This window comes from Lonchura striata, chromosome 9 (assembly GCF_046129695.1).
Source record: "Lonchura striata isolate bLonStr1 chromosome 9, bLonStr1.mat, whole genome shotgun sequence".
NCBI lineage: Eukaryota > Metazoa > Chordata > Aves > Passeriformes > Estrildidae > Lonchura > Lonchura striata.
In genome coordinates this window covers 29,757,542-29,900,908 of record NC_134611.1, presented here as the reverse complement: position 1 = coordinate 29,900,908, position 143,367 = coordinate 29,757,542, and positions in this window count along the sequence as shown.

The window sequence follows — 143,367 nt, the reverse complement described above, 5'->3', positions numbered from 1 at the left end:
CAGGCCCACCCCCACCATGGCCAAGGACACCTTCCATAGCCCAGGTGTCTCCAGGCCCCATCCAACCTGACCTTGGACGCTTCCAGGAATCCAGGGACATCCATATGTCCCACATAAAGTCCCATCTACCTCCAAAACCTCAAAATGAGTTTTACACACTGCCCAACCATTCTTCCCTTCCACGTCAAACATCCCATGAGAAGCCCCAGGACCTGGAGCTGACGCCTCACTTCAGATTTCAGATCTCCTGTCTCTTCTGGAAGGAATCTTCCTTGGATGGGCTAATCCAGCCTTTTTATGGGAAGGGATCAGCTGGGGACAGATGGGATCCCTTCTTTTTTCTGGGAAAGGATCATCTGGTTTTCACAGGGCCCCAGCATTCCCGCAATCATCCTTGTTCCTCTGATACTCCTGGTCTCCAATCCTGTCCCATCCCAAGTGCCCCTTGACCTAAGACAGGCTGGTCTTTCTCTTTAATCCTGAGAGCTTTTTAAAGAAATCCCCACCACAATCACTTAGCAAAGAGCAGCTGTCACCTTCTAACAGAGCTTGGCTTCTCTTAGTCCTGGGCTGAGGCACAGCAAATAGTTCCAGCAGTCCAAATCTGAGAATCAAGTGGTGTTTTGTCATCAAGCCAACATGGAAGATAACACACTGGGAACAGAGTCAAATTTGCTTTATACAGTATGGGACTAATCCCTTTCATTTGTAAATAAATACAGAATCCTTTATATAGACAGAAATTAAGGGAGAATAATTGGATGTCTCAAATGTGGACAAAAGCTACAGTATTTTGTTACAAAACCTCCAATGGTGAAAAATGTGACAACCCTCCTCACAAAAATTACTTTCAAAAAATAATGTACAACACATAATAATTTTCTTTATTTAATAGTCAGATTTCTAACACACTAATATATTTTTTTGTTGTGAATAATAGAAATAGTTAACCTAGACAAGAACATTTATAAAACTCCAAAGAGCTATTTTTGTCTCAAGTTAGAACTCTATTAGCCTTCCCTGATAAATTAGCACAGGAGATTATTTTTTAAATGAATCTCTAATTAGACTTCATTAATGGCAGTGTTATCTCTTGCAAAATCCTTTCTTTCATTAAGGAGATGTTTCCTACCTTTCATACAAAATATTCAAACCAATTATTTTAAGGTGAACACAACTTTAAAATTTACAGCCTGAAGATGGATGTTATTTTTAAAGACAGAGGAAGAACTGGGGCTGTACTTCCATTAATAAATTACCTGGCTGATTTTTTAGGCAATAGTCTCCTTATCTAATTTAATATCTAGGTGTCCCTCGATTCTGTGGCTTTAATAAGGAGAGAGATTATGGGTGGTGGGAGGTTTGACAGTCTCCCTCTTTGAAACCTCCTGTAACCAATGGCAAGAAAAAACTTAGCAGTATTTCTAATTTATTTCTTTATTTAGAAAAAGAGATGGAGTGAGAGGGATGAGAAGAAAGAGAGGTATTGATGTTCTTTGTCTTCTAGTAATAATTCTCATGGAGATTAGAGCAAATATAATAGATACTTTCCTTAAAAAAGCAAATTTCTTCAATTTGTTTTTCAGTCTGCAAATGCAACAAGATTTTGTATTATCTATCAAAATAATCTGAACAAAGTGCTGTTATTATGTGAAGGAATAAAGGTAGAGAGACAAAGGATTCTCTGCTGAATGCACAATGCATATGAATGCAAACCCACAGAATATGCTTTATTTTAGCTAACTCTGAATATCCTTGTTTGAACAGCAGTTTGTTCCTTTCTTTCTTACATAAAAGAATGTACTGGTCAACTGCTAATTCTGGCACAGATTATTCTTTAAGGAAGATGTTATAGATAAAGGAGTAAAAATCTCCTTTGATTTTAGCTTCAGCCAGTCCTAGGTTTTGACATGTTATTATTTTTGGGTTGTCCTGTTGAATTTGTTTCCTGACTAATTCTATCCTTTCATAAGTAAAGTAATTTTGTTTTCCATTCATGTTTCTAAGACCTCTGTTTTATGTTCCTTTATCCAATACTGAAGCTAAGTCAGCTGGTGCTCAGTACTAGAAGATTAGGGAAAAAATATTAATACTACAACAAGATAAAAATCCAGGGTCAACTAGGATTCCAAACAGGACTAGGTTATTCATCTGTCAAAAAAGATACTTCTTTCTCTCAAAGAAAGACATTATCCATTTTTGCTGAAAGAGCATTTGTCCAAACAGAGCCGTGACTGCTCCCCAGCCCCTGTCTCCTCCATCTCCAGCCTATGCATTCCCTGCTGGAATTCTGTTCCCTCTGTAGATTCCCCTGCCACTGGGCTGTGCTGGTTTCCCTTCCCTGGGGGAGGTGCTGGGAGGCTTTGTGGTGATGCCAGGGGTGGCTGTTCTGGAGGAAGCCAAAACATACAGTGAGAAAAAATATGTTTTATTCAGTGTGGCAGGTTCTTAACACCTGGACAGGCAACACTCATTGGGGCCAGAGTGCCAGAATCCTGGAATCAAAGGTTTGGAAAGCCCTCCAAGCCCAAGGAGTCCCAGCTGTGCCTGATCCCCACCGTGTCCCCAGCCCAGAGCTCTGGGTGCCACCTCCAGCCCTTCCTGGGACACCTCCAGGGATGGGCACTCCAAACCTCCCTGGGCAGCTCCTGCCAAGGCCTGAGCACCCTTTCCATGGAGAAATTCCTGCTGGTTCCACCCTGAGCCTGCCCTGGCCCAGCCTGAGGCCGTTCCCTCTCCTCCTGTCCCTCTTCCTGGGAGAAATTAGTCCAAATGGCAGATTTTAAAATTATTTCTCACCAGTAAAAAAACCTTTTCTGTTTGCCTGAAGTAACTGCACAAAGGAAGCAGATATTGGATTCTTTAATTATTATCTCTGCCAGGTTAATTTCCATGGGGCAGGCTAATTATGGGAGCTTAAATCCTCATTGTTATTGACTTTTCCTTTTGTGTCAAGCTTGTTTATGCCTTCTTATATTTGAGATATTTGAGAATATACTGAAAACCTGCAAAGTTAGAGCAATTTAGGGAAAATCAAATAAGATTTGAAGATTTATTTTATCTTTTTTTTCATCATGTGTGACATGTGAAGATTAAAAGAGGACAACAAAATTTTTCTGTGAGGGAACATGAATGAGTAGAGTTAGTGTTGGTTCACACCTGTCGTAAACTGCGCCCTGCATATGTTTATAGCCATGTTAGGTGGGTTTAATGTGTTAACATTTGTGTTTTCTGATTTTGGATGAGAGTGAACTGTATGAAATGAGATAGCTACAAAGGCTGGGAGAGAAAGACTACCTGGAAAAGAAGTAACTTCTGAAAATATTCCTAAAATTTTCAGAGCTCCAGATCCTAATAATCAAAAATAGGTAATACAATTTTTGTTCTCCTGCACTGATTATCCTCTGTTAAAAAAAGAAAAGAAGATCCTTGTTTTGTTTCTTCTTCAGAAGAACAAAGAAACACAGGACAAGATTATAAATATTGCCATTCTTTAATGCTGGGGTAGAGTTTTCAGAAATGATAAGGCATAAAAACATTAACACACTATAAAATATCAAAGGGACTCATTATTTTCTGCCCAGGTTTATTATGCTAATAAACAGAAACAATTTCAAAGAATAATTTTATGTAGGTAAACCAATCATAATAACCACCCCTTTATTCATAGCATGTAATCCTCAAGAAAAATAATGTCAGGAATTCTCACACCTCTGAGTAAGCAATCCTATAGTTCTTGTGATAAATCTTCATTACAAAACCCAGCTATGGTCCCAGTATTTTTCTGTGATTTTTAGAAATTCCATGATTGTTGAATGGGAAAGTAAATCAATCAATCAATCAATCAATCAATCAATAACAAGGAAAAGCCAAGCCAACCAAACAAAAAAAGAAACCCAACCCAGTTTTGTTATTTTTGGTTATTTGCTTTTAAAGTTCATCACAGCCTGAGCCCTCTCAAGGTTAATTAGAAGGGGATTTAACTCTAACCTGTCTCACAGACTCAGTTATGTGATCATTTCCACACTGTGTACATTCCTTATTCCAAAATTTTGCCACTGAAGACTCACATGTCAGGTCCATGTTTGGAAATTGTCTGGGATTGTTGCCAAGGAAGGAAAAACACAGAAGCACACTCTTGATACAGAACACTTTGATTTCTTCTGTTGTAATTCTTCATCCTACAAATACATGTTGAGCCAGCAAGTTAATTCATTAATATTTAAATAATCTTATTTATGGCCACTATAAATAAGGATAAATTGTGGTTGCTGAGAAAATAACTACAAGAGGCAGATTCCTAAATACATGTAAATACTGACTGCCATACTCAGGCTTCAGTTCTGCTCACCTTCCTAGAGGAAATACATTGGGAATGGGAAGCTCTCCTGGAGAAGTAGCTGCTTTCTAACATAAAAACTGAAAATTTGTTTGTTCAAGCAATAAATGACTGCAGAGTTAAGGTGGCTCCAAGTGAATCTGACTGCTCACAAACTGATATCTTGGATAAAACCTGAAGTTAATCACAGGGAAAAAACAAGTTTTATATGTGTGAATTTCTTGCAACAACAATAAATGCACTTAAATAATTTTTAAGGTCATTTTTAAAACAGGGAAATTTCAGTGAAGAGAGAAGGAAAGGGAAAAGAATAAATGGGAGGGAAATTATTTAAGTTAGTGTAGATGAATGTGTCTTTATCACAGAGAGATTTTAGAGATCATCCCATTAAAGAAAAGAAATATGTCAAATTGATCAGCAATTGAATTGGGAAAAGAATATGTGAAATGCTCATTTTACCTTTTAAGAGTATTTGCAAACTATGTAAAATATTTATGAATTTAAAAGGTTACATTTTATCCCTTAAAATGAAAAGGGAAATAAAACCACATCTCCTTATGCATTAAAAGAGAATATAAGTTGCAGAAATTCAAAATGTACTCATTAACATGAAGCTGTCCCTGTTTTCCATCAGATATTCTTGATCTGTGGCAGATGCCTCATACCACTCAATGTCAGCACTAAGCCAGTGCAGAATAAAAGGCTCAGGCAAGGTAGGACAGGTAAAAAAAGGAGCCCTGGTGTCATTTCCAGGCCCAGAATTGCTGTCTCCCTCCCAGCACACCCCATGGCTGCAGGGGATTTGCTGAAATCTTGGTTCTCTGAGCAGAAGAGTGTTTGATCCCCTTCTTCCCATGCCATCCCTGTAGTTTGTGTACAGGCAGCTCAGCAAGGGAGATCTGTGGAGGTTCACCCACGATTTGCTGTTCCTGCAGAAAACTGACCCTTGTGATTCTGTCTTTGCTACATTGCCTGGGACTGCATCTCCAGAATTATTTCAGTTCTGCAAGGTCAGCTCTGACCTCCCCACAGCTCACTGCACTCAGCCTTCCCATCTGGATTGTCCAAGGCCAGGTTGGACTGGGCTTGGAGCAACCTGGGGTAGTGGAAGGTGTCCTTGTCTATGGCAGGGGAGGGGCTGGATGGGTTTCAGTACCCCTTCAATCCCAAATTACTCTGGGATTCCATGGCCATGCTGCCTTCTGCACTGTGCTTCCTACTCCTGAAGGATCAGCATGTGGAGGTTTGTGCTTTTGGAAATGAGGCAAAGTGAAAAAATCAATTTTCTCCTTCATGAAAGACAGATACCAAGGAACTTGAGAGCAAAAGCTCTGGGGTTTAATAGAACAACAGGGTCACAGGATGGTTTGGGTGGGAAGAGACCATAAAAATCACCCAGCTCCACTCCCTGCCATGGGCAGGGACAACTCCCACTGTCCCAGGTTGCTCCAAGCCCCATCCAGCCTGGCCTTGGACACTTCCAGGGATCCAGGGGCAGCCACAGTTGCTCTGGGCACCCTGTACTCCTGAAGGGCTGATACAGAAAATTTACAGCAGTGACCACATGGCAGCACAAATAAATGAATATATAAAAAAAAAAAAATTGCCACTACCCTCAATGACATTTTGAGTAGAAAACTTCCCAGATGGGGAGGCTCAGCAGTAGAATGTGCTGTCAGTACTTTGATATTACAAAGCAGTTGCTTTGTGTGGTATCACATGGTAAAAACCTGTTTACCAGAATCCACAGCTATTAGTGAAGGAAAAAGAGGTAATTTTGATATTTTACTATTTCTGATAGTCCATTAAATATGCACGGACTGGGAGATGCAGACCTGTATCTCTTTGAATTCTTTCTCATCTCACAAGAAGAAAAAATTATATTTAGCTACTCTTTACCTTCATAATTATGTGAAAAATACAGTTGTGGAACCCCAAAATGTCTATTTTAAACTAGCCCTTGATATTTTTGCACAAGAGTTTCTTATGGAGTTGGAGCTACTGTTTTATCCATTAAAACAAAATGAACCATCATAAATCAAATTGTAAAAGTTAGGAAAGCAAAATTCATAATTTCCAAGCTTTCATCTCCTATGAGTTATGACGGTCCACTTTGTCACTGAGCAACTGTTGCCAAAAAAATCTGCATCTTAATCCACAATTCCAAGAAAGATGACACCTGCTTTCCATAAATGATCAAGGTTATAATGTATATTTCAAACCTTTTTGCTTCCTCTGGCTAAAAAATAACCCAAATAAATTTTTAGGGTCTTTTATATATTTATTTTTTCATTACCAATTACTAACACCATCTAGAAATTGGGTGTTTAAGGATGCTGTCTGCAAGCTGCTGTTTCTTTGTGAAAGGGAAAAATTAGACAGTATTTAAAACAAGATAAAGTGACAACAATTCATGCTCACTTTCTCATATTGGAAAGTTTTCCAGAACTTCTCTGAATTACTCCTAACACAACAGAAGTGCACTGTGTGTATTGTCAGGAACTTTTTTAATTGCTTATTTTCCTTCCCTGATCCCAGGGGAAATACACAGCACATAAAATTTGGGTTGACTCACTTTAAGAACTTCCTGTGGGGTTTTCACCAAAATTAAAAAGAGCTTGTAGCGTGCACCACGTTACAGCCACACCTGCAGTAATCTGCAAATTTATGGGATTTATGGAGTTGTGTCCTTGCTATTCTCTTTAGTCCTTAGGTACAATTTTGATAAACAGCAGAGGAAATATTTGAGCTGCTGGATGCTTTGTCCTGGCACACACAACCCAATTCATGAGCCTATTGCACTTCCCACTCAGCCACTGCTTCCATCCAATGGAAAACCTTTGGAAAATCAATGCCTTCCTAAAGTGAGGAATAACAGGAAGCTGGGATGCCTGAAGACACTCCAAGGAAAACTTGAGCTCCTTCTGAGAGTGGTGTGGTTATACATACATGAAATTAATTACATGTCAGGCGTTGCTGGATTGAGGTCTCGAGATAAAAAGCCATCTGGTAGATTTTCATTACTTATCATAACATCCTTGCTGAAAAAAAGCATAAAAACTCATTACAGAGTACAAGCTGTAATATTAAAATCTAAATTGCAGAAAACACAAGAAATTAAAAAGTGTAATGAATATAGCACATTGTGCAGTTTAAGATTAAATTAAATTCAAATCATTTGTTAAAATTACTAAGTAATAGACCACATTGTTGCATTTAATTTTGGGGATAAAAGTTGCTGTAGAAATCATTGGATTAACCATATAATTATCTATAGATTGGACAAGTAGTGGAAATAATCAAAGTTTAATATTCTGTACTGCAGATGTACGCAGCAGAATAACAAAACTATTCTACAATGATGTACAAAAATAGCCTAGTGAGATTACTTACAATTTTTTAAAGTTACTTTTAATAACTTTCCATTTTATCCCAAATCATTTACCAAACAACCACCTGTTGCTTGAGAAATCAGGCTAAAAAAGACATTTCTTGAAGTTATGGACTAATTTTTCATATTTTCTATACTGCGTGCACAAACCCCCCAAATACACAAACAATAAAAAATTCCCAGGTTAATTAATTCCATAAGAAGATCAGTGACAAAGACATCAGTGATTTTTAATTTGTCCATCATTTATTAGTGTTGAAGGAGTCGTTAATATAAACTATTTGAATTTGGATGGACGTTAATTGCTAATTCCATAAATCTTGAATGCTTCCACTGTCTTTAGAAGGTGAACCTTCTTATTGTCTCATCAGTGTTTGTGTATAATAATAGTTAATATGGGAGAATGCATTTTTTCTTGTAAAATGCTACTGGGACTTCAGCCTTATCTATGCTTAGATATTCCCTGTTTTTATTTTCCATTTCCCTGATATTATTCCATTGGATACTATCAATGACATTATGTTAGTTTTGGAAAACATATGAGCTAATTCTACAGGTTTAAGTTAAAAACCCCTGAATGTAGAAAAATAAAATGTAATCTTGCAGGATATAATTATCAGTGATATTTTCAGAGTATTAAAATCCAGCCTCAGAGGTTAATCAGACAATTGAGAGTTGCAGATTTCTCTTTTTATGATGAGAAAAGCTCTTGCATTTTGTGAAGTAGGGAGGATCGAGAATAAAAGGAAATGGTTCCTGTGAGGAAATTTTGAAGGAGCTGAAAATAATTTCTCAGGTTTTTGGCACTTTGATGGAAGATTCAGGAAGGAAGGAAAATAAAAGGAGTCAACTTAAAATAGTGTACTTTCCTTATTGTTATTTCCATTTTTATTTTCTAAGTGAGTAGAATAGCATTAAAACAATGAAATTCTTTTGCTAAGAGCCATAAATTTTAGAAAGCTTCCTGAACTGCAAATATGGACATCTACATGGAATCCTAAAATCCTGGAATCCCAGAATAGTTTGGGTTGGAAGGGAGCTTAAAGCCCAACCAGTGCTATCCTTGCCATGTGCAGGGACACATTAGACTGTCCCAGGGTGCTCCAGGCTTTTTCCAACCTGGCCTTGGACACTTCCAGGGATTCAAGGGCAGCCACAGCTTCTCTGGGCACCCTGTGCTAGTACATGTTCCAATACACATTAATATTTTCTTTTAAAATTCTTGTAGATATTTACATCTATACTGAAACACAAAGGTATACAGCACTTCAAGCACAAATTTTACTATAAAAAAATAAACAGAGTGATGTTTATTATGAGGGGGAATCAAACTGAAATTAGCTTCCCCCTGAAACCACTGATACCTTGGCTTGAACAATGCTAAAGAAGATCCCTTTCTCCAGAATTGCAATTCCCTGGACATGGAAAAATCCATCTTGTGTCATCAGAACAGTACTGAACGTCCCAAGCCTGATCTGCAAACAGACCAAATGTCACACTCAGACAATCAGGCTCCCAGGAAATATTGATTTATAGCTGGAAAAGGCACAAGAAATGCAGGGATTAGCAGCATTCCAAGCATAGCTCAATGTCATTAAAGTTTGATCTTTATCCTGCTGTGCCAGGGGAAGTTTAGATTGAAGCTTAGGGAAAATTTCATCACAGAAAGGGTTGTCAGTCCTGGGCACAAGTGCCCGTGGCAGTGGTGGAGTTCCCATCCCTGGAAGGATTTAAAAGATGTCTAGATGTGACTTGTAAGCATGGATTAATGGTGGCTTTGGCAGTGCTGGGGGAATACTTGGTTTTGGAGGGTTTTCTAACCTCAAATATTCTCTGATTCTGATTCTGTGATTGTGATTCTGTGTCTTTGGGTTGAAGGTACCATTTTTGGGGGAAGATGCTCTTCCAGCTGCCACTCAGCCATTTGCTCAAGAATGATTATGTGCCTGCATTGACACTGTCCAAATAATTAATTTGGTACTAATTTGAGTGAAATATTGATGGAAGCTATTTCAAAATAAGTGAAAAGCTTTGGTGGTGTGGATCAGATTTATCTCCAATCGAAAATCCAATGGTCTCACCAGGAACTATTAATTTTGAGGGACTGGCCGTTAGAAAACCCACATGGAGCCTTGTCATATCAATGAATTAGGATCATCAATTCCCCCAATCACAGAACCACTGAAAAAGCCCTCTGATACCATTGAGTGCCTGATCCTCACCATGTTCCCAGACCAGAGCTCTGAGTGTCCCATCCAATCCTTCCTTGGACGCCTCCAGGGATGGGGACTCCAAACCTCCCTGAGCAGCCCCTGCCAATTCCAAGCAGAACCTTCCCTGGAGCTGGGGACAAATTCAGATGCTCAATGTGCCTATGGCAAATAATTTGTCTAAGCTGTGCTTTGGAGGTCCTCTGTGGTCTTCTAGGCATGTCCTCAGATATTTTGTTATCTTTTGAAATTATAGGTGATTCAAACCTAGGAACAACTCTTGAAAAGTGTTTAGCTTTGTAGCAGATAATCCTTTACAATAATATCCACAGCTCTCTGCAGGCCACAAAAGCTCTCCTGGAGGAGGCAGCAGGGAAAGATAACTTTTCCCTACTGGCTTTAAATCAAGTTTTCAGAACAGCAGCAGAACTCTAGTTATTGTATCAGGCAGCTCCCATCCATAAAGACCCCAATGTGCCCCATAAAGGAATTGCCTCAGCTCCAAGTAGAATATGGAATCTTTTTAAAGGTGAATCTCAGCACCAAACTCAAAAGGAAGAAAATAAACAAACCTCATTTAAAGGATTTAAGTAATCCAAATGTATTTGCTTGAAATGGAATGTAGTTGAAATCTAGGCTTACATCTCTTTCTCTTGGAAAAAAATTATGAGTCTTTAGTGATGGGAGACAGTCAAAATGGAACAGCTTCAGTGAGAGGACTTGCCTGCAGTGAAGGAATTTTTCAAAATGATTAGTTCTTTCCTTTTCCCTGTTTTTAATTCTGCTAATATTTTCAGGGAATGCAGAAAACTTGGACTGTTAACAAAAATCCTACAGTGAATTGCATGTGCCATCTACTGCAGAAGAGTAGTTAATACTTAATAAAACACCACAAGGAGCGGGGGGAGAATGAATCTATTAAGTGTGAATAGTTAAAAAGGGCAGTGGGTACCAGTGTGCTTAAGTAGCACCAGAAAGAAAAGGTTGTTAAAATTATACTCCTCTGGAAAGGAGAATGGAATAGCTGTTGAAGAAAATCAACTAATATGAGATAAGGAAATAAAAAGGAAAAACTATGCACTAGATGAAAAAATGGCAACAGATTGTTCAGCGGGCATAGTGGAAGTGTTTGCACATTCCTGCAGCAGGTGAAAAATAACCCAGGAAGGCACCAAGAAAGAAAACATGAGCAGAAATAACTGCAAGGTGCAGTTCATGTAGGGATCAGGAGAATTTTTTGCTATGGCATCAAGAAGCTCTCATCAAATCCTGAGGCAAAAAGAAGGAAGGCTCAGGATGCAGAATAGAAATGTGCTGAAATTCTCAACAGTTTTGCAGAATAATTAAAAGGATAAAGCTGCTTCTATACTAAATCCAAGAAAAGCATTGTACAACAAAAATGCATAAATTATTGATTCTTTAAGTAATAGACGTGCTGAAAGGACTAGTGCAAGTAATTAATTAATTCAATGCCCAGACTAAGCAAATAATTTTCTCTCTGCCTCTGTTCTTTCCACATTTTTTGCACATTTGGCTGTAGATAAGTGGCAATGATAAATATTCTACTGAAAACAGTGAAGTCAAGGGAATAGATAGTTGGAAAAGAATTTAGGATTCTTTTTTCTGTTTCTTTAAGCTGATCAGTGTGAAAAGCTTAAAAGGGAAAATGTGCTGGGCTTAGTTTTCCCAGAAACTATCCTTTTGCCTCGTACAAAGTGTTGTTTTGAGGATGCAGCTTTTACAAATGAATACGTTAACCACTAATAGAGAAAACACAACACCCATTCTGCTCTGAAGAGGACAAGTCAGATTTCATACAAATTATTCAAATGGCATAATGTGATTATTGTACTTTTTTCTCACATTTTTATTAAAAATTTAATTCCTACTTTTGTGCGTATTGGCTTTGTCAAAAATGTAATTTCTGGTGGATTAAATTATTTGCTAATTCATGTTCAGTTCAAACAATAAAATAGTAAAGAAAACAAAAATCAGTTTGCTTGTTTTGATGTTGACATAATGTCCTAATAGAATTTCTACAAACTCACTAAACCTAATGTGGATTTTAAGCAACAAAAAGATTTAATCTTTGTTCTGTGAGAGTAATTTAAACCATTGTTTTCTCATTGAATTGAATAATCAAATGTTTGGACAGATCCCAAGAGGAGTTGTTGGTATCTTTTTAACCACTTTCTTGGCCCCTGATTAATTTTCCATATTCCTGTGTCCCGTTGGCTTAAAATGATCCATAAAATTATTTCAACCCCTCCCCCCCCATCCCCATCTTCAACCTCCATTGGAAACAGACTCCAGTTGTGCCAGGGGAGGGTCAGATTAGATACTAGGGAAAATTTCCTCACAAAAAGTTTGTCAAACTTTGGATCAGGCCTGCCCAGGGCAGTGGTGGAATCCTTAGAGGTGTTCAAAAGCCACGTGGATGTGGCACAGAGGACAGGGTTTAGTGGTGACCATGGCTGGTTGATGGTTGGACTTGGTGATCCAGGAGGGCTTTTCCAACCCTAGGGCTCTGTGATTCCATTGCTTGGATTCTCACTGAGCTCAGGGAGCCCCAGAGTGGGGAGAGCCCCTGCTGTGGTCAGCTCAGGTTTTTCTCTGTGCAGGAATCTTGACCTGAGCTGCTTTTCCATGATCAAACCCTCTGCTCTCCAGCACTAAGGTTGGTGTTTATTCATCATCTCTTTCTGAGCCCTGCTGGGTCATATCAGCACACAACCCCATAACCTCTGATAAGCTCCTGGGAGATGACTGCTTCATCCATTTTTTATTTGGTCTTTTTTCCTGATCCTGGAGAAGTGGAAAATCTGGAGATATCTTCATGCACAAGGTACCCAAAGTGACAGCTCCTCTCACTCAGACTGTCTGTACAGCCCCATCCTCTGAACTGTGGGATGAAGTAAAAGTGCTGCTGGCTGCAGAGGAATGTGTGATTATCCCTCCCCCAGCTTCCTGGTGGGAGCATCCTGATGATTCGTGTGCTGCTGGAGCACTCTAAATCTGCTTTTTCTGCTCAAGCCAGCATTAAGTGAGAGCAGCTGTCAAGAGAAGCTTCAGCCAGATCTGAACCTTCTGCCCTTTCGCTCTGCACTCTGACCCTGGGAAATGAAAAGTTTTGTCTCTTCTGGACAAGTGTAAGCCTTAGAATCACTAAATTACTGAATCATGCAATCATTAAGGCTGGAAAAGGACTCTGAGATCACCAAAATTTCCCATCAAATCAGCACCACCACCATACTTCCAATACAGATATCTTCCATTTTGATTCACTTCAAAATAATATTACTACAAATAATTAAAATATAGCAGCTGTTTCTGAGCTGTTTCTGTCTTTAGCACCTGTGAAACCATTTTGAACTGCACTTGGGTATTTTGGCTGGGATGAATAAAAATTAAATCTGTCACTGCTAAATTATTTTTGTGGTACATATTTTCCAGCTGATGATCAATTTGTCGGTCTAAAGCTGTTTACATTAAAAGCAGTGAATTTACAGTGATCTATGTACATGTTCTGCTATCAATATAATTCAATTAATGTATTTGTATAATTAATTATCTTAATGTATCAACAGATGCATTAATAACAAGCTTTTCTATTAATGTATTTTATAGGATAAACAAACACATTGGTAAATGTTCTTATATTATTGACCTTTACAAATTAGTAGAGAAAATATATTTCAAACCTTGAAAGAATTTTAAAGAATTTTAAAGGAACCTTGAAATGTTTCTAACAAGTTCCTCTCCACTGCTAAATGCCATTTTTGAGAAGATATTGAGATGGCTTTTTTCAGCAAAGTCAACTTGTCACATGTCCCAGTGAATAAAATTGTTTTATTTTTCATTGTGTCCTGATTTCCTGGGCCAGTAAAAAACCCCCAAACAACAGAGATCTTAATTCACTGACAATTGCAAAGAAATAATAAGAAATCAGCTATTTTTTTTCTGAGCTATGCCAAATTTTCTTTTCAAGCCAGGAAGTAGTCGTTGCCCATCAAGGAAATCTTGGTGAGTGGATGATGTGAAAGCTTCAATTTTTACAGGAGATATGAAAATCTTGTTTCTAAGTAGAAGAAACAGAAATTACTACATGCTAAATATTCCTCTGTGTAGTGTGAACCTCTCCAAATCATTCCAATTCTTATATCTAATTTCACCTGTGAATTTTAATTAAGCATTTCTACTCCTCAAGCAGCGCAAGTATCCAGATTTTAACCAATCTAATTATGGTTCTTCCTTTCAAAGGCACAGAGAGAGAATACTTTTCTTGCACATTTTCCTCCCTGGAATGTAGACAACAATTACATGTTTCCAAACTGTGCAGCCATTTCAAAGGCAAATCAAGGCACAACAAAGGAGAGCAAAATTATAATTTGAAAACAGAATTGAACTACTGTCAACAAAATAATAAACCCCATATTAACTCCATTGATGTCTGTTAAGAGTTGTTTATATTTCAGGCTGTACTCTGGAAAAAAACCCAAACAAAGAAAAACCTTTCCTATTGTGCCTTTTATTTTATTTTAGATCATCAGGTAGCTGGTAAAAAATATTTATTATTTTCTACACATTCTTTCTGAATTGTATTTCAAAATATTTTGAGTTGATAGGAAATATTGGAATCTTGTTCAATAATTTTATTGCATAACCTGTGATATCCTGAAGAGAAGAGTGAGCTCTTGATGGCATAATGAATGTGGGAAATAAACATAGAATGTTTCAGGGTTTTTTGGTGGTTTTTCTTTTTTTTTTTTTTTTTTTTTGTTTTTAAGAGCTTCACAACAAGTGAAGCTCTTACAAAGTGCTCACTAGAAGTCTGAGGGCAGCCCATGAATGGCATTGTTACTTCTTGGTGTCCTTGTGGATTTCAGAACTCAATTGCTGTTATTGACAGCAAAATAGAAAATCTCTGAGAAAGGATTAATAATTGGGCTTGAACTGCAGGTCAGCTTTTCAATGAAAGCTATTTTAATCACCTAAAAATTGTCTATTCCACTTTTTTAAGTGAAGAGGTTTAGAGTGCTCAACACTGAAGGCAGCTTTTATACATATAATATATACATTTACCCACAGTTACCTGCACAGAGCTCTCATGAGACCCTGCCTGGAAAATAGTGCCTTCAGAACATAAGGACGTGGAAATGCTGGAGCAAGTCCAGAGGAGGCCATGAAGAGTTCTGGAGTCTCAGGGTCTGTGGTGTCAGAGTGGCCCCAAGAGTGTAAAAGTTCTCGTTTCCCAGCCCATCGGAGAAGGAGTCTGAATGTGTCAGATCAGCTTCTCAAGGTTGTTTATTTTCCCTTAGCTATAACATTCTTTCTCTGACCTGCTGAGCTCCATCTAGCAAGGAGGCCATGGCATTCTGCGTGCCAGCTCAGGCTGTGTTTACATTATATACTCAAAATTATGTGTAGTATGTTTACAATATTGTGCCAATATCTATCATCTATGTTGGACAGACTGTCTCTGCCTTAAACCAATACAAAACTGTCACCATCACATTGAGACATGGAGGACAAGACGAAGGAAAAGAAGACCAGGACACACCCAAATCCCTCCATCTTGACCCCCTCAACCCCATTCTAAAATACCCAAAATTCTACTTTTTCACCCTGTGTGTAAACTCAACTATCACAGTACTCGAACCCTTGTGGCTTGTAACTCCTCTTACAAAGTTGGCAGTTTTTTCCACGGGCGAAAATCGAAGCCACAGCTGTTTTTGACTTCATGCCAGGGTCTTTGAGCCCCCTACCAGGGTCTGGAGACAGCCAGGACAGCCAGAGGGATGCATTGGACTCTGACACTGGAGCACCTCCCCTATGGAGCCAGGCTGGCAGAGCTGGGAATGGTCAGCCTGGAGAAGAGAAGGTTCTGTGGAGACCTCACAGCAACTTCCAGGGTTGGCAGGGGCTCCAGGGAACTGGAGAGGGACAATTCATCAGGAATTGGAGAGACAGGACACAGGGAATGGCTTCCCACTGCCAGAGGGCAGAGTTAGATGGGATATTGGGAAGGAATTGTTCCCTGTGAGGGTGGGCAGGCCCTGCCACAGGGTGCCCAGAGCAGCTGTGGCTGCCCCTGGATCCCTGGCAGTGTCCAAGGCCAGGCTGGACAGGGCTTGGGGCAACCTGGGACAGTGGAAGTTGTCCCTGCCCATGGCAGGGATGGGATGAGATGGGATTTAAGGTCTCTTCCAACCCAAACCACTTCATGATTCTGTGATTTGGGGACATGGTTAACATGGTGGTGGTGCTGGGTTGACGGTTGGACTTGATGATTGCAAAGGTCTTTTCCACCCTTAGCTATTCTATGATTCCTTGACCTCATATATTCCGAGGTGTTGTATCATTAAAACTTTATAACTCTCTAAAACAGCATCCTTCTCTTTCTTACAGCAATTTTACACCCTTGTGGTAACATTGGTTTTCCCTGGGTGTTAGCTGAATTTTCCCAAATCCCAAGATAATAAAGAGATAAACACAAGCTTGTGGAAAACCCTTTACTGGAGGTTTTTAATGAGTTCAAGACAAGAAGTAGCAATCAAAATAGCTACAAATAAACAAGCGCTCATTTTGAGCTGGGTTTCTTTTGCATTTTCTCTTATTTCTTCTTGTTTCAAATGGTACTTCATTACCTCCTTATTTTTGAAATGAACTTTTGCATGCACTCAGCATGGAAAGACAGAAAGGCAAAAAATGTTCACAGCAAAAATTCAGCATAGATAAGACATCTTTCATTTATTAATACTATACACTATAAATGCAATTTGGAGGAGGAAAGAGGAGCTGAAAAGTTCTTGTTTATATCAGTCTCCCTCGTTCTAGATGTAGTCCACAGGACTTAGCATGCCTATCTGTTGCTTTGCAGAAATGTGCAGAAAAAATGCATCTCTCAGTAAATGAGATCCCCACTCAAAAACAAAAAGATGGCTGAGCTGCAGATATGAGATGTGGGTAGTGAATTTTAATTTGAGCTCTTTCTGCTGTTGTGAATCCTCTGCATGAGTTACAAAGTGAAAAATATTTCCTACTGCTGAAGTAACACCTAAAGATATGAACTCTATCTCCTAGTTACTGTTTTTTTTTCCTCATTACACACTCCCAAGTTCTGTATCCTATAAAAAAATGCCACTACTTAGTGCATAATATAAAATCCCAATATTTTGCTTTATTTCCATATTATAGTCCAATTTACTGTTGTCATTTGGCAAAATGCAGCATGTGTTGATTAGGAATAAGGAACAGGAAAAGCACAAGTCCAAGTGTGGTGCAACTGCTGTGCTATTAACGTGTTATTAAACATATTAAATCTTTAAATCATGCAGATTCACTGGAATTCCCTTTAATCAATGTCAGCATTAGGAAGTTGCTTTTCTTATTGCTGCACATTGGAACACCTTCCTGACATAAATAGTCTGAGGACTGGAAATGGGCATTAAATCTGCTCTCAGATCCGGAATTTCAGATGAACCGTGGTAAAGTAGGCCAGGATTAAATGAACTCCACATTTCCTTTTATTGCTTCACCCGTGCCACTTCCATTCTGTGGAAATCTTTTAATAAATTTTTTCCAGTATATCAAAAGAGAGCTGCTCAAAAGTGCAGGATTCATTTCAGGAGAAACTGTGTGTGTACCTTTCCTGGAAATATCTTTTAGTGGGTAGAGAGCAGAAATGTCTTTCTGGAGTAAATCTGATTTTTCAAAGGCAGATAAAACACCTTTCTAACACTGGTTAAATTTGCTATTTCGAAAATAAAAACAAAGAAAACCAAGAAACCTTTTGATTTTACTTCATAACCAAAGTATTAAAGCACCTGTGCTCACATGCACTGAAATATTTATCAAGCTGTCTGTCACAAGGCGTTCTTTTCTACCTGCAGTGTGCAGTCACTAAAGATAAACTATAATGTTCTATGATAAACTATAATGTCCTATTTATTAGTTCCAGGAGTTTATTTTGAAGTTTCCTTTATTTCTGGTTCCTTTCCCACGGTGTAAACCATTTATTTTTGTTTGTAATCATGCTGAACTATGGAAATGTAGAACATTTTAAAATAAATGCATTAAAAAAAAAAAAAAAAAAAAAAAAAGGCCCACAAGCTAGATACCTCTAATTTTCTGATAATGAAAACCTGACATTCTAATTAGAAAATGTGTGTTTTCTATCAGGTGCCACTGCAATATCTGACTTTCTTTTCCTCCTTGACTCAATCTGCATTTTAAGATAAAATGAGAGGGTGACAACTGCACAAGAACGTTGATTTGCTTCCTGTTCTGATGCATCCAGACTGACAAGGATGTGCTGCTGGATGACAGCCACGAGGAGGGATTCCAGGGATTTTCTGAAATAGAGCTTTAGTAAGTAAGACAAGGCTGTGTGTAGCTGGAATTAAAAAAAAAAGAATCTCTAGTGACACCCCAAGGCTTTAATTTGTGATCAAATGTATAACACCTAAAAAAAATAAAACTATTGAGCAGCAAAATCAGTGTCAACTAAGTACTAAGCATTGTTTTGTGAGGTCTTTTCATCCTTCCCACTGAAATCCAGATCAGGAAAATTCTTTCCTCTCACAGCACAAGTGTTGTCTGAGAATGATGGTCCTACAAGATAGCATTTTAAAGGTCTGTAAAGCTGCATAAAAAGTGCTTTAAGAGGTCTTTTTATTATCTGCCTCTTCTTCCAGGGAAGTGTTGCTATTTATCCCTGTGTCTTGATAAGGAATTCAGTTTGGGAACTGTATATTTGTATTATAGCTATGCCTTTTTTCTTCCAGCTGACAGAGAAACATTTAAAACATGAGCACTGAGGTGATTGCTCTTCCAGCTTTTTCTGCTTTAGAGTTTCCAGATTTTCTGGGCCAACTTAACTCCTTTCTGCCTGTTTGAGGGCATTGAGGAACTTTCCATCAGAGCCTGAACTGGAGAACTCTGGTACAATAATAAATCCTGAACTTCTTTCTGAAATTTCCTGAATGGATTAAACCTTTTTTTGCCAGTTTTGCATGTTCAGGCTCAGCATGACTCTGCAGTGGGAAAACCTGGCAGATCAGTGGTTTGAGTGCGCAGTGCTGAACTGAGAGCTCTGGACATAACTCAGTGAGCTTTCCTTTCAGGAAATAGATATTGCACAGCACAAGAGCCTGATTGTGCCTAAGTCAGTTCAGAATCCTGGTCTCATGCTGCAGGGCCCCTCAGACTCCTGTCAGGAAGAAGCAGTGAGTTTTCTCCAAGGAAACGAGTCAGTTGAGACTGGGATTCTTAAAAATACATCACTGAGATAATTCTTTCTGCTTTCCACTGAGGAGTGGGATGATCCTTTTCTTCAGGACTGCTGCCTGTCATTTTGATGTGTGCTTTCTGGAGACAGCTTGTTACAGGCATTGAAAACATCCAAAAACCCCCAGCAGCAGAGCCCATTCCTGAAATACTCTGTAAAAGCGTTCACTGCAACAGTAACCACAACAACAACAACGAAAGCTATTCCATTTCTTAGATTGACTTTTTGGTTCTTTGCAATAAATGTCTCTTCTTGTCCAAAAATACAGTTTGGAGTCATACTGTGTAGAAATCATGGTTTTGTTGCCATGAATTAAAACAATATATTTGTGTCTTTCTATCAGGCTGCAGGAAGTGCTAATGCCACCTTTACTTTGCAGGGCTGTAATTTCAGGGCTTAGCTCTGGTGCAGCTTGAATAAGGCCCATGATTAACTCTTATTGTTTAATGTATCCACTGTGCTAAAAGCTTTGCTTGCAGAAGTTCAGCAAATATTAGATTTTCTGGAGAGCCCGTACAGTAAACATTCCAGCTCTTGCATTAATATGTACATCCATCAGATGCTTCTCTTTCCAATTAAAAGCACTTTAGAGCTTCTTTTATGGAAAAGATACTCCTTGCAGTGCAAGGGAAGGGCCAAGAATAATTGACATTCACCCTGTGGAGAGCACATCAGCTGCTCCAAGGAACAGAAAGCTAAAAAAAGCATCACAGACAGGAGTGTTCCCTCCAGCTTGTGAGGAAAGAAAAGCCCTGGGGGAAGCTGACATTCAGCTCTGTGTTGGGAGCAGTGACTTTTCACAGCAGCTGGGTAAAGTGACTCCCATCAATGGCTTAAAACCATCAAACACCAGGCAGGAGCCCTTGCAGAGGTGGCCAGGACAGAATGGGGGTGATTTGGGTTGATTTGGGTTGATGGGGAGAAACTGAAGACAAAGTGGGATGCCAGTGATGGTCTGAGGAAAGTATTTGGCTCCCTGAGTGAACTTGGGAGGGTATTGCTTTGCCACAGCCCCATGGTTATTTAAAATTATTCCAAAACTTTGCTCCTCTGTCCTGCAGAGCCTGCTCTGATGTTTGGCATCCTTGAGCTGCTCACACACCCCGAGACAGAGGCCAAATATCAACACTGGCCTCTCAGGAGCATCCCCCAGCTGACAGGTAGCCAAACTGCATGAACACAGCAGAAAAATCTGACTACACATCAACCTCTTTACTGTATTAATATCTGCAGCCCTCAGGGCCCATCGAGGTCCAAAAGCAGCTGCCCCTGAGCAGGGACACCTCTGGAGGCTATGTGAATATTCTCAGGTAGAAAAAGTGAAAGATTTCTGCCAGGCTAAGCTTGGGAAAAAGTCCAGGAGGAATGTAAATAATCTATTATCTTATTTGCTGTTCATATCGTTTATTGATATATTCTACCACTCTGACCTAAGTCCAGTGTGTCAATCAGGTGAAATGATTTTACTTTAAGACCAATGAAATTAATGTTCATGATATTCTCTATAAAAGAGAGAGGTGTTTTGAATAAAGATCATTATTTGCCTTCTGAAGATGTAATCTCTTCATTCCTGTCCCTGCCTCAACAGCAGCAGAGGCCACCCCTCACAGCAGGCCTCACAGAGGCCACAAATATCTTGGTGACATTTTGGCACACATAACATTTAAGATACACAGGGCTCAGTGGCAATCTTTGTATCCCATACTAACTTCAGGTGTGTTAAATAGTTGAGTATTCACCACCAACCCATCTGTTCTCTGTTCTTACTAATTAAATATTTATATTTTTTTATGCCTAAATTTCTGGATAAGAGCTCGGTAATCTACCTGATCACATTTATCTGAGTGATCCCTGACTGCAGCATCCTGAGCTGCTTTGGCCAGTGTGACCCCTCAGCCCAGAGGTGGCCCAGGGAGCTGCTCCCCAGGCTCATGGGTGCCTGTGTTCGTGGATCCCAAGGGCTGGGATCCCATGGATCTGCCAGGACAGCCCTGGGAGGGACCAGGACAAGGTTCTTGTTCCTTGGGAGTCCTTGTTTGGGGCCTCCACTGTGCATCCCTGAGCTCCGCTGCATGAATTGGCCTCTGAAGGCTGAATTTGGGCTCCTCCTCCTGCTTGGAGCTCCCTGGGGACACAAAGAGGAGCTTTATCACCTCTCATCATATCTCCATATCACATGTAGAAGAAAAGGGCTCCTGTTCATGGGACTCCAAACCCACAGCCATTTATTTATGCAGAGCACCACCTTTGGAAGGCTTTTTTTAATTTCCTCTTTTCTCCCCTAAGCTGAGCAGTTTATGGAGTGAGGTAAGGTTAGCTGCCTACAGCTTTTTGCTTCAGCTTTCTCAAGCCCAGCTGTAAATGCACCCTCCAAACATCTTGCTGGCACCTTGGACAAAAAATGGACGTTGGAATGTTAACACATAGGAAAATAATGTCATTTATACTTTGAAATGCTTAAATAAGAGAAGGAGTGGCTGAAGGTGAGTTAGGCCAATTAGTCCAGTTGCATAGCCCCAGCAGCCACAGTGAACATCCCTCTGTTATCAGCTGGAACATTTCAGTTAGTTTTTTCCTGATTCTCTTGCCTATTGGGATAAATTTTGGTTTCAGGAGGAATGTGACACAAGCCTGTTGTTTAATGCCATTGAGATGACCCCTGTGCAGAAATCCACAGACAGGGACTATCACAGGCTTGAAGGATGAGGGAAAGAATCTGTGCCAGGAGCCTTGAAAAAACTATTGAGGATTTAAAGTTCTACATAAACTTGGAAATCTAAAACTCTTAGCTACTTCCAATATTTTGAAGTCACTAAATTGGGTAGTCCTGTTGTTGGCATATTTATATTTTGAATAAAACCACATTTACTGATTAATCTTTCCATTTCAGATTTATCTGAAGGTGCAGTGGGGGTGGAACAAGATTGTCTTTAAGCTCCCTTCCCACCCAAGTCATTCTGGGATTCTGTGATTTTGTCAATAGACACAGATGGCTCTTCTTTGCAATGTAAAGTTGTTTTCCTCCCATTTCTAGTTAGGCTATACCAAGAATGTTTTAAATAGTATAGAATCATTTCAATGTGTGAATACAAAAGGAAAAAAAATTTAAAATGGTGAAGGTAATGGAAATATTTCCCAAGATAGGATACAAGAGACATGTAGGATAGTCAAAATCTCTTCCTAAAAGCAGCAGAAGGTTATGATATAATCAGAATAATGTTAAATCACTAAGGAGAGGTCTTGAAATAAAACAGATTAATGAAGATATTTAAAAAATCATCTACAATTTTTTTTTTTTTTTTTTGTGATTAGCTAATTTTAAACCATTTCAATGTTCTTTGCAAGCAATACACTGTGGGATACTGTTGGCTGATTTTGGCCTTCATGCTTCTTCCTGTGTTCTCTGTTGCATATGTGAATTATCAAAATAAATATTTTGCCTTATCTGCTGTCAGTACTCCATAAAAATGCAGCTGTGTTATCAGTGTAGTTATTAGAGACATGAATTGTGTCTCCCTGAATGAGCTGCTCACATTATTTTCCTTGGATGTGTCAACAGGATGCCAGAGCCCTGGCAGCTTTGCAGGGCTGGACAACTTGTCTGTGGGAAGAGGGAGCAGAACCTCGTGCTAACAAGAGAGGAGATGCTGGGAGCTGATTACTGCAAGCCAGGTGAACTCTGTGAAAAACCCTCACTCCTCCTGGTTTCAGTGATTCTCTGGTTGTTTGTTTTTCTTATTAAGCATTACTGGCTTCCTCTCTCCTCTGCAACTACAACAAATGGGGTTCTCTGCCCTGTTTATACTGCAGAGACACGACACCAGATGGGGCACCCAAGCCCAGAGCTGGGGGAAAGTCTGTTCCAGATGGCAAAGTGAAATATTGCTAAATATGCCTGCAAGGTATTTGAGCACAGCGTGACAGACAGCCAGAACAAACAGAGAGGGGGGAAAAGCAGGATAAACAACAGCTGAGGAAAGGCTGCCTTTTTGTGGATGCTCCAGCCTGTGTCTAAGGAGACACATGGAGATGATGCTTGACGCTGTTGAACCAGGGACGGGCAAAATGATTTGTATGATTTTTAGAATTATCTTTATTTAAAAGCACCTCTCTCTTTTATACAGAACATCATAAACATTAATTTTGTTGGTCTTGAAGTAAAAATATTTCACTTAATTGGTACACTGGACTTAGGTGAGTGTGGTAGAACATATTTATAAATAATATGAACGGAAAGTAAGATAATTGATTGTTTACATTCTTCTTGGTCTTTTTCCCAGGCTTAGCCTGGTAGAAATCTTTCTCTTTTTCTCTCTGTCTGAACTGAGAATATCCACAGATGCTAAGAGCAGGGAACAAGACAAAGAAGTTGTAAGGCAGCTCTGGAGATGGGCACTGCAGCTCAGTTCCAGCTGAACAGCCCCGCAGTCAATCTCCTTTTTAAAGAACATAGAAATATGGTTTTAACAGCTTTGGGGATTTTGTTTTTTAGGAAAGGCAGCACATTTCTAGAGAGATTGACCTGGGTGTTGCTAAAAACAATATTTAATTGAATTACCTCTCTAAATCATTTTGGCTCTGGTTGTGCAAGGAGCACAGGTTAAGAGGAAGATACATAAAACACCAAGCTCTGTCTCAGATGGATCCCCTTGGATTCAGATGGATCCCCTCTGCCCAGCTCTTGCAAAGTTAATTTCTGAGAAATTAACTTTATATAAATAATCTTGTTAATTTCTGAGAAGAGCTATACCCTTTACAATTTTTAATTATTTATTTGAGCTTTTCTGGTTTTCTCCACTGACTACTTTCCTGGTGTGTTTCCAGGAAGTGATAGAAAATCCCAGGTCTCTCACCTGTTTGAAGCGGATGAACTATGCTGCAGTCATTTTAAGCACGGAAAGGACCATAGAAATTGTGAAATTCCTAAACTCAGATAAGAAATCTGTTGTTTCATCAAGTGGTTGACAGAAAAAAAATCAAGGAAGTTTATAAAAAAATGGAAAAAATAGCCCAAAGGCTCAACTAAAAGATAATTTTGTTGTTGTTGTTCTTTTCATGGATAAACAGTAAAATACAGAATCATAGAAACATGGAATTTTTTTTTTTTTTTGAAGGAGCATCAAAGCCCATCCAGTGCCATTCTTGCCATGGGCAGGGACACCTTCCACCAGCCCAGGTTGCTCCAAGCCCTGTCCAGCCTGGCCTTGGACACTTCCAGGGATCCCGGGCAGCCACAGCTTCTCTGGGCACCCTGTGCCAGGGCCTGATATCTAGTATTAGTGCCAGTATTTTATGGGTTATGGAATCTTTTAAAGGTAATACTGTATTTCTATAGGAAAAGAATTTCTCACTACTCTTTGTCTAACTGCTTTTCTCTTATAAGTCTCTTTCTCCAAACTGAGGATTATTTTTTTGTCTTCAGGGTAAAGTCCAGCACCTTCAGTGAGTGGACTGGAGGAAGGATTGGGGAAATGTGGTGGTGTATCAAGTACTTTGTGATTCAGGACAGCCCTGACAGCAGAGCCAAGGGAAAGGGGGACCATACCACAGCCTTAGATATTGTCTTGTTTTTATAAAAACCTCTCTGAGGGTGCCAAAAAATGTACAAGAACATTGGTTGCTTTGGGAGATAAATTTTCCCATCTACCAGAGGGAATGAACTCAACCATCCCCACTTGGAGTACCTAAAGTCAAGGGCATTAAATGTTTTGGAGAGCAGCATTGCTGTCAGCAGTGCTGCTGCTGCGTGGTGAAAGATTAATGTGATCCACGAGCAAAAGACAAGGAATATAACACAACCAGAGGCAAGAGTGCTTGTGATGCTCTGCTGGTCTTCACTCTGAGACTGTTTCTGTAGTTTTTATTAAACTTTGATTAGCTGTCAGTGCATTCTAAAGATCACACCAAGCTGCTCAGCTGTCTGGAGGGCACAGTGTTTCCAAAGCTCTCTGGAAGCAGAGCTGGGCTCACTGGGGATGCTCAAAAACAAGCTGGGAAGCAGTTGGAGCTGGTTATTGCCTAACCTTGGTGCTAGTTAGGAGACACTGCAGGATTCTGCTCCAGAACTCAGCAAAGCAGAATTTATGAAATAATATTGGGTGCTACAGAGCAGTGCAGAGTGTTGGAGGTAAAATGGAAGCAATAACAGGATTTGGGGGGTGGAAAAACAAAGGCAGGTAATTTTCAGGATTGAAGGATTGTGGCATAATGCTGCTTTGGAAATTACAGCTTGGACTGTCCAAATTCCCAACCAATTCTTGGATGCAAATATTAAAAAGAGCCCTTGAGGTAAAATCCGGATGAAAAACTATGTGTTAAAGTGATGCAGCTCCCATGCTAAGACTAGAATTTCCAAGTTTCCATAAAGTCCTTTAGGTTTCATCCAGGAATTATTATTAGTTCTTTCACAGCGACAGGAACTTTTACAATTCCACCATTTTCTTTGCTGTTTTTCCCCCCTGTCACCTGCTCCTCCAGGTCCTGAGGTCAGTGGGAGTAGTTTCCAGAGGATAAGGGAGAGGTGGGAATGCAGGGAGCACTCACCCTCCTGAGGCTTTCCCAAGCCCAGCACGCTGATATTTGGGATTTCCTCCTGTTCCTGCTGAATCTGCTTGAGGTCACTCCTGTGGGAATGCCAAGCTGTGCTGCCTGCTTTGTAGAGCTACAAACTAAAACCTAATGCCCCAAATTGTTTACCTATTTTACATATTTTATGCATGCATTTATTGGTGATCTGTCTTTACAACCCTTGGACCATGGCATCATGCTGTGCTCCCACTTTAAGTCACCAGCTTGTCCCTTGTGTTGGTATTTTGGGAGCCTTTGTAGCATTCCTGTTTGGTTTGGCTGTTGGTTTTATCAAGGTGGGTTTTAATACTGACCTTTGCAGTTGCAGAATTTTGCTGATCACCTAAATTATGTTTTGTTTACGCAGTCTAATCATGTAGCTGTCCTTCTTCTAGGATTGTTAACAGCCCATTCTGGAGAAATAATGACCTCTTAGGAGGCACACAGGACACGATGCTTTGGGAATTAATTGCCATTCCCACCACACCAGTCAAATCCGGGGTACAGACACAATTATTTCACATCACTTTCATGGTGCTTAGATTTTCTGCTCACTAAAAAATACATGGAGTACAAATTTGTCCAAGTTTTGGTAATATTTACCCTAAATATTTCCAAGAGGAAAAAATGCCTGACATCAAATATCAAATATAACAACTAAATAAGATAAAATTAAAACTGTGTCTATAGTTTAGTTCCTTGCAAGTATTGATCAATAACATGAGGTCAGATCAGAGCTATTTAAACTTTTTTTTTCAAATTTTCCAATATGATAAAACCCATGGTGAATTACAGACAAAATAGCACAGAGCACTTCAGATCTTTCTTTGATTATAAATGTGTTTTTTAATGAATCCTGTTAAATTAATTGATATTAAATATAAGAATGATTTATGCAAAGACAAGAGTTGAAAGAGCAGAGCTCTGCTACTCTGAGATGGCTGTCTAAGCATTACAGTGTAGATAAATTCTGTTTTGGTTCATTCCATACCGTTTGCACAGTACATTTCAAATGGCAAGAAGGCAATCCACAGTATTCCTTACTCTCCTGTTCCCTGCTCTTTCATTCTAGCCAGCACACTGTAGGAATTTGGAAGTGCACAGGAATGTTCTACATCCCAACACAAAGGAGTAGTCATAGGAACATCTCACACTAAACCTTTCATAATGGGAAATACAGATGTGTGCTTGCTTTTATGGAGGAATGACTGCTCCTTTCTCAAATATAAAGTTCTAGGAGCAATGCTCTGGATCTGACTTACAGGAAGGATGGAGATACAAGGCCACTGTTTAAAAGATGGGGACATCCTCAGGGTTTTGAGGTTTTTCTTGTATTCTGAAGATGAGCAGAAATTCTTGAAAAACTCCAGAATTAATAGGAGCAGACCAGAGGTTATCTCATTACCTTGGGGCCAGGAAGGGAGGATTTGAAACAGCAGTGTAGATGCTGATTAATGTAAGAGGTTAATAAAGGGCAGGATACACAGAATTATCTCATAATAAGGACATTCAATGTAAGGAATTAAAAGCATCAATAAGAAAATTATTCACAATTATTAACATTCACTGATTCTGGTGAATATACAGCTGTGTTTCAAAGTGCCTGGAAAAAAAAGAAACTCTTATTTCAAGGCAAAATTAATCAGACTCAATAAAATAAAAGGCTGAGGATGCATGGTCAGCCACCTGCTACAATTTGCTTTGTTCATAAAAAATATTTTCTTAGCACTATGCTCTATTTTTATTGTTTGTTTTTTTTTTTTTTAATTATTATTATAATTTTCCCTTATTTGTCACCTTCACCATACAGGTCTTCTGCTTTCTGAAATGAATTTCAATTCATGAGTTAAAGAAAGCCAATACCAAGAAAGGTTTTGACAAGATTGAAAAGATGTTCATAAAGAAGCAAACTGTTAAAATTACCCATAACTACCACATTTTAATTTACTAAACCCATTCCAGTCTTGGAGGCCTTTTAATCTTCTCATTGATCCAAAGATCCAAAGATGCAGTAAATGCTGTCTCACATGGAATGGCCAGAGCAGTTCATCCCATCATTTCTTCCACCTGGAGCATTTCACTGCTTTGACCACTTAACAAGCGATAGGAAGAGAGGGAATGGCCTCAACTTGTGCCAAAGGAGGTTGGATATTAGGAAAAATTTCTTCACTGATGGTCAAGCACTGGAATAGGGTGCCCAGGGCCATGGTGGAGTCACCATCCATGAAGTGCTCAAAAAACAAACGGGTGTGGCAATCTGGGACATGGTTTAGATACAGGGTGGGTTTTAGTCAAAGGTTTGATGGTCCTGGAGATCTTTTCCAGCCCTGATGATTCCAAGATTCCACGATTGAGAGACCTGACCACAAGCAGTGGTCCAGCACACACTTCTGTTGGATGTGCCTGGGCGTGGATGGTAACTTCCAGGAAAGCTGGTTCTCCAGAAGGGAAGGAATAGGCACACATTGGAGTGAAGAAATTACCTCAATCTGACTTTTGCCCCAGAATTTTACATCTTTATGAAAATAGACAAATGGAAAAAATTCACATAAATTGCAATGTCATCTGCCCTCTGAAGGGAACTGATTGATTTTCTAGATCATGGTGTTCACATGAGACTGAATTCTTAGCTCTTGTGATATTCAAGTTACAGTTCTGAAGTCCAACCAGTTATGTGCCCAACCTGCAGATCTGAAGACATTTAAAATTAATAATGGCGTCTGATCTTTGTTTTTAGTATTCCAGGTAATAATAACTTGTAATTAAATCATCTATTTGATATCTGATATCCATAACATTAATTTTTGAAGAAAATCCTATGGGCTACACATGGAAGTGCTCAAAGTGTGTAGAAGTGGTGCTTAGAATATTGTCCTGCTACCATTAGGTTAATTGTTGGATCAATCTTAGAGGTCCTTTCCAGTTCAAATGTTTCTATCATTCTATAATACCTTCAAATAAACCTCTAGAATTATTCTTTTGTAATATCCCAAATTATGATTTAATTCTTGAGCAGCTTGTCTAGTATCACTGCATCCTTTCCGTCATCCTTGTATCTTGAATTTTGTATCTGAGTATGAGAAATAGATGAGTTCTTAGAGGAGAGGAACTGTGGTGGATGAGACAGCTCTGAAGACAATTACACATGTAATTTAAAGGAGGAAAAATTCCCTTTCTAACCTGTGATCATTGAAGGCAATCATCAGGTAGGACTGCATCCTGCTGAAGCAGCTTCTCACTGATTTCAGTGTAACCAGCTTCTCTTTAATTAGTTTTTATTTATTTCGGCATAATAAAAACTAACATATGCAACAATTTAAAAGCATTCTTCTCCTTTTAATGCATTAAAGTGGAAGCAGAGTTCCTTTGCATAATTGCATTAGTAAACAGATTAATTTACATTTTAATTTACATTAGCAGTGTAATTGGGATTCCAAAGTGTGATATACAGGAAGGAATGAAAGCAGGAACAAAGTCCCACAGCTACTAAAGGATGGAGATGCCAGACTCCAATTAAGACATTCTTTTGTCAAGCCTTATCTCTGAGGTTTGCAAGATTAACTTGAAACAAAATGGCTGGCTTTTATCTCCCCTGGTACTGGTTCTAATTCCACAACTTAAAAGGATTCCTTTGGAGATTTATGTGAGGAATGTAATTTCTTCCACTCTGTCTTTCCAGTACCACTGGCCTTATTTTGGGATAAATGGTGTAGCTAAGAGGAATATTAATTCTGCCTCGTTGCCCCTTGCTCTTGCCTCAGAGAGGTTTCATTTATAAAGCTTTATTTTTGAGTGCAGATTGTTTACTCTGAGGCTACACATGGAGCAACACATCCCAGAGGGGTGATTATGTTCTGTGACAACTAAATACATTGGTGTCCTGCAACAGCACAACTATTTGTGCAAAAAAAAAATGAGTGGCCAGCCCCCATTTTGGGAAGCTTAGAGTGACCATTTGTACAGAAATGTGATATTTGAGCCAGCAGCATGCCCTGGAGCCAATGGGGTCCTGGGCACAGCATTCCCAGCAGGTCAAGGAGGGATTTTGCCCCTCTGCCCAGCCCTGGAGGCACACTCTGATTTCTCTTGGTTAGTAGCATTTATTTTTAAAATAGACATATTTAAGTATTCCAGCTTAATGTAGCTCACACTGAAGTGAGGGAGAGTGAGCTTTGCCATATTCATGTCAGGATACGCCGTGGGCCAGGAGCCAGGGAATCTGTGTCTCAGCAGGGTGTTTCCAGCCACACCAAAATGAGTTCTGTTCCTTGTGCACAGACAGCACCATCCTGGGAATTTACAATTTTCCTTTAGCTGTGGTGTGAGGATGCATACACTTAAATTTGACAGAACACTCAGCCACACATCTGGTGTACCCCTTGCCTTGTCTCTCATCCTGTTGTGATTCTTCAGTGGCATAAGAAGACTTTTGCTTGTGAGCCATGTGACTTCAGCTGAATTCTACCAACTACACATCCACTGCACATCACATACTGCTCATGCATTAAAATTACACTAAAGAATTCCTAAAAGCCTTTGCAGTAGAATTTTTGGGTTAATTTAGCAAATCCAATGTGCTATAAAGTGATTGGACTGAGTGCAGGTCATGACGTGATTTAATCAGCCAGTGAACATTGGGGTTATTTTACATCATCATGGGCACATTCAGGCTGACAGTAATTAATGAAGTAAAAATGAGCCACTGAGTGTGATACAGACAGGACCTGTTGCCACAGTAACCCAATGTGACATTGCTGAGATATACTCCAAGCTCAATTCACCTGGAGTAAGCATTTCTTCCCTGGATATGCCAGCTTACTTAGAGGTTCAAGGTTTATTAGAGACCCTGGACCACTTTTAGTGGTGCTTTATATCATGTTGTGTTTAGCTATAAATGAAATAAGTTCAAGAAAGGAGTCTCAGTGCCTCAACACTCTGCACTGTTTAGTACCTGTACAAAAAATCCTTATATATTTAAAAAACAAGTCACTGAACAAATCCTACTCGACATGATTCAAAATAACAATAATTCAGCATTCAAGAGATTTGCAGGATGTCATTTTTTTAAAAATACATAACAGGTTTGCTGCAGCAGCCACAGTCTGGTTGCTCTATAACCTCTCTTCAAGTCTGTGGACAGTCAAAAAATAAACCCTCAAATTTTTGTGTCAGGTGATGATTTCATTAATGCTTTTAAAGAGCTGCCAGTAGCTGCATGTTCAGGATGCTTGCAGGAGCTTCCTTTGAAAAGTCATCTGTTGACAAATGATGTCTCCTCCTCGTCCCCAAGGATGTGACCCTTTCCTTGAGCTTATCTTGGACACAACATGATTATTTCATGTCTTGCAGCTCCCTTTCCTGTGGTAAGAGAGTGGTTGATCGTGTCACACCTGAGCTGTCAGCCTGCTGCAGTGCACTGCTGCCTGGGGGACTCAAAGGGATGATTCTCATTAACTCTCCATGGAAGTCAAAACCTTCCATAATGTATCTCCAAACCCTGTGCTGGAGCTTTGCTGTTCCTGTTTGGAGCACTCCTGATGGACAGATACTGCTGGCACTTTCCCCTTTCCCAGTGCTGCTACCTCAGCTCTGCTTTGACTTTTGATCTGCTGTGAGAGTCTGCTGAGCAAATGTTTATTAAATCCTTTTATAAAGAGGAAAAAACATAACTATAAGGCAATTCAAAATGAGCTGATGCTGATGCTTTCCATCTTGAGTAGCCTTTGAGTGAAGTGTTGCAGTTATAGGTACTTAAAGTCTTTTAAATCTGTGAACATCAAAGACCAGCTACGTTCCTGACTTCTAAAGGAAGAACCAGGAAAAGGTTCACAAAGCAGATATTTCCTCCAAATACTCATCCCAGGCAATCTACTTTAGCAGTATCAAAACTATCCTTCACAGTTAGTCCCAAATAAGACAAATATTGTGAGGATTGCCCAGAGAAGCTGTGGCTACTTCTGGATCCCTGGAAGTACCCAAGCCCAGGTTGGACAGGGCTTGGAGCAACCTGAGATAGTGGAAGGTGTCCCTGTCCATGGAAGGGGAATGGCACTGGATGGGTTTTAAGGTTCTTTCCAACCCAAACCACCCCATTTTTTATGATGCTGTGAAATCCTTAAATGTCAGCACACATAAATACTAATGATAGAAAAATTTGTTCTCTTAGAGCCAGAAAATTTACCTGTTTTGGTTGTCACCCACTATTATCTCTGCTGTTTTTAACCAGAATTCAGTTTTCACTGAATGAAATGTAAAATGTAAATATGATCTAGAACTCTCAATAAACCCCCAAAACAACTCTCATTTAAAATAAACTTGTTATTATTTGGAAACATTTGAGATGTTTTAAATGCTTTATTAAACATCCAGAAAGCCTATAAACTAAATATCTGATCTCATCAACAAACAGGGCTTCACTAAGGACAAGCCTCTCCTGACCATGCTGGTGGCCTTAGGTAGTGATACACCCTTAAAATTGATATTTTATGTTGGAGGCAAGGGTTTGAGGGTAGTGCCAGGATTTAAATAAGCAGCCATGGCCACCTACAGTTATTGCAAAGCTGGAGCCCCTGTTGTGCACATGGAATAAGTCTGGTGGCACAGAGTGCTCCAGGAGTTTGACATTGTGACTCTAATTGCATTTAAGAGCCCATTTAATATTTGCAACCTAATGCATTCCACAAAGTGGTCATACTGATTTTATATATATTTTTTTTTTAATGTTACATTTTCTTCCATGTATTAAAATACTGGCTGGGAAACCTTTCTTTGTGCTTCTGAGAAAATTATCAGTTACAAAACTTGCAGCCAGACCAGTTCAGGGGAAGGTTCACAGGTTCACATTTTTGCCACCCATGCACACCTTTAACTCAAACAGAAACACACTTTATAACTTTAGCATTCTGTTAGCTAACAAACTAAAATTCCCTAGGTGATCTGATCTGCCCAAGAATGTGACCCACCTCTCTGTGTTTTGCCTTCTTTTCTGCCTAAATCCACGTTCTTACCCCTTCCTTTTTTATTTAGTGAGTCATGTAGCTCCAAATGCTCAAATTGTCACTGCACTATAATTTAATTCATATACATTCCACAGCTCATTTGATATCATTAATGTCAAGTTTGAATGGCCTCTTACAAGCAATGATTCATTAGCACAGCACATTCATTATTATGTTTGTCTTTCACCAGATTTTCCTCCATTTATCTATCAGCACTGGAGGTTTCTCGTGAAATTCCACTGTTTATTGGTGCAATAATTGATCTGTGAACATCTGCTTTTTTATTTGCTGCTTGTTTCAGGAGCAGTCCTGAGGCAGGTTCAGGTTTTGTCAGCACAAAAGAAGGGAGATGTTTGCTGATGTTCCATTTATGTGTGTGCTCCGCTTTTTTCAGGGTATTCCTTTTACCCTACCTTTGATTAAAACTGAATTTACAGCCTCAAAATTAAGTGTTCAGATATGCAATGACTAAGTCTGCCTAACTGAGCAGTAGGATCATCTTTAAATAAGGCAACAGGTGTATTGGGAGGAATTTACCTCTCTAAAATGTAGATGCTGAAGTTTTTTTCATGGAATGAGTAAAACCTGAGAAAAATCCTGAGAATCCTAAGAAAACCTGAGATATGACCAAGTCCTGCTTTTCCCAAAATTTTGCTAAATATATTCACTAATTATAATTAAATATGTATTTTCCTATTTTAAAGGATTTTAATTTCACAAGCAAAGATTTAGCACTTTCTACCTGAAAATTTGTGTCTTCATCATGCAAGGGGATTATTTGTATAATAATTTGTGTTGGCAACCTGTGCCAGAGCCTCACTGAACAATTTCTTCTAGTGTCTTTCCCATGGATTTTATTCTTGGATTATTTAATACAATTAGTACAATTAGCTCAGAGATTAGGCCACAGCTGGAGTAATCTGGTATTAACAACTTGCCTGTAGAATAACCTTTAAATGTTTAATATTGTCTCTATTCATACTAATTTCTTTATATGTATATTAACTGCTATCTTAGCCACAGGTTCCTTATATATCACTGAAACCTTCTGTGTTTTCAGTGTCTTCCCCAGCTACCCCTGAAGACAATTTGAGATCAGTTCTGAATATAAAGCATCTTTAACCAGTAGCAGTTACAGAGGAGGAATCAAAGGCAAAAATAGTGATTAATCTTTTTTTTTTTTTCTTTTTCTTTTCTTTCTTTTTATCAGAGAGTGTCTTAGACAGAAACAACGTAATTTGATAGATATTATAGGAAAAAAAAATTGAACTGTGTTTTATCAATTTGTACATGAAGGGTTTTTACCAACAATGATTTTATTGAACTGAATGAATGCAACAAAGGAATAAAACAATCAGTTCTATTCAAAGCACTCAAATAGTCACAGTTCTTCCCTGAAACTGAGAAAACTGGGAAAATCCCCCAGCTGTGTAAGGGTATATGGAAAGAGATCGATAATCTGCTTTCTGGTCAAGAACATTTTAAATGTAAAAAAAAATAATAAAAAAAAATAAAGGAGGAAGATTTAAACAAGAGCATTCAGGAAAAAAAGCCTGTGAGCAGAACAAACCTGGTCTGAGGAGATGTGGACTGGAGCCAGCTTGTTTTGCAGTAAGAATATCTAAAGAAGAACCTTGCCAAACTGGGATTACAAGGGAAAAAAAAAAAGGAGACAAACACACAGTGACACAAATCATGACCTGATTTGGGTGCTCAGTGTCAAAGTCAGCCTCTGCCTTGGAGAAATCCTTGCCTGCACCTGTAACTGGACTCTGTGCTGGGCTGGTCCTATTTTATGGGTCCTTTTCAGAACAAGACAATGAGATCTCAGAGTTTAACAGCCTCAGCTCTCAGCCAAGGATGAGTGTCCCTTGCTTGTAGTGCCAGAGGTTTCCAGGATCACATTCCCTCTGGTAGAGTGGTCTTTCACCTGCTTTAAGTTATCCTTTATGCATTCCAGGAGCCTCCTGGGCTCCCTACAGCTTATTCCAGGCAGATGTTGGAGGGGTTGGAATTGTGCAGCAGGATGAGAGCCTGGGAGCAGAGCACTCCTCCAGCTGGAAAAATAAATCCTCATCAATCAGCTGCCCTTGCTGGGGGATGAGCCAACAGAAGGAATTTTAGTGTTTGTATGACTGTATTGACGTGTTTGCAGTGTATGGAATGAATTCTATGGTATCAAGAAGAGGGAGCTGTGTAAGACATGCTGGAGAAGGGCTGTTAGTAGGGAAAAGAGGGATTGGGGTGGATTTGGGAAGGAACAGCCATGGACAACAGAGGGAAAAGGAAGTAAAAGAGAAGGTAATGTTGCTCAGAACAGTGAGAGGGATCTCCTACATCCCCAAATCCACCAGAGCCAGGTACCTCTAACACTTTCCTGGTTGTCTTTTAGCTGCTCGGAACAGACAAATGGAAAATATTTTTACCTTTTGGTCCCAGAAATGAAGCCACAGTTAATTAAAGGTGAAAACACATCCTGGCATAACTTAAGAAAAGGCTCAGTACTGCTTCCTGAATTCTGCCTTGCAGGATTTTTCGGGCTCCCATTTCCAGCTGTAACTCTGGGAAGTGCCAGAGCTGTCAGCTCAGAGCTTTCTTTCCCAGCCTGGTGTTTAAATGCACTATTAGCATTCCCAATGCCATTTAAAAACCCTCGCTGCACTGGGAATTTTGGAACTTAATTTCTGCTGTTCAGAATATTGCCTGAGGGAGGTGCTTTAAAATCGATGTGGGAAAATCAGTTTCACCTTAAAATGTGAGGTCAAGGAATAAACAATGCTGCTCCACTGAATAATTAAGGCAGGGCATGACATTCATCATGAAGTTGAAGAATCCAGCCACCTGTTTTGTGAATAAAGAACAGGAAAATGCAATCTGAGAAACACTTTTAAAATCTTTAACGTGTTCTGGTATAAACAAGGATGGAGTCTGGGGCTTTTTTAAAGTATTAGATCTTGAGGAAAAAGGAGGAAGGGATCTGGCTGCAATCCTTCTTCAGAGAGGTTGAGTGAACAAGCAAAAAGTATTCAAGTATTTTTAAAAACTTTTTAAAAGTTGTTTTCCCTCAGGGAAAAAAAAAGTCCAAGAAGACTGATTTTGATCACTGATTTAAAATGGCAGCTGCAAATTTGGAAGGGGAAAGGAAAGGGAAAGGGAAAGGGAAAAGGAAAGGGAAAGGGAAAGGGAAAGGGAAAGGGAAAGGGAAAGGGAAAGGGAAAGGGAAAGAGAAAGAGAAAGGGAAAGGGAATGTATTTAGATACACACATATATGTTTATATATTCCCTTCTCTCAGTCATAGATTTTTTTTATCTTCATTTTATTTCACAACAAAAAGCATCCTCTCTAGAAGTAATAGCAATTCAAACATTTCAACATAAGATATACTTGAAGATTTTAATGTTTTGGTAAAGACACATCTGGATTAAAGAAAGTTATATTCTTGGGTTTCAAGTTTGCTCTGCATATCTTTCTTGATGTTATTTTCAATTTCAGATTTGTATTTCACTGCATTTGAACAGAAAGAAAAATTAACTGCAGCGAGTGAGCCTTGGACTATTGGGAAGAGAAGGAAATAACATTTGGCACTTTAAATTTGCTGCTCCATTAAATCAAATATTTACCCTGTGGACCACGAAAATTGTATCAGGATAGTGATACTCAGATGCACTTGGACAGAATCATTTTCTGAGGGTGTGAAGCTGCTGTGGGGGAATCTCCTGAGTGTACTCCACTAGGGAGCTGTGCATGGGAAGGACTCCCTCCTTTTCCTATCTGATTTCTTTCTCTATCCTGCACTGAGCAGAAGGAATAATATGAAAGTAAGTAGAGATGATAATTAAGTGCTTCTAACCTAATGTATCTAGACAAAAAGGTGAATGAAAATGGGATTCATTCCTCTGGGCCAGTCATAGTAGAATGTTTCTTCCACTCATTTCCAGCCAGGCTCACCTCAGCTTCCACTGAAGTCAAATCCTGTGATCCCCCTGTCACAGCAGCAATAGAAACAGATTCTGCCCCCACATGTCTCAATGAGATTAATGTGCACTGCCCACCAGGGTCAACCAAAGCTTTATATTCTTGTGGTTCAGATGTGCCAGGCCAATGAATCCACACAGTCCAAAAAACACGGTTTTCCCTGGCATCTACCTCGCTCTCCCCCTGCCTACTTGGTATATAAACTTTCTCTGAAAAAAGAGGAGAAAAACCTGTTTATTAAACAAGCAAAGTACTGACAAACATGAAAAAATGAATCACATTAGCCAATGGCACCTCTCGCTGTTCTGAAGAGATGGCAAATTCAGAGATTCCTTTTGTAGCTCAGAGTCCCTTTCATGGGTGTGTCCTCAGCTTTCTCTCAGCCTGTCTGGGGCTCAGGGCTGGTGCCAAACAAACTGTGTGCTTCTTCTCCCCCTCCTGCACTCTCAGAACCAGTCTTACAGGTGCAGAACTTAATATCCAGCCTAAACAGGACAGATGATTGGGTGTACCAGCATCACAAAGTCACCCCAGGACACCAGGTTATCTGTATCGCTCAGAAACAGGGTGGAAATGGTGATTTGGGAGGAAAACTCCCTGAAGGGAGATTAGAGTCGGCCTCTTCTCCCAGGCAGCTAAAGATAGGAACAGGGGAAACAGCCCCAAGGTTTGACAGCAGGAGTTCGGGTTGGAATTTAGGACAAAAATCTTCACCTAGAGCATGGTCAAGCCCTGGAACAGTGATGGAGTCTCCATCCCTGGAAGTGTCCAAAAAACAAGCAGATGTGGCACTGCATGATAATGTTTAGTGGGCAGGTGGTCAAAGGTTGTGTTTGGTGATCTTGAAGACCTTTTTTGACCTTCCATGACTCTATGGGATAAAATACAAAGCTAACTTGGTTATAAAGCAAAGCTGTCTGGCATCTGTAGCAGAACAGAGGGCAGCAGCCAGTGTCCCATAAACAAACACTGAAGCTCAGACTGTAAAAAAGGAATCCTGTCAGTGCTGTTGTTTGCAAAACATAAAAAAGGCACTGTCCCAGCAGAAAAAGTAATTAGAAAACTCATTTTTTTGGTTATTAGTGAATCTATTTACTTCAGGAGTTCTGGAAGGTAGCAGAAAGGTGATGGGGAGTCTGGAGTTTTACCATCCTTTTGCTTCCTGAAGCACATCTGGTACCACACCAATCCAATCTCCACAAAGACAAAATGTGGATGAGGAAGGAAGGGATTTGATGGTGTATCTTATTTTATCATCTCTGCTCTGCAGTGAAAATCACTCTGTGAATGGCCAGCACCTTTGAAAAGAAAACCCTGAGATGTCAGATATTTTTGAGGAGAAATTAGGAATTCATGTTTGGGAATTTATGTCATTGTTTGACAAGGACATGGCACAGTCCTGGGTGGGGATTTTCAGTCTAATGATTTGACAAGGAGAAATGATGCAAGAGCAAACATCTGATAAGGGTTTTTAAAGTGCTGACTGGTTTTGCTTTGCTGAAAAATGCACTTCTAGGGAACAAATTAAAAAAAAAAAATTATATTTTCTACTCAAAGTGAGGTAGTATTCCCTTTAATGGCCTGTATCTGTATAACTTGAGGAGAAAAATGGACATTGAACTGCACAGCTGAATCAGGGTGGCTTATAGATATCCTATGGATACCTCACTAAAAAGTCTGTTTTACAAGTATTTGTTAACAATACCTCTCAATAAAACTCCAGTAGCTACAGATGCTCATTTTAATTGAAGAAAAAATGAAAAAAATAAAGGAAGAGGGCAATGTGATGAGCTCCATGATTGATTTGATGGAATAAATGGAAGCCAGAAGAAAGTCCAATGGTTTACAACCCTTTCCATAATCAAACTACTCATAATATCCAATCAAAACCTCACCTGGAGCAACATGAGGCCATTTCATTTATTTTGTGTATATATCCATGTTTTTCTTTAAAAAAGAACTTTGAATTCTAAATATTTCAAATGACCTTTTGTCAAGCTTCTCAGTTGTGTGCCAAATACAAATTCTTCCTTTTTTTTTTTAATCAAATCTCAGCTCTCAGATGACATTCTCTTCCTTCACAGAGGTCAGAAACGAAGAAATAACTTCTGTAAAATCTATAACAGTTATGCAACATAAGAGATCATATTTTTTCTCCTTTATTTCTGCCATAAAACAGTGAGATTAATGACTTTAAGCATCCAAAGCATTAAAAACTGCAAGAATAATAGACTTTCAGGTTGATGAAGAAGTTCAGATCATTAAAATGAAATTTCCCATATCAGACTCTTTCAGACTTTCCAATTTTGCACAGGGGAAAGAAGAGGTGACTTCAGCAAGGGCAGAGAAGTGAGTGACCCCAATTCTGTTCTATATCACTGGCATTAGAATATAAATATAAATATATCCCAGAATGAATGGTTAAACAGGAAAAACAACTTTCATTTTGAAGAAAAGCACAAAAGTGTTAGCATAATTCATAAATGAGAAAATAACTACTGAATTGCTCTGTACAAAATATTTCTTACTCTAACAGGAAATATTTTTTCCCTTTTGAGAGATAGCAAACTTTTCCAAGTTTGCCAGTTTTTGTCTCATCAGTAAAAAAATTGACATAATTTTTATGGAGGTCAGTGACATCAATCATAAAAATATTCTGTCATCTGACAAGACTCTACAAAATTTTCTCTTAAGCAATATAAAAGGGAAAATTCTCATATTCTTCAATAATTTGAAGTCTTTCTCAAGCCAGTGTTGATGTTAATATTGAGCCAGGACGAGACTCCATGAATTTATTTCATTAAAGTTTATTGGTATTATTTTGGCCTAGTAATTTATTAAAACTGGGATATCAGAATTCCTTGAGTCAATGAAATGTTAGGTTAATATAGGCTGTACATGCTTTCATTTCTTGACTTGACCCAGGGCTTGAAGCCTCTTTTCAGCTGAGCACTTTTTCCTTCTACAAAATCAGTTGGGAGCAGGGGCAAGAAAATTTATTGTACAAATAAAACCAAATTCAGGTCAATGTCTCCTTCACTGCTGGCATTTGTCCAGGATGGGATCCAAAGCCATAATTCAGTTTGGGACAGATTTTTTCACTGGTCTTATGAACTAAGACTCTCTAAAATTTTCCCTGGAATGATACATTTCACCTTCTGCCTTGCCCCTTGTTCTTTACCCTTGCACAGTTGACTGCCTTTAAAATCTATGCCTCTTTAATTAATTTTAGAAACTTTGTCCCAGGGACACTGTCTTATAAAATCACTTTTTCACAAGGTGAAAGAGAAAACCATGATATCCACTGAAAGTTTTGTGGGATTGTTAATGGGGTCACTTTGGAAACTGAGATTCATCAAAATATCTCACAGTCTTCATGGCCATTAATCTATTGGTTTAAAGACCAAATTTTTGTATCTTTATCAGTATAATAAAATGTAATATAACAATATGAATGTCTTTAGATGTGTGCCAGCTGCTCTCCTCAGCCTTTTCTTCACCTTGCAATACGTCTAAAATACACAGACTGAATCCAGATGTCTTTTGAGAAGGTTTTTCCCTCCACCTTCCCCTCAGCCAGATAATAAATCCAAAGTGTAAACACCTATCTACTAAATTATTGATCAAGATTTGGGGAAAAAAGGAAAAGTACACAAAAAAGTATGCATTTTTTAAAATTAAGTACTGTCTCTTGAAATAATTTTCTCTTTTAGTGTGTGGATATATCCATGTCTATATGGATGTGTGTAAGCAGATGTGTGTGCGTGCATGTGTTCAGGAATTATTGTGTGAATATGCATAAACAAAGTAGAGGTCTGTAGTTCAAAAAAACCCCTCTGGCTGCAAGAGATATCATTCCTGCTGCACGAGAAATGTCAGGCATGAAAAATTAAAACCTGAGCTTAAAATGGCATTGCCACTGATGGTTTTAAAATATAAAACAATTGTTTTTTTTTAATGGCGCAGAAATGTGCCCTTATGAATGACTTAGGTATTGAATTAAGATGGAAGTCTTTCCTATACAGAAAATGAAATCAAGTAAAAATTCATTATAAAGTATATTCCAAACCACAACCTTTTTGGTATAATTTTTCTTACAGTAGAATTGGCAAGGGACAACTTTTGATTTGTCATGCTTTATATACACAAGTAAGAACTATTCTTTTTTCTGTAACACAATCCATTCTTTTAGTAGAAAAGAATTCTAATATTTATATTCTCTAGTATATGGCAGTGGGTGGGATCATGATGAGCTTTACAGACCATTCCAACCCAAACTGTTCTAGAATTCTGTGATGATTCCATGATAGATGCACTGGCCTTTCCAGAATTTTAAAACTTCATGAAACTGCTCTATCTCTTTAAATTAAGAGTTTCAGGACTCCTAGTGTGGAGTAGTGAGTGAAGGAAAGTCTGTGATTTATGAAATATTGAAATATAACTGCTTTTTTGTGTCCATCTGAGTGATTCTTTCCTAGATCCAGTGAGCACTCCTAGGCTTTTTTTCTAATTGTCTTTACACTATTATGTGTGTGTATATATATAAATATATATAAATATATATGTGCATTATATGTATATATATATATATATATATGTGTATATATATATATATATATATGTATGTATAATATGCATGTAAGATATATATGTATGTATGTATGTATTTTGATGCTTATCACCAGAGATAAAGATAAAGGATTAGCCATTTACCATCCATGGAGAAGCTGATGCAGATGAGCAGCTCCACACTTCATCCTTATTAACTCAGGTTATTTTATATGGTTTTGACAAGTTTTTTGCCAAATTAATGTCCTTACATCCTTGACTGTGTTGTGATTAGAATTCCTAAAATTAATATTTTGTCTTCAGGAAGGAAGGGAGGAAGGAAGGAAGGAAAAGTTTTCACGTCTTGCCCTCAGAATAAGGAGTCCAGACCTGTGAGAAGGCACATGTAAGTTTGAATATATTGTTTCATTTTAGAAGAACCTACACCCAGAGGGATTCTCAGTTTTCCTCTTGATCTGGGTATGATTTATGAATTCCCATTTATTTATCAATTATCAATGCTAATTCTCTTAGAGGTCTGAAAAAAAAAAAAAGACACTGTCTCTGTTCTTGGTGTTTTTAAGGAAAAGTGATCAGTTCACAGAACACTTCTTAAGGAAACTCAGAGGAAGTCAAAACAGAATGTTTTGAAAGTAAAATATAAAGTGCTATTATTGCTATGTCAAAGCTGCCATTTCAGTCTTATGAACAAAGGAGATAATTTGCTTAAAAACAGAGAATTAAAGTGCAAATGTGACTAAATGAGCTAGGAGAGACACAAAGAGGGAATAATATACTAAAGTGAAAAGACAGTGATAAGAAAATGGAAAAAAAAAAAAAAAAGGCTGCCACATATTTCATGCTGGAAATAATGGAGTCAAGGAGTTTAAGAGAAAAAGAACTAGCAATACTTGCCAAATTTTTCTATTGCAAGGAATATATACTTGAGAAAATTTCAGTGTGCAAGTGAACTTGTGATTTGCATTCCTGAAACACCAGCACAAATAAAAGAATGTTGAAATAGTCAAGGTGGTGAAAAAAGAATACAAGGGACCATTGTAGTTATTTCAGCATTTAGACCTCCTGTCTCTCTTCCCATCTCTGGCACTGGCTACAGTGTTCCATTTAGTCAGAAGTGTCCAACTCCTTGTGACAAAATCCTTGGTTTCCCAGGGATTTTTAATGTTTTGCTCACCTTGCCTGGCTGCCTTTTGTTCCAGCTGTAGTTCCTTTTGTGGGCTGTGAGAATCAGAAGCTCTTTCCCCCATTATTCCACAAAGTGTTGCAAGTTTGGCAGCTCCACTTGCTCCTCCTTGTCCCTGCTCCTGCCTTCCCAACACTAATTGTTGTGGAAGGTGACTGGCACCATTGATTTTTTTTTTCTCTGTGTGCAAGTCCTAATTGCTTATTTCCTGCAAAAGTTGACATAATTAATTAGAAATAATTTTCTTTTATCTTCAGGCAGAGCACACTCTGCTTTGACATTAGAGAAAAGCTGATAGGGCAGGTCCTACAAAAATAATGAGGTCTTTTCAGGTGGAATTTGAGTCTCCATTGGCTTCATCCCAAAGCAAAAGGAATCTAACAGCATCGTGAAGTGTCCAGGATTGAAGTGTTCCTTTAAACTGGATATGGAAATTCACTCCTTGGAAGTGCTCAACCTCAGCTGAGGAGGATCCTCCTATAAACGTTTCTGTGGAGCAAAGTGGTGGGAAATTTCTGCTGCTGCCAGCCCTGGAAGGGCATCACCATCTTTGTATGGATCTCTGAGCTGGGAGAGGGGAAGAGCTCAGAGCCCCTTCCAGAGCCTGCAGGGCTCCAGGAGAGCTGGAGAGGGACTTGGGACACAGGATGGAGGGACAGGACACAGGGAATGGCTTCCCAAAGGGCAGGGTTGGATGGGATATTGGGAAGGAATTGTTCCCTGTGAGGGTGGGCAGGCCCTGGCACAGGGTGCCCAGAGAAGCTGTGGCTGCCATGGATCCCTGGCACTGTCCAAGGCCAGGCTGGACGGGGCTTGGAGTGTTAGAATAAATGAAATAAAACCTCTCTGAGTTCCTCAGAGAGAGAAAAGAATGCAGAGATCAAGTCAAAACCTTTAGAAAAACTGAAATATATTAAACCACACAAATATAAAAGTATAAGCTTTAATTTTAAGTAAGTAGAACTATATCTTTAGTACCTTAAGAGGCTTTATTGACTAGTAAAGGCCCTAAAACCTAAAGTTCAGTAAGTATTGCTTTACACAAAGTAACTTAACTCCAGACATAAAAATCCATAACAGAACATTACTTACTTTTCCAAATAGACCAAATAAAACTGTTATAAACATAAAATTAAATAGAATAAATAATTAAATATATATAATTATATAAATATAATTATTTGCATAAATAAATAAAATTATATGTGTCAATATTAAGTAAAAAACAGATAATACTATCTACATAAATAAATACAATTATATATGTCAATTTTATATATAAACAAACATTACTTTCACGCATTAAAATTAAAGTTTAATTAATTTAGAAAGAATATTTTAAAATCTTACTTTTAGGTAATTAGGTAATCTATGAATATAATCCCCTGTATTCAATTAAAAAATAAAAGGGAAAAAACAAAAAAAGTATGGGGCTGCTGGTGCTGCTACTACTTTTACTCAAAACATGAAAGCTCTATACCAGAAAACTTTTAACACGGACTTTAATACTTTAAACTCTTTACCTTCAAAGCTAATATATTCATGCAATAAAGAATTTTACTACAACAACAACTACTCCTGTCTCTGTAAAGACACAAGAGCCATGACAGCCTCAACACTGGAGCACCCTGGGACAGTGGAAGGTGTCCCTGCCCATGGCAGGGGTGGCACTGGATTTAAAGTCCCTTGCAGCATATCTCAGAGCCATGAAAATGAAAAGTTTCTATTATTCTCTGTTCATATTTGAAAACCTCAGAGGAATTTGCCAAAAAGGACAAAAGTGTCCAGAAGTTTGGGGTGGGTTTTTGTTGGTTGCTTTTAATTGTTCGGGTTTTGTTTCTTTGAATGAAATGCAAAGGGGTTCTCAAATGAACTCTTAAGAGTTCATTTGTGTTTGGGTTTATTTATTTGAATTTTCTCATTTACATTAAATAATAACTTTCATTGTACTCTAATAATAGCAAACTATTTTTATTTAAATAAAATGGGAATCTACAGGAGGTGCACTTTGAAACAGTGATCCAGCCATGCTGGAAATGCAAATGGAAAATGTCAGGCTTTAGCAATCCTCACACTTCTCTCCACAGAATTTACTCCTCAGAAGTTCACTCCAGAATCCTGCCCTGTGTAATTCCCATGTCCCCAATCTCCAGAAGAACTGAAGGACCAGGACAGTCTAGATCCCAGGGAAAACAAGTGATATATAAGGTGCTTAATTCTTTTAGTACAGTGCAAACACACAATTACTGGACAAGCAAAGGGCACAAGGTAAAAAAAAAAACACATTTTGGCTTTTCTGTGATCCATAGTTTGACTTCTGACTTGACCTATGGCTTAATTGTAATATTTTTGGCCATAGTTTCATATTTGTAATTCAAGTATTTTAAAATTGGAAGCAGTTATTTCACTGGGTCACAACATCATGAAGAACAATGAGGCCAAGTTTTTGCTCTTGAATTTCTTGCAAATCATCAGAGTGTCCAGCTCCTTCAATTTTTTAACTTTCCAAACACTTTGAAAGATCTTTTTGGTTTCACACACCTCTGAATTGAACTTTAACACCATTAGGAATAGTTGCAGTTCACAGCTTTAAGGATTGTTCTTAAGAACCTGGGATTAAGGGGCCAAAATAATTTAATTTGGTATCTGCACAAGGCTGAGCCTCAGTAGAGCAATTACCACAGAGCCAGGATCAGAGAGATCAGGGAAGTCAGAGCTGCTATAAACCATTTATACAGGAACCACAGTGCTTGTGAGAAATGGGACTGGGGGGCAATGTCCTCTGCTCATAAATTAAAATCATTTTTCTGCATCTACAACACACAGAGCACAATGCAATCTACATATCCATGAGGCAGAATGGTCATGGTAATGAACTCAATAACCATTTCACACCAAAAAAATGCAGAAATAATGCAAAATCCACACTCATACAAATGAGCCAGGACTTGATCCTAAATATGTGCTTAGGGTTTGCTTTCTTTGGAAGCCTCAAGGAACTTCATCCCTGAGTTTCCTCCACATCGAATTTGGTTTCATTTCAGCACTTGTTAAAACCAACAAGGTGAAAGGGACCTGAAGCAATAAGGTATAATAAAGTGTCAGCACAGGCTCTCGTTTTTATGTTGAAACATTTGAAGTTCATATTTTTTAACAGGAAACCAGTATCAAATATTCTGTTTCACATCAGCATTGAAACAGAAGGGCAGGAGACTTTCTGGACTAAGAATTTTTATAGTTTTGAATAGGAAATCTCGACAAAATCAACTATTCTCTTTCACACCTGTATTAAAACAGAATTGATAACATTTAAAATCTTTACACACACACTAGAATATTCCTATTCATTAAAAAAATGACACAAACTTGCAGTGTCTGAAACATTAAATCATGACTTCTTGCCCACTAAAAATTCATTTCTATCTGCAGGAAAACCAGCTGGGGAATGGAATGTTATTCACCAAAATAACCTCTCAGCAGCCATTGATTTCATCTCAGGAGCTCCCTAAGTGTTCCCTGTCTTCAAATATGTATTAACTCTCTTCTCCTTTTTAAATAGGTTCCAAATTAGGATTTAATCCCACAATTTCTTCACACTGTTATTGACAAACTACTTCCTTTGATTTATTTTTGAGCTTTTGCGTACTCCTTTCCATTTACTTTTTTGCAAGTCAAGAATTAATGTGAACAACTCTTCTCTGTTGAATCATCTTAATGATTCTTAGCCCTTCTCTTTTACTGAGAAGCTCAAGTTTAGTCATTTTATCCTAGAAGATATCCCATAACTCTAATTTTCCTTGAAAATAAAAACCTTATTAAAAGCAATTCAGCATTTTCAGAATATTGTAAAACCTTCTGTATATTTGTACCAAAACCCCCACCATGTGTAAAAATTGTTTTATCTATGTGTGATTTTAGGAACATGCCCTGCAAGTGTGACCTAAGCCAAATGTTCACTCTTTGTTTTTGCTACACTGCAAGTGTTCTTCTTATTTTTATTTAATATTTTTTTTGTAATTCACACTTCATGCCTAATGAACATATTGAATGTTGCAAGGATTCAGTCGGGCTAATTACATTTTAACATGGGAATCATCAAAAGAGCAATTTGGGGGAAAAAATGCCACCCCATCTCTGCTGCAAACATTGCTTCCACCACTTGGGCAAGCCTGAGACCTTCAGCAGTTTTTCTTTTCCACCTCCCTGTTAACTCATCTTTTTAAAAATACCATGGGAGATAGGAAATGGAGCTGATCCCACAATATTACAACAATGGAAACCCTCTGTTCACAACCTTTCATTTTGATTATAGCTCTTTCATAATATACAGAAAAAAACCCCAGACTCTGAACATTTGGCATGTCCAAATTGCTTTAATCTTGCAATGATTTTACACTTGAAAGGCCAAACAACACTACTCAATATTTGCTGCAGATTCAAACCTAATTTATTTCTTCTTCCAAACATTTGTTTTTTATTTGACACCCGGGAAAACACACCACCCACAAGTTTCAATGGGAACTGGGATGTAATAATGTTGTGTATTATCTACAAGATACAGTTCTTTGAGACTTTTAATGAAATATATTACCAAAATGATCTTGCTTTCTATGGGTAATTCTTGAAATAATACAGAGACTGCAAAATCTGATGATTTGCCACATTAAATAGATATAAACTCGTGTATATAACAGTCATTAAACTGAATGTTATACACTCACATACAATGTGCATATGCTCATATATTCAATTTAACAATGTAAATGTGCTATTCCATTTATATATCTACAAACACACTTTGGTTTGCAACCCACCATTCCTTCTGCTCTCCTTAAAGTTTATTTTCTGTGGATTTACAGGTTCAAATCCCAGGTGGCAGCCTGTGGTTGTTGTAAAGGGTAGCAAAAAAGCAAGTTGGGAAAGACTGAGCCTGAAAATCTGTGAGTTAAAAGGGCAGAGAACTGGGATTATCTGGGAATAAAAGTTGTGCAGTGACATTTGTCCTCAAAAAGAACTCAGGTTAGGAAAGCCAAGAAGGTAGCCTGGGAATGTGAGGTTTTTAGAGCTATGAGAAGAGACTGTACAAAAACTGGGATGGTGGAAATTAATTTAGATACAAACAATTAGTGGCTGAATTAGAATAAGGAAGGGGTAAAGAAAAGTTTGAAGGTGGTGGGAGAAGGCAGTTGTGTCTCTACTCAGTACAGCTCAAACTGTCCAGAAAGTCAAATAGAATTACCAAAGTAATTCCATTTTCCTTCAATTGCAGCAGACAACAATATTTATTGCTTAAACCTCTGTCTCCCAGAATCCACTTGCTTTCATTTCATCTCCTTGATTTCTTTGGACAGTTCTGAAGCTGCCATGAACTATTTCCTGGGATTTTGACATGTCTCCTACCTTGCCAAGACACAAATATAAAATGAGTTTTGCTTCTGTATTTCACACTCCAGTCAGGTTGGATAACCACGAGAAGAATGAACTCTCAGTTGATATGGTGCAGGTCAGCCATGGAGTAGCCAAAAGGTGAGAACACTTCCAGCCCTATTTCCATTTTTTATATATATTTATAAAATTCTAGGTATTTTCAATCTAATATCATCTTTACTGCTGGAAAATACTGTATGGAATCACTGAGTGAAAAATAAACTCAGGAAAATTAAACTGCATTTAGTTCTTAGACTTCTGGAAGCAGAGAAAATGTCAATTCATCTGCACTTCAGGCTGTTTTCTTTGATATTTCTGGGAAAAATACTGACCATAAGTGCATATTTTTGTCTTACGTTTTTTTGCTTTGGAGTGGATTGAGGGCAATTCTAAGAACTTCTGATTTCCCAGAATAAATGAGTTTTGTGAGTGTCTGAGGATAAAATGCCTTTCTCCAGTAAATAAGAGGAACTTTTGAAGTTAATTCGACTTTTCTGGCATAGTTCTACCTTTAGAATTAGGCACTAACCTGAAGAAACTTAATATCTACTTGCAAGTGGATTTATTGTTTGAAAAAAAATGTTGGATTTCTTTAAAACAGCTCTGCAAATCTAAGACCTCTCCTATCCTTAGAGTGAACAACTCAAGTAGTTATAACAGAACTTGTTGGAAAAAGGAAATAAAATGAAACATTAATAAAGTTAATGAAAATTAACTTGGGTTTTAAGTGCAGGTGGAAAAAACCCATTCAGAGAAAACTAAGACCATCTCTCTGTCCTAAAATATATGAAATATTGGGAGAATTTAGGCCACCACCATGCTGCAGGAGATTCAAAGCAATACAGTGTTCAATATTTACAGTTCCTTTAAAATATGGTTTTTCTGATTTTGGGAAGCAGCTTCCAGCCATGTGTGCACACAGAGAAAACCATTAATTAAAAACGCTCACGCAGAGAATCCCTTTAAACCTGGGCAATGAGAGCTGCAAAAGAGTTGAAAGCAAACATCTGCAGCTACTGGATTCCAGGTTATTGGTAATTATTCCCTTTGGAATTTATTAGGCTTGTGTAGGCAAAATAAACCCTCCAGTTTAGCACAGGCAGTAGAAGTCCCTCCCCTGGCACCCATAAAGCTCCACAGCTCCTGTCTAAGCACTTTAGGAAAGGTTGGGTTGAATTCCCCAAAGCCAAATCACAGCACAATGCAGGGCTCTTGTTCCACTTTCCAGGCATTTAAGCATCTTTTCCAGCCTCCACAAGATAAATCTATCCGCAGCCAGAGTCTTTCCAGCTCCAGAAAAGCCCCAGGTGCTGAATAATTCCAAATCTTTGCCTAAAAATGAACTGAAATGAAACATAGGGCTGATACACTCACAAACTATGCACAACCACTTTTTATTTTTTTTTGAGTCTCCTTAATCTGTCCACTCTAATTCCTCTTATTGCTCCTCTGCAAGATTTTTATTGGATTATTGATCCTTCAGAAAGTGCTACAACAAGTTCCCCTGTCATTATTTTAATAAAGGCAAATAACTTTTTAACAGAAAGTGCTACAAAGCATTTCTATTATGTAGCAAAAACATGGCTTAGTTTCAAGATTTTCCCTTTCTTTTTTTTCCAAGACTTAATTCACAGTATTTTTCAGTTTTTACACAACTGTTTGGAAATCAATTTAGTCTTCTTTAAGAGCTGAGATTAAAAAACGCAGTAAATATAATCTAAACTTTAAGCAGAGTTTACTCGCATCTCCAATATGTACCTGAAACCCTCCCAGGAAGATCTTCAGATTTATATGAATTTTTTCAATTTTCAAGACCTTGGAAAAATATGATAAAATGCAGAACTTAAACTCTCAAAAATCATTTATCATCATTTCCTGTGTAATTGTTTATTGATTAATTTATAACTCAAAAAATATTTGATTTTTATAATGTCATCCATGATCTTTATTTGCTATTAAAGCAACACCTTCACAATCTTTTAAAATGCCTTATAAAATATAAACTAGTAAATATTACTTATCTAGAGCCATATGTGCACCATTAATTAATGAATTGGTTAATTTAGGGTGAAAAATTCCTCTGATTCCATAGAGCCCCAACTCCTTTCCAAAGGAGGTCAAACCAGATCAGGGTTGTTCTGAGACCCTGAAAACCTTTAGGGGTGGAGATTTCTAGGCAAACTGTTCCAATATTTGATAATCTTCAAAACAGAAAAACCCCAAACAAACAGCAACAAAAAAACCCCACCCCAAGATCCAAACTAGATTTAATTAATTAATTGCATAATTCAAACAATGAAGTTAGATTTCATTGTGCTCCTATTGTCTCTGTTGTCTCTCTTCCATCACTCTCCACTATTAAGCATCTGAATTTCTCTTGTCTGCATCTTCTGTGTTATTTATTCCAAAATCACCCATGTTTTTTAATTAATAATTTAATAATTAATTTCCTTGTCAGTACCATATGGTACTGATTAATAACTGAGGCACTATTAGAAATCAATAAATAAACAAAGAAACATAGTATTTTCCAAAGTTTAAGACCCATGGATCACCAAGAGAATGAATAAATCATTAGAACAGTATTGCCAGAGTTTTTAATTATGGCAGTTTTTGTGGGAATTTGTGTAGGGAAAGAGAACATCCTTCTGCCCTATTCTGGAGTGAACAAATTCATCCCTTCTGGATGATCCTGGGATATTTCCAAAGCTGGACGTGTGCCAAGCCCAGAAACACAATCAATGTAATTCCATTTATGTTTGTCTGCAAGGCTGACCAGGACATCACTGCACATGGAATTCAGGGTTGATGGGGAGCTTTATGTTTCTACCCCACACTGCCAATTTTCCTGCTCTATCTTCCTTCTCTTCCTTCTTCCTGCAGCAGAAAGCGTTGTTATTCTTATTAATACCCCATTATCCTTATTTGTACCCTTCTTATTAAACCCTTCTTAGGAAGGGTTCCATCCTTCTTCAGCAGGAGAGATCCTCTGCACTACAGAGACTCCCTGGTTATGGTTGGTGTGGGCCAAAATTCCAAACACAAAACAAGAAATCACTGTTGTCACTTAATTCCCAGGAGGTGAATGTGGATTTGCACATTTGCACATGATTCTGGAATACAGAACCACAGGATCGTGGAATCACAGAAGGGTTTGGACTCACCCTGGCAGTAAAGAGCTTCTTGCTAAGATAAATCATTAGTTCAATTTTCCTGTTATCAAATAATGAAAAGAGGGTAATGAATAAGGAGTTTATTCAATAAATGTGGAACACAGAAAATGCTGGGTTGCTCTGATGCCACTGGCAGCCAACAGATTGAACTTGGCAGCCAACAGATGGAACTTCTCCTTCCTGGTAAGCAGAGAGGTGGCACCCAAAGTTTACTTTGTGTGTTTATCTTGGAATACCAATTAAAATCTGAAAACTCTTTAACTCTGTGTGTTGCAGTTAATTCTGATCCATTCATTCATTTCAGGGGACAGCTGGAGCACATGTAGTATTTAAGGTGCCAGTTTGGATACAAACTCATCAGTCCACAAAATGTCCCCAAAAGGTTTCAGATGCAGCAATATTGCATGGTTAGATTTGGTAAATTAATATGAAACCAGATACTTCAGCCACCAAAAGCTGAATGGAATGCAGAATTCTCAAGTAAAGGCAGAAAATTTTTGTAAATGAAGTTTTGATGTTACCGTGTACCTTACAACTTGCATTTTTTTCCATGATTACAAACTGAAATTTGGAGTTCTTCCTTCTCAAGATCTGTAAAAATTATTCAAACAACACAAATGAGTTTACCCAAGGACACAGTTATGGTGAATTGAATGCAACATCAACAGGGCAGAGTTTAATCTCAAGGAGATCAGAATGGCATTTTTTATAAAACCTGATTTTCAGCTCATTACCAGGACAAAAATCTTGCATATGGCCATCCTGAAATTTGTTTAGCAGAGGAGGCAGGAAAAACACCCTGAATGTCTTCTCTGTCAAAGACAAGGATGATTTGCTTCCACACATTTCTTCCCTTTGTGCCACCCTCCTTTCCTTTGCCAAGTACTTCTGTGCATGCTGGGAAACTCCTCTGTTTGATTACCATGTCCTGCTGACAAAATGCTGAGTCCATTCTGATTATTGATGATAATGAGAAATTAAGAAATCAGATGAGAAGGTCCATAAATCCTTGGGGGAGAAGGCTCAGGCTAAATGTTTGTGTTGTGGTGATTATCAGAGCTAATACATCCTCCCATATCTAATAGCAACATGAGACCAGGTTCTCAGGGGGGATAAATCATTCTGGTTCTTGTACTATAAAGGATTTTGCTTGGTTGGCAGGTTGGCTTTGTTTTATTTCAGTATTTTGTTCTATACAATGAATTAAGGCCTTTCTCCTCCCACAGCACAGCTCCCCCATAACGGGAGCTCTGACTTGTGTAATTGAATATAACTTTTCTCCAAAACACAACCATTGCATTAATATCCCATTTTTCAAGTATTTTCACAGAATAATTAGATTTAAAATCCTTTAATTTTTTTCTATATTAATTTGGTCATCTGTGGCAAAGCCAAATGATGACCTGAAAATTTTAGTTTTTAAAAAAGACAAACAAAACTCAAAGACTGACCTGAAAATGCCAGCTCTTTTACCTGCTGGCTTTGCTGTTAAATCAAGAACCTACCCCAGTAAATGTTGGAGACAATAATATTTCTTTTGTTAGAGCAGCAGCTCTGTCTCGTTGAGAGCACAGACCAAGGTGTCTTGTAACTTGTCCAGTCAAGCATTGAAGAAAAATGACTCAATCCATTTTCCAAATCTGTGTGCTTTCTCTCCAATTATTTCTTAATGTGCTTTTTGACAGATTGTCAGGAAGGGAAGTTAGCAGGCTTGGCTTCTCTGGTCAGACATGCCAAGCAACAAGGAGCCAAGAGCTCTGAGAGGGAACCCAGCCTGGAAAGGTGGTGGCTGAGCAGACTTGGGATCTGGGATATCAGGAGAAAGCAAATGGAGGTGGTGGTGACAGTGCTGTCCTGCCTGTTTGTCTGGGAAAATGCATCAAAGAGGAGGAACTGATCAGAAAAATATTATTACTATGTTTTTAATAAAGAAAATGTACAGGGACTTTGTTTTGGTTTTATGGTGAACGATCCAGTCCATAACATGGGTCTGTGTATGCATTCTGAAGTGTTTGTTTTCATAATTTCAATAAAAATAATGTCTAAGCCAAGTGATCAAAAAGCACATTGAATTTGCACTGATTCCAAGTATTAAAGAAATATATGTTCTGTTTAAATTAATGTGTTGTACCCCAAGTGCCTACTGGGAAACAGACCAGAAGGGAAATGGCACAAGGAATGTTTCCATCTGGAACAAAGTACATCCAGCTTGATACTTTTCCACACTTATTTAACAATATCAACCCTCTGTAAGACCTGATCTCTCAGAACTAAAACATTTTATTGTATTTTGCAAAATCAAAGTTTGAGATATTGACATGCATTTCAAGCTAGGGTGTGTTTTGGGGGAAGGGAATTGTGGTGCCCTGCCACAAGGCAGGGGATCCTTCAAAAGGGATGGGAACTCTGGTTTAGGAAGGACTGATGAAAAACCACTTGGAATTCACTTGTAAGTATTTCCTGAAAAAAAGGCAACACTGCAGGAGGAGTCTGAATTAATGAGGGGAAATAAAGAGAAGTTCTGGCTATTCCTGAATCCCTGGTGGTGTCCAAGGCCAGGCTGGATGGGGCTTGGAGCAACCTGGGACAGTGGGAGGTGTCCCTGCCCATGGCAGAGGTGGGATGGGATGGGCTTTGAGGTCCCTCCAACCCAAACCAGTCCAGGATTCTGGGATTCTGTGCTCCTGCATTTCAGCAATGAGCGTGTGAACCACCTGCTTACCTGTGAGAGACATTCATGCAAATCCAGCCACAGGAAATTAACTTGAGTTTTCCATTGTATGCTGCATTTTCACTGAAATTCCACCTGGTCCCCAGCAGCCTGTGCTTTTTTTCCCTCTTTTGGACACTGAGAGCCTCTGCAGTCATTCTAAGACACTAAGAAGCAAGCTGCCTATTTAAAACCAGATGACACTTCAGTGACAGTTAAAATTTTTCATTTAATGCCTATGCTTGTCTTTAGGCTTCTAAACTGCTTTTAGGCACTTTCAGCTCTGTATAAACGTGAGATAATTTCTCTTATTGAAATGTTTCAATTATCTATCACACCATAGGATTCAAAGAATCATAAAATCACAGACTGGTTTGTGTTGGAAGGGATCTTAAAGCCCATCCAGTGCCACCCCCTGCCATGGGCAGGGAAACTTTCCACTATCTCAGGTTGCTCCAAGCCCTGTCCAGCCTGGCCTTGGACACTTCCAGGGATCCCGGGCAGCCACAGCTTCTCTGGGCACCCTGTGCCAGGGCAGGCACAGCATAACAGCAAGTTATAATTCTTTTTTTGGGTGTAGTTAGAAGCTCTGTGAGATGCCCTTTGCTGGTGGTGGCAATGGAGAGCTGCAGATAGAATTCTTTGGAAGGTCCAAAAAGTTCCACTCCCCACCACCAGTGGTACCAGTGCAAAACTCTCCTGCATTGCCATGGACTAGCCTCAAGCCTCAGCCTAAAGAATTTAAAGTTTAAACATGAACCAACTGTCTGTAGTTTCCAAACAAATCAATGGAAATATGTGCTTGGACATTTAATTATGGAGGTTGGGTTTTGCAAGGCATTCAGTTCTAAATAAAACATTCTAAAAAGAAGTAAAAAGTTCTTAAAACACAAAACTCTTTGATCAGAAGTGCAGGAGTAAGGCAGGAAGAGAAACGTGTCTCACCGTCTTTCTTGCAAGAAGGAGGATCTGGAAAATTGATAAAATGGATGGCTGATGTTTATATTCCATATGGGATATAAGGAAATGAGGCTTAGAAAAGTTCTCTCTCACCACTTCCAGGATGATGCCTTCATCTATCACATTTATATAACATGAAAAAAAAAAAAAAAGCAAGGAAAATATTATAAAAAATAGATATTTGGACAATATAGAGTTATTAAATTCTTAGAGCATCCATGAAAACTGTGAAGAGTAGAGACAAGAATTTTTGACTGATTGCAAGGGGAAGCAGAGCCCTGGTCAGAAACTGGTGTGAGCTCCGAAATTCCCAAGTGACTGAGCGGGGCACAGTGGGAATGGGCAGCCAGCCATGGGAGAGTGGAAGCAAAGCTGCAGCAGCAAAGATTAAATGGATCATGCTGCACACAGAATTTGTATTTTAGGATTTCAGGTAATTCCCTCCTGTTCCTTCCTTAAAATAAACACATTTTTCTCCCACAGACTGTATCTTGCCCTTACAATTACCAGAAACCTCAGTGTCTTGGTACTTTTCTGAGAAAAACCTTCAGACCTGTTTCCAAAACATTCACAGGGATATTTTTGGTGCATTATTCCAGTTTATCAATAGCTTTTACTTCAGAAACATTTATTGTGGAATGGCATTGGAAAAGGCATGTACGATACCTCTAAAAAAGGTCAGCTTAATGTTTTCTGCTGGGCCAGGAGCTGGACGTGATGATGCTTGTGTGCCCCTTCCCACTCAGTATATTCTGTGATTCTGTGAAAAAAAACAAACAAAAAAACCCTAAAAAAAAAAAAAAAAAAAAAATTTAATAAGGGAGAAGTTTTTGCTTTAGTTAGAAAGATATTTCCTTATATTAATATATATGGAAATATTACATATATATATTTCATATTTAATTAATTAATAATATAATAAATATATAATTCTATATTATATATTAATGTTATATTTAAAATATATATTAAATATAATGGATATTTTATAATGTATAATTATATAAAATATATAAAATATTATTATATAAAATATAATGCATATCATTATATGCATTATGTATAATATATAATATATAATAGCATAAAAATTAATATTATATATTATATATAAGAAGATATATATTTTTAAAATATCTATAATTATATATAAAGAATATATATTTATATTTAATATATAAAAACTAAATATATATATATATAATTATATATAAAAACTAAATATATATATATATATAATTTTAGGAAAAGAAATATATATAAAATCTAGGGAGAAAAGTTGAAAAAGTGAAAGAAATTTCTGGTTTAGTGGTTGTTCTGTGCAAGAAATGTCCCTTCAGGTGACCTTTCACTTCCAGGTGTGCAGGAGCTTCCATGTGTTTTCTCAATGTCCTGAGTATCCAAAATATTTTTTGTAACCTGCTTTGTGAGGTACCTGCTGCTCCTAACTCCTGGTCAGAGACATTGATAAAAGATGAACCGAAAGAGAAATGTCAGGGGCAAGGCACAGGGACACCTGTGTGCTTTAACCTGTGTGCTTTTTCTTATCTCCTTCCTTTTCTGTAAGGAGAAAGGAAAAGCAAAGATTGGTAGGGAAATTTTTTTGTTTTGTTTTTTTTTTACAGATTAATGTTTAGCAACACAAAAGGGAACAGGATTTTTGGATGCACATTCGCTGCTGGATTCTCTGATATTTTTCCCAGTTTCCTTCTGCTACAAAGTAAATCATTGTTTTTAATAAAAACCTCCCAGCTTTACAGAAATTAATTTGTTCCTAGACACTGTAGTGTGATCTAAAGTATCACTGGAAAGCTAAAAATCTCAAATATTCTCAATCAAATTCGTGCCTACTCAGGGCCTAAGTTTATGTTCTCTTGTACTCCACCTTGAAAATATTAGGCACCAGGTGGTGGAATATTCCAATTAACATCCCAAAATTATGTTTTAAATTTACTTCAAATAAAACAGTTTTGTTGTGCTGTAACAGCAGCCTCTGGAGCAAATAACTTCTGACGTCTTCCTCCAGCCTGGGAGAGATGTTCCAGGTGATTGTGTCTCTATCACCAACTGGATTTCCAAACATTTTAGCTGAGACTGGAGAAAAAGCTGATTACTGAAAGCAGTGAATATTCCATTAACTGGAAAAGCAAAGGAACAAGCAGCAGCAAAATAACAGACAAAACCTAAGGCAACACACTCTAAATGGTTTGGGGTATTTAATTTCAGCTGCTCAAACTGAGACACTGAAGGGTTTGATTTCAAGAAAATTCAGGACTCAGGCTGATATCAACAGGCTCATTGGAAGCATAGCATTCTGAGCAAACACAATTTAGGTGCCTAAAATATTTTTCTGTTCTGTCTTGTTTATAGAAATAAAGAATTTTAAACAGATTTATGGAGACAGGAGTTGTGCTGAGTGATTTTCACTCCATCAGGTCAGGGTGGCACACTTCATAATACAGGAAAACAAATATTTGTTACTCTCTATCTAATAGATTTTGGCTTTCAGTGTGGTTGTTTTTCCTCACAACATAAAGGATCCAGAGGTTATAGCCAGACATTTTTATAGCTTAATGTAAATCACTTTAAGTAGAAATAATACTCCTTTCCAGCTGTATTATAATTTCTATTCCACGGGCCAGCATTGTTATTTGACCTTTACAAACAAATATCAAATTGTTCCAAAAACAAATGGCAATAACCTTTGGCTCTTCCAGTGGGGAGAAATGACCACTTGTGACACTGTCCTCGTTAGCATTCCTGGCTTGTGGGATGTTCTGTCAGCCACTGATATTTATTTCCTGTGGATAACAAATTAACTTTAGGTCTGGCTTTGCAGGAGGAAGTTAAGGCACACCTGAGGTACCAGTGTGGCTGTGCCCAAGCACTCTCTTTGTGCTCCATGTTTAGGTAATAAATGAATTTTGTCCTCCAGAGATGTAAACCAAGCCCTGTGATGGATAGCCTTGGCTTGGACTCAAAGCATCAACACCACTTCAGATTGTTTTAGTGCAGAGAGGAAACTGCTTTTGTTCAGATCAGAGCTGCTCTCTGATGAGCCTTGTGGGTCCCTTCCCATTCAGTGTTCTATGATATCACAAGTGGACTCATTACATTCATTGTCTATTTGATATGATATGGTTTAACTTGAATTACTTGGTGAGGAAAATCCCACCAGCAGACCTTTAAAAATGTGGTTTGTATTTCTCTTTCACTGTTCACAGCTCATTTGGGTCTCCACTCAGCAGCTTCTCTTTGTAGCCCCAAGGATACAGCAAAATGAAGCAGAGCTTTCACTGAGAAAATTACCTATTTTTTCCTTTTACACAGTAATTGCTTTTCCAGACAAAATCAAGCAATCATAGTCTTCTGAAAAACAAAGGGCAAACAAACTTCAGCAACAAGCACAGCAATGGCATAACATTCCAGGCAGTTTTTAAATCCATGGATCTCTGCTGGAGACGTATTAAGTCATTCCACTAGCTCAGTCAGAAAAAAAGAAGTCGAAAAAGCATCTTATTAGTCTTCCTGAAGTAAAAAAAAAAAACACAAAAAAAAATTAAAATCATTACTAGGAGAAAAAACAATTGCTCTCAGTATTCCTGGCACATACTTGCTGCACAATCTGAAGCAGAGATGGGAAAAGTGTGTTAAAATTTAATTCTGTCACTTGTGTCCATGCCTGGGTCCATGAGCCCTGTGGCTGTAATCCCTTGGATTGTGGGGCCATCCCACAACTGGAGGATGTAGAAGGAACACCACACTACAAAAACACCACTTGCACCCTTTAGTCCCTGTCTCAGTGCTGCTCACACTTAGGGCCTGAAGAATTAAATTTTTGTAGCAAGATCCTTTAGTTGGGTGCTCCAGTGACCTAAAAATATTATGGAAAATACAGGAAATACATTTTGTGATGTTTATATCCTCCCACTGACCTACAGCAACACCCAACACACTGGCTTTGGTCAGGCAGTTTTCCTTCATCCTGCTTTTTCCTTTTCCAGAAAAAAAAAAAAAAAAAAAAGTATGTATGTATATATATATATATATATATATATATATATATATATATATATATATATGTATATATATATATATATATAAAATGTCCTGAAAGCAGAATACACAGTTTTGAATGGTTTAGGGACCACAGTAGAATCAGGGTGCTCCAAAATCAAAACCAGGAATAATGACAGCCTTGAAAGGCTTGGAAGAGGAACTGGAAAAGCTCCAGCAGTAATTCCTTCCTCAGGTACTCTAACAGGAATTTCTTCTGAGGAATCCTGCTATCATCAGTTCTTCTTTGGAAAAACAAGGCACTACTTTATTGTGGAGAGTTGCAGAGCTGGGGGTTGTGGCTCTAGGACCAGAGCAGAGGAAGAAAAAGAGAAATTAAAGAGATTAAAACAATTCAATAACAAAATCATTAGACAGCAATACATTTCAAAAAATTAAAGCAGGTTATTTGCAAATAATCAGTAACTTATTTTATTATGTAAATATCCTTCTGCACATATGGAATCCATGGCAGTAAAAAGAATACAGTTTGCAAGCACATCTAGCTTAAAATTAAGTATTATATCTGGGAATAAATCAAGGATTATGCCTGGGAATAGAAAGGCTTTGGTGTCACTGTAGGTTCACCCTTACGTTTTTCATTGACACCTGAGAAATCCTGAGCTAAGCCAACTTCTCCCCTAGCATGTTTTGGCAAACCTGTTGCTCCTAGGCCAATAAAAGTAAAAAATAGGATGGATTTAGTGACCTGGCCTGCAGCTGAGGTTCCTGGACTCAGTGATAGGAAGACCCCACAAAAACACAGCTCCCACAATGCCCTTTTCACCACTGCCTCCAAAAGCAGCACTGATTTTTATGCACAAACCCAAAATGATTCTTTAGAATGAATTGTGGCTGATTGCAACTCTGCTGTCTGATGGCCACACAACTAAAAATTGTCAATCAATATTTAACCCCATAAGGAAAATACCAAATTCAGATCCACTCATTTTTACATTGTGTCATTGAAAATTGACTTTCCTGCAAGAAGAGTTGTTTTATGTTTTATGCATTCTGTTATCATTCTATAGCAGTTGTTCCTGACCTTGGAAAAGGAGGGGTTTTCAAAGATGTGCATTTGAGAAGAGATTCTGCCCCAAAAGTCCCATTATAACATCTCTGAGGGGCATTTAGCCCAAAAAAACCTCACTGTGAGATGCCTGATGAGTTATTCACTTATGCTTCCCCACTTGTGCATATATAGAACTCATTTATGCACATATACTACTTTTTTTTTTTTTTTTTTTTTTTAATCCCAGCACTTGACAATATTTCTCTCATTCAGGATTTTTGGCTGCCTTTGGGATCTTCATTTGTTCAGACATCTGCTTGGGAATATCCTGTGCTGGAGTGGATTTGGGAAAGGCAAATCTCAGCCCACTCCTGTGTTGTTTAATGTCTTTATTAACAAGGAGGATGAAATGAAGTGGAATGTTCGAACCACAAGTGGGGTGACTGGCAAATTCTGGGGTGGGGTGGTTGGACAGGGGCCTGGACAGGAGCAGAGGGCTGGACACAACCTCAGGAGGTGGGAACAGCTGGAGAGGCAGAAAAGCTGGAGAGGCAGAACAGCTGGGGAGGTGAGAACAGCTGGAGAGGCAGAACATCTGGGGAGGTGAGAACAGATGGAGAGGTGGGAACAGCTGGAGAGGAGGAACAGCTGGAGAAGCAGAACAGCTGGAGAGGTGGGAACAGCTGGAGAGGATAAATAGCTGGAGAGGCAGAACATCTGGGGAGGCAGGAACATCTGGGGAGGCAGGAAGAGCTGGAGAGGCAGGAGCAGCTGGAGGGACAGGAATGGGAGTCCTGCTGGAGAATGTGTTGATCATATGCCACACACTCCTGGCTGAATTTCCAGGAGATGCAGCCACACCCAGAGTGTTGGCTCCACTCTGGAGTTCCCCAGCTCCTGAGAACCATGGAAATACTGGAGAGAGCCCAGTGGAGGCACAGGAGAGACAAGAAAAGGCCAGGAGAGCCTGGTTTGCTGGATCTTTCAGGGCTTGGCTAAATAGATTGAGGCTATCTTCAGGATAAAATTCCAAATAAATTTGGCTGATGGTGCAGGAGCAAAGTGGGTATAAAAATATCCTTCCTATTTCAGTTCATGGTATAAACTCAGTGATTTTAACTACCACAGTTATGCATCAAACCATAAAATTATCCAGCCATTTTGGAAATTCAGCTGCACCGTTTGACTCCCTGACCTCCTGCTGCAGAGGATTTCACAGATCCACCAAAAGTTGTTGGAAGAATTTCTTCAATTACCCTTTTTCTTCATCACTGTTTTTCTGGGGCTTTTTTAGATTATAATTCAACAAATGGAATAATCACCCTGGGCTCCTGGATGTTAAATCCCACACTTCTGTTCTCCTGCAATGTTTAACCAAGTGAATTTCTGTCACTGACATTGAAAATCAGGGCAGGGGACGCAGCAGGATAAAGGCAAAGGGTCAAAATTTTACCTACAAGGATTAAACAATTGGGATAACTTTAGACAAGAACATTGAGAATATTGACATGAATTATAGAATCATGGAATATTCTGAGCTGGAAGGGACCCAAAAGGATCAAGTCCAACTGCACAGACCCCCCCCAGCAGTTCCACGCTGTGCTGAGAGCATTCAGCACTCTTTCAGGACTGGGGCTGTGACCATTCCTTGGGGAGCCTGTTCTACTGCTTTTCTGGAAGTTTCCTACCTGCTCCAGTTCTTTTCTGGGAGTTTTTTACTTGCTTTTGTGGGAATTTCTTCCCTTTTTTTTTTTTTCCCATGTCATCTGTATTTCTTTACATCTCAACAACACCTGTCAGGAATCAAGTGAAGACCAAGTAGATAAAATTCTGCTTCCCCTGAGAATCTAAAAGTCTGCAAAATCACTGAAATCACTGTTTATTATTTGATATCACCCAGCTGTGAATCTAACTCAAATTGTTGTTGGGAATTTTATACTAATATCTGGCTTGCTTTGGGGCAGAACAAAGAATTATTCCTAAAATAAGGAACAAAACCCCATTATCTCTTGGGGTTGCATGTTTATTCTTTCACCCTCCTTTTCAAGCCAAATAAAATAATTTGTGAAACAAAACCAAGTCACCACCAACACCCTTCTCTCCTGACAGCCTGGAAACTGACCCATTGACAGGCTGGAATTTTTAAGGACATCTAAAGCTGGGTAATACCATGGATTATGGCAAAGAGGAGAGCAAAGCAGGAGCAGCCATGAGACCTGGGGTAGCTGCTGTAAAGAAGAAAGTCTGCAATGGACAACAGGGGAAATAATAACAACATATCTTAAATTAAAATATGTGGGCTAAATTGAGCCATTTTGATATGAATTCATTGTCACAAAAGAGTGGTTTCTGCTCTCACCATCAAAGATATTGGCAAAAAGCAGATTTTAATGGAGTTCAGTGGCAAGGTTCACTCTATTACTGACTACATCAAGGAAGTGTATATAGGAAAATGGGACTGGAGTCAATTTTGAGTGATTTACACAGTGACTGGAAGTGGAAAAGGGTCAGGGGGCAAAGGATACAGATACAAAAGAGTGCAAGAGGATTTAGCACTACTTAATCATCCACATTTAACATTAAAAAAGAGTGATGCACCATCACACTGACTTTATTTGTAAAAGGATTAAATAAAGAATAAGTAAAAAATACAATTAAGAATTTATATAGCTTTTAAAGTTGAAGATATTTTTTACATTAGTCAACATCTGATGAATTTTTCTTCAAAATGAAGGTGTTTAGCACACTTTAATGTTCATTTATATACATATTTCCAAAGCATAAATGGCAGGGGGTTAGAGTGCAATGATCTGAAAAATTCTTTTGAAGCCAAACCATTCCATGTTTTGACTAACAGGCATTTGCAGATTTTCAAACACTAATCCAAAAATTAAATGAAGGTACAGATGGTGGAAGACAACAATGAATGTGAGAAAAGTAGCACTGGGTGCTATTTTCTTCTTTAGAAAATGCTACTGATCTTTTCTAGATCATGGAATGAAATAAAGGAATTATCAAATACACCAGTTTTGTATTTTTTTACTAGTTAATATTTAGGATTTTTCGTGGGACATAGGGAGGGGGAAATTCAAGGCCATCTTTTCAAGAGATCTGGAGTAAAAATTATTATTAAACATTTAACAGCATGAGAGAGGTTTAATTCTGTACTTTCATGAAAAATATCTGATTCTGGGTTCAGAGGGTGAAAATGAACTTCCTGGTATCCAAATGGAATGCTCCCTGGAACTCTCATTTTTCCAATGACCTTTGTTGATGAGCAGGTGAAGGATTTCCTGGGATGCTGCACAACCTGCTCAGGCCAAGCGGTGATTTTCATGGTTCTTGCCAAATGGAGCCTGCTGGAAGTTTCTCAGTGAACCACTACTGGTTCATATTCTTTGTTTTCCTGTAATTGGGAATGAATTTAGGTTTAATCCTTTCTTGTCAATAAAGCCAAAACCAGTCATGGAATCCTCATGGGAAAACTCTTTGGAAAACAATCTGCAATTAAAGAGAAGCGGAAAGAAGGTAAGTGGTTAAAATCAGAAATAACAAAAATAAAGTGTAGTGACCCTAAAAAGATGAGACTGCAAAAAAAAAAAAAAATAGTTGCAATGATGACATCTAACTTTGGGGAATTTTTTTTGTATATTTATTTAATTTTTAATAAAAAGGGCAGACCTTCAGTCACCGTAAAGCTTTGTTGACATCAGTATCAGTTAATATACAAAAACTACTCAACAACATATCTGGTATTAATCCAGTCAAGAAACTCCTCATGTAAAGGACATATTCTGGCCATTTAGGAAGAATTTCACAAGGAACTTCATCATTCTGACATTCAGGTTCATTAACAGGCAGCATTTTTATCAGAGCTTGTCAAGTTTTCCAGGAGTGAATGCTCTCTTGTGGTACAAAAGATCTGTTTTGAGATCTGGGTAAGTTTCTACTTTTACTGCCAAGTTTGCCCTTATTAGAACATAACTGGCCAAGCCATGTTTCCTTGATTTCAGATGGAAAGCCAAGAACTAGATCTCCTGTCAGACTATGGCTGGACAACCCTGGTGAAGGAATATTGAAAGGAACCCAGAAAGCTCCACACATTTGAAGACAGGGTACAAAAGTATTAAAAATTGGGAGTTTTGAGATGTTTTTCACGCTGAGACAATTGTCTATTTCCATTTGGATCTTAGTGGTCCAGACTCAACTCTTATTGACATTAAAACAGGAACAAACATGTTTGACAAGAGTTTTAAAGGTTTGGAGCTATGAGTTTGATGAGATAACATCGACTGTGGGCTGAAATGTGTCACTGGGATCATCCAGAAAAGCAGAATTTTACTTAAAAATGCATTTAGCAAACACAGAGAGCAGCTTGGGGAGCTGGGTGTTGCTTCCAGCTGGGAAATGTGGCATCACAAATTCAGTGTCCACAGAAAGTGAGGGCTCTGCACCACCATGGCCCCAGGTGCATCAGACACAGGGAGAAAGAGAACAGAACACTGGAATGGGAATGCCATGGGATTTTGGGATGTGGGATTTCTGGGCACTCTTTATCTGCAGCAGAAATGCACAGCCAGGGTCTGTGTACAAAAAGAAATTGAGGAGGGGTATCAATCCTGCAGAACTGAACCCATCCAGACCCTTGTCTGTAGGAATTTGTATCCCATGAAAATAAGGCAGAATGCACAAAATGCTTTGAACAGGGACTCAGTAGGAGAGAAGTTTCTGGGAAGTTGGTTTTCCTTCAGATTTTGCCAGGGACTGACAGAATCCTAAACTGAGATGAAAACAAGAAAAGAAATTGGTTCCAAGGAAAATGAACACATCCAGGTGATTTCCAGCTTTTGGCAGCAAATTTTTGAATCACTGTGCTGACACTTTAAGAATCCACCTGTCAATTAATGAGCACACCCTAATGGCTGAATATTAAAATGCCTGATTGTATCTTTCTTAATCTCTTTGAGGCTCACCCACTTCATAATGAAAATTATGTGGGTGTAAGCACAGCAAAACTTGTCCCACTTGCAGTGATTTTGTAGATGGGCTGTGAGGATTGTGCAGACACCAGTTTGAACAAATGGGTTTGTTCAGGTTTGGAAAGAAAACAACATTTTTTGCAGTTTGTTCAGGTTTGGAAGGAAAACAACATTTTTGCAGTAAAAACGTAAGTTGAAAAGCTCCTTCAGTATCTGTCCAGAAAATGCTGAAGAGGAAAAACCAGCTTCAGTCTAAATGGGATTTCTAAAATATCTCACTCATCAGTGAGACGTTCTGTAGATCATAATTTTATTAATAATGAGATGAATATGTCATGTGTGGGCTATTGAACTCACTCTGACAAATAAAGAAGCATTAAGTAGTGACCTTTAAATGCTAATTACTGATGTGTTAGAGCTTGTAAACTGCTTAAATGGAGTCCATGCACACAAATCTTAGAGCAACAAAGGATGTGCTCATTTGGAATATTGAAGGAACAATTTATTGTAATAGTTTGAGAAAGTATATTTGACATTAGAAGTATAGCAAAATGAAAAAACAAAATTATTAAATATCCAAAGGTCAAATGTCTGAAGCCAGAGCCACCTCCACATGTAAAAAGCCAAGTTGTTTGAAAGGAGTGGAAGATGTTTAAAACACAAATGGCCAAATGTAAGCTGTAGAGAAAGAATGGAAATGAGACAGGCAAGAAAGGTCAATAATGGATTTATAAGGTGGTTTCCTATGTTGGTTTTGCACAGCCTGGACTCTATGATTCTTACCAGGATCCAGACCAAACCCTTCCACTACTGCAGTACCTAGAAAGATTTAACTTTTATCTTGATACAGTTAATTGCATTATTTCAGAGGCTTTTCTTTTTCAGATAATTTCTGATATTTAAATACTTAAGTCTTCCTTTGAAGTTATTTTAAATTGTGCTCTAGAAACAGTTCTGTGAAGTCTTGAATTCAAACATTTCCCTTTGTTGTGCCTTCACTAATATATGTAAACAACAGATTCAGAAGTTTGTGATAAAATATTTTCTCTTCAGGTGAGAACAGGCAATATTTTAAAATTTTTTCAGTTAAGTCCTGAAATTAAAATATTGCTCTACTTTTGACAGTTTTGTTGGAAACTATTTTTTTTTACAGAAGTTACTTACGGTGACTCTTGTATTCCAAAGCACAGAGACTTTTTTTTCCCTATAACCCTAATTATAAACCTAATGAGCCTATGACAGGTTTCTTCTCCCTCAATTTATCAAGGACATTGACAGCAAGAAGAAAGGGTGTGAATCTGTAACTCTCTGCAGTGAAAACCATGGAGTTCACCACTGCTGCTGACCTGTGTCAATCCAGGCAATGGCACTTCCCTGGTGCTCCAGGAGGAATATCAGTCTTTCCAAGCACACAATAAACCTTTCCCAGGTTGGATTTCTTGCACAACCCTTGCAGACATCCCTGAATTTGGCACTTTGTTGGTTTGTTTTTGTTTGTTTTTTTTTTTTTTTTGTCTGCAGTTCATTCATTGAGTTTTGTAAATGATGCTTGGATTTCAATCTGTTCAGCACAGGATTGGGGAGCTGTGGTACCAGGAGCCTTCTGAGTACAAATCACATCCATTTGATGCAGGCATTTCTCATCAAATTCATAAAGATCCATTAAACAAGCAGAAATTCCAAAACTCTCTGTATTTCATTGCAATCTGCATGTCTAAAATACATGGAGATAATAAAAGTAGAACAGTTGAAAGCAGAAGCATTGGAGAGTCTATTCAGAAAATACAGAATATTCTGATAGAAGATGAAAAACTCTCTTAGAATTTGTTTAGTTAGATGGAAGATTTAAGATACAGGTCTCCTACACCCTGGGAAAATCCTATTCTACTCACCGTGTATAAATTAGCAGTGATAAATGCTTTTCTGGTAGATTTTCTGAGCACAATCTCTCTTTCTGCTATTTATTTCTCCCTGAAATTCAGGGAATTTTATATAAAATCACAATGTGTGGGGAGGGAAGGAGCTGATGGATGGAATTATTTTTCTGCAAGAATTAAAGTAACTTAGCCCAGGGCCTAAGTGTGTAGTCCATACTTGCAGTCAAACCTCCTTGGGGGGCCTGGGCACATCCTTTTTCCATTTTCCCTGGGAAAGAAAACTCAGCAGTCCAGGTTCCTGATGTCAGTTTGTAGGGCTCCCTTGGGTCTATCAGGGCAGCACAAGTTTGAGGTGGGGACAACTTCGGTGTGGGGTCCATCCTTCGATATAAGGATTCTTTGCAGTCAGCGCCTGGTCCCAGGGCCAGGGGCCCCTGGGCACATCCTTTTTCCATTTTCCCTGGGAAAGAAAACTCAGCAGTCCAGTTTCCTGATGTCAGTTTGTAGGGCTCCCTTGGGTCTATCAGGGCAGCACAAGTTTGAGGTGGGGACAACTTCGGTGTGGGGTCCATCCTTCGATATAAGGATTCTTTGCAGTGAGGCCCCAGTCCAGGGCCAGGGTTCCCTGGGCACATCCTTTTTCCATTTTCCCTGGGAAAGAAAACTCAGCAGTCCAGGTTCCTGATGTCAGTTTGTAGGGCTCCCTTGGGTCTATCAGGGCAGCACAAGTTTGAGGTGGGGACAACTTCGGTGTGGGGTCCATCCTTCGATATAAGGATTTTTTGCAGTCAGGGCCAGGGGCCCCTGGGCACATCCTTCGGCCATTTTCCCTGGGAAAGAAAACTCAGCAGTCCAGGGTCCTGATGTCAGTTTGTAGGGCTCCCTTGGGTCTATCAGGGCAGCACAAGTTTGAGGTGGGGACAACTTCGGTGTGGGGTCCATCCTTCGATATAAGGATTCTTTGCAGTCAGGGCCAGGGGCCCCTGGGCACATCCTTTTTCCATTTTCCCTGGGAAAGAAAACTCAGCAGTCCAGGTTCCTGATGTCAGTTTGTAGGGCTCCCTTGGGTCTATCAGGGCAGCACAAGTTTGAGGTGGGGACAACTTCGGTGTGAGGTCCATCCTTCGATATAAGGATTCTTTGCAGTCAGGGCCAGGGGCCCCTGGGCACATCCTTTTTCCATTTTCCCTGGGAAAGAAAACTCAGCAGTCCAGGTTCCTGATGTCAGTTTGTAGGGCTCCCTTGGGTCTATCAGGGCAGCACAAGTTTGAGGTGGGGACAACTTCGCTGTGGGGTCCATCCTTCGATATAAGAATTTTTGGCAGTCAGGGCCAGGGTTCCCTGGGCACATCCTTTTTCCATTTTCCCTGGGAAAGAAAACTCAGCAGTCCAGGTTCCTGATGTCAGTTTGTAGGGCTCCCTTGGGTCTATCAGGGCAGCACAAGTTTGAGGTGGGGACAACTTCGGTGTGGGGTCCATCCTTCGATATAAGGATTCTTTGCAGTGAGGCCCCAGCCCAGGGCCAGGGGCCCCTGGGCACATCCTTTGGCCATTTTCCCTGGGAAAGAAAAGTCAGCAGTCCAGGTTCCTGATGTCAGTTTGTAGGGCTCCCTTGGGTCTATCAGGGCAGCACAAGTTTGAGGTGGGGACAACTTCGGTGTGGGGTCCATCCTTCGATATAAGGATTCTTTGCAGTCAGGGCCAGGGGCCCCTGGGCACATCCTTTTTCCATTTTCCCTGGGAAAGAAAACTCAGCAGTCCAGGTTCCTGATGTCAGTTTGTAGGGCTCCCTTGGGTCTATCAGGGCAGCACAAGTTTGAGGTGGGGACAACTTCGGTGTGGGGTCCATCCTTCGATATAAGGATTTTTTGCAGTCAGGGCCAGGGGCCCCTGGACACATCCTTTTTCCATTTTCCCTGGGAAAGAAAACTCAGCAGTCCAGGTTCCTGATGTCAGTTTGTAGGGCTCCCTTGGGTCTATCAGGGCAGCACAAGTTTGAGGTGGGGACAACTTCGGTGTGGGGTCCATCCTTCGATATAAGGATTCTTTGCAGTCAGCGCCAGGGTCCCAGGGCCAGGGGCCCCTGGGCACATCCTTTTTCCATTTTCCCTGGGAAAGAAAACTCAGCAGTCCAGGTTCCTGATGTCAGTTTGTAGGGCTCCCTTGGGTCTATCAGGGCAGCACAAGTTTGAGGTGGGGACATCTTCGGTGTGGGGTCCATCCTTCGATATAAGGATTCTTTGCAGTCAGGGCCAGGGGCCCCTGGGCACATCCTTTTTCCATTTTCCCTGGGAAAGAAAACTCAGCAGTCCAGGTTCCTGATGTCAGTTTGTAGGGCTCCCTTGGGTCTATCAGGGCAGCACAAGTTTGAGGTGGGGACAACTTCGGTGTGGGGTCCATCCTTCGATATAAGGATTTTTTGCAGTCAGGGCCAGGGGCCCCTGGGCACATCCTTTTTCCATTTTCCCTGGGAAAGAAAACTCAGCAGTCCAGGTTCCTGATGTCAGTTTGTAGGGCTCCCTTGGGTCTATCAGGGCAGCACAAGTTTGAGGTGGGGACAACTTCGGTGTGGGGTCCATCCTTCGATATAAGGATTCTTTGCAGTCAGCGCCTGGTCCCAGGGCCAGGGGCCCCTGGGCACATCCTTTTTCCATTTTCCCTGGGAAAGAAAACTCAGCAGTCCAGTTTCCTGATGTCAGTTTGTAGGGCTCCCTTGGGTCTATCAGGGCAGCACAAGTTTGAGGTGGGGACAACTTCGGTGTGGGGTCCATCCTTCGATATAAGGATTCTTTGCAGTGAGGCCCCAGTCCAGGGCCAGGGTTCCCTGGGCACATCCTTTTTCCATTTTCCCTGGGAAAGAAAACTCAGCAGTCCAGGTTCCTGATGTCAGTTTGTAGGGCTCCCTTGGGTCTATCAGGGCAGCACAAGTTTGAGGTGGGGACAACTTCGGTGTGGGGTCCATCCTTCGATATAAGGATTTTTTGCAGTCAGGGCCAGGGGCCCCTGGGCACATCCTTCGGCCATTTTCCCTGGGAAAGAAAACTCAGCAGTCCAGGGTCCTGATGTCAGTTTGTAGGGCTCCCTTGGGTCTATCAGGGCAGCACAAGTTTGAGGTGGGGACAACTTCGGTGTGGGGTCCATCCTTCGATATAAGGATTCTTTGCAGTCAGGGCCAGGGGCCCCTGGGCACATCCTTTTTCCATTTTCCCTGGGAAAGAAAACTCAGCAGTCCAGGTTCCTGATGTCAGTTTGTAGGGCTCCCTTGGGTCTATCAGGGCAGCACAAGTTTGAGGTGGGGACAACTTCGGTGTGAGGTCCATCCTTCGATATAAGGATTCTTTGCAGTCAGGGCCAGGGGCCCCTGGGCACATCCTTCGGCCATTTTCCCTGGGAAAGAAAACTCAGCAGTCCAGGTTCCTGATGTCAGTTTGTAGGGCTCCCTTGGGTCTATCAGGGCAGCACAAGTTTGAGGTGGGGACAACTTCGCTGTGGGGTCCATCCTTCGATATAAGAATTTTTGGCAGTCAGGGCCAGGGTTCCCTGGGCACATCCTTTTTCCATTTTCCCTGGGAAAGAAAACTCAGCAGTCCAGGTACCTGATGTCAGTTTGTAGGGCTCCCTTGGGTCTATCAGGGCAGCACAAGTTTGAGGTGGGGACAACTTCGGTGTGGGGTCCATCCTTCGATATAAGGATTCTTTGCAGTGAGGCCCCAGCCCAGGGCCAGGGGCCCCTGGGCACATCCTTTGGCCATTTTCCCTGGGAAAGAAAACTCAGCAGTCCAGGTTCCTGATGTCAGTTTGTAGGGCTCCCTTGGGTCTATCAGGGCAGCACAAGTTTGAGGTGGGGACAACTTCGGTGTGGGGTCCATCCTTCGATATAAGGATTCTTTGCAGTCAGGGCCAGGGGCGCCTGGGCACATCCTTTTTCCATTTTCCCTGGGAAAGAAAACTCAGCAGTCCAGGTTCCTGATGTCAGTTTGTAGGGCTCCCTTGGGTCTATCAGGGCAGCACAAGTTTGAGGTGGGGACAACTTCGGTGTGGGGTCCATCCTTCGATATAAGGATTTTTTGCAGTCAGGGCCAGGGGCCCCTGGACACATCCTTTTTCCATTTTCCCTGGGAAAGAAAACTCAGCAGTCCAGGTTCCTGATGTCAGTTTGTAGGGCTCCCTTGGGTCTATCAGGGCAGCACAAGTTTGAGGTGGGGACAACTTCGGTCTGGGGTCCATCCTTCGATATAAGGATTCTTTGCAGTCAGCGCCAGGGTCCCAGGGCCAGGGGCCCCTGGGCACATCCTTTTTCCATTTTCCCTGGGAAAGAAAACTCAGCAGTCCAGGTTCCTGATGTCAGTTTGTAGGGCTCCCTTGGGTCTATCAGGGCAGCACAAGTTTGAGGTGGGGACAACTTCGGTGTGGGGTCCATCCTTCGATATAAGGATTCTTTGCAGTGAGGCCCCAGTCCAGGGCCAGGGTTCCCTGGGCACATCCTTTTTCCATTTTCCCTGGGAAAGAAAACTCAGCAGTCCAGGTTCCTGATGTCAGTTTGTAGGGCTCCCTTGGGTCTATCAGGGCAGCACAAGTTTGAGGTGGGGACAACTTCGGTGTGGGGTCCATCCTTCGATATAAGGATTCTTTGCAGTCAGGGCCAGGGGCCCCTGGGCACATCCTTTTTCCATTTTCCCTGGGAAAGAAAACTCAGCAGTCCAGGTTCCTGATGTCAGTTTGTAGGGCTCCCTTGGGTCTATCAGGGCAGCACAAGTTTGAGGTGGGGACAATTTCGGTGTGGGGTCCATCCTTCGATATAAGGATTCTTTGCAGTGAGGCCCCAGTCCAGGGCCAGGGTTCCCTGGGCACATCCTTTTTCCATTTTCCCTGGGAAAGAAAACTCAGCAGTCCAGGTTCCTGATGTCAGTTTGTAGGGCTCCCTTGGGTCTATCAGGGCAGCACAAGTTTGAGGTGGGGACAACTTCGGTGTGGGGTCCATCCTTCGATATAAGGATTCTTTGCAGTCAGGGCCAGGGGCCCCTGGGCACATCCTTTTTCCATTTTCCCTGGGAAAGAAAACTCAGCAGTCCAGGTTCCTGATGTCAGTTTGTAGGGCTCCCTTGGGTCTATCAGGGCAGCACAAGTTTGAGGTGGGGACAACTTCGGTCTGGGGTCCATCCTTCGATATAAGGTTTTTTTGCAGTCAGGGCCAGGGTCCCAGGGCCAGGGGCCCCTGGGCACATCCTTTTTCCATTTTCCCTGGGAAAGAAAACTCAGCAGTCCAGGTTCCTGATGTCAGTTTGTAGGGCTCCCTTGGGTCTATCAGGGCAGCACAAGTTTGAGGTGGGGACAACTTCGGTGTGGGGTCCATCCTTCGATATAAGGATTCTTTGCAGTGAGGCCCCAGCCCAGGGCCGGGGAACCCTGGGCACATCCATTTTCCATTTTCCCTGGGAAAGAAAACTCAGCAGTCCAGGTTCCTGATGTCAGTTTGTAGGGCTCCCTTGGGTCTATCAGGGCAGCACAAGTTTGAGGTGGGGACAACTTCGGTGTGGGGTCCATCCTTCGATATAAGGATTTTTGGCAGTCAGGGCCAGGGTTCCCTGGGCACAACCTTTTTCCATTTTCCCTGGGAAAGAAAACTCAGCAGTCCAGGTTCCTGATGTCAGTTTGTAGGGCTCCCTTGGGTCTATCAGGGCAGCACAAGTTTGAGGTGGGGACAACTTCGGTGTGGGGTCCATCCTTCGATATAAGGATTCTTTGCAGTGAGGCCCCAGCCCAGGGCCAGGGGCCCCTGGGCACATCCTTTTTCCATTTTCCCTGGGAAAGAAAACTCAGCAGTCCAGGTTGCTGATGTCAGTTTGTAGGGCTCCCTTGGGTCTATCAGGGCAGCACAAGTTTGAGGTGGGGACAACTTCGGTGTGGGGTCCATCCTTCGATATAAGGATTTTTTGCAGTCAGGGCCAGGGGCCCCTGGGCACATCCTTTTTCCATTTTCCCTGGGAAAGAAAACTCAGCAGTCCAGGTTGCTGATGTCAGTTTGTAGGGCTCCCTTGGGTCTATCAGGGCAGCACAAGTTTGAGTTGGGGACAACTTCGGTGTGAGGTCCATCCTTCGATATAAGGATTCTTTGCAGTCAGGGCCAGGGGCCCCTGGGCACATCCTTCGGCCATTTTCCCTGGGAAAGAAAACTCAGCAGTCCAGGTTCCTGATGTCAGTTTGTAGGGCTCCCTTGGGTCTATCAGGGCAGCACAAGTTTGAGGTGGGGACAACTTCGGTGTGGGGTCCATCCTTCGATATAAGGATTCTTTGCAGTCAGGGCCAGGGGCCCCTGGGCACATCCTTTTTCCATTTTCCCTGGGAAAGAAAACTCAGCAGTCCAGGTTCCTGATGTCAGTTTGTAGGGCTCCCTTGGGTCTATCAGGGCGGCACAAGTTTGAGGTGGGGACAACTTCGGTCTGGGGTCCATCCTTCGATATAAGGTTTTTTTGCAGTCAGGGCCAGGGTCCCAGGGCCAGGGGACCCTGGGCACATCCTTTTTCCATTTTCCCTGGGAAAGAAAACTCAGCAGTCCAGGTTCCTGATGTCAGTTTGTAGGGCTCCCTTGGGTCTATCAGGGCAGCACAAGTTTGAGGTGGGGACAACTTCGGTGTGGGGTCCATCCTTCGATATAAGGATTCTTTGCAGTGAGGCCCCAGCCCAGGGCCGGGGAACCCTGGGCACATCCATTTTCCATTTTCCCTGGGAAAGAAAACTCAGCAGTCCAGGTTCCTGATGTCAGTTTGTAGGGCTCCCTTGGGTCTATCAGGGCAGCACAAGTTTGAGGTGGGGACAACTTCGGTGTGGGGTCCATCCTTCGATATAAGGATTTTTGGCAGTCAGGGCCAGGGTTCCCTGGGCACAACCTTTTTCCATTTTCCCTGGGAAAGAAAACTCAGCAGTCCAGGTTCCTGATGTCAGTTTGTAGGGCTCCCTTGGGTCTATCAGGGCAGCACAAGTTTGAGGTGGGGACAACTTCGGTGTGGGGTCCATCCTTCGATATAAGGATTCTTTGCAGTGAGGCCCCAGCCCAGGGCCAGGGGCCCCTGGGCACATCCTTTTTCCATTTTCCCTGGGAAAGAAAACTCAGCAGTCCAGGTTGCTGATGTCAGTTTGTAGGGCTCCCTTGGGTCTATCAGGGCAGCACAAGTTTGAGGTGGGGACAACTTCGGTGTGGGGTCCATCCTTCGATATAAGGATTTTTTGCAGTCAGGGCCAGGGGCCCCTGGGCACATCCTTTTTCCATTTTCCCTGGGAAAGAAAACTCAGCAGTCCAGGTTCCTGATGTCAGTTTGTAGGGCTCCCTTGGGTCTATCAGGGCAGCACAAGTTTGAGTTGGGGACAACTTCGGTGTGAGGTCCATCCTTCGATATAAGGATTCTTTGCAGTCAGGGCCAGGGGCCCCTGGGCACATCCTTTTTCCATTTTCCCTGGGAAAGAAAACTCAGCAGTCCAGGTTCCTGATGTCAGTTTGTAGGGCTCCCTTGGGTCTATCAGGGCAGCACAAGTTTGAGGTGGGGACAACTTCGCTGTGGGGTCCATCCTTCGATATAAGAATTTTTGGCAGTCAGGGCCAGGGTTCCCTGGGCACATCCTTTTTCCATTTTCCCTGGGAAAGAAAACTCAGCAGTCCAGGTTCCTGATGTCAGTTTGTAGGGCTCCCTTGGGTCTATCAGGGCAGCACAAGTTTGAGGTGGGGACAACTTCGGTGTGGGGTCCATCCTTCGATATAAGGATTCTTTGCAGTGAGGCCCCAGCCCAGGGCCAGGGGCCCCTGGGCACATCCTTTGGCCATTTTCCCTGGGAAAGAAAAGTCAGCAGTCCAGGTTCCTGATGTCAGTTTGTAGGGCTCCCTTGGGTCTATCAGGGCAGCACAAGTTTGAGGTGGGGACAACTTCGGTGTGGGGTCCATCCTTCGATATAAGGATTCTTTGCAGTCAGGGCCAGGGGCCCCTGGGCACATCCTTTTTCCATTTTCCCTGGGAAAGAAAACTCAGCAGTCCAGGTTCCTGATGTCAGTTTGTAGGGCTCCCTTGGGTCTATCAGGGCAGCACAAGTTTGAGGTGGGGACAACTTCGGTGTGGGGTCCATCCTTCGATATAAGGATTTTTTGCAGTCAGGGCCAGGGGCCCCTGGGCACATCCTTTTTCCATTTTCCCTGGGAAAGAAAACTCAGCAGTCCAGGTTCCTGATGTCAGTTTGTAGGGCTCCCTTGGGTCTATCAGGGCAGCACAAGTTTGAGGTGGGGACAACTTCGGTGTGGGGTCCATCCTTCGATATAAGGATTCTTTGCAGTCAGCGCCTGGTCCCAGGGCCAGGGGCCCCTGGGCACATCCTTTTTCCATTTTCCCTGGGAAAGAAAACTCAGCAGTCCAGTTTCCTGATGTCAGTTTGTAGGGCTCCCTTGGGTCTATCAGGGCAGCACAAGTTTGAGGTGGGGACAACTTCGGTGTGGGGTCCATCCTTCGATATAAGGATTCTTTGCAGTGAGGCCCCAGTCCAGGGCCAGGGTTCCCTGGGCACATCCTTTTTCCATTTTCCCTGGGAAAGAAAACTCAGCAGTCCAGGTTCCTGATGTCAGTTTGTAGGGCTCCCTTGGGTCTATCAGGGCAGCACAAGTTTGAGGTGGGGACAACTTCGGTGTGGGGTCCATCCTTCGATATAAGGATTTTTTGCAGTCAGGGCCAGGGGCCTTTGGGCACATCCTTTTTCTATTTTCCCTGGGAAAGGAAACTCTGCAGTCCAGGGTCCTGATGTCAGTTTGTAGGGCTCCCTTGGGTCTATCAGGGCAGCACAAGTTTGAGGTGGGGACAACTTCGGTGTGGGGTCCATCCTTGGATATAAGGATTCTTTGCAGTCAGGGCCAGGGGCCCCTGGGCACATCCTTTTTCCATTTTCCCTGGGAAAGAAAACTCAGCAGTCCAGGTTCCTGATGTCAGTTTGTAGGGCTCCCTTGGGTCTATCAGGGCAGCACAAGTTTGAGGTGGGGACAACTTCGGTGTGGGGTCCATCCTTCGATATAAGGATTTTTTGCAGTCAGGGCCAGGGGCCCCTGGGCACATCCTTCGGCCATTTTCCCTGGGAAAGAAAACTCAGCAATCCAGGTTCCTGATGTCAGTTTGTAGGGCTCCCTTGGGTCTATCAGGGCAGCACAAGTTTGAGGTGGGGACAACTTCGGTGTGGGGTCCATCCTTCGATATAAGGATTCTTTGCAGTCAGGGCCAGGGGCCCCTGGGCACATCCTTTTTCCATTTTCCCTGGGAAAGAAAACTCAGCAGTCCAGGTTCCTGATGTCAGTTTGTAGGGCTCCCTTGGGTCTATCAGGGCAGCACAAGTTTGAGGTGGGGACAACTTCGGTGTGAGGTCCATCCTTCGATATAAGGATTCTTTGCAGTCAGGGCCAGGGGCCCCTGGGCACATCCTTCGGCCATTTTCCCTGGGAAAGAAAACTCAGCAGTCCAGGTTCCTGATGTCAGTTTGTAGGGCTCCCTTGGGTCTATCAGGGCAGCACAAGTTTGAGGTGGGGACAACTTCGCTGTGGGGTCCATCCTTCGATATAAGAATTTTTGGCAGTCAGGGCCAGGGTTCCCTGGGCACATCCTTTTTCCATTTTCCCTGGGAAAGAAAACTCAGCAGTCCAGGTTCCTGATGTCAGTTTGTAGGGCTCCCTTGGGTCTATCAGGGCAGCACAAGTTTGAGGTGGGGACAACTTCGGTGTGGGGTCCATCCTTCGATATAAGGATTCTTTGCAGTCAGGGCCAGGGGCCCCTGGGCACATCCTTTTTCCATTTTCCCTGGGAAAGAAAACTCAGCAGTCCAGGTTCCTGATGTCAGTTTGTAGGGCTCCCTTGGGTCTATCAGGGCAGCACAAGTTTGAGGTGGGGACAACTTCGGTGTGGGGTCCATCCTTCGATATAAGGATTTTTTGCAGTCAGGGCCAGGGGCCCCTGGACACATCCTTTTTCCATTTTCCCTGGGAAAGAAAACTCAGCAGTCCAGGTTCCTGATGTCAGTTTGTAGGGCTCCCTTGGGTCTATCAGGGCAGCACAAGTTTGAGGTGGGGACAACTTCGGTGTGGGGTCCATCCTTCGATATAAGGATTCTTTGCAGTCAGCGCCAGGGTCCCAGGGCCAGGGGCCCCTGGGCACATCCTTTTTCCATTTTCCCTGGGAAAGAAAACTCAGCAGTCCAGTTTCCTGATGTCAGTTTGTAGGGCTCCCTTGGGTCTATCAGGGCAGCACAAGTTTGAGGTGGGGACAACTTCGGTGTGGGGTCCATCCTTCGATATAAGGATTCTTTGCAGTGAGGCCCCAGTCCAGGGCCAGGGTTCCCTGGGCACATCCTTTTTCCATTTTCCCTGGGAAAGAAAACTCAGCTGTCCAGGTTCCTGATGTCAGTTTGTAGGGCTCCCTTGGGTCTATCAGGGCAGCACAAGTTTGAGGTGGGGACAACTTCGGTGTGGGGTCCATCCTTCGATATAAGGATTTTTTGCAGTCAGGGCCAGGGGCCCCTGGGCACATCCTTTTTCTATTTTCCCTGGGAAAGGAAACTCAGCAGTCCAGGGTCCTGATGTCAGTTTGTAGGGCTCCCTTGGGTCTATCAGGGCAGCACAAGTTTGAGGTGGGGACAACTTCGGTGTGGGGTCCATCCTTCGATATAAGGATTCTTTGCAGTGAGGCCCCAGCCCAGGGCCAGGGAACCCTGGGCACATCCTTTTTCCATTTTCCCTGGGAAAGAAAAGTCAGCAGTCCAGTTTCCTGATGTCAGTTTGTAGGGTTCCCTTGGGTCTATCAGGGCAGCACTAGTTTGAGGTGGGGACAACTTTGGTGTGGGGTCCATCCTTCGATATAAGGATTCTTTGCAGTCAGGGCCAGGGGCCCCTGGGCACATCCTTTTTCCATTTTCCCTGGGAAAGAAAACTCAGCAGTCCAGGTTCCTGATGTCAGTTTGTAGGGCTCCCTTGGGTCTATCAGGGCAGCACAAGTTTGAGGTGGGGACAACTTCGGTGTGGGCTCCATCCTTCGATATAAGGATTTTTTGCAGTCAGGGCTAGGGGCCCCTGGGCACAACCTTTGGCCATTTTATCTGTGAAAGGAAACTCATCAGTCCAAGTTTATGATGTCAGTTTGTAGGGCTCCCTTGGGTCTATCAGGGCAGCACAAGTTTGAGGTGGGGACAACTTTGGTGTGGGGTCCATCCTTCGATATAAGGATTCTTTGCAGTGAGGCCCCAGCCCAGGGCCAGGGGCCCCTGGGCACATCCTTTTTCCATTTTCCCTGGGAAAGAAAACTCAGCAGTCCAGGTTCCTGATGTCAGTCTGTAGGGCTCCCTTGGGTCTATCAGGGCAGCACAAGTTTGAGGTGGGGACAACTTCGGTGTGGGGTCCATCCTTCGATATAAGGTTTTTTTGCAGTCAGGGCCAGGGTCCCAGGGCCAGGGGCCCCTGGGCACATCCTTTTTCCATTTTCCCTGGGAAAGAAAACTCAGCAGTCCAGGTTCCTGATGTCAGTTTGTAGGGCTCCCTTGGGTCTATCAGGGCAGCACAAGTTTGAGGTGGGGACAACTTCGGTGTGGGATCCATCCTTCGATATAAGGATTCCTTGCAGTGAGGCCCCAGCTCAGGGCCAGGGAACACTGGGCACATCCTTTTTCCATTTTCCCTGGGAAAGAAAACTCAGCAGTCCAGGTTCCTGATGTCAGTTTGTAGGGCTCCCTTGGGTCTATCAGGGCAGCACAAGTTTGAGGTGGGGACAACTTCGGTGTGGGGTCCATCCTTCGATATAAGGATTCTTTGCAGTGAGGCCCACGACCAGGGCCAGGGAACCCTGGGCACATCCTTTTTCCATTTTCCCTGGGAAAGAAAACTCAGCAGTCCAGGTTCCTGATGTCAGTTTGTAGGGCTCCCTTGGGTCTATCAGGGCAGCACAAGTTTGAGGTGGGGACAACTTCGGTGTGGGGTCCATCCTTCGATATAAGGATTCTTTGCAGTCAGGGCCAGGGGCCCCTGGGCACATCCTTTTTCCATTTTCCCTGGGAAAGAAAACTCAGCAGTCCAGGTTCCTGATGTCAGTTTGTAGGGCTCCCTTGGGTCTATCAGGGCAGCACAAGTTTGAGGTGGGGACAACTTCGGTGTGGGGTCCATCCTTCGATATAAGGATTCTTTGTATTGAGGCCCTAGCCCAGGGCCAGGGAACCCTGGGCACATCCTTTTTCCATTTTCCCTGGGAAAGAAAACTCAGCAGTCCAGGTTCCTGATGTCAGTTTGTAGGGCTCCCTTGGGTGTATGAGGGCAGCACAAGTTTGAGGTGGGGACATCTTCGGTGTGGGGTCCATCCTTCGATATAAGGATTTTTTGCAGTCAGGGCCAGGGGCCCCTGGGCACATCCTTTTTCCATTTTCCCTGGGAAAGAAAACTCAGCAGTCCAGGTTCCTGATGTCAGTTTGTAGGGCTCCCTTGCGTCTATCAGGGCAGCACAAGTTTGAGGTGGGGACAACTTCGGTGTGGGGTCCATCCTTCGATATAAGGATTCTTTGCAGTGAGGCCCCCACCAGGGCCAGGGAACCCTGGGCACATCCTTTTTCCATTTTCCCTGGGAAAGAAAACTCAGCAGTCCAGGTTCCTGATGTCAGTTTGTAGGGCTCCCTTGGGTCTATCAGGGCAGCACAAGTTTGAGGTGGGGACAACTTCGGTGTGGGGTCCATCCTTCGATATAAGGATTCTTTGCAGTCAGGGCCAGGGGCCCCTGGGCACATCCTTTTTCCATTTTCCCTGGGAAAGAAAACTCAGCAGTCCAGGTTCCTGATGTCAGTTTGTAGGGCTCCCTTGGGTCTATCAGGGCAGCACAAGTTTGAGGTGGGGACAACTTCGGTGTGGGGTCCATCCTTCGATATAAGGATTTTTTGCAGTCAGGGCCAGGGGCCCCTGGGCACATCCTTTTTCCATTTTCCCTGGGAAAGAAAACTCAGCAGTCCAGGTTCCTGATGTCAGTTTGTAGGGCTCCCTTGGGTCTATCAGGGCAGCACAAGTTTGAGGTGGGGACAACTTCGGTGTGGGGTCCATCCTTGGATATAAGGATTCTTTGCAGTCAGGGCCAGGGGCCCCTGGGCACATCCTTTTTCCATTTTCCCTGGGAAAGAAAACTCAGCAGTCCAGGTTCCTGATGTCAGTTTGTAGGGCTCCCTTGGGTCTATCAGGGCAGCACAAGTTTGAGGTGGGGACAACTTCGGTGTGGGGTCCATCCTTCGATATAAGGATTTTTTGCAGTCAGGGCCAGGGGCCCCTGGGCACATCCTTCGGCCATTTTCCCTGGGAAAGAAAACTCAGCAGTCCAGGGTCCTGATGTCAGTTTGTAGGGCTCCCTTGGGTCTATCAGGGCAGCACAAGTTTGAGGTGGGGACAACTTCGGTGTGGGGTCCATCCTTCGATATAAGGATTCTTTGCAGTCAGGGCCAGGGGCCCCTGGGCACATCCTTTTTCCATTTTCCCTGGGAAAGAAAACTCAGCAGTCCAGGTTCCTGATGTCAGTTTGTAGGGCTCCCTTGGGTCTATCAGGGCAGCACAAGTTTGAGGTGGGGACAACTTCGGTGTGAGGTCCATCCTTCGATATAAGGATTCTTTGCAGTCAGGGCCAGGGGCCCCTGGGCACATCCTTCGGCCATTTTCCCTGGGAAAGAAAACTCAGCAGTCCAGGTTCCTGATGTCAGTTTGTAGGGCTCCCTTGGGTCTATCAGGGCAGCACAAGTTTGAGGTGGGGACAACTTCGCTGTGGGGTCCATCCTTCGATATAAGAATTTTTGGCAGTCAGGGCCAGGGTTCCCTGGGCACATCCTTTTTCCATTTTCCCTGGGAAAGAAAACTCAGCAGTCCAGGTTCCTGATGTCAGTTTGTAGGGCTCCCTTGGGTCTATCAGGGCAGCACAAGTTTGAGGTGGGGACAACTTCGGTGTGGGGTCCATCCTTCGATATAAGGATTCTTTGCAGTGAGGCCCCAGCCCAGGGCCAGGGGCCCCTGGGCACATCCTTTGGCCATTTTCCCTGGGAAAGAAAAGTCAGCAGTCCAGGTTCCTGATGTCAGTTTGTAGGGCTCCCTTGGGTCTATCAGGGCAGCACAAGTTTGAGGTGGGGACAACTTCGGTGTGGGGTCCATCCTTCGATATAAGGATTCTTTGCAGTCAGGGCCAGGGGCCCCTGGGCACATCCTTTTTCCATTTTCCCTGGGAAAGAAAACTCAGCAGTCCAGGTTCCTGATGTCAGTTTGTAGGGCTCCCTTGGGTCTATCAGGGCAGCACAAGTTTGAGGTGGGGACAACTTCGGTGTGGGGTCCATCCTTCGATATAAGGATTTTTTGCAGTCAGGGCCAGGGGCCCCTGGACACATCCTTTTTCCATTTTCCCTGGGAAAGAAAACTCAGCAGTCCAGGTTCCTGATGTCAGTTTGTAGGGCTCCCTTGGGTCTATCAGGGCAGCACAAGTTTGAGGTGGAGACAACTTCGGTGTGGGGTCCATCCTTCGATATAAGGATTCTTTGCAGTCAGCGCCAGGGTCCCAGGGCCAGGGGCCCCTGGGCACATCCTTTTTCCATTTTCCCTGGGAAAGAAAACTCAGCAGTCCAGTTTCCTGATGTCAGTTTGTAGGGCTCCCTTGGGTCTATCAGGGCAGCACAAGTTTGAGGTGGGGACAACTTCGGTGTGGGGTCCATCCTTCGATATAAGGATTCTTTGCAGTGAGGCCCCAGTCCAGGGCCAGGGTTCCCTGGGCACATCCTTTTTCCATTTTCCCTGGGAAAGAAAACTCAGCAGTCCAGGTTCCTGATGTCAGTTTGTAGGGCTCCCTTGGGTCTATCAGGGCAGCACAAGTTTGAGGTGGGGACAACTTCGGTGTGGGGTCCATCCTTCGATATAAGGATTCTTTGCAGTGAGGCCCCAGTCCAGGGCCAGGGTTCCCTGGGCACATCCTTTTTCCATTTTCCCTGGGAAAGAAAACTCAGCAGTCCAGGTTCCTGATGTCAGTTTGTAGGGCTCCCTTGGGTCTATCAGGGCAGCACAAGTTTGAGGTGGGGACAACTTCGGTGTGGGGTCCATCCTTCGATATAAGGATTCTTTGCAGTGAGGCCCACGACCAGGGCCAGGGAACCCTGGGCACATCCTTTTTCCATTTTCCCTGGGAAAGAAAACTCAGCAGTCCAGGTTCCTGATGTCAGTTTGTAGGGCTCCCTTGGGTCTATCAGGGCAGCACAAGTTTGAGGTGGGGACAACTTCGGTGTGGGGTCCATCCTTCGATATAAGGATTTTTTGCAGTCAGGGCCAGGGGCCCCTGGGCACATCCTTTTTCCATTTTCCCTGGGAAAGAAAACTCAGCAGTCCAGGTTCCTGATGTCAGTTTGTAGGGCTCCCTTGGGTCTATCAGGGCAGCACAAGTTTGGGGTGGGGACAACTTCGGTGTGGGGTCCATCCTTCGATATAAGGATTCTTTGCAGTCAGGGCCAGGGTTCCCTGGGCACATCCTTTTTCCATTTTCCCTGGGAAAGAAAACTCAGCAGTCCAGGTTCCTGATGTCAGTTTGTAGGGCTCCCTTGGGTCTATCAGGGCAGCACAAGTTTGAGGTGGGGACAACTTCGGTTTGGGGTCCATCCTTCGATATAAGGATTCTTTGCAGTGAGGCCCACGACCAGGGCCAGGGAACCCTGGGCACATCCTTTTTCCATTTTCCCTGGGAAAGAAAAGTCAGCAGTCCAGGTTCCTGATGTCAGTTTGTAGGGCTCCCTTGGGTCTATCAGGGCAGCACAAGTTTGAGGTGGGGACAACTTCGGTGTGGGGTCCATCCTTCGATATAAGGATTCTTTGCAGTGAGGCCCCAGCCCAGGGCCAGGGGCCCCTGGGCACATCCTTTGGCCATTTTCCCTGGGAAAGAAAAGTCAGCAGTCCAGGTTCCTGATGTCAGTTTGTAGGGCTCCCTTGGGTCTATCAGGGCAGCACAAGTTTGAGGTGGGGACAACTTCGGTGTGGGGTCCATCCTTCGATATAAGGATTCTTTGCAGTCAGGGCCAGGGGCCCCTGGGCACATCCTTTTTCCATTTTCCCTGGGAAAGAAAACTCAGCAGTCCAGGTTCCTGATGTCAGTTTGTAGGGCTCCCTTGGGTCTATCAGGGCAGCACAAGTTTGAGGTGGGGACAACTTCGGTGTGGGGTCCATCCTTCGATATAAGGATTTTTTGCAGTCAGGGCCAGGGGCCCCTGGACCATTCCTTTTTCCATTTTCCCTGGGAAAGAAAACTCAGCAGTCCAGGTTCCTGATGTCAGTTTGTAGGGCTCCCTTGGGTCTATCAGGGCAGCACAAGTTTGAGGTGGGGACAATTTCGGTGTGGGGTCCATCCTTCGATATAAGGATTCTTTGCAGTCAGCGCCAGGGTCCCAGGGCCAGGGGCCCCTGGGCACATCCTTTTTCCATTTTCCCTGGGAAAGAAAACTCAGCAGTCCAGTTTCCTGATGTCAGTTTGTAGGGCTCCCTTGGGTCTATCAGGGCAGCACAAGTTTGAGGTGGGGACAACTTCGGTGTGGGGTCCATCCTTCGATATAAGGATTCTTTGCAGTGAGGCCCCAGTCCAGGGCCAGGGTTCCCTGGGCACATCCTTTTTCCATTTTCCCTGGGAAAGAAAACTCAGCTGTCCAGGTTCCTGATGTCAGTTTGTAGGGCTCCCTTGGGTCTATCAGGGCAGCACAAGTTTGAGGTGGGGACAACTTCGGTGTGGGGTCCATCCTTCGATATAAGGATTTTTTGCAGTCAGGGCCAGGGTTCCCTGGGCACATCCTTTTTCTATTTTCCCTGGGAAAGGAAACTCAGCAGTCCAGGGTCCTGATGTCAGTTTGTAGGGCTCCCTTGGGTCTATCAGGGCAGCACAAGTTTGAGGTGGGGACAACTTCGGTGTGGGGTCCATCCTTCGATATAAGGATTCTTTGCAGTGAGGCCCCAGCCCAGGGCCAGGGAACCCTGGGCACATCCTTTTTCCATTTTCCCTGGGAAAGAAAAGTCAGCAGTCCAGTTTCCTGATGTCAGTTTGTAGGGTTCCCTTGGGTCTATCAGGGCAGCACTAGTTTGAGGTGGGGACAACTTTGGTGTGGGGTCCATCCTTCGATATAAGGATTCTTTGCAGTCAGGGCCAGGGGCCCCTGGGCACATCCTTTTTCCATTTTCCCTGGGAAAGAAAACTCAGCAGTCCAGGTTCCTGATGTCAGTTTGTAGGGCTCCCTTGGGTCTATCAGGGCAGCACAAGTTTGAGGTGGGGACAACTTCGGTGTGGGCTCCATCCTTCGATATAAGGATTTTTTGCAGTCAGGGCTAGGGGCCCCTGGGCACAACCTTTGGCCATTTTATCTGTGAAAGGAAACTCATCAGTCCAAGTTTATGATGTCAGTTTGTAGGGCTCCCTTGGGTCTATCAGGGCAGCACAAGTTTGAGGTGGGGACAACTTTGGTGTGGGGTCCATCCTTCGATATAAGGATTCTTTGCAGTGAGGCCCCAGCCCAGGGCCAGGGGCCCCTGGGCACATCCTTTTTCCATTTTCCCTGGGAAAGAAAACTCAGCAGTCCAGGTTCCTGATGTCAGTCTGTAGGGCTCCCTTGGGTCTATCAGGGCAGCACAAGTTTGAGGTGGGGACAACTTCGGTCTGGGGTCCATCCTTCGATATAAGGTTTTTTTGCAGTCAGGGCCAGGGTCCCAGGGCCAGGGGCCCCTGGGCACATCCTTTTTCCATTTTCCCTGGGAAAGAAAACTCAGCAGTCCAGGTTCCTGATGTCAGTTTGTAGGGCTCCCTTGGGTCTATCAGGGCAGCACAAGTTTGAGGTGGGGACAACTTCGGTGTGGGGTCCATCCTTCGATATAAGGATTCTTTGCAGTGAGGCCCCAGCTCAGGGCCAGGGAACACTGGGCACATCCTTTTTCCATTTTCCCTGGGAAAGAAAACTCAGCAGTCCAGGTTCCTGATGTCAGTTTGTAGGGCTCCCTTGGGTCTATCAGGGCAGCACAAGTTTGAGGTGGGGACAACTTCGGTGTGGGGTCCATCCTTCGATATAAGGATTCTTTGCAGTGAGGCCCACGACCAGGGCCAGGGAACCCTGGGCACATCCTTTTTCCATTTTCCCTGGGAAAGAAAACTCAGCAGTCCAGGTTCCTGATGTCAGTTTGTAGGGCTCCCTTGGGTCTATCAGGGCAGCACAAGTTTGAGGTGGGGACAACTTCGGTGTGGGGTCCATCCTTCGATATAAGGATTTTTTGCAGTCAGGGCCAGGGGCCCCTGGGCACATCCTTTTTCCATTTTCCCTGGGAAAGAAAACTCAGCAGTCCAGGTTCCTGATGTCAGTTTGTAGGGCTCCCTTGGGTCTATCAGGGCAGCACAAGTTTGAGGTGGGGACAACTTCGGTGTGGGGTCCATCCTTCGATATAAGGATTCTTTGTATTGAGGCCCTAGCCCAGGGCCAGGGAACCCTGGGCACATCCTTTTTCCATTTTCCCTGGGAAAGAAAACTCAGCAGTCCAGGTTCCTGATGTCAGTTTGTAGGGCTCCCTTGGGTGTATGAGGGCAGCACAAGTTTGAGGTGGGGACATCTTCGGTGTGGGGTCCATCCTTCGATATAAGGATTTTTTGCAGTCAGGGCCAGGGGCCCCTGGGCACATCCTTTTTCCATTTTCCCTGGGAAAGAAAACTCAGCAGTCCAGGTTCCTGATGTCAGTTTGTAGGGCTCCCTTGCGTCTATCAGGGCAGCACAAGTTTGAGGTGGGGACAACTTCGGTGTGGGGTCCATCCTTCGATATAAGGATTCTTTGCAGTGAGGCCCCCACCAGGGCCAGGGAACCCTGGGCACATCCTTTTTCCATTTTCCCTGGGAAAGAAAACTCAGCAGTCCAGGTTCCTGATGTCAGTTTGTAGGGCTCCCTTGGGTCTATCAGGGCAGCACAAGTTTGAGGTGGGGACAACTTCGGTGTGGGGTCCATCCTTCGATATAAGGATTCTTTGCAGTCAGGGCCAGGGGCCCCTGGGCACATCCTTTTTCCATTTTCCCTGGGAAAGAAAACTCAGCAGTCCAGGTTCCTGATGTCAGTTTGTAGGGCTCCCTTGGGTCTATCAGGGCAGCACAAGTTTGAGGTGGGGACAACTTCGGTGTGGGGTCCATCCTTCGATATAAGGATTTTTTGCAGTCAGGGCCAGGGGCCCCTGGGCACATCCTTTTTCCATTTTCCCTGGGAAAGAAAACTCAGCAGTCCAGGTTCCTGATGTCAGTTTGTAGGGCTCCCTTGGGTCTATCAGGGCAGCACAAGTTTGAGGTGGGGACAACTTCGGTGTGGGGTCCATCCTTGGATATAAGGATTCTTTGCAGTCAGGGCCAGGGGCCCCTGGGCACATCCTTTTTCCATTTTCCCTGGGAAAGAAAACTCAGCAGTCCAGGTTCCTGATGTCAGTTTGTAGGGCTCCCTTGGGTCTATCAGGGCAGCACAAGTTTGAGGTGGGGACAACTTCGGTGTGGGGTCCATCCTTCGATATAAGGATTTTTTGCAGTCAGGGCCAGGGGCCCCTGGGCACATCCTTCGGCCATTTTCCCTGGGAAAGAAAACTCAGCAGTCCAGGGTCCTGATGTCAGTTTGTAGGGCTCCCTTGGGTCTATCAGGGCAGCACAAGTTTGAGGTGGGGACAACTTCGGTGTGGGGTCCATCCTTCGATATAAGGATTCTTTGCAGTCAGGGCCAGGGGCCCCTGGGCACATCCTTTTTCCATTTTCCCTGGGAAAGAAAACTCAGCAGTCCAGGTTCCTGATGTCAGTTTGTAGGGCTCCCTTGGGTCTATCAGGGCAGCACAAGTTTGAGGTGGGGACAACTTTGGTGTGAGGTCCATCCTTCGATATAAGGATTCTTTGCAGTCAGGGCCAGGGGCCCCTGGGCACATCCTTTTTCCATTTTCCCTGGGAAAGAAAACTCAGCAGTCCAGGTTCCTGATGTCAGTTTGTAGGGCTCCCTTGGGTCTATCAGGACAGCACAAGTTTGAGGTGAGGACAACTTCGCTGTGGGGTCCATCCTTCGATATAAGAATTTTTGGCAGTCAGGGCCAGGGTTCCCTGGGCACATCCTTTTTCCATTTTCCCTGGGAAAGAAAACTCAGCAGTCCAGGTTCCTGATGTCAGTTTGTAGGGCTCCCTTGGGTCTATCAGGGCAGCACAAGTTTGAGGTGGGGACAACTTCGGTGTGGGGTCCATCCTTCGATATAAGGATTCTTTGCAGTGAGGCCCCAGCCCAGGGCCAGGGGCCCCTGGGCACATCCTTTGGCCATTTTCCCTGGGAAAGAAAAGTCAGCAGTCCAGGTTCCTGATGTCAGTTTGTAGGGCTCCCTTGGGTCTATCAGGGCAGCACAAGTTTGAGGTGGGGACAACTTCGGTGTGGGGTCCATCCTTCGATATAAGGATTCTTTGCAGTCAGGGCCAGGGGCCCCTGGGCACATCCTTTTTCCATTTTCCCTGGGAAAGAAAACTCAGCAGTCCAGGTTCCTGATGTCAGTTTGTAGGGCTCCCTTGGGTCTATCAGGGCAGCACAAGTTTGAGGTGGGGACAACTTCGGTGTGGGGTCCATCCTTCGATATAAGGATTTTTTGCAGTCAGGGCCAGGGGCCCCTGGACACATCCTTTTTCCATTTTCCCTGGGAAAGAAAACTCAGCAGTCCAGGTTCCTGATGTCAGTTTGTAGGGCTCCCTTGGGTCTATCAGGGCAGCACAAGTTTGAGGTGGAGACAACTTCGGTGTGGGGTCCATCCTTCGATATAAGGATTCTTTGCAGTCAGCGCCAGGGTCCCAGGGCCAGGGGCCCCTGGGCACATCCTTTTTCCATTTTCCCTGGGAAAGAAAACTCAGCAGTCCAGTTTCCTGATGTCAGTTTGTAGGGCTCCCTTGGGTCTATCAGGGCAGCACAAGTTTGAGGTGGGGACAACTTCGGTGTGGGGTCCATCCTTCGATATAAGGATTCTTTGCAGTGAGGCCCCAGTCCAGGGCCAGGGTTCCCTGGGCACATCCTTTTTCCATTTTCCCTGGGAAAGAAAACTCAGCAGTCCAGGTTCCTGATGTCAGTTTGTAGGGCTCCCTTGGGTCTATCAGGGCAGCACAAGTTTGAGGTGGGGACAACTTCGGTGTGGGGTCCATCCTTCGATATAAGGATTCTTTGCAGTGAGGCCCCAGTCCAGGGCCAGGGTTCCCTGGGCACATCCTTTTTCCATTTTCCCTGGGAAAGAAAACTCAGCAGTCCAGGTTCCTGATGTCAGTTTGTAGGGCTCCCTTGGGTCTATCAGGGCAGCACAAGTTTGAGGTGGGGACAACTTCGGTGTGGGGTCCATCCTTCGATATAAGGATTCTTTGCAGTGAGGCCCACGACCAGGGCCAGGGAACCCTGGGCACATCCTTTTTCCATTTTCCCTGGGAAAGAAAAGTCAGCAGTCCAGGTTCCTGATGTCAGTTTGTAGGGCTCCCTTGGGTCTATCAGGGCAGCACAAGTTTGAGGTGGGGACAACTTCGGTGTGGGGTCCATCCTTCGATATAAGGATTTTTTGCAGTCAGGGCCAGGGGCCCCTGGGCACATCCTTTTTCCATTTTCCCTGGGAAAGAAAACTCAGCAGTCCAGGTTCCTGATGTCAGTTTGTAGGGCTCCCTTGGGTCTATCAGGGCAGCACAAGTTTGAGGTGGGGACAACTTCGGTGTGGGGTCCATCCTTGGATATAAGGATTCTTTGCAGTCAGGGCCAGGGTTCCCTGGGCACATCCTTTTTCCATTTTCCCTGGGAAAGAAAACTCAGCAGTCCAGGTTCCTGATGTCAGTTTGTAGGGCTCCCTTGGGTCTATCAGGGCAGCACAAGTTTGAGGTGGGGACAACTTCGGTGTGGGGTCCATCCTTCGATATAAGGATTCTTTGTAGTGAGGCCCTAGCCCAGGGCCAGGGAACCCTGGGCACATCCTTTTTCCATTTTCCCTGGGAAAGAAAACTCAGCAGTCCAGGTTCCTGATGTCAGTTTGTAGGGCTCCCTTGGGTCTATCAGGGCAGCACAAGTTTGAGGTGGGGACATCTTCGGTGTGGGGTCCATCCTTCGATATAAGGATTTTTTGCAGTCAGGGCCAGGGGCCCCTGGGCACATCCTTTTTCCATTTTCCCTGGGAAAGAAAACTCAGCAGTCCAGGTTCCTGATGTCAGTTTGTAGGGCTCCCTTGGGTCTATCAGGGCAGCACAAGTTTGAGGTGGGGACAACTTCGGTGTGGGGTCCATCCTTCGATATAAGGATTCTTTGCAGTGAGGCCGACGACCAGGGCCAGGGAACCCTGGGCACATCCTTTTTCCATTTTCCCTGGGAAAGAAAAGTCAGCAGTCCAGGTTCCTGATGTCAGTTTGTAGGGCTCCCTTGGGTCTATCAGGGCAGCACAAGTTTGAGGTGGGGACAACTTCGGTGTGGGGTCCATCCTTCGATATAAGGATTTTTTGCAGTCAGGGCCAGGGGCCCCTGGGCACATCCTTCGGCCATTTTCCCTGGGAAAGAAAACTCAGCAGTCCAGGTTCCTGATGTCAGTTTGTAGGGCTCCCTTGGGTCTATCAGGGCAGCACAAGTTTGAGGTGGGGATAACTTCGGTGTGGGGTCCATCCTTCGATATAAGGATTTTTTACAGTCAGGGCCAGGGGCCCCTGGGCACATCCTTTTTCCATTTTCCCTGGGAAAGAAAACTCAGCAGTCCAGGTTCCTGATGTCAGTTTGTAGGGCTCCCTTGGGTCTATCAGGGCAGCACAAGTTTGAGGTGGGGACAACTTCGGTGTGGGGTCCATCCTTCGATATAAGGATTTTTTGCAGTCAGGGCCAGGGGCCCCTGGGCACATCCTTTTTCTATTTTCCCTGGGAAAGGAAACTCAGCAGTCCAGGGTCCTGATGTCAGTTTGTAGGGCTCCCTTGGGTCTATCAGGGCAGCACAAGTTTGAGGTGGGGACAACTTCGGTGTGGGGTCCATCCTTCGATATAAGGATTCTTTGCAGTCAGGGCCAGGGGCCCCTGGGCACATCCTTTTTCCATTTTCCCTGGGAAAGAAAACTCAGCAGTCCAGGTTCCTGATGTCAGTTTGTAGGGCTCCCTTGGGTCTATCAGGGCAGCACAAGTTTGAGGTGGGGACAACTTCGGTGTGGGGTTCATCCTTCGATATAAGGATTTTTTGCAGTCAGGGCCAGGGGCCCCTGGGCACATCCTTTTTCCATTTTCCCTGGGAAAGAAAACTCAGCAGTCCAGGGTCCTGATGTCAGTTTGTAGGGCTCCCTTGGGTCTATCAGGGCAGCACAAGTTTGAGGTGGGGACAACTTCGGTGTGGGGTCCATCCTTCGATATAAGGATTCTTTGCAGTCAGGGCCAGGGGCCCCTGGGCACATCCTTTTTCCATTTTCCCTGGGAAAGAAAACTCAGCAGTCCAGGTTCCTGATGTCAGTTTGTAGGGCTCCCTTGGGTCTATCAGGGCAGCACAAGTTTGAGGTGGGGACAACTTCGGTGTGGGGTCCATCCTTCGATATAAGGATTTTTTGCAGTCAGGGCCAGGGGCCCCTGGGCACATCCTTTTTCCATTTTCCCTGGGAAAGAAAACTCAGCAGTCCAGGTTGCTGATGTCAGTTTGTAGGGCTCCCTTGGGTCTATCAGGGCAGCACAAGTTTGAGGTGGGGACAACTTCGGTGTGGGGTCCATCCTTCGATATAAGAATTTTTGGCAGTCAGGGCCAGGGTTCCCTGGGCACATCCTTTTTCCATTTTCCCTGGGAAAGAAAACTCAGCAGTCCAGGTTCCTGATGTCAGTTTGTAGGGCTCCCTTGGGTCTATCAGGGCAGCACAAGTTTGAGGTGGGGACAACTTCGGTGTGGGGTCCATCCTTCGATATAAGGATTCTTTGCAGTGAGGCCCCAGCCCAGGGCCAGGGAACCCTGGGCACATCCTTTTTCCATTTTCCCTGGGAAAGAAAAGTCAGCAGTCCAGGTTCCTGATGTCAGTTTGTAGGGCTCCCTTGGGTCTATCAGGGCAGCACAAGTTTGAGGTGGGGACAACTTCGGTGTGGGGTCCATCCTTCGATATAAGGATTCTTTGCAGTCAGGGCCAGGGTTCCCTGGGCACATCCTTTTTCCATTTTCCCTGGGAAAGAAAACTCAGCAGTCCAGGTTCCTGATGTCAGTTTGTAGGGCTCCCTTGGGTCTATCAGGGCAGCACAAGTTTGAGGTGGGGACAACTTCGGTGTGGGGTCCATCCTTCGATATAAGGATTCTTTGCAGTGAGGCCCTAGCCCAGGGCCAGGGAACCCTGGGCACATCCTTTTTCCATTTTCCCTGGGAAAGAAAACTCAGCAGTCCAGGTTCCTGATGTCAGTTTGTAGGGCTCCCTTGGGTGTATGAGGGCAGCACAAGTTTGAGGTGGGGACATCTTCGGTGTGGGGTCCATCCTTCGATATAAGGATTTTTTGCAGTCAGGGCCAGGGGCCCCTGGGCACATCCTTTTTCCATTTTCCCTGGGAAAGAAAACTCAGCAGTCCAGGTTCCTGATGTCAGTTTGTAGGGCTCCCTTGGGTCTATCAGGGCAGCACAAGTTTGAGGTGGGGACAACTTCGGTGTGGGGTCCATCCTTCGATATAAGGATTCTTTGCAGTGAGGCCCACGACCAGGGCCAGGGAACCCTGGGCACATCCTTTTTCCATTTTCCCTGGGAAAGAAAACTCAGCAGTCCAGGTTCCTGATGTCAGTTTGTAGGGCTCCCTTGGGTCTATCAGGGCAGCACAAGTTTGAGGTGGGGACAACTTCGGTGTGGGGTCCATCCTTCGATATAAGGATTTTTTGCAGTCAGGGCCAGGGGCCCCTGGGCACATCCTTCGGCCATTTTCCCTGGGAAAGAAAACTCAGCAGTCCAGGGTCCTGATGTCAGTTTGTAGGGCTCCCTTGGGTCTATCAGGGCAGCACAAGTTTGAGGTGGGGACAACTTCGGTGTGGGGTCCATCCTTCGATATAAGGATTCTTTGCAGTCAGGGCCAGGGGCCCCTGGGCACATCCTTTTTCCATTTTCCCTGGGAAAGAAAACTCAGCAGTCCAGGTTCCTGATGTCAGTTTGTAGGGCTCCCTTGGGTCTATCAGGGCAGCACAAGTTTGAGGTGGGGACAACTTCGGTGTGAGGTCCATCCTTCGATATAAGGATTCTTTGCAGTCAGGGCCAGGGGCCCCTGGGCACATCCTTCGGCCATTTTCCCTGGGAAAGAAAACTCAGCAGTCCAGGTTCCTGATGTCAGTTTGTAGGGCTCCCTTGGGTCTATCAGGGCAGCACAAGTTTGAGGTGGGGACAACTTCGCTGTGGGGTCCATCCTTCGATATAAGAATTTTTGGCAGTCAGGGCCAGGGTTCCCTGGGCACATCCTTTTTCCATTTTCCCTGGGAAAGAAAACTCAGCAGTCCAGGTTCCTGATGTCAGTTTGTAGGGCTCCCTTGGGTCTATCAGGGCAGCACAAGTTTGAGGTGGGGACAACTTCGGTGTGGGGTCCATCCTTCGATATAAGGATTTTTTGCAGTCAGGGCCAGGGGCCCCTGGGCACATCCTTTTTCTATTTTCCCTGGGAAAGGAAACTCAGCAGTCCAGGGTCCTGATGTCAGTTTGTAGGGCTCCCTTGGGTCTATCAGGGCAGCACAAGTTTGAGGTGGGGACAACTTCGGTGTGGGGTCCATCCTTCGATATAAGGATTCTTTGCAGTCAGGGCCAGGGGCCCCTGGGCACATCCTTTTTCCATTTTCCCTGGGAAAGAAAACTCAGCAGTCCAGGTTCCTGATGTCAGTTTGTAGGGCTCCCTTGGGTCTATCAGGGCAGCACAAGTTTGAGGTGGGGACAACTTCGGTGTGGGGTTCATCCTTCGATATAAGGATTTTTTGCAGTCAGGGCCAGGGGCCCCTGGGCACATCCTTTTTCCATTTTCCCTGGGAAAGAAAACTCAGCAGTCCAGGGTCCTGATGTCAGTTTGTAGGGCTCCCTTGGGTCTATCAGGGCAGCACAAGTTTGAGGTGGGGACAACTTCGGTGTGGGGTCCATCCTTCGATATAAGGATTCTTTGCAGTCAGGGCCAGGGGCCCCTGGGCACATCCTTTTTCCATTTTCCCTGGGAAAGAAAACTCAGCAGTCCAGGTTCCTGATGTCAGTTTGTAGGGCTCCCTTGGGTCTATCAGGGCAGCACAAGTTTGAGGTGGGGACAACTTCGGTGTGGGGTCCATCCTTCGATATAAGGATTTTTTGCAGTCAGGGCCAGGGGCCCCTGGGCACATCCTTTTTCCATTTTCCCTGGGAAAGAAAACTCAGCAGTCCAGGTTGCTGATGTCAGTTTGTAGGGCTCCCTTGGGTCTATCAGGGCAGCACAAGTTTGAGGTGGGGACAACTTCGGTGTGGGGTCCATCCTTCGATATAAGAATTTTTGGCAGTCAGGGCCAGGGTTCCCTGGGCACATCCTTTTTCCATTTTCCCTGGGAAAGAAAACTCAGCAGTCCAGGTTCCTGATGTCAGTTTGTAGGGCTCCCTTGGGTCTATCAGGGCAGCACAAGTTTGAGGTGGGGACAACTTCGGTGTGGGGTCCATCCTTCGATATAAGGATTCTTTGCAGTGAGGCCCCAGCCCAGGGCCAGGGAACCCTGGGCACATCCTTTTTCCATTTTCCCTGGGAAAGAAAAGTCAGCAGTCCAGGTTCCTGATGTCAGTTTGTAGGGCTCCCTTGGGTCTATCAGGGCAGCACAAGTTTGAGGTGGGGACAACTTCGGTGTGGGGTCCATCCTTCGATATAAGGATTCTTTGCAGTCAGGGCCAGGGTTCCCTGGGCACATCCTTTTTCCATTTTCCCTGGGAAAGAAAACTCAGCAGTCCAGGTTCCTGATGTCAGTTTGTAGGGCTCCCTTGGGTCTATCAGGGCAGCACAAGTTTGAGGTGGGGACAACTTCGGTGTGGGGTCCATCCTTCGATATAAGGATTCTTTGCAGTGAGGCCCTAGCCCAGGGCCAGGGAACCCTGGGCACATCCTTTTTCCATTTTCCCTGGGAAAGAAAACTCAGCAGTCCAGGTTCCTGATGTCAGTTTGTAGGGCTCCCTTGGGTGTATGAGGGCAGCACAAGTTTGAGGTGGGGACATCTTCGGTGTGGGGTCCATCCTTCGATATAAGGATTTTTTGCAGTCAGGGCCAGGGGCCCCTGGGCACATCCTTTTTCCATTTTCCCTGGGAAAGAAAACTCAGCAGTCCAGGTTCCTGATGTCAGTTTGTAGGGCTCCCTTGGGTCTATCAGGGCAGCACAAGTTTGAGGTGGGGACAACTTCGGTGTGGGGTCCATCCTTCGATATAAGGATTCTTTGCAGTGAGGCCCACGACCAGGGCCAGGGAACCCTGGGCACATCCTTTTTCCATTTTCCCTGGGAAAGAAAACTCAGCAGTCCAGGTTCCTGATGTCAGTTTGTAGGGCTCCCTTGGGTCTATCAGGGCAGCACAAGTTTGAGGTGGGGACAACTTCGGTGTGGGGTCCATCCTTCGATATAAGGATTTTTTGCAGTCAGGGCCAGGGGCCCCTGGGCACATCCTTCGGCCATTTTCCCTGGGAAAGAAAACTCAGCAGTCCAGGGTCCTGATGTCAGTTTGTAGGGCTCCCTTGGGTCTATCAGGGCAGCACAAGTTTGAGGTGGGGACAACTTCGGTGTGGGGTCCATCCTTCGATATAAGGATTCTTTGCAGTCAGGGCCAGGGGCCCCTGGGCACATCCTTTTTCCATTTTCCCTGGGAAAGAAAACTCAGCAGTCCAGGTTCCTGATGTCAGTTTGTAGGGCTCCCTTGGGTCTATCAGGGCAGCACAAGTTTGAGGTGGGGACAACTTCGGTGTGAGGTCCATCCTTCGATATAAGGATTCTTTGCAGTCAGGGCCAGGGGCCCCTGGGCACATCCTTCGGCCATTTTCCCTGGGAAAGAAAACTCAGCAGTCCAGGTTCCTGATGTCAGTTTGTAGGGCTCCCTTGGGTCTATCAGGGCAGCACAAGTTTGAGGTGGGGACAACTTCGCTGTGGGGTCCATCCTTCGATATAAGAATTTTTGGCAGTCAGGGCCAGGGTTCCCTGGGCACATCCTTTTTCCATTTTCCCTGGGAAAGAAAACTCAGCAGTCCAGGTTCCTGATGTCAGTTTGTAGGGCTCCCTTGGGTCTATCAGGGCAGCACAAGTTTGAGGTGGGGACAACTTCGGTGTGGGGTCCATCCTTCGATATAAGGATTTTTTGCAGTCAGGGCCAGGGGCCCCTGGGCACATCCTTCGGCCATTTTCCCTGGGAAAGAAAACTCAGCAGTCCAGGTTCCTGATGTCAGTTTGTAGGGCTCCCTTGGGTCTATCAGGGCAGCACAAGTTTGAGGTGGGGACAACTTCGGTGTGGGGTCCATCCTTCGATATAAGGATTCTTTGCAGTCAGCGCCAGGGTCCCAGGGCCAGGGGCCCCTGGGCACATCCTTTTTCCATTTTCCCTGGGAAAGAAAACTCAGCAGTCCAGTTTCCTGATGTCAGTTTGTAGGGCTCCCTTGGGTCTATCAGGGCAGCACAAGTTTGAGGTGGGGACAACTTCGGTGTGGGCTCCATCCTTCGATATAAGGATTCTTTGAAGTGAGGCCCCAGTCCAGGGCCAGGGTTCCCTGGGCACATCCTTTTTCCATTTTCCCTGGGAAAGAAAACTCAGCAGTCCAGGTTCCTGATGTCAGTTTGTAGGGCTCCCTTGGGTCTATCAGGGCAGCACAAGTTTGAGGTGGGGACAACTTCGGTGTGGGGTTCATCCTTCGATATAAGGATTTTTTGCAGTCAGGGCCAGGGGCCCCTGGGCACATCCTTTTGCCATTTTCCCTGGGAAAGAAAACTCAGCAGTCCAGGGTCCTGATGTCAGTTTGTAGGGCTCCCTTGGGTCTATCAGGGCAGCACAAGTTTGAGGTGGGGACAACTTCGGTGTGGGGTCCATCCTTCGATATAAGGATTCTTTGCAGTCAGGGCCAGGGGCCCCTGGGCACATCCTTTTTCCATTTTCCCTGGGAAAGAAAACTCAGCAGTCCAGGTTCCTGATGTCAGTTTGTAGGGCTCCCTTGGGTCTATCAGGGCAGCACAAGTTTGAGGTGGGGACAACTTCGGTGTGGGGTCCATCCTTCGATATAAGGATTTTTTGCAGTCAGGGCCAGGGGCCCCTGGGCACATCCTTCGGCCATTTTCCCTGGGAAAGAAAACTCAGCAGTCCAGGTTCCTGATGTCAGTTTGTAGGGCTCCCTTGGGTCTATCAGGGCAGCACAAGTTTGAGGTGGGGACAACTTCGGTGTGGGGTCCATCCTTCGATATAAGAATTTTTGGCAGTCAGGGCCAGGGTTCCCTGGGCACATCCTTTTTCCATTTTCCCTGGGAAAGAAAACTCAGCAGTCCAGGTTCCTGATGTCAGTTTGTAGGGCTCCCTTGGGTCTATCAGGGCAGCACAAGTTTGAGGTGGGGACAACTTCGGTGTGGGGTCCATCCTTCGATATAAGGATTCTTTGCAGTGAGGCCCCAGCCCAGGGCCAGGGAACCCTGGGCACATTCTTTTTCCATTTTCCCTGGGAAAGAAAAGTCAGCAGTCCAGTTTCCTGATGTCAGTTTGTAGGGTTCCCTTGGGTCTATCAGGGCAGCACTAGTTTGAGGTGGGGACAACTTTGGTGTGGGGTCCATCCTTCGATATAAGGATTCTTTGCAGTCAGGGCCAGGGGCCCCTGGGCACATCCTTTTTCCATTTTCCCTGGGAAAGAAAACTCAGCAGTCCAGGTTCCTGATGTCAGTTTGTAGGGCTCCCTTGGGTCTATCAGGGCAGCACAAGTTTGAGGTGGGGACAACTTCGGTGTGGGCTCCATCCTTCGATATAAGGATTTTTTGCAGTCAGGGCTAGGGGCCCCTGGGCACAACCTTTGGCCATTTTATCTGTGAAAGGAAACTCATCAGTCCAAGTTTATGATGTCAGTTTGTAGGGCTCCCTTGGGTCTATCAGGGCAGCACAAATTTGAGGTGGGGACAACTTTGGTGTGGGGTCCATCCTTCGATATAAGGATTCTTTGCAGTGAGGCCCCAGCCCAGGGCCAGGGGCCCCTGGGCACATCCTTTTTCCATTTTCCCTGGGAAAGAAAACTCAGCAGTCCAGGTTCCTGATGTCAGTTTGTAGGGCTCCCTTGGGTCTATCAGGGCAGCACAAGTTTGAGGTGGGGACAACTTCGGTGTGGGGTCCATCCTTCGATATAAGGATTCTTTGCAGTCAGGGCCAGGGTTCCCTGGGCACATCCTTTTTCCATTTTCCCTGGGAAAGAAAACTCAGCAGTCCAGGTTCCTGATGTCAGTTTGTAGGGCTCCCTTGGGTCTATCAGGGCAGCACAAGTTTGAGGTGGGGACAACTTCGGTGTGGGGTCCATCCTTCGATATAAGGATTCTTTGCAGTGAGGCCCTAGCCCAGGGCCAGGGAACCCTGGGCACATCCTTTTTCCATTTTCCCTGGGAAAGAAAACTCAGCAGTCCAGGTTCCTGATGTCAGTTTGTAGGGCTCCCTTGGGTGTATGAGGGCAGCACAAGTTTGAGGTGGGGACATCTTCGGTGTGGGGTCCATCCTTCGATATAAGGATTTTTTGCAGTCAGGGCCAGGGGCCCCTGGGCACATCCTTTTTCCATTTTCCCTGGGAAAGAAAACTCAGCAGTCCAGGTTCCTGATGTCAGTTTGTAGGGCTCCCTTGGGTCTATCAGGGCAGCACAAGTTTGAGGTGGGGACAACTTCGGTGTGGGGTCCATCCTTCGATATAAGGATTCTTTGCAGTGAGGCCCACGACCAGGGCCAGGGAACCCTGGGCACATCCTTTTTCCATTTTCCCTGGGAAAGAAAAGTCAGCAGTCCAGGTTCCTGATGTCAGTTTGTAGGGCTCCCTTGGGTCTATCAGGGCAGCACAAGTTTGAGGTGGGGACAACTTCGGTGTGGGGTCCATCCTTCGATATAAGGATTTTTTGCAGTCAGGGCCAGGGGCCCCTGGGCACATCCTTCGGCCATTTTCCCTGGGAAAGAAAACTCAGCAGTCCAGGTTCCTGATGTCAGTTTGTAGGGCTCCCTTGGGTCTATCAGGGCAGCACAAGTTTGAGGTGGGGACAACTTCGGTGTGGGGTCCATCCTTCGATATAAGGATTTTTTGCAGTCAGGGCCAGGGGCCCCTGGGCACATCCTTTTTCCATTTTCCCTGGGAAAGAAAACTCAGCAGTCCAGGTTCCTGATGTCAGTTTGTAGGGCTCCCTTGGGTCTATCAGGGCAGCACAAGTTTGAGGTGGGGACAACTTCGGTGTGGGGTCCATCCTTGGATATAAGGATTCTTTGCAGTCAGGGCCAGGGGCCCCTGGGCACATCCTTTTTCCATTTTCCCTGGGAAAGAAAACTCAGCAGTCCAGGTTCCTGATGTCAGTTTGTAGGGCTCCCTTGGGTCTATCAGGGCAGCACAAGTTTGAGGTGGGGACAACTTCGGTGTGGGGTCCATCCTTCGATATAAGGATTTTTTGCAGTCAGGGCCAGGGGCCCCTGGGCACATCCTTCGGCCATTTTCCCTGGGAAAGAAAACTCAGCAGTCCAGGGTCCTGATGTCAGTTTGTAGGGCTCCCTTGGGTCTATCAGGGCAGCACAAGTTTGAGGTGGGGACAACTTCGGTGTGGGGTCCATCCTTCGATATAAGGATTCTTTGCAGTCAGGGCCAGGGGCCCCTGGGCACATCCTTTTTCCATTTTCCCTGGGAAAGAAAACTCAGCAGTCCAGGTTCCTGATGTCAGTTTGTAGGGCTCCCTTGGGTCTATCAGGGCAGCACAAGTTTGAGGTGGGGACAACTTCGGTGTGAGGTCCATCCTTCGATATAAGGATTCTTTGCAGTCAGGGCCAGGGGCCCCTGGGCACATCCTTCGGCCATTTTCCCTGGGAAAGAAAACTCAGCAGTCCAGGTTCCTGATGTCAGTTTGTAGGGCTCCCTTGGGTCTATCAGGGCAGCACAAGTTTGAGGTGGGGACAACTTCGCTGTGGGGTCCATCCTTCGATATAAGGATTTTTTGCAGTCAGGGCCAGGGGCCCCTGGGCACATCCTTTTTCCATTTTCCCTGGGAAAGAAAACTCAGCAGTCCAGGTTCCTGATGTCAGTTTGTAGGGCTCCCTTGGGTCTATCAGGGCAGCACAAGTTTGAGGTGGGGACAACTTCGGTGTGGGGTCCATCCTTCGATATAAGGATTTTTTGCAGTCAGGGCCAGGGGCCCCTGGGCACATCCTTCGGCCATTTTCCCTGGGAAAGAAAACTCAGCAGTCCAGGGTCCTGATGTCAGTTTGTAGGGCTCCCTTGGGTCTATCAGGGCAGCACAAGTTTGAGGTGGGGACAACTTCGGTGTGGGGTCCATCCTTCGATATAAGGATTCTTTGCAGTCAGGGCCAGGGGCCCCTGGGCACATCCTTTTTCTATTTTCCCTGGGAAAGAAAACTCAGCAGTCCAGGTTCCTGATGTCAGTTTGTAGGGCTCCCTTGGGTCTATCAGGGCAGCACAAGTTTGAGGTGGGGACAACTTCGGTGTGGGGTCCATCCTTCGATATAAGGATTCTTTGCAGTGAGGCCCCAGCCCAGGGCCAGGGGCTCCTGGGCACATCCTTTTTCCATTTTCCCTGGGAAAGAAAACTCAGCAGTCCAGGTTCCTGATGTCAGTTTGTAGGGCTCCCTTGGGTCTATCAGGGCAGCACAAGTTTGAGGTGGGGACAACTTCGGTGTGGGGTCCATCCTTCGATATAAGGATTCTTTGCAGTCAGGGCCAGGGGCCCCTGGGCACATCCTTTTTCCATTTTCCCTGGGAAAGAAAACTCAGCAGTCCAGGTTCCTGATGTCAGTTTGTAGGGCTCCCTTGGGTCTATCAGGGCAGCACAAGTTTGAGGTGGGGACAACTTCGGTGTGAGGTCCATCCTTCGATATAAGGATTTTTTGCAGTCAGGGCCAGGGGCCCCTGGACACATCCTTTTTCCATTTTCCCTGGGAAAGAAAACTCAGCAGTCCAGGTTCCTGATGTCAGTTTGTAGGGCTCCCTTGGGTCTATCAGGGCAGCACAAGTTTGAGGTGGGGACAACTTCGGTGTGGGGTCCATCCTTCGATATAAGGATTCTTTGTAGTGAGGCCCTAGCCCAGGGCCAGGGAACCCTGGGCACATCCTTTTTCCATTTTCCCTGGGAAAGAAAACTCAGCAGTCCAGGTTCCTGATGTCAGTTTGTAGGGCTCCCTTGGGTGTATGAGGGCAGCACAAGTTTGAGGTGGGGACATCTTCGGTGTGGGGTCCATCCTTCGATATAAGGATTTTTTGCAGTCAGGGCCAGGGGCCCCTGGGCACATCCTTTTTCCATTTTCCCTGGGAAAGAAAACTCAGCAGTCCAGGTTCCTGATGTCAGTTTGTAGGGCTCCCTTGGGTCTATCAGGGCAGCACAAGTTTGAGGTGGGGACAACTTCGGTGTGGGGTCCATCCTTCGATATAAGGATTCTTTGCAGTGAGGCCCACGACCAGGGCCAGGGGCCCCTGGGCACATCCTTTTTCCATTTTCCCTGGGAAAGAAAACTCAGCAGTCCAGGTTCCTGATGTCAGTTTGTAGGGCTCCCTTGGGTCTATCAGGGCAGCACAAGTTTGAGGTGGGGACAACTTCGGTGTGGGGTCCATCCTTCGATATAAGGATTTTTTGCAGTCAGGGCCAGGGGCCCCTGGGCACATCCTTCGGCCATTTTCCCTGGGAAAGAAAACTCAGCAGTCCAGGTTCCTGATGTCAGTTTGTAGGGCTCCCTTGGGTCTATCAGGGCAGCACAAGTTTGAGGTGGGGACAACTTCGGTGTGGGGTCCATCCTTCGATATAAGGATTTTTTGCAGTCAGGGCCAGGGGCCCCTGGGCACATCCTTTTTCCATTTTCCCTGGGAAAGAAAACTCAGCAGTCCAGGTTCCTGATGTCAGTTTGTAGGGCTCCCTTGGGTCTATCAGGGCAGCACAAGTTTGAGGTGGGGACAACTTCGGTGTGGGGTCCATCCTTGGATATAAGGATTCTTTGCAGTCAGGGCCAGGGGCCCCTGGGCACATCCTTTTTCCATTTTCCCTGGGAAAGAAAACTCAGCAGTCCAGGTTCCTGATGTCAGTTTGTAGGGCTCCCTTGGGTCTATCAGGGCAGCACAAGTTTGAGGTGGGGACAACTTCGGTGTGGGGTCCATCCTTCGATATAAGGATTTTTTGCAGTCAGGGCCAGGGGCCCCTGGGCACATCCTTCGGCCATTTTCCCTGGGAAAGAAAACTCAGCAGTCCAGGTTCCTGATGTCAGTTTGTAGGGCTCCCTTGGGTCTATCAGGGCAGCACAAGTTTGAGGTGGGGACAACTTCGGTGTGGGGTCCATCCTTCGATATAAGGATTCTTTGCAGTCAGGGCCAGGGGCCCCTGGGCACATCCTTTTTCCATTTTCCCTGGGAAAGAAAACTCAGCAGTCCAGGTTCCTGATGTCAGTTTGTAGGGCTCCCTTGGGTCTATCAGGGCAGCACAAGTTTGAGGTGGGGACAACTTCGGTGTGAGGTCCATCCTTCGATATAAGGATTCTTTGCAGTCAGGGCCAGGGGCCCCTGGGCACATCCTTCGGCCATTTTCCCTGGGAAAGAAAACTCAGCAGTCCAGGTTCCTGATGTCAGTTTGTAGGGCTCCCTTGGGTCTATCAGGGCAGCACAAGTTTGAGGTGGGGACAACTTCGCTGTGGGGTCCATCCTTCGATATAAGGATTTTTTGCAGTCAGGGCCAGGGGCCCCTGGGCACATCCTTTTTCCATTTTCCCTGGGAAAGAAAACTCAGCAGTCCAGGTTCCTGATGTCAGTTTGTAGGGCTCCCTTGGGTCTATCAGGGCAGCACAAGTTTGAGGTGGGGACAACTTCGGTGTGGGGTCCATCCTTGGATATAAGGATTCTTTGCAGTCAGGGCCAGGGGCCCCTGGGCACATCCTTTTTCCATTTTCCCTGGGAAAGAAAACTCAGCAGTCCAGGTTCCTGATGTCAGTTTGTAGGGCTCCCTTGGGTCTATCAGGGCAGCACAAGTTTGAGGTGGGGACAACTTCGGTGTGGGGTCCATCCTTCGATATAAGGATTTTTTGCAGTCAGGGCCAGGGGCCCCTGGGCACATCCTTCGGCCATTTTCCCTGGGAAAGAAAACTCAGCAGTCCAGGGTCCTGATGTCAGTTTGTAGGGCTCCCTTGGGTCTATCAGGGCAGCACAAGTTTGAGGTGGGGACAACTTCGGTGTGGGGTCCATCCTTCGATATAAGGATTCTTTGCAGTCAGGGCCAGGGGCCCCTGGGCACATCCTTTTTCTATTTTCCCTGGGAAAGAAAACTCAGCAGTCCAGGTTCCTGATGTCAGTTTGTAGGGCTCCCTTGGGTCTATCAGGGCAGCACAAGTTTGAGGTGGGGACAACTTCGGTGTGAGGTCCATCCTTCGATATAAGGATTCTTTGCAGTCAGGGCCAGGGGCCCCTGGGCACATCCTTCGGCCATTTTCCCTGGGAAAGAAAACTCAGCAGTCCAGGTTCCTGATGTCAGTTTGTAGGGCTCCCTTGGGTCTATCAGGGCAGCACAAGTTTGAGGTGGGGACAACTTCGCTGTGGGGTCCATCCTTCGATATAAGAATTTTTGGCAGTCAGGGCCAGGGTTCCCTGGGCACATCCTTTTTCCATTTTCCCTGGGAAAGAAAACTCAGCAGTCCAGTTTCCTGATGTCAGTTTGTAGGGCTCCCTTGGGTCTATCAGGGCAGCACAAGTTTGAGGTGGGGACAACTTCGGTGTGGGGTCCATCCTTCGATATAAGGATTCTTTGCAGTGAGGCCCCAGCCCAGGGCCAGGGGCCCCTGGGCACATCCTTTTTCCATTTTCCCTGGGAAAGAAAACTCAGCAGTCCAGGTTCCTGATGTCAGTTTGTAGGGCTCCCTTGGGTCTATCAGGGCAGCACAAGTTTGAGGTGGGGACAACTTCGGTGTGGGGTCCATCCTTCGATATAAGGATTCTTTTGCAGTCAGGGCCAGGGGCCCCTGGGCACATCCTTTTTCCATTTTCCCTGGGAAAGAAAACTCAGCAGTCCAGGTTCCTGATGTCAGTTTGTAGGGCTCCCTTGGGTCTATCAGGGCAGCACAAGTTTGAGGTGGGGACAACTTCGGTGTGAGGTCCATCCTTCGATATAAGGATTTTTTGCAGTCAGGGCCAGGGGCCCCTGGACACATCCTTTTTCCATTTTCCCTGGGAAAGAAAACTCAGCAGTCCAGGTTCCTGATGTCAGTTTGTAGGGCTCCCTTGGGTCTATCAGGGCAGCACAAGTTTGAGGTGGGGACAACTTCGGTGTGGGGTCCATCCTTCGATATAAGGATTCTTTGCAGTCAGGGCCAGGGGCCCCTGGGCACATCCTTTTTCCATTTTCCCTGGGAAAGAAAACTCAGCAGTCCAGGTTCCTGATGTCAGTTTGTAGGGCTCCCTTGGGTCTATCAGGGCAGCACAAGTTTGAGGTGGGGACAACTTCGGTGTGGGGTCCATCCTTCGATATAAGGATTCTTTGCAGTCAGCGCCAGGGTCCCAGGGCCAGGGGCCCCTGGGCACATCCTTTTTCCATTTTCCCTGGGAAAGAAAACTCAGCAGTCCAGGTTCCTGATGTCAGTTTGTAGGGCTCCCTTGGGTCTATCAGGGCAGCACAAGTTTGAGGTGGGGACAACTTCGGTGTGGGGTCCATCCTTCGATATAAGGATTCTTTGCAGTGAGGCCCCAGTCCAGGGCCAGGGTTCCCTGGGCACATCCTTTTTCCATTTTCCCTGGGAAAGAAAACTCAGCAGTCCAGGTTCCTGATGTCAGTTTGTAGGGCTCCCTTGGGTCTATCAGGGCAGCACAAATTTGAGGTGGGGACAACTTCGGTGTGGGGTCCATCCTTCGATATAAGGATTTTTTGCAGTCAGGGCCAGGGGCCCCTGGGCACATCCTTTTTCTATTTTCCCTGGGAAAGGAAACTCAGCAGTCCAGGGTCCTGATGTCAGTTTGTAGGGCTCCCTTGGGTCTATCAGGGCAGCACAAGTTTGAGGTGGGGACAACTTCGGTGTGGGGTCCATCCTTCGATATAAGGATTCTTTGCAGTCAGGGCCAGGGGCCCCTGGGCACATCCTTTTTCCATTTTCCCTGGGAAAGAAAACTCAGCAGTCCAGGTTCCTGATGTCAGTTTGTAGGGCTCCCTTGGGTCTATCAGGGCAGCACAAGTTTGAGGTGGGGACAACTTCGGTGTGGGGTTCATCCTTCGATATAAGGATTTTTTGCAGTCAGGGCCAGGGGCCCCTGGGCACATCCTTCGGCCATTTTCCCTGGGAAAGAAAACTCAGCAGTCCAGGGTCCTGATGTCAGTTTGTAGGGCTCCCTTGGGTCTATCAGGGCAGCACAAGTTTGAGGTGGGGACAACTTCGGTGTGGGGTCCATCCTTCGATATAAGGATTCTTTGCAGTCAGGGCCAGGGGCCCCTGGGCACATCCTTTTTCCATTTTCCCTGGGAAAGAAAACTCAGCAGTCCAGGTTCCTGATGTCAGTTTGTAGGGCTCCCTTGGGTCTATCAGGGCAGCACAAGTTTGAGGTGGGGACAACTTCGGTGTGGGGTCCATCCTTCGATATAAGGATTTTTTGCAGTCAGGGCCAGGGGCCCCTGGGCACATCCTTCGGCCATTTTCCCTGGGAAAGAAAACTCAGCAGTCCAGGTTCCTGATGTCAGTTTGTAGGGCTCCCTTGGGTCTATCAGGGCAGCACAAGTTTGAGGTGGGGACAACTTCGGTGTGGGGTCCATCCTTCGATATAAGAATTTTTGGCAGTCAGGGCCAGGGTTCCCTGGGCACATCCTTTTTCCATTTTCCCTGGGAAAGAAAACTCAGCAGTCCAGGTTCCTGATGTCAGTTTGTAGGGCTCCCTTGGGTCTATCAGGGCAGCACAAGTTTGAGGTGGGGACAACTTCGGTGTGGGGTCCATCCTTCGATATAAGGATTCTTTGCAGTGAGGCCCCAGCCCAGGGCCAGGGAACCCTGGGCACATCCTTTTTCCATTTTCCCTGGGAAAGAAAAGTCAGCAGTCCAGTTTCCTGATGTCAGTTTGTAGGGTTCCCTTGGGTCTATCAGGGCAGCACTAGTTTGAGGTGGGGACAACTTCGGTGTGGGGTCCATCCTTCGATATAAGGATTCTTTGCAGTCAGGGCCAGGGGCCCCTGGGCACATCCTTTTTCCATTTTCCCTGGGAAAGAAAACTCAGCAGTCCAGGTTCCTGATGTCAGTTTGTAGGGCTCCCTTGGGTCTATCAGGGCAGCACAAGTTTGAGGTGGGGACAACTTCGGTGTGGGCTCCATCCTTCGATATAAGGATTTTTTGCAGTCAGGGCTAGGGGCCCCTGGGCACAACCTTTGGCCATTTTATCTGTGAAAGGAAACTCATCAGTCCAAGTTTATGATGTCAGTTTGTAGGGCTCCCTTGGGTCTATCAGGGCAGCACAAGTTTGAGGTGGGGACAACTTTGGTGTGGGGTCCATCCTTCGATATAAGGATTCTTTGCAGTGAGGCCCCAGCCCAGGGCCAGGGGCCCCTGGGCACATCCTTTTTCCATTTTCCCTGGGAAAGAAAACTCAGCAGTCCAGGTTCCTGATGTCAGTTTGTAGGGCTCCCTTGGGTCTATCAGGGCAGCACAAGTTTGAGGTGGGGAAAACTTCGGTGTGGGGTCCATCCTTCGATATAAGGATTCTTTGCAGTGAGGCCCCAGCTCAGGGCCAGGGAACCCTGGGCACATCCTTTTTCCATTTTCCCTGGGAAAGAAAACTCAGCAGTCCAGGTTCCTGATGTCAGTTTGTAGGGCTCCCTTGGGTCTATCAGGGCAGCACAAGTTTGAGGTGGGGACAACTTCGGTGTGGGGTCCATCCTTCGATATAAGGATTCTTTGCAGTGAGGCCCACGACCAGGGCCAGGGAACCCTGGGCACATCCTTTTTCCATTTTCCCTGGGAAAGAAAACTCAGCAGTCCAGGTTCCTGATGTCAGTTTGTAGGGCTCCCTTGGGTCTATCAGGGCAGCACAAGTTTGAGGTGGGGACAACTTCGGTGTGGGGTCCATCCTTCGATATAAGGATTTTTTGCAGTCAGGGCCAGGGGCCCCTGGGCACATCCTTTTTCCATTTTCCCTGGGAAAGAAAACTCAGCAGTCCAGGTTCCTGATGTCAGTTTGTAGGGCTCCCTTGGGTCTATCAGGGCAGCACAAGTTTGAGGTGGGGACAACTTCGGTGTGGGGTCCATCCTTCGATATAAGGATTCTTTGCAGTCAGGGCCAGGGGCCCCTGGGCACATCCTTTTTCCATTTTCCCTGGGAAAGAAAACTCAACAGTCCAGGTTCCTGATGTCAGTTTGTAGGGCTCCCTTGGGTCTATCAGGGCAGCACAAGTTTGAGGTGGGGACAACTTCGGTGTGGGGTCCATCCTTCGATATAAGGATTCTTTGTAGTGAGGCCCTAGCCCAGGGCCAGGGAACCCTGGGCACATCCTTTTTCCATTTTCCCTGGGAAAGAAAACTCAGCAGTCCAGGTTCCTGATGTCAGTTTGTAGGGCTCCCTTGGGTCTATCAGGGCAGCACAAGTTTGAGGTGGGGACATCTTCGGTGTGGGGTCCATCCTTCGATATAAGGATTTTTTGCAGTCAGGGCCAGGGGCCCCTGGGCACATCCTTTTTCCATTTTCCCTGGGAAAGAAAACTCAGCAGTCCAGGTTCCTGATGTCAGTTTGTAGGGCTCCCTTGGGTCTATCAGGGCAGCACAAGTTTGAGGTGGGGACAACTTCGGTGTGGGGTCCATCCTTCGATATAAGGATTTTTTGCAGTCAGGGCCAGGGGCCCCTGGGCACATCCTTTTTCCATTTTCCCTGGGAAAGAAAACTCAGCAGTCCAGGTTCCTGATGTCAGTTTGTAGGGCTCCCTTGGGTCTATCAGGGCAGCACAAGTTTGAGGTGGGGACAACTTCGGTGTGGGGTCCATCCTTCGATATAAGGATTTTTGGCAGTCAGGGCCAGGGTTCCCTGGGCACATCCTTTTTCCATTTTCCCTGGGAAAGAAAACTCAGCAGTCCAGGTTCCTGATGTCAGTTTGTAGGGCTCCCTTGGGTCTATCAGGGCAGCACAAGTTTGAGGTGGGGACAACTTCGGTGTGGGGTCCATCCTTCGATATAAGGATTTTTTGCAGTCAGGGCCAGGGGCCCCTGGACACATCCTTTTTCCATTTTCCCTGGGAAAGAAAACTCAGCAGTCCAGGTTCCTGATGTCAGTTTGTAGGGCTCCCTTGGGTCTATCAGGGCAGCACAAGTTTGAGGTGGGGACAACTTCGGTGTGGGGTCCATCCTTCGATATAAGGATTCTTTGCAGTCAGCGCCAGGGTCCCAGGGCCAGGGGCCCCTGGGCACATCCTTTTTCCATTTTCCCTGGGAAAGAAAACTCAGCAGTCCAGGTTCCTGATGTCAGTTTGTAGGGCTCCCTTGGGTCTATCAGGGCAGCACAAGTTTGAGGTGGGGACAACTTCGGTGTGGGGTCCATCCTTCGATATAAGGATTCTTTGCAGTGAGGCCCCAGTCCAGGGCCAGGGTTCCCTGGGCACATCCTTTTTCCATTTTCCCTGGGAAAGAAAACTCAGCAGTCCAGGTTCCTGATGTCAGTTTGTAGGGCTCCCTTGGGTCTATCAGGGCAGCACAAGTTTGAGGTGGGGACAACTTCGGTGTGGGGTCCATCCTTCGATATAAGGATTTTTTGCAGTCAGGGCCAGGGGCCCCTGGGCACATCCTTTTTCTATTTTCCCTGGGAAAGGAAACTCAGCAGTCCAGGGTCCTGATGTCAGTTTGTAGGGCTCCCTTGGGTCTATCAGGGCAGCACAAGTTTGAGGTGGGGACAACTTCGGTGTGGGGTCCATCCTTCGATATAAGGATTCTTTGCAGTCAGGGCCAGGGGCCCCTGGGCACATCCTTTTTCCATTTTCCCTGGGAAAGAAAACTCAGCAGTCCAGGTTCCTGATGTCAGTTTGTAGGGCTCCCTTGGGTCTATCAGGGCAGCACAAGTTTGAGGTGGGGACAACTTCGGTGTGGGGTTCATCCTTCGATATAAGGATTTTTTGCAGTCAGGGCCAGGGGCCCCTGGGCACATCCTTCGGCCATTTTCCCTGGGAAAGAAAACTCAGCAGTCCAGGGTCCTGATGTCAGTTTGTAGGGCTCCCTTGGGTCTATCAGGGCAGCACAAGTTTGAGGTGGGGACAACTTCGGTTTGGGGTCCATCCTTCGATATAAGGATTCTTTGCAGTCAGGGCCAGGGGCCCCTGGGCACATCCTTTTTCCATTTTCCCTGGGAAAGAAAACTCAGCAGTCCAGGTTCCTGATGTCAGTTTGTAGGGCTCCCTTGGGTCTATCAGGGCAGCACAAGTTTGAGGTGGGGACAACTTCGGTGTGGGGTCCATCCTTCGATATAAGGATTTTTTGCAGTCAGGGCCAGGGGCCCCTGGGCACATCCTTCGGCCATTTTCCCTGGGAAAGAAAACTCAGCAGTCCAGGTTCCTGATGTCAGTTTGTAGGGCTCCCTTGGGTCTATCAGGGCAGCACAAGTTTGAGGTGGGGACAACTTCGGTGTGGGGTCCATCCTTCGATATAAGAATTTTTGGCAGTCAGGGCCAGGGTTCCCTGGGCACATCCTTTTTCCATTTTCCCTGGGAAAGAAAACTCAGCAGTCCAGGTTCCTGATGTCAGTTTGTAGGGCTCCCTTGGGTCTATCAGGGCAGCACAAGTTTGAGGTGGGGACAACTTCGGTGTGGGGTCCATCCTTCGATATAAGGATTCTTTGCAGTGAGGCCCCAGCCCAGGGCCAGGGAACCCTGGGCACATCCTTTTTCCATTTTCCCTGGGAAAGAAAAGTCAGCAGTCCAGTTTCCTGATGTCAGTTTGTAGGGTTCCCTTGGGTCTATCAGGGCAGCACTAGTTTGAGGTGGGGACAACTTCGGTGTGGGGTCCATCCTTCGATATAATGATTCTTTGCAGTCAGGGCCAGGGGCCCCTGGGCACATCCTTTTTCCATTTTCCCTGGGAAAGAAAACTCAGCAGTCCAGGTTCCTGATGTCAGTTTGTAGGGCTCCCTTGGGTCTATCAGGGCAGCACAAGTTTGAGGTGGGGACAACTTCGGTGTGGGCTCCATCCTTCGATATAAGGATTTTTTGCAGTCAGGGCTAGGGGCCCCTGGGCACAACCTTTGGCCATTTTATCTGTGAAAGGAAACTCATCAGTCCAAGTTTATGATGTCAGTTTGTAGGGCTCCCTTGGGTCTATCAGGGCAGCACAAGTTTGAGGTGGGGACAACTTTGGTGTGGGGTCCATCCTTCGATATAAGGATTCTTTGCAGTGAGGCCCCAGCCCAGGGCCAGGGGCCCCTGGGCACATCCTTTTTCCATTTTCCCTGGGAAAGAAAACTCAGCAGTCCAGGTTCCTGATGTCAGTTTGTAGGGCTCCCTTGGGTCTATCAGGGCAGCACAAGTTTGAGGTGGGGAAAACTTCGGTGTGGGGTCCATCCTTCGATATAAGGATTCTTTGCAGTGAGGCCCCAGCTCAGGGCCAGGGAACCCTGGGCACATCCTTTTTCCATTTTCCCTGGGAAAGAAAACTCAGCAGTCCAGGTTCCTGATGTCAGTTTGTAGGGCTCCCTTGGGTCTATCAGGGCAGCACAAGTTTGAGGTGGGGACAACTTCGGTGTGGGGTCCATCCTTCGATATAAGGATTCTTTGCAGTGAGGCCCACGACCAGGGCCAGGGAACCCTGGGCACATCCTTTTTCCATTTTCCCTGGGAAAGAAAACTCAGCAGTCCAGGTTCCTGATGTCAGTTTGTAGGGCTCCCTTGGGTCTATCAGGGCAGCACAAGTTTGAGGTGGGGACAACTTCGGTGTGGGGTCCATCCTTCGATATAAGGATTTTTTGCAGTCAGGGCCAGGGGCCCCTGGGCACATCCTTTTTCCATTTTCCCTGGGAAAGAAAACTCAACAGTCCAGGTTCCTGATGTCAGTTTGTAGGGCTCCCTTGGGTCTATCAGGGCAGCACAAGTTTGAGGTGGGGACAACTTCGGTGTGGGGTCCATCCTTCGATATAAGGATTCTTTGTAGTGAGGCCCTAGCCCAGGGCCAGGGAACCCTGGGCACATCCTTTTTCCATTTTCCCTGGGAAAGAAAACTCAGCAGTCCAGGTTCCTGATGTCAGTTTGTAGGGCTCCCTTGGGTCTATCAGGGCAGCACAAGTTTGAGGTGGGGACATCTTCGGTGTGGGGTCCATCCTTCGATATAAGGATTTTTTGCAGTCAGGGCCAGGGGCCCCTGGGCACATCCTTTTTCCATTTTCCCTGGGAAAGAAAACTCAGCAGTCCAGGTTCCTGATGTCAGTTTGTAGGGCTCCCTTGGGTCTATCAGGGCAGCACAAGTTTGAGGTGGGGACAACTTCGGTGTGGGGTCCATCCTTCGATATAAGGATTTTTTGCAGTCAGGGCCAGGGGCCCCTGGGCACATCCTTTTTCCATTTTCCCTGGGAAAGAAAACTCAGCAGTCCAGGTTCCTGATGTCAGTTTGTAGGGCTCCCTTGGGTCTATCAGGGCAGCACAAGTTTGAGGTGGGGACAACTTCGGTGTGGGGTCCATCCTTCGATATAAGGATTTTTGGCAGTCAGGGCCAGGGTTCCCTGGGCACATCCTTTTTCCATTTTCCCTGGGAAAGAAAACTCAGCAGTCCAGGTTCCTGATGTCAGTTTGTAGGGCTCCCTTGGGTCTATCAGGGCAGCACAAGTTTGAGGTGGGGACAACTTCGGTGTGGGGTCCATCCTTCGATATAAGGATTCCTTGCAGTGAGGCCCCAGCCCAGGGCCAGGGGCCCCTGGGCACATCCTTTTTCCATTTTCCCTGGGAAAGAAAACTCAGCAGTCCAGGTTCCTGATGTCAGTTTGTAGGGCTCCCTTGGGTCTATCAGGGCAGCACAAGTTTGAGGTGGGGACAACTTCGGTGTGGGGTCCATCCTTCGATATAAGGATTCTTTGCAGTCAGGGCCAGGGGCCCCTGGGCACATCCTTTTTCCATTTTCCCTGGGAAAGAAAACTCAGCAGTCCAGGTTCCTGATGTCAGTTTGTAGGGCTCCCTTGGGTCTATCAGGGCAGCACAAGTTTGAGGTGGGGACAACTTCGGTCTGGGGTCCATCCTTCGATATAAGGTTTTTTTGCAGTCAGGGCCAGGGTCCCAGGGCCAGGGGCCCCTGGGCACATCCTTTTTCCATTTTCCCTGGGAAAGAAAACTCAGCAGTCCAGGTTCCTGATGTCAGTTTGTAGGGCTCCCTTGGGTCTATCAGGGCAGCACAAGTTTGAGGTGGGGACAACTTCGGTGTGGGGTCCATCCTTCGATACAAGGATTCTTTGCACTGAGGCCCCAGCCCAGGGCCAGGGAACCCTGGGCACATCCTTTTTCCATTTTCCCTGGGAAAGAAAACTCAGCAGTCCAGGTTCCTGATGTCAGTTTGTAGGGCTCCCTTGGGTCTATCAGGGCAGCACAAGTTTGAGGTGGGGACAACTTCGGTGTGGGGTCCATCCTTCGATATAAGGATTCTTTGCAGTCAGGGCCAGGGGCCCCTGGGCACATCCTTTTTCCATTTTCCCTGGGAAAGAAAACTCAGCAGTCCAGGTTCCTGATGTCAGTTTGTAGGGCTCCCTTGGGTCTATCAGGGCAGCACAAGTTTGAGGTGGGGACAACTTCGGTCTGGGGTCCATCCTTCGATATAAGGTTTTTTTGCAGTCAGGGCCAGGGTCCCAGGGCCAGGGGCCCCTGGGCACATCCTTTTTCCATTTTCCCTGGGAAAGAAAACTCAGCAGTCCAGGTTCCTGATGTCAGTTTGTAGGGCTCCCTTGGGTCTATCAGGGCAGCACAAGTTTGAGGTGGGGACAACTTCGGTGTGGGGTCCATCCTTCGATATAAGGATTCTTTGCAGTGAGGCCCCAGCCCAGGGCCAGGGAACCCTGGGCACATCCTTTTTCCATTTTCCCTGGGAAAGAAAACTCAGCAGTCCAGGTTCCTGATGTCAGTTTGTAGGGCTCCCTTGGGTCTATCAGGGCAGCACAAGTTTGAGGTGGGGACATCTTCGGTGTGGGGTCCATCCTTCGATATAAGGATTTTTTGCAGTCAGGGCCAGGGGCCCCTGGGCACATCCTTTTTCCATTTTCCCTGGGAAAGAAAACTCAGCAGTCCAGGTTCCTGATGTCAGTTTGTAGGGTTCCCTTGGGTCTATCAGGGCAGCACAAGTTTGAGGTGGGGACAACTTCGGTGTGGGGTCCATCCTTCGATATAAGGATTCTTTGCAGTGAGGCCCACGACCAGGGCCAGGGAACCCTGGGCACATCCTTTTTCCATTTTCCCTGGGAAAGAAAACTCAGCAGTCCAGGTTCCTGATGTCAGTTTGTAGGGCTCCCTTGGGTCTATCAGGGCAGCACAAGTTTGAGGTGGGGACAACTTCGGTGTGGGGTCCATCCTTCGATATAAGGATTTTTTGCAGTCAGGGCCAGGGGCCCCTGGGCACATCCTTTTTCCATTTTCCCTGGGAAAGAAAACTCAGCAGTCCAGGTTCCTGATGTCAGTTTGTAGGGCTCCCTTGGGTCTATCAGGGCAGCACAAGTTTGAGGTGGGGACAACTTCGGTGTGGGGTCCATCCTTCGATATAAGAATTTTTGGCAGTCAGGGCCAGGGTTCCCTGGGCACATCCTTTTTCCATTTTCCCTGGGAAAGAAAACTCAGCAGTCCAGGTTCCTGATGTCAGTTTGTAGGGCTCCCTTGGGTCTATCAGGGCAGCACAAGTTTGAGGTGGGGACAACTTCGGTGTGGGGTCCATCCTTCGATATAAGGATTCTTTGCAGTGAGGCCCCAGCCCAGGGCCAGGGGCCCCTGGGCACATCCTTTGGCCATTTTCCCTGGGAAAGAAAAGTCAGCAGTCCAGGTTCCTGATGTCAGTTTGTAGGGCTCCCTTGGGTCTATCAGGGCAGCACAAGTTTGAGGTGGGGACAACTTCGGTGTGGGGTCCATCCTTCGATATAAGGATTCTTTGCAGTCAGGGCCAGGGGCCCCTGGGCACATCCTTTTTCCATTTTCCCTGGGAAAGAAAACTCAGCAGTCCAGGTTCCTGATGTCAGTTTGTAGGGCTCCCTTGGGTCTATCAGGGCAGCACAAGTTTGAGGTGGGGACAATTTTGGTCTGGGGTCCATCCTTCGATATAAGGTTTTTTTGCAGTGAGGCCCCAGCCCAGGGCCAGGGAACCCTGGGCACATCCTTTTTCCATTTTCCCTGGGAAAGAAAACTCAGCAGTCCAGTTTCCTGATGTCAGTTTGTAGGGTTCCCTTGGGTCTATCAGGGCAGCACTAGTTTGAGGTGGGGACAACTTCGGTGTGGGGTCCATCCTTCGATATAAGGATTCTTTGCAGTCAGGGCCAGGGGCCCCTGGGCACATCCTTTTTCCATTTTCCCTGGGAAAGAAAACTCAGCAGTCCAGGTTCCTGATGTCAGTTTGTAGGGCTCCCTTGGGTCTATCAGGGCAGCACAAGTTTGAGGTGGGGACAACTTCGGTGTGGGGTCCATCCTTCGATATAAGGATTCTTTGCAGTCAGGGCCAGGGGCCCCTGGGCACATCCTTTTTCCATTTTCCCTGGGAAAGAAAACTCAGCAGTCCAGGTTCCTGATGTCAGTTTGTAGGGCTCCCTTGGGTCTATCAGGGCAGCACAAGTTTGAGGTGGGGACAACTTCGGTGTGGGGTCCATCCTTCGATATAAGGATTTTTTGCAGTCAGGGCCAGGGGCCCCTGGGCACATCCTTTTTCCATTTTCCCTGGGAAAGAAAACTCAGCAGTCCAGGTTCCTGATGTCAGTTTGTAGGGTTCCCTTGGGTCTATCAGGGCAGCACAAGTTTGAGGTGGGGACAACTTCGGTGTGGGGTCCATCCTTCGATATAAGGATTCTTTGCAGTGAGGCCCACGACCAGGGCCAGGGAACCCTGGGCACATCCTTTTTCCATTTTCCCTGGGAAAGAAAACTCAGCAGTCCAGGTTCCTGATGTCAGTTTGTAGGGCTCCCTTGGGTCTATCAGGGCAGCAGAAGTTTGAGGTGGGGACAACTTCGGTGTGGGGTCCATCCTTCGATATAAGGATTTTTTGCAGTCAGGGCCAGGGGCCCCTGGGCACATCCTTTTTCCATTTTCCCTGGGAAAGAAAACTCAGCAGTCCAGGTTCCTGATGTCAGTTTGTAGGGCTCCCTTGGGTCTATCAGGGCAGCACAAGTTTGAGGTGGGGACAACTTCGGTGTGGGGTCCATCCTTCGATATAAGGATTCTTTGCAGTCAGGGCCAGGGGCCCCTGGGCACATCCTTTTTCCATTTTCCCTGGGAAAGAAAACTCAGCAGTCCAGGTTCCTGATGTCAGTTTGTAGGGCTCCCTTGGGTCTATCAGGGCAGCACAAGTTTGAGGTGGGGACAACTTCGGTGTGGGGTCCATCCTTCGATATAAGAATTTTTGGCAGTCAGGGCCAGGGTTCCCTGGGCACATCCTTTTTCCATTTTCCCTGGGAAAGAAAACTCAGCAGTCCAGGTTCCTGATGTCAGTTTGTAGGGCTCCCTTGGGTCTATCAGGGCAGCACAAGTTTGAGGTGGGGACAACTTTGGTGTGGGGTCCATCCTTCGATATAAGGATTCTTTGCAGTGAGGCCCCAGCCCAGGGCCAGGGGCCCCTGGGCACATCCTTTGGCCATTTTCCCTGGGAAAGAAAAGTCAGCAGTCCAGGTTCCTGATGTCAGTTTGTAGGGCTCCCTTGGGTCTATCAGGGCAGCACAAGTTTGAGGTGGGGACAACTTCGGTGTGGGGTCCATCCTTCGATATAAGGATTCTTTGCAGTCAGGGCCAGGGGCCCCTGGGCACATCCTTTTTCCATTTTCCCTGGGAAAGAAAACTCAGCAGTCCAGGTTCCTGATGTCAGTTTGTAGGGCTCCCTTGGGTCTATCAGGGCAGCACAAGTTTGAGGTGGGGACAACTTTGGTCTGGGGTCCATCCTTCGATATAAGGTTTTTTTGCAGTGAGGCCCCAGCCCAGGGCCAGGGAACCCTGGGCACATCCTTTTTCCATTTTCCCTGGGAAAGAAAACTCAGCAGTCCAGTTTCCTGATGTCAGTTTGTAGGGTTCCCTTGGGTCTATCACGGCAGCACTAGTTTGAGGTGGGGACAACTTCGGTGTGGGGTCCATCCTTCGATATAAGGATTCTTTGCAGTCAGGGCCAGGGGCCCCTGGGCACATCCTTTTTCCATTTTCCCTGGGAAAGAAAACTCAGCAGTCCAGGTTCCTGATGTCAGTTTGTAGGGCTCCCTTGGGTCTATCAGGGCAGCACAAGTTTGAGGTGGGGACAACTTCGGTGTGGGGTCCATCCTTCGATATAAGGATTCTTTGCAGTCAGGGCCAGGGGCCCCTGGGCACATCCTTTTTCCATTTTCCCTGGGAAAGAAAACTCAGCAGTCCAGGTTCCTGATGTCAGTTTGTAGGGCTCCCTTGGGTCTATCAGGGCAGCACAAGTTTGAGGTGGGGACAACTTCGGTGTGGGGTCCATCCTTCGATATAAGGATTTTTTGCAGTCAGGGCCAGGGGCCCCTGGGCACATCCTTTGGCCATTTTCCCTGGGAAAGAAAACTCAGCAGTCCAGGTTCCTGATGTCAGTTTGTAGGGCTCCCTTGGGTCTATCAGGGCAGCACAAGTTTGAGGTGGGGACAACTTCGGTGTGGGGTCCATCGTTCGATATAAGAATTTTTGGCAGTCAGGGCCAGGGTTCCCTGGGCACATCCTTTTTCCATTTTCCCTGGGAAAGAAAACTCAGCAGTCCAGGTTCCTGATGTCAGTTTGTAGGGCTCCCTTGGGTCTATCAGGGCAGCACAAGTTTGAGGTGGGGACAACTTCGGTGTGGGGTCCATCCTTCGATATAAGGATTCTTTGCAGTGAGGCCCCAGCCCAGGGCCAGGGAACCCTGGGCACATCCTTTTTCCATTTTCCCTGGGAAAGAAAAGTCAGCAGTCCAGTTTCCTGATGTCAGTTTGTAGGGTTCCCTTGGGTCTATCAGGGCAGCACTAGTTTGAGGTGGGGACAACTTTGGTGTGGGGTCCATCCTTCGATATAAGGATTCTTTGCAGTCAGGGCCAGGGGCCCCTGGGCACATCCTTTTTCCATTTTCCCTGGGAAAGAAAACTCAGCAGTCCAGGTTCCTGATGTCAGTTTGTAGGGCTCCCTTGGGTCTATCAGGGCAGCACAAGTTTGAGGTGGGGACAACTTCGGTGTGGGCTCCATCCTTCGATATAAGGATTTTTTGCAGTCAGGGCTAGGGGCCCCTGGGCACAACCTTTGGCCATTTTATCTGTGAAAGGAAACTCATCAGTCCAAGTTTATGATGTCAGTTTGTAGGGCTCCCTTGGGTCTATCAGGGCAGCACAAGTTTGAGGTGGGGACAACTTTGGTGTGGGGTCCATCCTTCGATATAAGGATTCTTTGCAGTGAGGCCCCAGCCCAGGGCCAGGGGCCCCTGGGCACATCCTTTTTCCATTTTCCCTGGGAAAGAAAACTCAGCAGTCCAGGTTCCTGATGTCAGTTTGTAGGGCTCCCTTGGGTCTATCAGGGCAGCACAAGTTTGAGGTGGGGAAAACTTCGGTGTGGGGTCCATCCTTCGATATAAGGATTCTTTGCAGTGAGGCCCCAGCTCAGGGCCAGGGAACCCTGGGCACATCCTTTTTCCATTTTCCCTGGGAAAGAAAACTCAGCAGTCCAGGTTCCTGATGTCAGTTTGTAGGGCTCCCTTGGGTCTATCAGGGCAGCACAAGTTTGAGGTGGGGACAACTTCGGTGTGGGGTCCATCCTTCGATATAAGGATTCTTTGCAGTGAGGCCCACGACCAGGGCCAGGGAACCCTGGGCACATCCTTTTTCCATTTTCCCTGGGAAAGAAAACTCAGCAGTCCAGGTTCCTGATGTCAGTTTGTAGGGCTCCCTTGGGTCTATCAGGGCAGCACAAGTTTGAGGTGGGGACAACTTCGGTGTGGGGTCCATCCTTCGATATAAGGATTTTTTGCAGTCAGGGCCAGGGGCCCCTGGGCACATCCTTTTTCCATTTTCCCTGGGAAAGAAAACTCAGCAGTCCAGGTTCCTGATGTCAGTTTGTAGGGCTCCCTTGGGTCTATCAGGGCAGCACAAGTTTGAGGTGGGGACAACTTCGGTGTGGGGTCCATCCTTCGATATAAGGATTCTTTGCAGTCAGGGCCAGGGGCCCCTGGGCACATCCTTTTTCCATTTTCCCTGGGAAAGAAAACTCAGCAGTCCAGGTTCCTGATGTCAGTTTGTAGGGCTCCCTTGGGTCTATCAGGGCAGCACAAGTTTGAGGTGGGGACAACTTCGGTGTGGGGTCCATCCTTCGATATAAGGATTTTTTGCAGTCAGGGCCAGGGGCCCCTGGGCACATCCTTTTTCCATTTACCCTGGGAAAGAAAACTCAGCAGTCCAGGTTCCTGATGTCAGTTTGTAGGGCTCCCTTGGGTCTATCAGGGCAGCACAAGTTTGAGGTGGGGACAACTTCGGTGTGGGGTCCATCCTTCGATATAAGGATTTTTGGCAGTCAGGGCCAGGGTTCCCTGGGCACATCCTTTTTCCATTTTCCCTGGGAAAGAAAACTCAGCAGTCCAGGTTCCTGATGTCAGTTTGTAGGGCTCCCTTGGGTCTATCAGGGCAGCACAAGTTTGAGGTGGGGACAACTTCGGTGTGGGGTCCATCCTTCGATATAAGGATTCCTTGCAGTGAGGCCCCAGCCCAGGGCCAGGGGCCCCTGGGCACATCCTTTTTCCATTTTCCCTGGGAAAGAAAACTCAGCAGTCCAGGTTCCTGATGTCAGTTTGTAGGGCTCCCTTGGGTCTATCAGGGCAGCACAAGTTTGAGGTGGGGACAACTTCGGTGTGGGGTCCATCCTTCGATATAAGGATTCTTTGCAGTCAGGGCCAGGGGCCCCTGGGCACATCCTTTTTCCATTTTCCCTGGGAAAGAAAACTCAGCAGTCCAGGTTCCTGATGTCAGTTTGTAGGGCTCCCTTGGGTCTATCAGGGCAGCACAAGTTTGAGGTGGGGACAACTTCGGTCTGGGGTCCATCCTTCGATATAAGGTTTTTTTGCAGTCAGGGCCAGGGTCCCAGGGCCAGGGGCCCCTGGGCACATCCTTTTTCCATTTTCCCTGGGAAAGAAAACTCAGCAGTCCAGGTTCCTGATGTCAGTTTGTAGGGCTCCCTTGGGTCTAACAGGGCAGCACAAGTTTGAGGTGGGGACAACTTCGGTGTGGGGTCCATCCTTCGATACAAGGATTCTTTGCACTGAGGCCCCAGCCCAGGGCCAGGGAACCCTGGGCACATCCTTTTTCCATTTTCCCTGGGAAAGAAAACTCAGCAGTCCAGGTTCCTGATGTCAGTTTGTAGGGCTCCCTTGGGTCTATCAGGGCAGCACAAGTTTGAGGTGGGGACAACTTCGGTGTGGGGTCCATCCTTCGATATAAGGATTCTTTGCAGTCAGGGCCAGGGGCCCCTGGGCACATCCTTTTTCCATTTTCCCTGGGAAAGAAAACTCAGCAGTCCAGGTTCCTGATGTCAGTTTGTAGGGCTCCCTTGGGTCTATCAGGGCAGCACAAGTTTGAGGTGGGGACAACTTCGGTGTGGGGTCCATCCTTCGATATAAGGATTCTTTGCAGTGAGGCCCCAGCCCAGGGCCAGGGAACCCTGGGCACATCCTTTTTCCATTTTCCCTGGGAAAGAAAACTCAGCAGTCCAGGTTCCTGATGTCAGTTTGTAGGGCTCCCTTGGGTCTATCAGGGCAGCACAAGTTTGAGGTGGGGACATCTTCGGTGTGGGGTCCATCCTTCGATATAAGGATTTTTTGAAGTCAGGGCCAGGGGCCCCTGGGCACATCCTTTTTCCATTTTCCCTGGGAAAGAAAACTCAGCAGTCCAGGTTCCTGATGTCAGTTTGTAGGGCTCCCTTGGGTCTATCAGGGCAGCACAAGTTTGAGGTGGGGACAACTTCGGTGTGGGGTCCATCCTTCGATATAAGGATTCTTTGCAGTGAGGCCCACGACCAGGGCCAGGGAACCCTGGGCACATCCTTTTTCCATTTTCCCTGGGAAAGAAAACTCAGCAGTCCAGGTTCCTGATGTCAGTTTGTAGGGCTCCCTTGGGTCTATCAGGGCAGCACAAGTTTGAGGTGGGGACAACTTCGGTGTGGGGTCCATCCTTCGATATAAGGATTTTTTGCAGTCAGGGCCAGGGGCCCCTGGGCACATCCTTTTTCCATTTTCCCTGGGAAAGAAAACTCAGCAGTCCAGGTTCCTGATGTCAGTTTGTAGGGCTCCCTTGGGTCTATCAGGGCAGCACAAGTTTGAGGTGGGGACAACTTCGGTGTGGGGTCCATCCTTCGATATAAGGATTCTTTGCAGTCAGGGCCAGGGGCCCCTGGGCACATCCTTTTTCCATTTTCCCTGGGAAAGAAAACTCAGCAGTCCAGGTTCCTGATGTCAGTTTGTAGGGCTCCCTTGGGTCTATCAGGGCAGCACAAGTTTGAGGTGGGGACAACTTCGGTGTGGGGTCCATCCTTCGATATAAGGATTTTTGGCAGTCAGGGCCAGGGTTCCCTGGGCACATCCTTTTTCCATTTTCCCTGGGAAAGAAAACTCAGCAGTCCAGGTTCCTGATGTCAGTTTGTAGGGCTCCCTTGGGTCTATCAGGGCAGCACAAGTTTGAGGTGGGGACAACTTCGGTGTGGGGTCCATCCTTCGATATAAGGATTCTTTGCAGTGAGGCCCCAGCCCAGGGCCAGGGGCCCCTGGGCACATCCTTTGGCCATTTTCCCTGGGAAAGAAAAGTCAGCAGTCCAGGTTCCTGATGTCAGTTTGTAGGGCTCCCTTGGGTCTATCAGGGCAGCACAAGTTTGAGGTGGGGACAACTTCGGTGTGGGGTCCATCCTTCGATATAAGGATTCTTTGCAGTCAGGGCCAGGGGCCCCTGGGCACATCCTTTTTCCATTTTCCCTGGGAAAGAAAACTCAGCAGTCCAGGTTCCTGATGTCAGTTTGTAGGGCTCCCTTGGGTCTATCAGGGCAGCACAAGTTTGAGGTGGGGACAACTTTGGTCTGGGGTCCATCCTTCGATATAAGGTTTTTTTGCAGTGAGGCCCCAGCCCAGGGCCAGGGAACCCTGGGCACATCCTTTTTCCATTTTCCCTGGGAAAGAAAACTCAGCAGTCCAGTTTCCTGATGTCAGTTTGTAGGGTTCCCTTGGGTCTATCAGGGCAGCACTAGTTTGAGGTGGGGACAACTTCGGTGTGGGGTCCATCCTTCGATATAAGGATTTTTTGCAGTCAGGGCCAGGGGCCCCTGGGCACATCCTTTTTCCATTTTCCCTGGGAAAGAAAACTCAGCAGTCCAGGTTCCTGATGTCAGTTTGTAGGGCTCCCTTGGGTCTATCAGGGCAGCACAAGTTTGAGGTGGGGACAACTTCGGTGTCGGGTCCATCCTTCGATATAAGGATTTTTGGCAGTCAGGGCCAGGGTTCCCTGGGCACATCCTTTTTCCATTTTCCCTGGGAAAGAAAACTCAGCAGTCCAGGTTCCTGATGTCAGTTTGTAGGGCTCCCTTGGGTCTATCAGGGCAGCACAAGTTTGAGGTGGGGACAACTTCGGTGTGGGGTCCATCCTTCGATATAAGGATTCTTTGCAGTGAGGCCCCAGCCCAGGGCCAGGGGCCCCTGGGCACATCCTTTTTCCATTTTCCCTGGGAAAGAAAACTCAGCAGTCCAGGTTGCTGATGTCAGTTTGTAGGGCTCCCTTGGGTCTATCAGGGCAGCACAAGTTTGAGGTGGGGACAACTTCGGTGTGAGGTCCATCCTTCGATATAAGGATTCTTTTCAGTCAGGGCCAGGGGCCCCTGGGCACATCCTTCGGCCATTTTCCCTGGGAAAGAAAACTCAGCAGTCCAGGTTCCTGATGTCAGTTTGTAGGGCTCCCTTGGGTCTATCAGGGCAGCACAAGTTTGAGGTGGGGACAACTTCGCTGTGCGGTCCATCCTTCGATATAAGAATTTTTGGCAGTCAGGGCCAGGGTTCCCTGGGCACATCCTTTTTCCATTTTCCCTGGGAAAGAAAACTCAGCAGTCCAGGTTCCTGATGTCAGTTTGTAGGGCTCCCTTGGGTCTATCAGGGCAGCACAAGTTTGAGGTGGGGACAACTTCGGTGTGGGGTCCATCCTTCGATATAAGGATTCTTTGCAGTGAGGCCCCTGCCCAGGGCCAGGGGCCCCTGGGCACATCCTTTGGCCATTTTCCCTGGGAAAGAAAACTCAGCAGTCCAGGTTCCTGATGTCAGTTTGTAGGGCTCCCTTGGGTCTATCAGGGCAGCACAAGTTTGAGGTGGGGACAACTTCGGTGTGGGGTCCATCCTTCGATATAAGGATTCTTTGCAGTCAGGGCCAGGGGCCCCTGGGCACATCCTTTTTCCATTTTCCCTGGGAAAAAAACTCAGCAGTCCAGGTTCCTGATGTCAGTTTGTAGGGCTCCCTTGGGTCTATCAGGGCAGCACAAGTTTGAGGTGGGGACAACTTCGGTGTGGGGTCCATCCTTCGATATAAAGATTTTTTGAAGTCAGGGCCAGGGGCCCCTGGGCACATCCTTTTTCCATTTTCCCTGGGAAAGAAAACTCAGCAGTCCAGGTTCCTGATGTCAGTTTGTAGGGCTCCCTTGGGTCTATCAGGGCAGCACAAGTTTGAGGTGGGGACAACTTCGGTGTGGGGTCCATCCTTCGATATAAGGATTTTTTGCAGTCAGGGCCAGGGGCCCCTGGGCACATCCTTCGGCCATTTTCCCTGGGAAAGAAAACTCAGCAGTCCAGGGTCCTGATGTCAGTTTGTAGGGCTCCCTTGGGTCTATCAGGGCAGCACAAGTTTGAGGTGGGGACAACTTCGGTGTGGGGTCCATCCTTCGATATAAGGATTCTTTGCAGTCAGGGCCAGGGGCCCCTGGGCACATCCTTTTTCCATTTTCCCTGGGAAAGAAAACTCAGCAGTCCAGGTTCCTGATGTCAGTTTGTAGGGCTCCCTTGGGTCTATCAGGGCAGCACAAGTTTGAGGTGGGGACAACTTCGGTGTGAGGTCCATCCTTCGATATAAGGATTCTTTGCAGTCAGGGCCAGGGGCCCCTGGGCACATCCTTCGGCCATTTTCCCTGGGAAAGAAAACTCAGCAGTCCAGGTTCCTGATGTCAGTTTGTAGGGCTCCCTTGGGTCTATCAGGGCAGCACAAGTTTGAGGTGGGGACAACTTCGCTGTGGGGTCCATCCTTCGATATAAGAATTTTTGGCAGTCAGGGCCAGGGTTCCCTGGGCACATCCTTTTTCCATTTTCCCTGGGAAAGAAAACTCAGCAGTCCAGGTTCCTGATGTCAGTTTGTAGGGCTCCCTTGGGTCTATCAGGGCAGCACAAGTTTGAGGTGGGGACAACTTCGGTGTGGGGTCCATCCTTCGATATAAGGATTCTTTGCAGTCAGGGCCAGGGGACCCTGGGCACATCCTTTTTCCATTTTCCCTGGGAAAGAAAACTCAGCAGTCCAGGTTCCTGATGTCAATTTGTAGGGCTCCCTTGGGTCTATCAGGGCAGCACAAGTTTGAGGTGGGGACAACTTCGGTGTGGGGTCCATCCTTCGATATAAGGATTCTTTGCAGTGAGGCCCCAGCCCAGGGCCAGGGAACCCTGGGCACATCCTTTTTCCATTTTCCCTGGGAAAGAAAACTCAGCAGTCCAGGTTCCTGATGTCAGTTTGTAGGGCTCCCTTGGGTCTATCAGGGCAGCACAAGTTTGAGGTGGGGACATCTTCGGTGTGGGGTCCATCCTTCGATATAAGGATTTTTTGAAGTCAGGGCCAGGGGCCCCTGGGCACATCCTTTTTCCATTTTCCCTGGGAAAGAAAACTCAGCAGTCCAGGTTCCTGATGTCAGTTTGTAGGGCTCCCTTGGGTCTATCAGGGCAGCACAAGTTTGAGGTGGGGACAACTTCGGTGTGGGGTCCATCCTTCGATATAAGGATTCTTTGCAGTGAGGCCCACGACCAGGGCCAGGGAACCCTGGGCACATCCTTTTTCCATTTTCCCTGGGAAAGAAAACTCAGCAGTCCAGGTTCCTGATGTCAGTTTGTAGGGCTCCCTTGGGTCTATCAGGGCAGCACAAGTTTGAGGTGGGGACAACTTCGGTGTGGGGTCCATCCTTCGATATAAGGATTTTTTGCAGTCAGGGCCAGGGGCCCCTGGGCACATCCTTTTTCCATTTTCCCTGGGAAAGAAAACTCAGCAGTCCAGGTTCCTGATGTCAGTTTGTAGGGCTCCCTTGGGTCTATCAGGGCAGCACAAGTTTGAGGTGGGGACAACTTCGGTGTGGGGTCCATCCTTCGATATAAGGATTCTTTGCAGTCAGGGCCAGGGGCCCCTGGGCACATCCTTTTTCCATTTTCCCTGGGAAAGAAAACTCAGCAGTCCAGGTTCCTGATGTCAGTTTGTAGGGCTCCCTTGGGTCTATCAGGGCAGCACAAGTTTGAGGTGGGGACAACTTCGGTGTGGGGTCCATCCTTCGATATAAGGATTCTTTGCAGTGAGGCCCCAGCCCAGGGCCAGGGGCCCCTGGGCACATCCTTTGGCCATTTTCCCTGGGAAAGAAAAGTCAGCAGTCCAGGTTCCTGATGTCAGTTTGTAGGGCTCCCTTGGGTCTATCAGGGCAGCACAAGTTTGAGGTGGGGACAACTTCGGTGTGGGGTCCATCCTTCGATATAAGGATTCTTTGCAGTCAGGGCCAGGGGCCCCTGGGCACATCCTTTTTCCATTTTCCCTGGGAAAGAAAACTCAGCAGTCCAGGTTCCTGATGTCAGTTTGTAGGGCTCCCTTGGGTCTATCAGGGCAGCACAAGTTTGAGGTGGGGACAACTTTGGTCTGGGGTCCATCCTTCGATATAAGGTTTTTTTGCAGTGAGGCCCCAGCCCAGGGCCAGGGAACCCTGGGCACATCCTTTTTCCATTTTCCCTGGGAAAGAAAACTCAGCAGTCCAGTTTCCTGATGTCAGTTTGTAGGGTTCCCTTGGGTCTATCAGGGCAGCACTAGTTTGAGGTGGGGACAACTTCGGTGTGGGGTCCATCCTTCGATATAAGGATTTTTTGCAGTCAGGGCCAGGGGCCCCTGGGCACATCCTTTTTCCATTTTCCCTGGGAAAGAAAACTCAGCAGTCCAGGTTCCTGATGTCAGTTTGTAGGGCTCCCTTGGGTCTATCAGGGCAGCACAAGTTTGAGGTGGGGACAACTTCGGTGTGGGCTCCATCCTTCGATATAAGGATTTTTTGCAGTCAGGGCTAGGGGCCCCTGGGCACAACCTTTGGCCATTTTATCTGTGAAAGGAAACTCATCAGTCCAAGTTCCTGATGTCAGTTTGTAGGGCTCCCTTGGGTCTATCAGGGCAGCACAAGTTTGAGGTGGGGACAACTTTGGTGTGGGGTCCATCCTTCGATATAAGGATTCTTTGCAGTGAGGCCCCAGCCCAGGGCCAGGGGCCCCTGGGCACATCCTTTTTCCATTTTCCCTGGGAGAGAAAACTCAGCAGTCCAGGTTCCTGATGTCAGTCTGTAGGGCTCCCTTGGGTGCATCAGGGCAGCACAAGTTTGAGGTGGGGACAACTTCGGTGTGGGGTCCATCCTTCGATATAAGGATTTTTTGCAGTCAGGGCCAGGGTCCCAGGGCCAGGGGCCCCTGGGCACATCCTTTTTCCATTTTCCCTGGGAAAGAAAACTCAGCAGTCCAGGTTCCTGATGTCAGTTTGTAGGGCTCCCTTGGGTCTATCAGGGCAGCACAAGTTTGAGGTGGGGACAACTTCGGTGTGGGGTCCATCCTTCGATATAAGAATTTTTGGCAGTCAGGTCCAGGGTTCCCTGGGCACATCCTTTTTCCATTTTCCCTGGGAAAGAAAACTCAGCAGTCCAGGTTCCTGATGTCAGTTTGTAGGGCTCCCTTGGGTCTATCAGGGCAGCACAAGTTTGAGGTGGGGACAACTTTGGTGTGGGGTCCATCCTTCGATATAAGGATTCTTTGCAGTGAGGCCCCAGCCCAGGGCCAGGGGCCCCTGGGCACATCCTTTGGCCATTTTCCCTGGGAAAGAAAACTCAGCAGTCCAGGTTCCTGATGTCAGTTTGTAGGGCTCCCTTGGGTCTATCAGGGCAGCACAAGTTTGAGGTGGGGACAACTTCGGTGTGGGGTCCATCCTTCGATATAAGGATTCTTTGCAGTCAGGGCCAGGGGCCCCTGGGCACATCCTTTTTCCATTTTCCCTGGGAAAGAAAACTCAGCAGTCCAGGTTCCTGATGTCAGTTTGTAGGGCTCCCTTGGGTCTATCAGGGCAGCACAAGTTTGAGGTGGGGACAACTTCGGTGTGGGCTCCATCCTTCGATATAAGGATTTTTTGCAGTCAGGGCTAGGGGCCCCTGGGCACAACCATTGGCCATTTTATCTGTGAAAGGAAACTCATCAGTCCAAGTTTATGATGTCAGTTTGTAGGGCTCCCTTGGGTCTATCAGGGCAGCACAAGTTTGAGGTGGGGACAACTTTGGTGTGGGGTCCATCCTTCGATATAAGGATTCTTTGCAGTGAGGCCCCAGCCCAGGGCCAGGGGCCCCTGGGCACATCCTTTTTCCATTTTCCCTGGGAAAGAAAACTCAGCAGTCCAGGTTCCTGATGTCAGTCTGTAGGGCTCCCTTGGGTCTATCAGGGCAGCACAAGTTTGAGGTGGGGACAACTTCGGTCTGGGGTCCATCCTTCGATATATGGTTTTTTTGCAGTCAGGGCCAGGGTCCCAGGGCCAGGGGCCCCTGGGCACATCCTTTTTCCATTTTCCCTGGGAAAGAAAACTCAGCAGTCCAGGTTCCTGATGTCAGTTTGTAGGGCTCCCTTGGGTCTATCAGGGCAGCACAAGTTTGAGGTGGGGACAACTTCGGTGTGGGGTCCATCCTTCGATATAAGGATTCTTTGCAGTGAGGCCCCAGCCCAGGGCCAGGGAACCCTGGGCACATCCTTTTTCCATTTTCCCTGGGAAAGAAAACTCAGCAGTCCAGGTTCCTGATGTCAGTTTGTAGGGCTCCCTTGGGTCTATCAGGGCAGCACAAGTTTGAGGTGGGGACAACTTTGGTGTGGGGTCCATCCTTCGATATAAGGATTCTTTGCAGTGAGGCCCCAGCCCAGGGCCAGGGGCCCCTGGGCACATCCTTTTTCCATTTTCCCTGGGAAAGAAAACTCAGCAGTCCAGGTTCCTGATGTCAGTCTGTAGGGCTCCCTTGGGTCTATCAGGGCAGCACAAGTTTGAGGTGGGGACAACTTCGGTCTGGGGTCCATCCTTCGATATATGGTTTTTTTGCAGTCAGGGCCAGGGTCCCAGGGCCAGGGGCCCCTGGGCACATCCTTTTTCCATTTTCCCTGGGAAAGAAAACTCAGCAGTCCAGGTTCCTGATGTCAGTTTGTAGGGCTCCCTTGGGTCTATCAGGGCAGCACAAGTTTGAGGTGGGGACAACTTCGGTGTGGGGTCCATCCTTCGATATAAGGATTCTTTGCAGTGAGGCCCCAGCCCAGGGCCAGGGAACCCTGGGCACATCCTTTTTCCATTTTCCCTGGGAAAGAAAACTCAGCAGTCCAGGTTCCTGATGTCAGTTTGTAGGGCTCCCTTGGGTCTATCAGGGCAGCACAAGTTTGAGGTGGGGACATCTTCGGTGTGGGGTCCATCCTTCGATATAAGGATTTTTTGCAGTCAGGGCCAGGGGCCCCTGGGCACATCCTTTTTCCATTTTCCCTGGGAAAGAAAACTCAGCAGTCCAGGTTCCTGATGTCAGTTTGTAGGGCTCCCTTGGGTCTATCAGGGCAGCACAAGTTTGAGGTGGGGACAACTTCGGTGTGGGGTCCATCCTTCGATATAAGGATTCTTTGCAGTGAGGCCCACGACCAGGTCCAGGGAACCCTGGGCACATCCTTTTTCCATTTTCCCTGGGAAAGAAAACTCAGCAGTCCAGGTTCCTGATGTCAGTTTGTAGGGCTCCCTTGGGTCTATCAGGGCAGCACAAGTTTGAGGTGGGGACAACTTCGGTGTGGGGTCCATCCTTCGATATAAGGATTTTTTGCAGTCAGGGCCAGGGGCCCCTGGGCACATCCTTTTTCCATTTTCCCTGGGAAAGAAAACTCAGCAGTCCAGGTTCCTGATGTCAGTTTGTAGGGCTCCCTTGGGTCTATCAGGGCAGCACAAGTTTGAGGTGGGGACAACTTCGGTGTGGGGTCCATCCTTCGATATAAGGATTCTTTGCAGTCAGGGCCAGGGAACCCTGGGCACATCCTTTTTCCATTTTCCCTGGGAAAGAAAACTCAGCAGTCCAGGTTCCTGATGTCAGTTTGTAGGGCTCCCTTGGGTCTATCAGGGCAGCACAAGTTTGAGGTGGGGACATCTTCGGTGTGGGGTCCATCCTTCGATATAAGGATTTTTTGCAGTCAGGGCCAGGGGCCCCTGGGCACATCCTTTTTCCATTTTCCCTGGGAAAGAAAACTCAGCAGTCCAGGTTCCTGATGTCAGTTTGTAGGGCTCCCTTGGGTCTATCAGGGCAGCACAAGTTTGAGGTGGGGACAACTTCGGTGTGGGGTCCATCCTTCGATATAAGGATTCCTTGCAGTGAGGCCCCAGCCCAGGGCCAGGGGCCCCTGGGCACATCCTTTTTCCATTTTCCCTGGGAAAGAAAACTCAGCAGTCCAGGTTCCTGATGTCAGTTTGTAGGGCTCCCTTGGGTCTATCAGGGCAGCACAAGTTTGAGGTGGGGACAACTTCGGTGTGGGGTCCATCCTTCGATATAAGGATTCTTTGCAGTCAGGGCCAGGGGCCCCTGGGCACATCCTTTTTCCATTTTCCCTGGGAAAGAAAACTCAGCAGTCCAGGTTCCTGATGTCAGTTTGTAGGGCTCCCTTGGGTCTATCAGGGCAGCACAAGTTTGAGGTGGGGACAACTTCGGTGTGGGGTCCATCCTTCGATATAAGGATTCTTTGCACTGAGGCCCCAGCCCAGGGCCAGGGAACCCTGGGCACATCCTTTTTCCATTTTCCCTGGGAGAGAAAACTCAGCAGTCCAGGTTCCTGATGTCAGTCTGTAGGGCTCCCTTGGGTCTATCAGGGCAGCACAAGTTTGAGGTGGGGACAACTTCGGTGTGGGGTCCATCCTTCGATATAAGGATTTTTTGCAGTCAGGGCCAGGGGCCCCTGGGCACATCCTTTTTCCATTTTCCCTGGGAAAGAAAACTCAGCAGTCCAGGTTCCTGATGTCAGTTTGTAGGGCTCCCTTGGGTCTATCAGGGCAGCACAAGTTTGAGGTGGGGACAACTTTGGTGTGGGGTCCATCCTTCGATATAAGGATTCTTTGCAGTGAGGCCCCAGCCCAGGGCCAGGGGCCCCTGGGCACATCCTTTTTCCATTTTCCCTGGGAGAGAAAACTCAGCAGTCCAGGTTCCTGATGTCAGTCTGTAGGGCTCCCTTGGGTGCATCAGGGCAGCACAAGTTTGAGGTGGGGACAACTTCGGTGTGGGGTCCATCCTTCGATATAAGGATTTTTTGCAGTCAGGGCCAGGGTCCCAGGGCCAGGGGCCCCTGGGCACATCCTTTTTCCATTTTCCCTGGGAAAGAAAACTCAGCAGTCCAGGTTCCTGATGTCAGTTTGTAGGGCTCCCTTGGGTCTATCAGGGCAGCACAAGTTTGAGGTGGGGACAACTTCGGTGTGGGGTCCATCCTTCGATATAAGAATTTTTGGCAGTCAGGTCCAGGGTTCCCTGGGCACATCCTTTTTCCATTTTCCCTGGGAAAGAAAACTCAGCAGTCCAGGTTCCTGATGTCAGTTTGTAGGGCTCCCTTGGGTCTATCAGGGCAGCACAAGTTTGAGGTGGGGACAACTTCGGTGTGGGGTCCATCCTTCGATATAAGGATTCTTTGCAGTGAGGCCCCAGCCCAGGGCCAGGGGCCCCTGGGCACATCCTTTGGCCATTTTCCCTGGGAAAGAAAACTCAGCAGTCCAGGTTCCTGATGTCAGTTTGTAGGGCTCCCTTGGGTCTATCAGGGCAGCACAAGTTTGAGGTGGGGACAACTTCGGTGTGGGGTCCATCCTTCGATATAAGGATTCTTTGCAGTCAGGGCCAGGGGCCCCTGGGCACATCCTTTTTCCATTTTCCCTGGGAAAGAAAACTCAGCAGTCCAGGTTCCTGATGTCAGTTTGTAGGGCTCCCTTGGGTCTATCAGGGCAGCACAAGTTTGAGGTGGGGACAACTTCGGTGTGGGCTCCATCCTTCGATATAAGGATTTTTTGCAGTCAGGGCTAGGGGCCCCTGGGCACAACCTTTGGCCATTTTATCTGTGAAAGGAAACTCATCAGTCCAAGTTTATGATGTCAGTTTGTAGGGCTCCCTTGGGTCTATCAGGGCAGCACAAGTTTGAGGTGGGGACAACTTTGGTGTGGGGTCCATCCTTCGATATAAGGATTCTTTGCAGTGAGGCCCCAGCCCAGGGCCAGGGGCCCCTGGGCACATCCTTTTTCCATTTTCCCTGGGAAAGAAAACTCAGCAGTCCAGGTTCCTGATGTCAGTCTGTAGGGCTCCCTTGGGTCTATCAGGGCAGCACAAGTTTGAGGTGGGGACAACTTCGGTCTGGGGTCCATCCTTCGATATATGGTTTTTTTGCAGTCAGGGCCAGGGTCCCAGGGCCAGGGGCCCCTGGGCACATCCTTTTTCCATTTTCCCTGGGAAAGAAAACTCAGCAGTCCAGGTTCCTGATGTCAGTTTGTAGGGCTCCCTTGGGTCTATCAGGGCAGCACAAGTTTGAGGTGGGGACAACTTCGGTGTGGGGTCCATCCTTCGATATAAGGATTCTTTGCAGTGAGGCCCCAGCCCAGGGCCAGGGAACCCTGGGCACATCCTTTTTCCATTTTCCCTGGGAAAGAAAACTCAGCAGTCCAGGTTCCTGATGTCAGTTTGTAGGGCTCCCTTGGGTCTATCAGGGCAGCACAAGTTTGAGGTGGGGACAACTTTGGTGTGGGGTCCATCCTTCGATATAAGGATTCTTTGCAGTGAGGCCCCAGCCCAGGGCCAGGGGCCCCTGGGCACATCCTTTTTCCATTTTCCCTGGGAAAGAAAACTCAGCAGTCCAGGTTCCTGATGTCAGTCTGTAGGGCTCCCTTGGGTCTATCAGGGCAGCACAAGTTTGAGGTGGGGACAACTTCGGTCTGGGGTCCATCCTTCGATATATGGTTTTTTTGCAGTCAGGGCCAGGGTCCCAGGGCCAGGGGCCCCTGGGCACATCCTTTTTCCATTTTCCCTGGGAAAGAAAACTCAGCAGTCCAGGTTCCTGATGTCAGTTTGTAGGGCTCCCTTGGGTCTATCAGGGCAGCACAAGTTTGAGGTGGGGACAACTTCGGTGTGGGGTCCATCCTTCGATATAAGGATTCTTTGCAGTGAGGCCCCAGCCCAGGGCCAGGGAACCCTGGGCACATCCTTTTTCCATTTTCCCTGGGAAAGAAAACTCAGCAGTCCAGGTTCCTGATGTCAGTTTGTAGGGCTCCCTTGGGTCTATCAGGGCAGCACAAGTTTGAGGTGGGGACATCTTCGGTGTGGGGTCCATCCTTCGATATAAGGATTTTTTGCAGTCAGGGCCAGGGGCCCCTGGGCACATCCTTTTTCCATTTTCCCTGGGAAAGAAAACTCAGCAGTCCAGGTTCCTGATGTCAGTTTGTAGGGCTCCCTTGGGTCTATCAGGGCAGCACAAGTTTGAGGTGGGGACAACTTCGGTGTGGGGTCCATCCTTCGATATAAGGATTCTTTGCAGTGAGGCCCACGACAAGGGCCAGGGAACCCTGGGCACATCCTTTTTCCATTTTCCCTGGGAAAGAAAACTCAGCAGTCCAGGTTCCTGATGTCAGTTTGTAGGGCTCCCTTGGGTCTATCAGGGCAGCACAAGTTTGAGGTGGGGACAACTTCGGTGTGGGGTCCATCCTTCGATATAAGGATTTTTTGCAGTCAGGGCCAGGGGCCCCTGGGCACATCCTTTTTCCATTTTCCCTGGGAAAGAAAACTCAGCAGTCCAGGTTCCTGATGTCAGTTTGTAGGGCTCCCTTGGGTCTATCAGGGCAGCACAAGTTTGAGGTGGGGACAACTTCGGTGTGGGGTCCATCCTTCGATATAAGGATTCTTTGCAGTCAGGGCCAGGGGCCCCTGGGCACATCCTTTTTCCATTTTCCCTGGGAAAGAAAACTCAGCAGTCCAGGTTCCTGATGTCAGTTTGTAGGGCTCCCTTGGGTCTATCAGGGCAGCACAAGTTTGAGGTGGGGACATCTTCGGTGTGGGGTCCATCCTTCGATATAAGGATTTTTTGCAGTCAGGGCCAGGGGCCCCTGGGCACATCCTTTTTCCATTTTCCCTGGGAAAGAAAACTCAGCAGTCCAGGTTCCTGATGTCAGTTTGTAGGGCTCCCTTGGGTCTATCAGGGCAGCACAAGTTTGAGGTGGGGACAACTTCGGTGTGGGGTCCATCCTTCGATATAAGGATTCCTTGCAGTGAGGCCCCAGCCCAGGGCCAGGGGCCCCTGGGCACATCCTTTTTCCATTTTCCCTGGGAAAGAAAACTCAGTAGTCCAGGTTCCTGATGTCAGTTTGTAGGGCTCCCTTGGGTCTATCAGGGCAGCACAAGTTTGAGGTGGGGACAACTTCGGTGTGGGGTCCATCCTTCGATATAAGGATTCTTTGCAGTCAGGGCCAGGGGCCCCTGGGCACATCCTTTTTCCATTTTCCCTGGGAAAGAAAACTCAGCAGTCCAGGTTCCTGATGTCAGTTTGTAGGGCTCCCTTGGGTCTATCAGGGCAGCACAAGTTTGAGGTGGGGACAACTTCGGTGTGGGGTCCATCCTTCGATATAAGGATTCTTTGCACTGAGGCCCCAGCCCAGGGCCAGGGGCCCCTGGGCACATCCTTTTTCCATTTTCCCTGGGAAAGAAAACTCAGCAGTCCAGGTTCCTGATGTCAGTTTGTAGGGCTCCCTTGGGTCTATCAGGGCAGCACAAGTTTGAGGTGGGGACAACTTCGGTGTGGGGTCCATCCTTCGATATAAGGATTCTTTGCAGTCAGGGCCAGGGGCCCCTGGGCACATCCTTTTTCCATTTTCCCTGGGAAAGAAAACTCAGCAGTCCAGGTTCCTGATGTCAGTTTGTAGGGCTCCCTTGGGTCTATCAGGGCAGCACAAGTTTGAGGTGGGGACAACTTCGGTCTGGGGTCCATCCTTCGATATAAGGTTTTTTTGCAGTCAGGGCCAGGGTCCCAGGGCCAGGGGCCCCTGGGCACATCCTTTTTCCATTTTCCCTGGGAAAGAAAACTCAGCAGTCCAGGTTCCTGATGTCAGTTTGTAGGGCTCCCTTGGGTCTATCAGGGCAGCACAAGTTTGAGGTGGGGACAACTTCGGTGTGGGGTCCATCCTTCGATATAAGGATTCTTTGCAGTGAGGCCCCAGCCCAGGGCCAGGGAACCCTGGGCACATCCTTTTTCCATTTTCCCTGGGAAAGAAAACTCAGCAGTCCAGGTTCCTGATGTCAGTTTGTAGGGCTCCCTTGGGTGTATGAGGGCAGCACAAGTTTGAGGTGGGGACATCTTCGGTGTGGGGTCCATCCTTCGATATAAGGATTTTTTGCAGTCAGGGCCAGGGGCCCCTGGGCACATCCTTTTTCCATTTTCCCTGGGAAAGAAAACTCAGCAGTCCAGGTTCCTGATGTCAGTTTGTAGGGCTCCCTTGGGTCTATCAGGGCAGCACAAGTTTGAGGTGGGGACAACTTCGGTGTGGGGTCCATCCTTCGATATAAGGATTCTTTGCAGTGAGGCCCACGACCAGGGCCAGGGAACCCTGGGCACATCCTTTTTCCATTTTCCCTGGGAAAGAAAACTCAGCAGTCCAGGTTCCTGATGTCAGTTTGTAGGGCTCCCTTGGGTCTATCAGGGCAGCACAAGTTTGAGGTGGGGACAACTTCGGTGTGGGGTCCATCCTTCGATATAAGGATTCTTTGCAGTCAGGGCCAGGGGCCCCTGGGCACATCCTTTTTCCATTTTCCCTGGGAAAGAAAACTCAGCAGTCCAGGTTCCTGATGTCAGTTTGTAGGGCTCCCTTGGGTCTATCAGGGCAGCACAAGTTTGAGGTGGGGACAACTTCGGTGTGGGGTCCATCCTTCGATATAAGGATTCTTTGCAGTCAGGGCCAGGGGCCCCTGGGCACATCCTTTTTCCATTTTCCCTGGGAAAGAAAACTCAGCAGTCCAGGTTCCTGATGTCAGTTTGTAGGGCTCCCTTGGGTCTATCAGGGCAGCACAAGTTTGAGGTGGGGACAAGTTCGGTGTGGGGTCCATCCTTCAATATAAGAATTTTTGGCAGTCAGGGCCAGGGTTCCCTGGGCACATCCTTTTTCCATTTTCCCTGGGAAAGAAAACTCAGCAGTCCAGGTTCCTGATGTCAGTTTGTAGGGCTCCCTTGGGTCTATCAGGGCAGCACAAGTTTGAGGTGGGGACAACTTCGGTGTGGGGTCCATCCTTCGATATAAGGATTCTTTGCAGTGAGGCCCCAGCCCAGGGCCAGGGAACCCTGGGCACATCCTTTTTCCATTTTCCCTGGGAAAGAAAACTCAGCAGTCCAGGTTCCTGATGTCAGTTTGTAGGGCTCCCTTGGGTGTATGAGGGCAGCACAAGTTTGAGGTGGGGACATCTTTGGTGTGGGGTCCATCCTTCGATATAAGGATTTTTTGCAGTCAGGGCCAGGGGCCCCTGGGCACATCCTTTTTCCATTTTCCCTGGGAAAGAAAACTCAGCAGTCCAGGTTCCTGATGTCAGTTTGTAGGGCTCCCTTGGGTCTATCAGGGCAGCACAAGTTTGAGGTGGGGACAACTTCGGTGTGGGGTCCATCCTTCGATATAAGGATTCTTTGCAGTGAGGCCCACGACCAGGGCCAGGGAACCCTGGGCACATCCTTTTTCCATTTTCCCTGGGAAAGAAAACTCAGCAGTCCAGGTTCCTGATGTCAGTTTGTAGGGCTCCCTTGGGTCTATCAGGGCAGCACAAGTTTGAGGTGGGGACAACTTCGGTGTGGGGTCCATCCTTCGATATAAGGATTCTTTGCAGTCAGGGCCAGGGGCCCCTGGGCACATCCTTTTTCCATTTTCCCTGGGAAAGAAAACTCAGCAGTCCAGGTTCCTGATGTCAGTTTGTAGGGCTCCCTTGGGTCTATCAGGGCAGCACAAGTTTGAGGTGGGGACAACTTCGGTGTGGGGTCCATCCTTCGATATAAGGATTCTTTGCAGTCAGGGCCAGGGGCCCCTGGGCACATCATTTTTCCATTTTCCCTGGGAAAGAAAACTCAGCAGTCCAGGTTCCTGATGTCAGTTTGTAGGGCTCCCTTGGGTCTATCAGGGCAGCACAAGTTTGAGGTGGGGACAACTTCGGTGTGGGGTCCATCCTTCGATATAAGAATTTTTGGCAGTCAGGGCCAGGGTTCCCTGGGCACATCCTTTTTCCATTTTCCCTGGGAAAGAAAACTCAGCAGTCCAGGTTCCTGATGTCAGTTTGTAGGGCTCCCTTGGGTCTATCAGGGCAGCACAAGTTTGAGGTGGGGACAACTTCGGTCTGGGGTCCATCCTTCGATATAAGGTTTTTTTGCAGTCAGGGCCAGGGTCCCAGGGCCAGGGGCCCCTGGGCACATCCTTTTTCCATTTTCCCTGGGAAAGAAAACTCAGCAGTCCAGGTTCCTGATGTCAGTTTGTAGGGCTCCCTTGGGTCTATCAGGGCAGCACAAGTTTGAGGTGGGGACAACTTCGGTGTGGGGTCCATCCTTCGATATAAGGATTTTTGGCAGTCAGGGCCAGGGTTCCCTGGGCACATCCTTTTTCCATTTTCCCTGGGAAAGAAAACTCAGCAGTCCAGGTTCCTGATGTCAGTTTGTAGGGCTCCCTTGGGTCTATCAGGGCAGCACAAGTTTGAGGTGGGGACAACTTCGGTGTGGGGTCCATCCTTCGATATAAGGATTCTTTGCAGTGAGGCCCCAGCCCAGGGCCAGGGGCCCCTGGGCACATCCTTTTTCCATTTTCCCTGGGAAAGAAAACTCAGCAGTCCAGGTTCCTGATGTCAGTTTGTAGGGCTCCCTTGGGTCTATCAGGGCAGCACAAGTTTGAGGTGGGGACAACTTCGGTGTGGGGTCCATCCTTCGATATAAGGATTCTTTGCAGTGAGGCCCCAGCCCAGGGCCAGGGGCCCCTGGGCACATCCTTTGGCCATTTTCCCTGGGAAAGAAAAGTCAGCAGTCCAGGTTCCTGATGTCAGTTTGTAGGGCTCCCTTGGGTCTATCAGGGCAGCACAAGTTTGAGGTGGGGACAACTTCGGTGTGGGGTCCATCCTTCGATATAAGGATTCTTTGCAGTCAGGGCCAGGGGCCCCTGGGCACATCCTTTTTCCATTTTCCCTGGGAAAAAAACTCAGCAGTCCAGGTTCCTGATGTCAGTTTGTAGGGCTCCCTTGGGTCTATCAGGGCAGCACAAGTTTGAGGTGGGGACAACTTCGGTGTGGGGTCCATCCTTCGATATAAGGATTTTTTGCAGTCAGGGCCAGGGGCCCCTGGGTACATCCTTTTTCCATTTTCCCTGGGAAAGAAAACTCAGCAGTCCAGGTTCCTGATGTCAGTTTGTAGGGCTCCCTTGGGTCTATCAGGGCAGCACAAGTTTGAGGTGGGGACAACTTCGGTGTGGGGTCCATCCTTCGATATAAGGATTTTTTGCAGTCAGGGCCAGGGGCCCCTGGGCACATCCTTCGGCCATTTTCCCTGGGAAAGAAAACTCAGCAGTCCAGGGTCCTGATGTCAGTTTGTAGGGCTCCCTTGGGTCTATCAGGGCAGCACAAGTTTGAGGTGGGGACAACTTCGGTGTGGGGTCCATCCTTCGATATAAGGATTCTTTGCAGTCAGGGCCAGGGGCCCCTGGGCACACCCTTTTTCCATTTTCCCTGGGAAAGAAAACTCAGCAGTCCAGGTTCCTGATGTCAGTTTGTAGGGCTCCCTTGGTTCTATCAGGGCAGCACAAGTTTGAGGTGGGGACAACTTCGGTGTGAGGTCCATCCTTCGATATAAGGATTCTTTGCAGTCAGGGCCAGGGGCCCCTGGGCACATCCTTCGGCCATTTTCCCTGGGAAAGAAAACTCAGCAGTCCAGGTTCCTGATGTCAGTTTGTAGGGCTCCCTTGGGTCTATCAGGGCAGCACAAGTTTGAGGTGGGGACAACTTCGGTGTGGGGTCCATCCTTCGATATAAGAATTTTTGGCAGTCAGGGCCAGGGTTCCCTGGGCACATCCTTTTTCCATTTTCCCTGGGAAAGAAAAGTCAGCAGTCCAGGTTCCTGATGTCAGTTTGTAGGGCTCCCTTGGGTCTATCAGGGCAGCACAAGTTTGAGGTGGGGACAACTTCGGTGTGGGGTCCATCCTTCGATATAAGGATTCTTTGCAGTCAGGGCCAGGGGCCCCTGGGCACATCCTTTTTCCATTTTCCCTGGGAAAGAAAACTCAGCAGTCCAGGTTCCTGATGTCAGTTTGTAGGGCTCCCTTGGGTCTATCAGGGCAGCACAAGTTTGAGGTGGGGACAACTTCGGTGTGGGGTCCATCCTTCGATATAAGGATTTTTTGCAGTCAGGGCCAGGGGCCCCTGGGCACATCCTTTTTCCATTTTCCCTGGGAAAGAAAACTCAGCAGTCCAGGTTCCTGATGTCAGTTTGTAGGGCTCCCTTGGGTCTATCAGGGCAGCACAAGTTTGAGGTGGGGACAACTTCGGTGTGGGGTCCATCCTTCGATATAAGGATTCTTTGCAGTCAGCGCCAGGGTCCCAGGGCCAGGGGCCCCTGGGCACATACTTTTTCCATTTTCCCTGGGAAAGAAAACTCAGCAGTCCAGTTTCCTGATGTCAGTTTGTAGGGCTCCCTTGGGTCTATCAGGGCAGCACAAGTTTGAGGTGGGGACAACTTCGGTGTGGGGTCCATCCTTCGATATAAGGATTCTTTGCAGTGAGGCCCCAGTCCAGGGCCAGGGTTCCCTGGGCACATCCTTTTTCCATTTTCCCTGGGAAAGAAAACTCAGCAGTCCAGGTTCCTGATGTCAGTTTGTAGGGCTCCCTTGGGTCTATCAGGGCAGCACAAGTTTGAGGTGGGGACAACTTCGGTGTGGGGTCCATCCTTCGATATAAGGATTCTTTGCAGTCAGGGCCAGGGGCCCCTGGGCACATCCTTTTTCCATTTTCCCTGGGAAAGAAAACTCAGCAGTCCAGGTTCCTGATGTCAGTTTGTAGGGCTCCCTTGGGTCTATCAGGGCAGCACAATTTTGAGGTGGGGACAACTTCGGTATGGGGTCCATCCTTCGATATAAGGATTTTTTGCAGTCAGGGCCAGGGGCCCCTGGGCACATCCTTCGGCCATTTTCCCTGGGAAAGAAAACTCAGCAGTCCAGGTTCCTGATGTCAGTTTGTAGGGCTCCCTTGGGTCTATCAGGGCAGCACAAGTTTGAGGTGGGGACAACTTCGGTGTGGGGTCCATCCTTCGATATAAGAATTTTTGGCAGTCAGGGCCAGGGTTCCCTGGGCACATCCTTTTTCCATTTTCCCTGGGAAAGAAAACTCAGCAGTCCAGGTTCCTGATGTCAGTTTGTAGGGCTCCCTTGGGTCTATCAGGGCAGCACAAGTTTGAGGTGGGGACAACTTCGGTGTGGGGTCCATCCTTCGATATAAGTATTCTTTGCAGTGAGGCCCCAGCCCAGGGCCAGGGAACCCTGGGCACATCCTTTTTCCATTTTCCCTGGGAAAGAAAAGTCAGCAGTCCAGGTTCCTGATGTCAGTTTGTAGGGTTCCCTTGGGTCTATCAGGGCAGCACTAGTTTGAGGTGGGGACAACTTCGGTGTGGGGTCCATCCTTCGATATAAGGATTCTTTGCAGTCAGGGCCAGGGGCCCCTGGGCACATCCTTTTTCCATTTTCCCTGGGAAAGAAAACTCAGCAGTCCAGGTTCCTGATGTCAGTTTGTAGGGCTCCCTTGGGTCTATCAGGGCAGCACAAGTTTGAGGTGGGGACAACTTCGGTGTGGGCTCCATCCTTCGATATAAGGATTTTTTGCAGTCAGGGCTAGGGGCCCCTGGGCACAACCTTTGGCCATTTTATCTGTGAAAGGAAACTCATCAGTCCAAGTTTATGATGTCAGTTTGTAGGGCTCCCTTGGGTCTATCAGGGCAGCACAAGTTTGAGGTGGGGACAACTTTGGTGTGGGGTCCATCCTTCGATATAAGGATTCTTTGCAGTGAGGCCCCAGCCCAGGGCCAGGGGCCCCTGGGCACATCCTTTTTCCATTTTCCCTGGGAAAGAAAACTCAGCAGTCCAGGTTCCTGATGTCAGTCTGTAGGGCTCCCTTGGGTCTATCAGGGCAGCACAAGTTTGAGGTGGGGACAACTTCGGTCTGAGGTCCATCCTTCGATATAAGGTTTTTTTGCAGTCAGGGCCAGGGTCACAGGGCCAGGGGCCCCTGGGCACATCCTTTTTCCATTTTCCCTGGGAAAGAAAACTCAGCAGTCCAGGTTCCTGATGTCAGTTTGTAGGGCTCCCTTGGGTCTATCAGGGCAGCACAAGTTTGAGGTGGGGACAACTTCGGTGTGGGGTCCATCCTTCGATATAAGGATTCTTTGCAGTGAGGCCCCAGCCCAGGGCCAGGGAACCCTGGGCACATCCTTTTTCCATTTTCCCTGGGAAAGAAAAGTCAGCAGTCCAGGTTCCTGATGTCAGTTTGTAGGGCTCCCTTGGGTCTATCAGGGCAGCACAAGTTTGAGGTGGGGACATCTTCGGTGTGGGGTCCATCCTTCGATATAAGGATTTTTTGCAGTCAGGGCCAGGGGCCCCTGGGCACATCCTTTTTCCATTTTCCCTGGGAAAGAAAACTCAGCAGTCCAGGTTCCTGATGTCAGTTTGTAGGGCTCCCTTGGGTCTATCAGGGCAGCACAAGTTTGAGGTGGGGACAACTTCGGTGTGGGGTCCATCCTTCGATATAAGGATTCTTTGCAGTGAGGCCCACGACCAGGGCCAGGGAACCCTGGGCACATCCTTTTTCCATTTTCCCTGGGAAAGAAAACTCAGCAGTCCAGGTTCCTGATGTCAGTTTGTAGGGCTCCCTTGGGTCTATCAGGGCAGCACAAGTTTGAGGTGGGGACAACTTCGGTGTGGGGTCCATCCTTCGATATAAGGATTTTTTGCAGTCAGGGCCAGGGAACCCTGGGCACATCCTTTTTCCATTTTCCCTGGGAAAGAAAACTCAGCAGTCCAGGTTCCTGATGTCAGTTTGTAGGGCTCCCTTGGGTCTATCAGGGCAGCACAAGTTTGAGGTGGGGACAACTTCGGTGTGGGGTCCATCCTTCGATATAAGGATTCTTTGCAGTCAGCGCCAGGGGCCCCTGGGCACATCCTTTTTCCATTTTCCCTGGGAAAGAAAACTCAGCAGTCCAGGTTCCTGATGTCAGTTTGTAGGGCTCCCTTGGGTGTATGAGGGCAGCACAAGTTTGAGGTGGGGACATCTTCGGTGTGGGGTCCATCCTTCGATATAAGGATTTTTTGCAGTCAGGGCCAGGGGCCCCTGGGCACATCCTTTTTCCATTTTCCCTGGGAAAGAAAACTCAGCAGTCCAGGTTCCTGATGTCAGTTTGTAGGGCTCCCTTGGGTCTATCAGGGCAGCACAAGTTTGAGGTGGGGACAACTTCGGTGTGGGGTCCATCCTTCGATATAAGGATTCTTTGCAGTGAGGCCCCAGCCCAGGGCCAGGGAACCCTGGGCACATCCTTTTTCCATTTTCCCTGGGAAAGAAAACTCAGCAGTCCAGGTTCCTGATGTCAGTTTGTAGGGCTCCCTTGGGTCTATCAGGGCAGCACAAGTTTGAGGTGGGGACAACTTCGGTGTGGGGTCCATCCTTCGATATAAGGATTTTTTGCAGTCAGGGCCAGGGGCCCCTGGGCACATCCTTTTTCCATTTTCCCTGGGAAAGAAAACTCAGCAGTCCAGGTTCCTGATGTCAGTTTGTAGGGCTCCCTTGGGTCTATCAGGGCAGCACAAGTTTGAGGTGGGGACAACTTCGGTGTGGGGTCCATCCTTCGATATAAGGATTTTTTGCAGTCAGGGCCAGGGGCCCCTGGGCACATCCTTTTTCCATTTTCCCTGGGAAAGAAAACTCAGCAGTCCAGGTTCCTGATGTCAGTTTGTAGGGCTCCCTTGGGTCTATCAGGGCAGCACAAGTTTGAGGTGGGGACAACTTCGGTGTGGGGTCCATCCTTCGATATAAGGATTTTTGGCAGTCAGGGCCAGGGTTCCCTGGGCACATCCTTTTTCCATTTTCCCTGGGAAAGAAAACTCAGCAGTCCAGGTTCCTGATGTCAGTTTGTAGGGCTCCCTTGGGTCTATCAGGGCAGCACAAGTTTGAGGTGGGGACAACTTCGGTGTGGGGTCCATCCTTCGATATAAGGATTCCTTGCAGTGAGGCCCCAGCCCAGGGCCAGGGGCCCCTGGGCACATCCTTTTTCCATTTTCCCTGGGAAAGAAAACTCAGCAGTCCAGGTTCCTGATGTCAGTTTGTAGGGCTCCCTTGGGTCTATCAGGGCAGCACAAGTTTGAGGTGGGGACAACTTCGGTCTGGGGTCCATCCTTCGATATAAGGATTCTTTGCAGTCAGGGCCAGGGGCCCCTGGGCACATCCTTTTTCCATTTTCCCTGGGAAAGAAAACTCAGCAGTCCAGGTTCCTGATGTCAGTTTGTAGGGCTCCCTTGGGTCTATCAGGGCAGCACAAGTTTGAGGTGGGGACAACTTCGGTCTGGGGTCCATCCTTCGATATAAGGTTTTTTTGCAGTCAGGGCCAGGGTCCCAGGGCCAGGGGCCCCTGGGCACATCCTTTTTCCATTTTCCCTGGGAAAGAAAACTCAGCAGTCCAGGTTCCTGATGTCAGTTTGTAGGGCTCCCTTGGGTCTATCAGGGCAGCACAAGTTTGAGGTGGGGACAACTTCGGTGTGGGGTCCATCCTTCGATATAAGGATTTTTTGCAGTCAGGGCCAGGGGCCCCTGGGCACATCCTTTTTCCATTTTCCCTGGGAAAGAAAACTCAGCAGTCCAGGTTCCTGATGTCAGTTTGTAGGGCTCCCTTGGGTGTATCAGGGCAGCACAAGTTTGAGGTGGGAACAACTTCGGTGTGGGCTCCATCCTTCGATATAAGGATTTTTTGCAGTCAGCGCCAGGGTCCCAGGGCCAGGGGCCCCTGGGCACATCCTTTTTCCATTTTCCCTGGGAAAGAAAACTCAGCAGTCCAGTTTCCTGATGTCAGTTTGTAGGGCTCCCTTGGGTCTATCAGGGCAGCACAAGTTTGAGGTGGGGACAACTTCGGTGTGGGGTCCATCCTTCGATATAAGGATTCTTTGCAGTGAGGCCCCAGTCCAGGGCCAGGGTTCCCTGGGCACATCCTTTTTCCATTTTCCCTGGGAAAGAAAACTCAGCAGTCCAGGTTCCTGATGTCAGTTTGTAGGGCTCCCTTGGGTCTATCAGGGCAGCACAAGTTTGAGGTGGGGACAACTTCGGTGTGGGGTCCATCCTTCGATATAAGGATTTTTTGCAGTCAGGGCCAGGGGCCCCTGGGCACATCCTTTTTCTATTTTCCCTGGGAAAGAAAACTCAGCAGTCCAGGTTCCTGATGTCAGTTTGTAGGGCTCCCTTGGGTCTATCAGGGCAGCACAAGTTTGAGGTGGGGACAACTTCGGTGTGGGGTCCATCCTTCGATATAAGGATTCTTTGCAGTCAGGGCCAGGGGCCCCTGGGCACATCCTTTTTCCATTTTCCCTGGGAAAGAAAACTCAGCAGTCCAGGTTCCTGATGTCAGTTTGTAGGGCTCCCTTGGGTCTATCAGGGCAGCACAAGTTTGAGGTGGGGACAACTTCGGTGTGGGGTCCATCCTTCGATATAAGGATTTTTTGCAGTCAGGGCCAGGGGCCCCTGGGCACATCCTTCGGCCATTTTCCCTGGGAAAGAAAACTCAGCAGTCCAGGTTCCTGATGTCAGTTTGTAGGGCTCCCTTGGGTCTATCAGGGCAGCACAAGTTTGAGGTGGGGACAACTTCGGTGTGGGGTCCATCCTTCAATATAAGGATTCTTTGCAGTGAGGCCCCAGCCCAGGGCCAGGGGCCCCTGGGCACATCCTTTTTCCATTTTCCCTGGGAAAGAAAACTCAGCAGTCCAGGTTCCTGATGTCAGTTTGTAGGGCTCCCTTGGGTCTATCAGGGCAGCACAAGTTTGAGGTGGGGACAACTTCGGTGTGGGGTCCATCCTTCGATATAAGGATTCTTTGCAGTGAGGCCCCAGCCCAGGGCCAGGGAACCCTGGGCACATCCTTTTTCCATTTTCCCTGGGAAAGAAAAGTCAGCAGTCCAGGTTCCTGATGTCAGTTTGTAGGGCTCCCTTGGGTCTATCAGGGCAGCACAAGTTTGAGGTGGGGACATCTTCGGTGTGGGGTCCATCCTTCGATATAAGGATTTTTTGCAGTCAGGGCCAGGGGCCCCTGGGCACATCCTTTTTCCATTTTCCCTGGGAAAGAAAACTCAGCAGTCCAGGTTCCTGATGTCAGTTTGTAGGGCTCCCTTGGGTCTATCAGGGCAGCACAAGTTTGAGGTGGGGACAACTTCGGTGTGGGGTCCATCCTTCGATATAAGGATTCTTTGCAGTGAGGCCCACGACCAGGGCCAGGGAACCCTGGGCACATCCTTTTTCCATTTTCCCTGGGAAAGAAAACTCAGCAGTCCAGGTTCCTGATGTCAGTTTGTAGGGCTCCCTTGGGTCTATCAGGGCAGCACAAGTTTGAGGTGGGGACAACTTCGGTGTGGGGTCCATCCTTCGATATAAGGATTTTTTGCAGTCAGGGCCAGGGAACCCTGGGCACATCCTTTTTCCATTTTCCCTGGGAAAGAAAACTCAGCAGTCCAGGTTCCTGATGTCAGTTTGTAGGGCTCCCTTGGGTCTATCAGGGCAGCACAAGTTTGAGGTGGGGACAACTTCGGTGTGGGGTCCATCCTTCGATATAAGGATTCTTTGCAGTCAGCGCCAGGGGCCCCTGGGCACATCCTTTTTCCATTTTCCCTGGGAAAGAAAACTCAGCAGTCCAGGTTCCTGATGTCAGTTTGTAGGGGTCCCTTGGGTCTATCAGGGCAGCACAAGTTTGAGGTGGGGACAACTTCGGTGTGGGGTCCATCCTTCGATATAAGGATTTTTGGCAGTCAGGGCCAGGGTTCCCTGGGCACATCCTTTTT